This window comes from Zootoca vivipara, chromosome 12 (assembly GCF_965207765.1).
Source record: "Zootoca vivipara chromosome 12, rZooViv2.hap1.1, whole genome shotgun sequence".
Taxonomy (NCBI): domain Eukaryota; kingdom Metazoa; phylum Chordata; class Lepidosauria; order Squamata; family Lacertidae; genus Zootoca; species Zootoca vivipara.
This window is the reverse complement of record NC_142595.1, coordinates 9,350,493-9,482,043: the sequence shown is the minus strand read 5'-3', so window position 1 is coordinate 9,482,043 and position 131,551 is coordinate 9,350,493. Positions and strand designations below refer to the sequence as shown.

General features: G+C 44.1%; 2 protein-coding genes across 8 annotated transcripts; both read left to right on the top strand.

Annotated features, from left to right (window-relative positions):
• Positions 1-10,936: 10,936 nt before the first annotated feature.
• ANKRD17 (ankyrin repeat domain 17) lies at positions 10,937-108,001 on the top strand. Of its 7 annotated transcripts, none has more exons than XM_088655844.1 (34): positions 10,937-11,577; positions 51,149-51,302; positions 52,166-52,322; positions 53,950-54,097; positions 56,449-56,596; positions 59,771-60,004; positions 61,814-61,908; positions 63,316-63,553; positions 64,309-64,500; positions 64,746-64,855; positions 67,700-67,787; positions 68,432-68,559; positions 69,128-69,271; positions 74,651-74,753; positions 76,629-77,387; positions 80,125-80,273; positions 80,854-80,965; positions 81,884-82,029; positions 83,237-83,379; positions 84,345-84,558; positions 85,892-86,067; positions 86,675-86,837; positions 87,446-87,541; positions 88,555-88,671; positions 89,468-89,639; positions 92,329-92,425; positions 93,504-93,659; positions 94,744-94,893; positions 95,794-97,445; positions 99,598-99,795; positions 101,591-101,842; positions 102,729-102,907; positions 103,416-103,580; positions 105,249-108,001. In XM_088655844.1, exons 1-34 carry the CDS (start codon positions 11,134-11,136, stop codon positions 105,306-105,308), a joined length of 7,539 nt encoding a protein of 2,512 aa, XP_088511970.1. In that variant the 5' UTR covers positions 10,937-11,133; the 3' UTR covers positions 105,309-108,001. The 7 variants fall into 7 exon arrangements, with proteins under 7 accessions (XP_088511970.1, XP_060138249.2, XP_060138251.2 ...); XM_060282266.2 differs by having other exon boundaries at positions 91,978-92,425; XM_060282267.2 differs by having other exon boundaries at positions 10,965-11,577; positions 80,128-80,273; positions 91,978-92,425.
• Positions 108,002-111,986: 3,985 nt separating this feature from the next.
• On the top strand, positions 111,987-120,723 carry COX18 (cytochrome c oxidase assembly factor COX18). Its single transcript, XM_035102041.3, has 6 exons — positions 111,987-112,449; positions 114,327-114,427; positions 115,988-116,151; positions 117,903-118,024; positions 119,741-119,848; positions 120,407-120,723. The coding sequence occupies exons 1-6, from the start codon at positions 112,081-112,083 to the stop codon at positions 120,575-120,577; spliced, it is 1,035 nt and encodes a 344-aa protein (XP_034957932.3). The 5' UTR covers positions 111,987-112,080; the 3' UTR covers positions 120,578-120,723.
• The last annotated feature ends 10,828 nt before the right edge of the window (positions 120,724-131,551 follow it).

Genomic DNA, 131,551 nt, shown 5'->3' with positions numbered 1-131,551 from the left:
CAGAAAGGATCTCCAAGGATTTCATGCCAAGGATCTCCACTGCATGCAATCTCTCCCGCATGGAAGAGGCAGGCAGTGAACCGCTCAGACCATGACAAGGGAGTGATGTCAATATTCCCCCACTTTCAGGTTCACCCTCTTCCCATGCCCCAGTTCTCAGGATTATATCTTTCTAGTCCCAGTTCTTCAAATGCATTGTCACATTGGCTTCCAATAGAATATTATAAAATGCCATAAAGATTAAAGGTAAAGGGACCCCTGACCATTAGGTCCAGTCGCGGACGACTCTGGGGTTGCAGCGCTCATATTGCTCTATAGGCCGAGGGAGCTGGCGTACAGCTTCCGGGTCATGTGGCCAGCACGACTAAGGCGCTTCTGGAGAACCAGAGCAGTGCACGGAAACGCCGTTTACCTTCCCGCCGGAGCGGTCCCTATTTATCTACTTGCACTTTGACATGCTTTCGAACTGCTAGGTTGGCAGGAGCAGGGACCAAACAACGGGAGCTCACCCCGTCGCGGGGATTTGAACCACTGACCACCTGATCGGCAAGCCCTAGGCTCTGTGGTTTAACCCACAGCGCCACCCGCCATAAAGATTACTAATGCATTGAAAGGCACTAAAAGCAGCAACTATATAAAGTAGCATCCATTTTAACATAACTTCTAAACAGAAGTTTGAAGCCTATAAGTCCAGGCTGGGTGCATGGGTGGTACAACCAAAAGATATAAGACTTAAATTATATTGTGAGGTTACTCTGCCTGCAGGTATACTGAGAATGCTTATGGGTTCTGGATTACTGCACTGATGCAATTGAAACCAGCTGGAAGTTCCAAGTGCTTACTTAGGGCAGCCTCCCACAAACTGGTGCCCTAGTCTAGATGTTTTGGTCTTCACCAGCCCCAATTAGCACAGCCAAGGATCAGAGATAAGGGGAGTTGTAATCTGCAGAGTGTCAGGTAGGGAGAGCTGACCTAGAGGTGGTTCCTCCTTTTGCAGTGAGGACTGAACCTTAGTAATAAGTCAGTCTGTGACTCCACCTTGTGGAGAAGAGTTATGCCTGCACAGAAGCGTTTTTGGACAACGCTGATTTTTTTTTTTCTTGAGGGAGTTCTTGTTGAGAGCTGCACAGGATAAGTGACTCACCTGGCTGAAAGTATTCTACCTGCCACATGTGGTGGCCTAACAGTTGTTTCACAACTCACCAATTTTGTTGCTTAGGGTTTTGAACCAGCATGATCCTGACAAGCCACAATACCTGAGTGACTCAAGCTTGGCTTGTTATAATTAGTGCAGTTGTAGAACAAAGACTATCCAGTTACCGGTAGTTCACAGCTGGAATGTGATTTGAAACTGGGTACTTGCCTGGGCTCCAGATGTCAACATTGAATGGGTCGGTTGAAAGGGCCTTGGGACCTTATGGTGAAGGGTGGGTAAGAAATTGAGAACAACCGCAAGAAAATGCATGAAATCCAACAGCACACCTCATAATCTCAAATACAGATCTATACCTCTTTCAATGGAACAAAGTGGCACTTGATAGGCTGGTTAAATTAAGGACTATGAACCTGTGATGTTTGCAGAATGAGCAGCCCCAGTGGTACCTGTACTGAGAGAATTCTCCTCAATTTGATTCAGGATTGGACTCAGCAAACCACACAGCTTTTAAAAGTAGGTTATTCATTTCACACTTCCAACTTTGGACTCTGTTGCACTCTTGATGACATAATGAGGGTTGTGACAGCATGTGAATGCCTAATCCTACCACACACACACACCCCGAAAGCCCACCAACGCTGCATGTTTTCTTCACATTTACCTGGCAGCAGCTGGAGTAGTGGAATGTCAGGAATGGTAGTGCCCAAGGCCCAAGCATCCTTGGAAGTTTAATTTCCCCAGGGCATCTGAGTATTTAGGAAGCTTGGGGGAGGGAGGGGGGAGGTGCACTAGTTCAAATCATTATGAAGTCCAAAGTAGAACTCGCAGGACATACCGTGCTTGCTTTGTAATGTTCCCGAGAGCATTATGTGCTCGCCAAGTTCATGTTCAAAGGCCTGCATCTATGACCTTCAGCAATATCAGTAATGAAAGCGAGGTGGCTCTGTGTACAACTGTGGCATAATTTATGAAGTGCATTGCTTGCTGTTCTTTCAAATCCTGTATTTGGGGAGGAGATCTAAGAAGGGGCAAACAATCTCTCTTGTTTCACTTTTAGGGTGGAGGGCTCCCCTGCAGATTTTTCAGAGTAGTACTGACCAGAGTTCCCAAAGTTATCTTTTTTTAAAAAAATAATTTTTTATTGGTTTTTTATACAAACAAAACACACAATATAAAATCTGTCCCTCCAATTTCCCTCCCCCCCACAAGTCCACTTCTGCCACCAGTAGGACCCGTGGGCGTTGAGAATCAAAGGGGTCCATTTTGAGGCTGGGTTTGACCTCCCCCTCCCCCCTCTCCCCCCCCTGCCACTGAAAGGACAGGGATGGAGGGGTTCTGAGGATTGGTTTTCCCCCAGCTGCTCCTTTGACACAACCTTAGACAAACATTAAAACACAACATAAAAATAAGAATAAGAATAAAAATTCCCAATTCTTGTTGCCTTAACATTGTCATTGTTCCCAAAGTTATCTTGTCAGAGTTCCCAAAGTTATCTTGTTATGACAGTCACCATTGTAGATTTTGAAGAAAGCCCCATTCTGAAGGGATTTTGGTGGTGGTGGGGGAACAGCGCTCCTCCAGTCAACCCTCTCCCATGCGCTTCCAAACAGGGCAGCTGAGAAATCTAACAGGAACAGAGCATTAAGCACTCTGGTAAATTTCAGCAGCCCCCTGAAATTTGCCCCCAGCTCCCCATTTACCCTTTCATTGTTTTACAAATAGGACTACAAACAGAGGGGAAGGCATTCTTGCTTGCCAACAAATTTGGGGTGAAGGAAGTGTTGCAATTATCTATCCCAACATGTTTGGATTTTGATGCATCATTAGCTAGAGGCCAGCTACCCACATGAGTCACGCTTCTCAAAGCCTCATACCTGATTCCAAGCAGTATCGTCCGCACACCAAGGGCTGTTTAATTTAAGTTAATTAACTGTAATTTTATCCTCCTTTCCAGACAAATTGTGTCTCCTACAGCGGCTCACATCAGTGCAAAAAAATGAGAGACAGGCCCTGCCTTCAGGTTAACAAGTGGAAAAAAAGGACAAGTTATATCCAGGTATTCTCATGCAGCTGGGGCTAGGCTGATCTTTGCTGGGATAAAGGTGCTGCAACTGACCCAGTGTTTCAAACACTGGCAGGATTACCTCCTTTCAGGAAATTGGGTCCTCCCTAACAAGAGGGCATGTGTTGCGGTGTGACCTGGCAACCAGACCCTGTGTTGTGGGTGGGAACGTTTGGATGGCCACAACTCCCTATTGGAGGTCCCTCGATGCTGGGTGCAATCAGACCAAAGGGATGCCAGCAAATTTGTATCGAGGGACCTCTATTTAAGCCCATGCACGTGTCCCTGAGCTTCCTCTTTTGGGCCAGTGCATCAGAACACCCACCCACCTCTCCCTATATTTAGGGCTTGCATGCTTGACCTTGTTATGCCATTGTGTGTTGTCTGCCGTTGGGACAGGGGCACGGCAGGAATTTTCCCCACTTGGCTGATTGGCTGGTGCCATTTGGGTTTCGCCTGCCACGTAGCAAATCGTCACAACTTGTAAGGTTGCGGATAGGCTCTGGTTCAGGTGATAGGGGTTTCAGAGCGGTCTGGCCATCCCTATGCAATGGATATTCCGTTAAAGGAACCCTGGGACTCTAGGTGGATAGGGGTGGAAGGATGCCTAGCCATCCCTATGCGTTGGATATTCCTTTACGAAGGAATCCACGGACTCATGGTTGGTCAACCCTGAGATGGGTTGTGCCTGGAGCCAAAGTCCAGGGGGCCATCTGACTGGTGGAGTGGCTTGACCCCGCCTTCCACTATGCTGGGTGTTTACCCAAGGCTGACCTATGATGTGCCCTGGGTCAGCCCTGCCTGCAAGGGTGCAGGGAGCTAGTCGAACCAGAGTCTATGCAACCACTCACTTGATTGTAATCAATAAAGTTGTGGCCTAAATTCTGCCAAAAACCAAACAAAAAATTTGAGTCTTGTCTGAAATTATTTGGGGAAGGTTAAAGGGTCTACACACGCAAAAAAAAACCTGACAGTAAATCACACTGTGCAAGTTGGAGTCAACTCTAAGAGTACAATTTGTACAGAATTGGCGGGATGTCAGGCCTAATGCGCTTAGCAGCTCATGCCTGGTAGGACTTGCCCCATGGATCAGTTGCGGGGACTGAAGTCCCAGCCTCCTTACAGCCGTCTCAAGTACCCTGCTCTCCGGGTTTCTCCCAAGAAATCAGAGACTATACCTGCGTGAAGCTAACTTCTCTGCCCTGTCCGCTCTGCAGTGTATCATTTTGTTTGTGATTCCTTCTGGAAGACTCTTTGAGCTCAGTATCCTACGCTGTGGCCAAATTCTGCACCTTAGCTATTAAAAAACGTAAATCTCTTTTATTGAATAACATATTATAACAATTTCCCCTGCCCTCCGATGATGATATTGCGGCTACAGTTCTTAGTTAAATTTCTTATTCTTTTATAGTGTTTTATTCTGCTGGACCTGTATTTTAAGTATTGTATATTGACAGGGGACGACAGAGGACAAGATGGTTGGACAGTGTTCTCGAAGCTACGAACATGAGTTTGACCAAACTGTGGGAGGCAGTGCAAGACAGGAGTGCCTGGCGTGCTATGGTCCGTGGGGTCACGAAGAGTCGGACACGACTAAACGACTAAACAACAACAACATATTGACTGTTAAAACCCCATATCAGTTGCTTTTATTGTTCATGTAGGGATTCCCCTTGTGTACTTACAAGAATATGTCACTAATGTGCCTCAGTATTTCTCTGGGCCATGCTGTCCCTAGCACTCAAAATATTTTTATTCTACTAATAAAAATATTTAGCAACAGCCATTATAAAAATGGCTTAAACAACTCGCTGAGCCAGAATACCAACTATGCCCGAACATGCACTGGCAGCTTCAAAGCTCCTTAGCTTGTACGTCTATCCATGCAGCCTCTCTTATAAAGATCCAGCATAGTAAGGGTGGGGCTTGCCACAGCATGCTCGCTTTGCCCAGACCAGTGTTAGCATCGTACATGTTCTATGGGAAGCCAGCACAACTAAACATCTCGTGGGCTAGAAGTGAATGTATGCTTGGGAGTGAGCATCCAAAGCACTTCAGTAAACATGGCTTCTTTCTCAATAATACAAAGAGGCCCTTTAAAGGTGTACCCCTTTAAAGTCCATTCTAAGCCCATTCTTTCCCTCAAATAATTCCGGGCACTGTAGTTTACCCTCTCGCAGAGTTACAATTCCCAGCAAGCCTTAAGCCGCTGTGCTCAGACCTCTCTGAGGGTGTACAAACAAAGCCCAAGTTTTATATGAAAAGAAGATTTAACAAACAATTCCACTGCCAAATACTACTTCCGGTGATCATTCCTGCTAAATCCTTTGTGCATGAGGTGTATACAGGTTTTTTGTTAGATTGTCTCATACATACCATCCAATGTTTCTCAGATAAAAACAGGGAAGTCCATCATTATTATTCTTCTTCTTCTTCTTCTTCTTCTTCTTCTTCTTCTTCTTCTTCTTCTTCTTCTTCTTCTTCTTCTTCTTCTTCTTCTTCTTCTTCTTCTTCTTCTTCTCCTCCTCCTCCTCCTCCTCCTCCTCCTCCTCCTCCTCCTCCTCCTCCTCCTCCTCCTCCTCCTCCTCTCATCTGACTGGGTTGCTCTAGCTCAGGCACCCCCAAACTTCGGCCCTCCAGATGTTTTGGACTACAATTCCCATCTTCCCTGACCATTGGTCCTGTTAGCTAGGGATCATGGGAGTTGTAGGCCAAAACATCTGGAGGGCCACAGTTTGGGGATGCCTGCCCTCACCACTCTGGGTGGCTTCCAACCTATGTAAAAACATAATACAGTGGTACCTCAGGTTACAGACACTTCAGGTTACAGACTCCACTAACCCAGAAATAGTACCTCGGGTTAAGAACTTTGCTTCAGGATGAGAACAGAAATCGTGCAGTGGTGGCACGGTGGCAGCGGGAGGCCCCATTAGCTAAAGTGGTACCTCAGGTTAAGAACAGTTTCAGGTTAAGAACAGACCTCTGAAATGAATTAAGTTCTTAACCCGAGGTATCACTGTAAAGCATTAAACATTAAAAAAAAACCTTCCTTATACAGGGCTGCCTTCAGGTGTCTAAAGATTGTCTAGTTACTTATCTCCTTGGCTCGGGGGGGGGGGGTCACATAACTGTACCACCCAACATTTGTCCAATGAAAATAGGGATGCCCTACCATACTCTCCAACATACCTTCTGGGCTGAAATCAGGGCTGGTGCTACTTCTCCGCTGCTGGCAGCCTCACCTGGGTGGCTGCCTATCACCAAGCTACAGCCATCCCCCTCTTGCCCTATTGGATGGGTGGTACTGCATGTTGCCACTATGCTCGCCGCTGTTTCTGCCCATCCCAGAAAAGGAGGTGGGTCAAACAAACATTGTGCCCACCCATATCCACAAAATGGGAGAGTAGCATAGTACTTATATATGTTCCAGATTAAGGCAGAAGATTGGGGCTGCGTACACACCACAAATGTAAAGCACATCTAAAGCACATTCCCTAATGGGAACTGTAGTTTGTTAAGGGTGTTAACAATTTTTTATTTTTTAAAATTTAACTTAGATACCGTCCTTAATCCAAAGATCACAGGGCAGTTTACTGCATAAAAATACAAAATGGGAAAATACATAACAACCCGCCCCCCCAAATAACCTTCCTGTATAGCTCTGTGAGGGGTAAACTACTGTTCCCTAGATTCTTGTGTTTTCACTTTAAACGACACCAGAAACCACTATAGGCCTATTTGATATTGACATAGAAAATAACTTTACAAGTCCACAATAGTTGCAAAGCTGTGTAAATGTTCAATAGTCCACCCGGCCATACACATATTCATGTTGTAGAACAGCAACAGCAGGCAGGGAGGGGTGGAGGAGGCAAAGCACTGCCCTAACCAATTTTTTTTAATCTATTTATTAATTTTCCAATTAAAACACAATTATATCACATGAATTATTTCCAATATTTCAAATTGCCCTAACCAATTTGTTCCCTTCTTCTTTTTCACTTGTTTCTCCCTCCTTTTCCTAGACTCCCAAGTGGAGCCAGCCTGGAGCAGCAGGAGTGTTAGCCCCCCACATTGAGTTAAATGACAGTTCAGAAAGGTGGTGAGGAGAAAACCAATTTGTCCTATTTACTAAGCATTTTTGAGCATCTAATCATGACACTGATCTCCAGCTGCTGTGTACTTTCAAAGCAAACACACACACAAACATATATAAGTAACAAGCCAAAGTACTTGTTAAAAGATGAATTTTAACAAGGAGAAATGTAAGGTACTACACTTGGGCAAAAAAAATGAAAGGCACAAATACAGGATGGGTGACACCTGGCTTAAGAGCAGGACATGTGAAAAGGACCTAGGAGTCTTGGTAGACCACAGATTTGACATGAGTCAGCAGTGTGATGCAGCAGCTAAAAAAGCCAATGCAATTCTGGGCTGCATCAATAGGAGTATAGCATCTAGAAGGGAAGTAATAGTACCACTGTATTCTGCTCTGGTCAGATCTCACCTGGAGTACTGTGTCCAGTTCTGGGCACCACAGTTCAAGAAGGATACTGACAAGCTGGAACGTGTCCAGAAGAGGGCAACCAAAATGGTCAAAGGCCTGGAAACGATGCCTTATGAGGAACGGCTTAGGGAGCTGGGTATGTTTAGCCTGGAGAAGAGAAGGTTAAGGGGTGATATGATAGCCATGTTCAAATATATGAAAGGATGTCATATGGAGGAGGGAGAAAGATTGTTTTCTGCTGCTCCAGAGAAGCGGACACGGAGCAATGGATTCAAACTTCAAGAAAGAAGATTCCACCTAAACATTAGGAAGAACTTCCTGACAGTAAGAGCTGTTCAGCAGTGGAATTTGCTACCAAGGAGTGTGGTGGAGTCTCCTTCTTTGGAGGTCTTTAAGCAGAGGCTTGACAGGCATATGCCAAGAATGCTTTGATGGTGTTTCCTGCTTGGCAGGGGGTTGGACTGGGTGGCCCTTGTGGTCTCTTCCAACTCTATGATTCTATGATTCTACCCAGCTAGGCATATATTTATATTCTTGTGCTCATGTTCTGCTTACTAGTTTTCTACAGGCTGTGAGGACAGGATGCCGAACTAGGTGGGCCATTGGCCTGATCCAGCAGGGCTCTTTGTATGCTTCTATATTATTGTGTGTGTGTTAAGACTGGGATATAGTCCTCGGCATTCATTTTTTGAGCCACTACATGGATGTGCCACAGCAATAATTTTATTTGCTTTGAAGATTGCAAACACTGGGTGGCTCATCTGCTCTTTTGCTGAGAACTTTCCCTTCTTTTAAAGAGACCGTCTTCCTCCAATACTCATAAGGATAGATAAGTAACTAGCTTACCTTTGACCCTCAACTTTTTACTTGTGAATATATAGAATCGTACGGCAATGTTATTGTTGAATGCCCCCCAATCTCCAAGCACTGCAAGATTACAAAGGTTCCAGGAGCTTACCCAGGGCTCATGTTTCCTTTTGAAAATGAGGTGTTTATGATATATGGTTTATTTACATACATATAACCTGAGCCTATGATGGAGGGGTTAACAGTATTAACTCCCCAAGAGAGTCTTCTTTCTCCCATAGCCGCAGCATTGGATTCAAGCACACATCAAACACCATGCTCAGACTCTCTCTCCATCTTGCTGCTTTGCTTCTAGTTTACATCACACACACACTTTCTACTCTGGCTTTATCTGTTAAGGAGCCCCCACCCATTTGCCATTTTACACCAGGCTCTTTAATCCCCCCTAATGGCTCATCACCCAGGCTATCACTTCACAGGAAGCTAGTATAGCTAGTATAGCATTGATTAGATGAAGAAGTGTGCATGCACATGAAAGCTCATACAATGACAAACTTAGTTGGTCTCTAAGGTGCTACTGGAAGGAATTTTTTTATTTTGTTTCAGCTACAGCAGACCAACACGGCTACCTACCTATGATTAGATTAGATTGTAGCACATGCTGGATCCAGGGACATAATAATAATAATAATAATAATAATAATAATAATAATAATAATAATAATAATATTTATACCCCACCCCTCTGGGTTTCCTCAGCCACCCTGGGCGGCCTACAGCACATAAAAAAAGAGTAAAACATTAGACATTAAAATTTCCCGATACAGGGTTGCCTACAGATGTCTTCTAAAAGTCTGATAGTTCTTTATTTCCTTAACATCTGATGGGATGGTGTTCCAAAGGGTGGGCACCACTACCAAGAAGGCCCTCTGCCTGGTTCCCTGTAACCTCACTTCTTGCAGTAAGGGAACTGTCAGAAGGCCTCAGAGCTGGACCTCAGTGTCCGGGCTCAATGATGGGGGTGGAGACGCTCCTTCAGGGGTCTGACACCCAGTTTAACACTCCAAGCCTTGATTTAATTTTAACACTTGCTGGATTTGGGGATGAATTGAGGGGTCTGGTGCCCAAAAACTCAAAACATCAACAACCATTGCTCTATGTTTGTTTTTCTGCTAATGCATGTAAATATTTGTTTAGAAATTCTTCAATAAAAACTAAATTAAAACAGAAGCGGGATGTGGGGGTCACAATTAGGGTTACCACTTTTGTTCTGGCAAAATACAGGACGGTTGGGGGACAATTCCCCCCCTGCTGCTTAAGCGACTTCAAAGCAATCCATTACAATCTTTTGCAGGATGGCCCCTCTGGAATTTGTCACTCACTCACGCACACATACTCACACTTCGCTACACGGAGCTTAAAACCATGACCTTTCACACCCCCTTTCAATCACATGCATTTGGAAAACATGACCTTTCACACCCCCTTTCAATCACATGTATTTGGATAGGGTCCCTAACTTGGCATAAAAGTAGGCAGCCGTGATGGTCTGACGCAGTCGATATACGGTATATATTGTCCAGTAGCACCTTTGTTGTTGTTTAGTCCTTTAGTCATGTCCGACTCTTCGTGACCCCCTGGACCAAAGCATGCCAGGCACTCCTGTCTTCCACTGCCTCCCGCAGTTTGGTCAAACTCATGTTCGTAGCTTCGAGAACACTGTCCAACCATCTCGTCCTCTGTCGTCCCCTTCTCCTAGTGCCCTCCATCTTTCCCATCAAGGTCTTTCCCCTTCATGGATCACTGCCTTGTCGTGGCGAAGGGGCTTAAATAACTTAGAGAAGTTATGTTTTGACCAAACGTGATCCACCTGGAGAAGGAATTGGCAAGCCACTCCAGTATCCCTGCCAAGAAAACTCTATGGACAAAGTAGCACCTTAGAGACCAACTAAATTTGTTCTTGCTATAAGCTTATATATACAGGAACAAACTTAGTTGGTCTCTAAGGTGCTACTGGACAATTATATTGGCAGAAAGGGAGAGAGAGAGAGAAGACCTGAAACACAGGACAAAACTGTATCAATACAGGACGAAATATTTTACATGTAAAAACAGGACCATCCTGTATTATACAGGACTGGCGGCAACCCTAGACTGACAACTCAGAGATTCCCCAGCGAAGCATTTCTCGTGCGCAGACACCAACCCGCGCAGAAAGGGCGCGCGGTGATGACGTACGAACCGCCACCCGGAAATCCAAACCTTGGCGCAAGCGCAAAGGGTGAGCTAAAAAAAAAACCCCCCCTTTTCCCTGTGGTGTTCAGAGCTCGTTCCGGCCGCGGCCGAGGGCGGCTGCGCTTGCGCGGAAACGACGCAACGCCGGGGGCGGGGCCAGGCCTGACGGAAAGCCGGGGGAGGGGCGGGCCTGAAGGCGGGCGGCGAAGGAGCGAGCCGGGTCGGGCCCTGGCGCTGGCCTGCGGGTCTCGCGAGAGCTCCTCCACCTCACTCCCCGCTCCCACCTCCGCCACTTCCACCGCGACGGCTCCAGAAGGTGACCGGCTGCGAGACGGCGCGGGCGGGCGAGCGGCAGCGCGGGCGACTATGGAGCCTTCACCGCCTCCTCTTGCTGCTGCTGCCGCCCAGGCAAAGGTGAAGGGCGGCGGGTACGACGGCGACCCCGAAGGGCTCCCGCCGGCGGCCGAAGGGCTGGCGAGGGTGTGCGACCTGCTCCTCCTCAGCGGCGAGGCGCCGCCGCCGCCTCCGCCTCCTCCTCACGGGCAGCAGCAGTCTCAGCCGCCACCGGCCAAGCGGAGCTGGACCCGGCGTCGTCGGAGGCAGCAGCTGCAGCAGCCGCAACAGCAGCCGCAACCACCGGGCGGGGAAAGCGGCGTCGGCGGCCACAGCAGCAGCAGCGAGAGCAGTGAGGAAGAGGAGGACGATGACGACGACGACGAGGAGGAAGATGAGGAGGAGGAGGAGGAAGAAGAGGAGGAAGAGGAAGACGACGAAGACGACGACGAGGAAGAGGAGGAGGAAGTGTCTGAGGTGGGTCGGGTGGGGTGGGGGGATGGCCGGGGGGGTCACCTCTGCCTCTTGCCCCCCCCTCCTTGAATGGGTCTCCGGGGCGGGAAGGGGAGAGGGGAGCCTCTACACACACACACACACACCCCTCCGCCGTCTCTGATCTGGTTTCATAATCTTGTTTTTTTGCCTGGGTGGAAGGAGAGCGCAGCCAGGCGGAGGCATCTGCCCCGTTTTGCTTCTTCGCCCTGCTGCCTGCCTGCCTGCCTGAGGAGGAGCCGATCATGGAATTGTGAAGTTGGAAGGGGCCCCCGAGGGTCATCTAGCCCCAAGCAATGCAGGAGACTTTTTGCTCAGTGTAGGGACCAAACCCACCCGTCTCCGGCTCTACCTGACAGTCAGGAAGTTCATGTTGCATGTTTGGGGGAAGAGTGAGAGAGCATGAGTGGGGGGGGGTCCGACCTGGACTCGGGGGGGGGGAGTGGGGATCCAGGTGGCCTGAATCCGCTCTGTACCCCAAAGCTGGAGCTTGGAGCTGCCGTCCCCACTCTCCCCAAAACAAATGTCCCAGCAGAAGCTGCGCTGCACTATGGCAAGCTTCAAACCACAGCTGTCATCACCCCTGGTGGGAGTCTTACAGGCTGCAGTGATCTTGGAAGTGCTTCTTCAGGACAAGGCCCTGCTGGGATCTGTTGGGTTTTTGCTCCATGGGAATGGTTGCAGCCACTTGCTCATGTCTCTTGCTTTCTCCTGGAGTGGGTCAGTAAATTGAGTGGCCTCTGCTATGGGCTGGCGGAAAGGAAAAGGGCTCTTTGAGCTAGAAACATGCATAAGGCTCTTGGAGGCAATGTGAGAGAGGCCTGCATGCTTGGTGTGTTAGATGCTTTCTCTATCAGTTTTTATTTCGAAAGCTAGTTTCTTATCTGCTGCCTCCTAAATAAAGGCAGTTTCTGCAAGTGCTGTAGAGGGAAACAAGGGGCAGATGGGGCTCTTCAAGCCATCTAGGAGAAGGAAAATTCTGATCCTAAACCTCTGCTGCCTGGAGGAATATCTCCAGGAGAAGAAAAGGCTAAGGAGTAAACCTTACACAAACCCAGAGTGGAGACCCTAAGACAGTTGGACGGTGCCTTGTACGCTCCCTACCAGCAACTCCAGCAACCAAGCTGGTGCCAAACGTATTGCTCTGATTTCCTTTGGACCACATTAATGAGAATGAGAGGGGGGGTCATCTGGCCAGCCCCCAGGACCCACTGCCCAGGCTTGCAGCCTGGGGAAGTCATTTTGGAGCTGCTAATGCAACATTTGACATCACCCCTGGTGGTGCACTCCATTGTCTCTTGAGACTGATGGATGCCAACAAAGACATAGGAGTCTCAGTCTATTCTCAAGAGCTGTCTTTTATACTTGCGTGACATGCGCTTCCGTGTAAACTACAACTCCCATCATCCCTGACTGCTGTCTGTGATGCCTGGGGCTGATGCGAGTTGTAGCTCAACAACATCTGAAGAGAAACCAGCTCCTATCCCTGCTTTAGGTACTGGTTGTTCAGCCCCTGTTGGCTTATGTCTTAAGCATGGTTGTTTGCTTTTTGATGGGATTAATTTCCTAGTATGAATCCATATAGTTACAGCCTTACAGCATGATTCTAACCTTATTCTAATCATAAGTCCAGTTGGTTCAGATTGCAGATACTTCCAGGTAAGTGTGGTTGCAATGGCTCCATATTTTAAAACTCAAATGGGAGGTAATTCTTATGTGTAGGCATCTCCTCTGTTTTGACCAATTGATGCATGCTTGATTTGTGTGCTACAAAACCCATAACTGCTTAATATACTTAAAGTTTGATGTCTCTGAAGTTGTGAGTCTCCCACCAATTTGATTTTTATATGTGCAATTGACTCTTGAGCCATATAAAGAAGTGCATAAAAACATACATATAATTTAAGTAAATAAATGCAAGTAGCATGCTGGTGGGAATATATTGTGTTGAGCATCATTAGCTTTTTAAAAACCAAGGTGTGGCTATTTATATAATAGAAACAGGCCATGTATAATTTAGCAGAGATTTGTTCCTATGATTCATGTACAGTTAATACAATGAAGTTCTTCCCTCACTGGCTAGCTCATTACCTTAAGAAGAAAGCCTTTAAAGCATATCCCACTTAAATCAATGAGAGTGAAGAATATGCCATATTCTATATGTGGATGATACTTGGCTCCTTTCCATCAAATAGCAAGGAAACCACAGTTCCTGTGTATATTAATGGATGTGGGCTAAGAAGCTGTGGCTTAATTGAGACAAGACAGGTACAGTTGACTCGCATCTTGCACACATTTAACTTGCGTGATCACAGCTTTCCCCACACTTGGCGGGCAGCTGGTTGTGACTGCACAAGTTAAAGATGGAGAGCTTAAAAGCTGAGTGGCATTGAAAGCACCTTTAAGCTCTCCGCCTTGCTTATGGGCTCTGGAAAGGTTCTGCGTGGACCCTGTGAGGTTCCCAGAGCCCAGCGTGGGGTGTGATGCCATTTTGGCGCACCAACTCAAAAATGGTAGGGATGGTTGCGCAGGGCTGTTCTGGCTATATATGATTTTAGCCTTACACACAATCCCTGGACTGGTTATGAAATAAATACTGAGATTAGACTAAAAAAGGCAGGAAAGGGAACATAGGTTAAGATTTAAGACTGATTACTGGGCAGTATTGTCAGCTTCTAAGGAAATCAATTTCCTAACCTATCAGAATCTTGCTGACATGGATTTGACAGAATTGTAGATTTTGGTGCATAGGACAGAGGAATGTGGGCCGCTGTTTAATTTTTGTGTGAAGAATGCAGTCAAGAAAGCTAATTCCTAATGGGAATTGTGGGAAGAAGACAGTATCTATGATATGGAAAGCCCATGCTTCTTAGGGATATACTGTATTGACCTGTTTCTGTCCAACATGAACAATAGTTGGCCAACCACTCGCATCTGCGGAAGCATTTGTGGCCTAAAAGAAAAACAGACCAGCCTTAGCAGAGTTTCCCTGCTTGGTCACCTGGAAGCAATGCTTATTCTCCCCAATGGCTGCTACAAGGTTGGTACTGATATTTTGAGCAATAATCCACCATGAAGTGGATCTACAGTACATCATAGGAGGTAGGCTCCTTTGTTCTACATCCAGTGCAGTTTTTAAGAAGTTTTTGGGCAGCCACATTAATTCTTTTCAAACATGTGCATCTCCGTTTTCCTCCAAGTAACTTGGAGCAGCATTTCAGCCTCTTGACAGGTTGTGAAGTAAGGTTCGAATGCGAGAGTGCTCATGGTCAACTCAATGCCATTGACGGAGAAGCTATAATGTATTCCCAAGTCAGTATACCTATGTGATGAATGTGACGGCATGATGTCAATTGCATGTTTTTGTCCTCAATCCCATTGAAATTTGCACTTTGTTAATACTTCAGTATTCAGCTGCTGGGAAGGCCACAATATATCTCTGTTTTGCTGTTTTGCTTTGTTAGAATTTTAAGGTAGGAAGCAGTCGGCATTAATGCATGGTTTTCTAAAATCTGTGCAACTGTAGCATTTGTATTGAGAAAACGTTCTGTATGGCCTTAAAATAGCTCTGTTTGTTTTAGCTACAGTAGGTTTCTTTTGCTCTCGATTCCCTTTTAGAAACTTGAGAGGAGAAATATCCTACCCTGTAGGTGTCTGTTTTAAGCACAGGACACCTACTGCGGAATACAGAAGGAGTACTATTCAACTATTTTGCGAATAGGTTCTACAGGATAGATATGAGTTCTGTGGACTAAACTTAAAACCAGGTGCTATTAAATGTTCTGAAACATTATTAAAACTGGTAGTAATTTATCTTCAGCATCTTCCAAAGAGAAACAGTTTACATATCTATCAAGCTATTGCTAGCAGTAGTTCCAAATGAAAACACAGTTAAAACTATTTTGTTACACTGTGAGTATCAGTCTATACAGAATGATCTAAATCTTTTGTCGTATTCATTTCACATGGATGGTATGTTTGTCATCTCCCAGTCAGGCTCCTGATTTTCATCTTAAATGTGCAGGAGCTTCCTTTCTAGTGTGTGTGATGACTTATGGCAGGCATCCCCAAACTTCGGCCCTCCAGATGTTTTGGACTACAATTCGCATCTTCCCTGACCACTGGTCCTGTTAGCTAGGGATCATGGCAGTTGTAGGCCAAAACATCTGGAGGGCCGCAGTTTGGGGATGCCTGACTTATGGTATATTAGATGCACAGTACTACTGATGTGGCCTTGGACGACTGCATCAACAAACTTATCATTTCTTTAGTGTTCATATACAATAGTGTCACAGAAGTCATTAATTCAGGTTCCTCCCCCAGCTTTTCTGCATTCATCCTGCATTCTTTTACAAGGTGCATCCGAATGCAAAGGAAAAATAGATGTTTATGGAATCACTATCATGATGCCTGTGATCATGGCGGCCCATATTTTGGTCACTGGTTGCAGTTGATGTGTTGCCCCATGAGGCCACTATTGCTGCAATTTTGGAATTTTTTGAGGGTGGCAGTAGAAATGCCAAGAAATCTTCACTACAGGTTGAGGGAAGAACCACCAGGATGTTTTGATTATTGTCTTTTTAGTTTCTTTTCTTTGCTTAGACTCTCTTACGTTTTCCATTGCCTGAACTGTACTTATAGCCAAACGTGGCAGTTTGGGACATGCATATATTATTCTTACAAAATTGCTTTAGACACTGTTCATCTTGGTATCTACTATCATTTTTTTTCCTGTGGAGCCCAGAGACCAGAGGCCTAACTTGTTTGCTCACATTTTCTATGGTCTGTAAACCTTACCAGCAGCACTGATTCTTATTGTTCCTGTGATCTAATTGTTCTTGATTATTATGCTGCCTGTTTCTCCCTCCTGCTGCCAGTTAGCTGTCATACTCTGTTGGCTCCTGCCTGTGCACAGGAATGCCATCAGGATGCAAGGGTCTTGGGTCTTGTCGTTCTTGAGAGAGCATGTGACATAGGCTACCATACCACTCTCTTTCTCACCTTCACAAACAACATGTTCTGAAGTGACAAGTTTTTGTCACAATATCTGCTCTAGACCTATATCAAAATATAGATTGATCGTTCCGTTGTCTGAGGGCTAGACTACCTAATTTCTTTTGACACTTTTTTTGGAGGAAGGTCAACCACAGGGTAGAAGTGACAGCTGCCTGGTGGAAACAATGGGAAAATCCAGCATATTTGTTTTAACTAATTTTATTGCTTACCTAAAATTTCTTAGGGACGCAGGTGGCGCTGTGGGTTAAACCACAGAGCCTAGGTCTTGCTGATCAGAAGGTTGGCGGTTCGAATCCCTGCAACGGGGTGAGCTCCCGTTGCTCGGTTCCAGCTCCTGCCCCCCTAGCAGTTCGAAAGCACGTCAAAGTGCAAGTAGATAAATAGGTACCGCTACAGCGTTTTCGTGTGCCGCTCTGGTTTGCCAGAAGCGGCTTAGTCATACTGGCCACATGACCTGGAAACTATACGCCGGCTCCCTCGGCCAATAACGCGAGATGAGCGCGCAACCCCAGAGTCGGTCACGATTGGACCGAATGGTCAGGGGTCCCTTTATCTTTACCTTTACCAGCACTTTGACTTGTGCTCTTAACTACTCTTCATTGGAAAGATTTCAGGGTGGCATATAAAAGTGTTAAAACAATACAGTAGTACCTCTACCTACGAATAACTCTACCGGTACTTACGAACGGAGCTCTGTCTGCCATCTTGGATGCGGTTTAGATAGGATTTTTTCTACTTAAGAATTTTTAGATATGGTTGCTTCTACTTATGATTTTTTTCTCCCAATGCATTCCTATGGGATTTGACTTACAATTTTTTTCGACTTACAAATGTGCGTTCGGAACGCATTAAATTCGTAAGTAGAGGTACCACTGTAAAGCATTAAACCTTCCTTATACAGGGCTGCCTTCAGGTGTCTAAAGATTGTCTAGTTACTTATCTCCTTGGCTCGAGGGGGGGTCACATAACTGTACCACCCAACATTTGTCCAATGAAAATAGGGATGCCCTACCATGCTCTCCAACATACCTTCTGGGCTGAAATCAGGGCTGGTGCTACTTCTCCACTGCTGGCAGCCTCACCTGGGTGGCTGCCTATCACCAAACCACAGCCATTCCCCTCTTGCCCTATTGGATGGGTGGTACTGCATGTTGCCACTATGCTCGCCGCTGTTTCTGCCCATCCCAGAAAAGGAGGTGGGTCAAACATTGTGCCCACCCATATCCACAAAATGGGAGAGTGGCATAGTACCCCATTCCAGGTTAAGGCAGAAGATTGGGGCTGCGTACACACCACAAATGTAAAGCACATCTAAAGCACATTCCCTAATGGGAACGCATTAAATTCTTAAGTAGAGGTACCACTGTATGTACATCAGAAATGCAGACTTGTCGAAAAACCAAATCAAAGGGCAACCCAGCAATCACTAGTACAAGTAAGAAAGTATTAATCTGGTGGTAATGTCAACATGCAATGTGTCTCCTTGGGGGGGGGGCAGTTCGGAGGTGGGCACCACAGAACAAGCTATTTCCTTTGTGACTATATAATGCACTTCTGTTAACAAAGTTGCTAGGAGAAGGGGGTGGGTGGGTGGGGAGGGCTTAGAGACATGCAGGGCAGATATATGTAGTGACTTTGATTACTAAAGCAGCTACTCCAGCTGTGTTGCTCCTCCCTCCAAGTGTATTTTCATGGAAAAAACATTTTCAGCTGCTTCGTAGTTTGAATATTCTAGGGGGCAAAACACCCATCCAGAACACAGCTCAGATTGCAGCAAAGACTGGCCTTGTTTAACAGCCCCTCTTTATCCCTCGCCCCAAAATGAATCTGCTGTTCAGCTGCATGCATAAGCTTTGCACGCCATGGTTTTGCAAGCACCCTTAGGAAGTGGTATATCCAAGTCAACCAGGAAGCTGGACAGAGTATTGGACTTGCATCTGTTATAAATCTGTAGTTATGCACTGCCATTTCTTTGGTTTAATAACTGCTTCTTGTTAGATTTTCTGGCACCACTCATATCTAGACATCTCTAGATAAAGGAAAATACATTTGCGTGAACTTCCCTCAAGCTAATGTGGCTATTATTAGCCACATTTCCCCTCCCCATGAAAATTGTTCTATTATATACTATTGAAATAATTATACAGTCATACCTCTGCTTACGTCTCCCTCTGGATATGTAAACTTCGGAATGCGAACCTGGCAAACCCGGAAGTATTTTTCCAGGTTTCACCGCATGCGCAGAAATGGTCCTCTGGTTGCGAATTCCTCGGGATGCGGCCAGACCTCGTTTGCAACTGGAGGTACCACTGTACATCATGTCCAAGGCATCTTACAGCAATAAATATACGAATAAATACTATACTTTTTATGCAGATAGTATCAAAAACAAAGCAGATAAAAGAAGCAATTGAACAACAAAGCAGCTAAAAATCCATGAAAGATATAATCTATCACTTAGCATTGGAAGGCACATTAACCTGGGTGAACAGCTTATTTGAACAGAGAAGGCTTTACATGCTGACAGAATTCCAGCAAAGAAGGGGTCGGATGGGCCTCTAAAGGAAAGAAGCAGTATTAGAAACTCAGATATATGAGCTAGATACCAAATGGCACCTTAAACCTAGGTTACAGTCACCACAATGGTAGGGGGGTTGGACTAGATGAACCTCAGGGTCCCTTCCAACACAACTTTCTACAGTCCTATGATTCTATGACCTCAACTACATTGCTTGACTGTAGTTTGCTTTTACAACAGTTCACTTATCCCAGTATGCAAGAAGGAGAAGATGGAAATGGTATTAACTGTTGACTAAGGCAGAGGTTTTTAAACTGTGGTTTGTGAGTTCCATTTGGGTGGGTTGTGGAAAGGCTGCAGCACAGTCAAATATATCTGTAGTCAGCCCTGCACTTACTTTCCTTGATACAGTGATGAATTATCAAAAGGTTAACAAGGCCCTAGGCTAGGCCCCACTAATGCAGTGCTGGTTTTGATGATGATGGGGGAAAACATGTTTTTATTTTTCAAATATTTGTACAAGATGGGATTTTCATCACTGCTGGACCCAAACCAAGGCTAAAGAGACAACTTTTGCTGTGCACAAGTCAGCTGACTCGTCAGAGATGTCATTCACAATTGGACCTGCAGCAGTAGCAACACGTGCCTGTGGAATTTCGAACACTGGAAGGAAGTGTGTTACAGAGCCTGGGTGTAGCTATCAATAAAGTTCCCCCTCCCCAATATCCCTGTGAGATATGTCCTAGTAACTGGTTTGGGTTAGCAGTTGATCAGTAGTGTCACAGTGGCCTGGGTGGGCTACTTCAGAGTAACGACTCCACACGGCTCTGCATTTTATCTTTTTATTGGTGCTGCGTATTTACAGTGCTAAAGGCAGTACTATTTACAGAGACACATCTTATCCGCTTGAATCAGAACCTCCGAATGGCGTTTGGCGCGTTTTTCTCCAACATAACAACTTGGGGAGACCCAGCCTCTTCCCCCTACGTTTTCTGCGCAATTCCGGAGTTGGGGGAATAGGTCTGCCCCCCTTGCTTCCCTCTTCCTGTCCCACCTGGGACGATGGCTCCGCTACCCTGCCTGAGCCTCGGACACCACTTCCTGCTTCCCCACTTGAGTCGGAACTCTCCCTGCTTTCCCCTGCGCTCGGGGATGGGCTGGAACTCAGGAGGGGAGGGACTTCGCGATATCCCCTGTCCCTCACAAGTAGTGTTATGGACCAGCTGAAGTTTCCAAATGATTTTCAAGAGCAGTTCCACATAGTATGTTGTTATAACGCTGTCAAGATGTGACTAAGGTTGATTGTCAGTTTAGCCTCAAGGAATGGGCACAGTTCATGCATCAGCATAAGCTGTGCAAACCTACCCCTGGCCATCACTGACATCTGTGCATTTAGGCTCACCTGTGAGAGTATAACCACAATACAATGGGAATTTTATGCTATCTAGCACAGGTTGAATCCTACCCCCTGATCTAAATTTTGCTGTCCTGGAGCACCTCTGTCTTGTGGAACACAGAACTTTACTATTTCTTGCCATTATATTACAGGAACAGCTGGATCTGACCTTTGAACCGCAAGTTGCAACTTCTCAATGATATACCTTCAGGTTTCAGACTAACTCTGTCCACCCATGTTGGCCAGTGGATTATTGCTGAGCATCAAAGGGTATAAGAGGACTTCCTTTTTCAGTTAAGTCTTGCCGGAGCAGCAAGGTCTTCCTGAGCTTTAGTGTTTTCCTAGTTATTGGTCAGTCCTGATTTGATCCTTCTATCCTTTTTTCTAGTTCTGACTTATAGGTCCTGACTGCTGTCTGATCCCATGGCCCCTGGTTATTGATTCCTGGTCACTGCAGGCTGTTACCTTTGGTTTAGCCTTGCTACAAAGATAGAATCATTGAATTGTAGGGTTAGAGGGTACCCTGAAGGGTCATCTAGTCCAACCCCCGCAATGCAGGAATTTCAACTAAAGCATCCACGACAGATGGCGATCCAACCTCTCTTTAAAAATCTCCAAGGAAGGAGAGTCCATCACCTTCCAAGGGAGTTCTTGCCATCAGAATGGTTTTCCTGGTGTTTAGTTCAAATCTCCTTCATACTGGGTTCTAGTGTGGTTCCCCTCCAAAGGAAAAGGAGAATGGAGCATTTCCGTGTAATGAAAGAGACAAACTACCCTATGTATAATCTATACTGTAGCTCTTATTTAGGTTAACAAGTTATAAGCCTCGTGCCACTATGTGTAGCTTTATCTCTCAAACTGGAATAAATTCAGTCTCAAACAGTTTCAAGGGGTAGGATCACATTTATAGTTTAAGGCCCTTACAATGTTTTGTAGACAAGGGAACAGAATTTTCTTGGATCTCTCTGTTACCCTGTTTCTCCTAAAATAAGACATGCCCATAAAATAAGCCGTAGCAGGATTTCTAAGGATTTGCGCAATATAAGCCATACCCCGAAAATAAGACATAGTGATAGGCACAGTTCTGGAGGGCGCCAAAGAAGAGGCTAGGCTGGACATGTAATAAAAAAAATAAGACATCCCCTGAAAATAAGCCACCGTGGGGTTTTTTTTGAGGAAAAATAAATATAATACGGTGTCTTATTTTCGTAGATCTAATGCATACTATTTTAGTAATTCACTGGGCAAATGAACTATTAATGAAACATAAAAGCACGGTTTTTTTGCATGTTCCAAAGTCTTCATGACCAAATACCACAAGTATTGCCTGTCAGAACTTCTTAATAATTTTCTCACTTTCTTAGGGGTGACATTGCCACCTACTTGCCCCATCCTCTTACACTCATATTGTATAACAAAGTTGCCTTTGACCTTAGCCTGAGATAATTTCAGTAGTGATATTGATGCTTTTTTATTTTAGAGATTTGTTTGTCTGTCATCCATATACTGCATTTTACCGTGTATAAGACAATGCTTTTTAATTTTTTTAAAAAATGTTAAAAGTTGTGGGTTGTCTTATACATGGATATTGCAGAGGGTGGACAGGTGATTGACAGCGGTGATTTGACGGGTTATTGGTGGATGCAGCAAGGCCTGCTGGCGATTGTTTGCTGCTGTGGCAATTGAGCGGGCGATTGGCTGCTGCGATAAGACGGGTGACTGGCAACCCCCCCCCCAAAAGCTCAACTATTCTCAGCAATCTCCCCCCATTTTTCTGTGTTAGACACAGTATATATATTTTTAAAAAACACTGCTTAATAGCATTAACTTTTGACTTCTTTGTCACACAATTATTTATAGAAGAATTTAGGTTGCAATCTTATTCATACTTAATTCCAGCTGACCCATTTACCCATAAAGAAACAGCCGGGAGAATCCTGGTCCTTGCTCTTGGTGTTGGAGTGGGTCAGCTCAAACAACACACTATTGTTCAGTTACAGCAAACAAGGTGGGGGAAACAAGACAGCCACAGCAGTTAAATTTTGCAATGTATATTTTCCTCTTCCCTTGCTTACCTGTGTTGGGTGCCTTCTCCTCGTATCTTAGTTGTGGGAACGGAGCTTGGTGTTGGGGGTGTGTCTGGAGTCCTGAGGCAGGGTATCTAGTGGGGTTCTCAGCTCAGGAGCATTAGCCATGTGGGCTTGGCAAACCTTCTGTTTTGTGCACAATGTCCTTTCCTCATAGTTTTACATCACCAGAGTTCCCACTTGTAAACTCGAAGTGTGAACTACATGAGGACAGGGAATTAAAACCCATTCCATAAACTCTTATCATCTGAGTTGTGGTCTTCCTCTTTGAGGTTTATATATTGAAGGTGATGTGTTGTGATTGGGTGCTGAATTGCACTAGATCCTATGCTCTGTTGTGGCAACTATTGACGCGAGCGGCAGTTTTAATCCCCCCCCTTTCATTTAAGTTGATGGGAGCAACTTATTGGTGCCAGGTTCTGGTGTAAAGTTGCACTGTTTACAGGAACATGGTGTAATTGAAGGGGCATAGAGAATGATGTAACTGTGCCCTGTTTAAACTCTTCTGCTGGCATATCTTTGCTGAGGAATTGTTCTGCAGATGTAAGATGCTACATTTTTCATGGCAGTGGAGTATCTGGCACTCTGTGACTGTAAAGGAGGCGTTCAGCAAATCCTGTTGCTTCTCAGCTGACATATATTCAGCATAAGACTGCACCTTTTTCTTCCATGTAATATTTCAGATAAGTAATATTTCAGATAAGTTCCAAATAAAGACTTGCTGATGGTCTTCTTGCAAAGCTACTTATTGGCAAAGGCTGTAAATAAAGAGAAAGCAATATTTGTCAATTATAATATCTTTGTTAACCAAATCAAACTCTAGATAAAGCAGCCAAATAAAGTACTGAAGTGTTATCTTTTTTCTTAAATACCGTATGTTCTTCTAGGGTCAGATTCTTATACCACTTGGGTTTTGTTGTTGATACTGTTGCTATCTCAAAGAACTAAAAGTTCTTTTTTGTTTACTTAAAGCCTGCTTGCTCTTCACTTACTGTATGATATCTAGATATGTAAAATTTTCAGAAATTTTGAAACCATGGGAACCGCCACCCTCCCTTTTTATGGAGAAAATGGGTTTGGGGAAATATATTTTTAAAATGCAATATGGTTTTTTTAAAAAAAGTATTTTAAATATCAAAAGTGACTTTTTTACTTTAGGAGCATAGGATGTATTATGCTTACCATAGATATAATGTCTGGCATATTAAAAGTACAGGTTATTCAGATGACAATTACGGGCTGCTGAACTTTAAAGAATCTAGCAACTATTTGCTTGTGGCCGTTAATAAGGAGCAGGCAAAAAAATAAAAATAAAAACAGAAAGCACTAACATTGTAAAACCATTTATTTTTTATTCTGAAAATTATTATTTCTTCTCCAATCCTCCACAGTGTCAAGCAGACATAAAAGGAGATGAGAAAAAAAAGGGGAAGTAAGTTTCAGTGAACACAACATGAAATTTAATCAGTCTTTTTTTCTACACTGTCATTATCTGTTTCTGTTTCTTTGTATTTGTCATCATGTTTATCATGGCCTTCTAAAGTCTGAAGGTTTGCCCAAACTGAAACAAGTTTCTGCCATTTCATATGTCAGGTCCACCCCCCCAAACCCCTTGATTTGGTGTCTTTCCAAACATAGACCATTTCTTTTACATGCTGCAGAAGTTGGGGGAATCCGAGAGGTGGAATCTACACACACATAAAAAAAGCTGTGAAAAACACATTGAATTTTGCATAGCTCACTGTCCCCATCTAGTGTCACGTTTGTATTGCGCACTTTACAACACATTTAAAACGTTTTATTTGCAGGTGTGCAGCTGAGTCCAGAGGCTATGTTGTTCAGAGGCTTTGCCATCATGTTGCAGGAGGGATATCCTTGGCAGAATTCCAGACTGCATTCCTTGGCTAAATACCTGAAGATGTTCTTCTGTTCTCTGTAATGTATGGAAGTACCTTTCGAACACCAAACCCTAACTGTGCTGTTTGGTTTCTAATCCATTCAAATGCAGAAGCAGTGCTATGATCACTTACGCTTCTGCATTTGAAACTTGGACCCAACACCTTTGCAGCAGCACAGATTGGATGGCAACAAAATTATGTTGCTCTGTCCTTTTACCCCACTTTCCATCAAGAGGACAGAAAGCTCTGTTTGTAACTGTTGAGGTTCAGCTTATTGGGCTGGATTCCAATTCATAATCAGTCATGAAGCTCCTTTAGTTGCTCAGTGCCACCTGCTGTCCTTAAGCCTTTCCTACCTTTCACTGAGCCTAGAGATGTGTGTAGTTGCTGGTTTTGACATCCACAATGGCTTTAATGTAGTTACCATTTTCTTTTGCGCACAGTATGTACAAAGTATATCTGATAGACTTCAGGGTTCTCTGTATCGTTTTGTTGGAAGCATGTAATTACCTGGCTCTAGTTATGACCTGGAAAACCCCCCAACAACATTGTGTTGAACTCCCCCCCCAAAAAAAAACCCCCACCCCACCCCTAATTTCCAGGAGAACCTGCAGTCTATAAGTAATTTTGAAACTTTGCAGCAGCGACAGAAGGAACATATTGAAAAGCTTACAACTAATCATAATCATAATCATAATCATAATCATTTCATTTAAAGTATTGTTATCCCACAATTCAGCCAAAGCAAAGAGAAGTTTTCAAAGGTCATCGATAACAGCCTCTGCTCTCAGGTTTGCAGTCTAAAAAAAATGAATGGAATGGAATATTTTCAAGGAGAGGCAGAGGCGCCAACTTGCGCCCAAGACTGGGGGGCTTTGGCACATGTCACAAGTTGGTGACATTATTATGTGGCATCATGTGTGTGCGTAACGTCGTGTGTGTTGCACACAGCATCATATCATCAGGAGGAGGCTGAGTGCAGAGCCCAGTGTGGTGCGGCTTCAGTGGCTGGTGGCTCCTCTTTCGCATTTATGTGGAGCCAGTCACTGAAGCTGCATCGCTCTTGGCTCCATGCTCAGCCTCCTTTGCCTGCTTCCAACAGATTTTCTTGGTGGGCAAACACACCTCAGCCCCATAGAGTTGACGCACCCAAGGAGAGGAGAAGCAAAAGTTTCTGGTCTTTTAGCAGCCCCCTACGGTTGGGGGCTAGAGTCAGTAAAGTCTTCCTGTTTGTCCTGTATATGCTTCAGTTGCACAAGGAACAGACATAAGAATATTTAGTTCTGAGATGGAAAAGCCAGGCAGTTCATTCTGCTTTTTTAAAATTTTCTCTTGCTTTGTTCTGGTGCTAGGTGAGCTGCTTCTAGCATGAGAGCTTTGCACTCTTCTGCACTCTTAGATGTACAGTGAGAATGTAGCAAGGGAAGGTAGGGCTCATTACTTAATGACTCCCTATGTCTTTATGTCCATGCAGCCTTGTAACAGCTGGCTTGTTTGGTCTTGCAAGGTGGTGCCTGAGGCCCACTGGTTACATCACCCTATCTTGTTCTGCCTATTCCAGTCTGGTATGGTGTCTATTGCATCCTTTTTGCATAAATGTATATAAGATTTGCTGGGTTTATATGTGCCACTTGGTCTTGTCTTCTTAGCGCCATTTTGTACAATATGTAGCAGTAAACCTAGGTTTCTCTGCAGAATGTACACCTAAAATATCAAAACCATAGTTTCAGGGCTGTCCCTCAGGTTTGCACTCTTCAGATGCTTTTCTTTCCTTTCCAGGTTGGGTTAATTACAGTTTGCCATTTACATTTGTTTTCACATACCACTGTTGGCCTGCAATGCAGAACTGGAAGCCATAGCTTTATGGTTTCTAGTTCAGTGTTAGAGACCAACTATGGTTTGTTCAAACCAAGAGGGTGAGGGAGAGAATAAAGAATATGGAAGCCTGAGCCATGGTGTTGCTGTTATTTGTGAAGTCAGAAAATTCTTTCTTGACTATTTCACACCATGTGAACTTGTTTAATAAATCAGGCTTGCACTTAATAAGGAACATAGGAATCTCCCTTATGCCGAGTCATGCCATTGGGGCATTTGTTTTATGCAGCAGCTTTCCAGAGTTTCAGATTAGGGTCTCCTAGCCATACCTGGAGATGTTTGGGATTGAACCTGTAACTTTCAACTTGCAAAAATCAGTTGCCCTACTGATGAACTATGTCTCTAGGCTCTCCTCCCTATTGCTGGTACTTCCCACAATCCTTGGGAAGTGACAAAGCAGATAGAGCCCTGTGTTTATTGTCCCTCTCTCTCTATATATATATACTGTATAGAGAGAGAGAGAGAGAGAGAAAGAGAGAGTAGGAGACTGAACACAGGGTAAGAACTCTCTGTCCTTCAGCTGCCTTAAAAGGACTAGTCAACATTAAAGCAGAAGGACACTTAGCTGTATGCACAAGCATGATTGCACTGGCAAGTTAAAATACTCACACAGGGCTCCACAAATTTTGGCTGGTCTTAGTTGTCCAGCCAAAACTTGTGGATGCCAGGACCTTTCCTTCCCCTTCCCTTTGGCTTCTATGAACCTATGAACAGTGTCAGGGACACTACAAGCATGAAGCTGGAGAAGGAAGAAATGTGGATCATCTTGATGTTTGTTCAACTGTGTGTATGATTCCCTTTACTTCAGGTCCAAGCTTGAGTAAGTTGTTGTGGTGTGGAGCCAGGGGCAGTTGGAACACTGGCTGTCGAGCATCCAGTCAACTACCCCCAGATTCTTTCCATAGAGCCAAAGAGAGAGGTAGAGCTTATTTTTGTGTTAAGCAGGTAGGCTCTCCGGTGCGCTATGCTTGATGCCGAAGTGGGCAGTCCCAAGCTTTGTCTACAGAGCTGGAGGAGAAGGCTGGACCTGAGTGCCCCCACCACCAAAGCTGCCAGTCTCAAGGGCAAGGATTTTCTTTGTAACTGACCTGTGCTCCTAGGTTCAGTACTGAAGGAGTGTTGCACTTTCCCTCCGTAGCCCTGAGCGAAAGTAGAAGGCTGGGACTTCTCATCACACTCACTTCAAGGGATTGCTTGCCATGGTGAAAGTGACTAGGGAAGATGCTTCTCTTGAACTTTTTCCTGTCTCAGTTTGCATATGCAGCAGCCTTAGTGCTGCCCTGTATTAAATACAAGGTGGTATATGGATCATTGTCCAGTTATTCACTGTTCCCGGTTTGTTTCTTTTCAAGGAGAGGAGCTGTGTTGTTTGCCACTTGGTGCTCACCTGATGCAATTGCTGCTTGCCCCAGGGGTGCAGGCAAGTTTCATATGGCAAGGCTGCATTAGGCTACTGATAAGTTGGCATGTAAAAACAAGTTGCAAGCAACCCACAAATAGAGCATATGCCATGAGCATCTAAGGTCAAGGTTTTTTGTAATCCTTAGCATTTCTGCTTTAGGAAGCATGACTGGGAAGGCTTTGTACCTCAGACTCAGGTGGTCCTGCCATGCAAAACATGGATAATTGTTCAGACCTGGTATAAATTAGGACCCTATCTCTAGAACTTTGAGACATCACTTGTTAGTGACCATGGACAGAATCTGGGGAGGGAAGGGTTTGTGCTTTGACTTGACATGAGGTACCTATCTCACGGTGTTGTTCCTCAATGCAGTATCTCATAGTCTCCTCCCTACTTTGGGGACTGAGTGGTCAAACTGTCCTATAAATAGAAATGATGGATAATACAGTATTCAGCTTTCACTCAGAGCAGGCCCATTAGAAGTAATGGACCCAAGTAAATCGTTAATTTCAATAGGTCTACTCTGAGAGGGACTAACATTGGCTACAACCCAATAATTCTTTGTGGAATCCAGTCAACTGTTTATTAGAACTGCATCTCTTTCACAGCAGCAAATATTTCCCCCTTCTTTTCCCACAAAAATTGATCATGTCCTCCAATACATGTAAATAGTGGACAGAAGAGTGTTTAAAACGATGTTGCAACTACATTGTCAATCCTAATTAGCAAGTGTTGGCAGCAAACCACAGTTTAAACTCTCATTGATGCAATTATTATTCTTGACAAATATGTGCCCTTTAAATTGCTTCCAGATGATAAGGGCTGCAGAAGTTAATTAAATGTGTTTTTAGGCATGCACCCCTACTTCAAATCCAGAAAATGGCCATTCAAACAGTATGGAAATCATAATGAATTTGGTTATTCTGTTTCCTAATTCTGTTTTTCATAATCTTAGAATGCTGTTAATGGAGCCTTGTATATAAGGCTACAGATTACAGTTGCTCATCTCATCTCCTCTTCTCTCTGCCCCCTGCCCCCCAGTAGTCTATCCTTTTCCAAGTTTCTTTTCTTCTCTTTCGTTCTGAATGGGTACACCTGAGACTGGAAATCCTCAGCTTCTGTCTGCTTCGTATTTTAAGCCTGGGATAACCCAAATAAACATGCATTGGATTGCAATCTAGATCTAGAAGAAAGAGTTGCCTCACAGCTTTCAGAATTCAGCCATGCCTTGGACAGGGCTGTGTTCCATAGTCAATGTGTTGTAACTGTTGCAATGTTAGAGGCTGTAGATCTAGGGTTAGGCAGTAGGAAGGAACTTTTCATACAGCCTCCAGAATGTAGCCTTGTTTGACACTTGTTTTGGCGTTCTGGAGGTGAGCCTTGGGACTGTTCTGTTCCTCTTTTCAGGGACAGCCTCTTGACCTTTAAGTGCTGTTAGCTGTTAGGACAGCATAGAGAAAGAAGGCTCACTTTGGGATATTCTTGCATGGTACTGGCAATGAAGTATAGTGCATATTTATGCTAAGTCTGAGTTGGAAATCAAGGGTCCTTCAACACTACCGGGACTTATGTTGTATAAATAATCTCTCTTATTTGTGTCTTTCCCCCTCTTTTCATAACTTCTAAAAATGGATTTTTCCTGATTTAGAAATTATGTCGTACAATCAGAAATACCTCAATACTGTACAAACTTTCCTAATAAAACAATAGTGAAATAAAACACTTGTAAGGAAAAGAAGAAGCTAGTTTTCACCTGTATGCCATATATAGGTACCTGTGGTACTAACATTTCATGTGCATTCTGGAATGGCAGTAGATTGACCAGATTCCTCTTAAATAGATCTCTCAGGAAATATATTTGTTTTTAGCCCCTTAGTGAAGTGCATATACTTTGTCTTCATTAAGCCCTTGTTACTAGATGATGCAACTGAGTCTTGCTTTTTCGTGCTGTAGAATAACGCATTGCCTGGGCACAGAATTTTAAACTTTTCCACTGCAGAGTACATATAGCTCTGAGATTAGTTAGGTTTGTGGCAGAGAGACAGTGTTTGTATAATTCTGTAGGTCAGCTTGTGCTAGGTATGAAATAATCTTAGGAAGGGAGCTATCCCATGTAAACACGTGAATGTTCATGTTTTAGAAGACTCAGGCAGTTCTATCGTTTGCTGTAATGGATGAGCATTATAAATATATATTTGTCACAGATATTTATTAAGCACAGATTCATTCAGTGTCTGGTATTCTGTGGTATATCTGATAGAGCTAAACAGAACAGCATGCAGGATTCTTGGGTGCAGGTGAATTGCAATTAAGTTTTTAAAAAATGGTAATCCAGGATAGTTTGGTTTTTTAAAAAGAAGAAGAGTTGGCTTTATATTTCCAATACAAACACACGTCCAGAAAAGGATATTGCAAAATAAGATAAATCTACTTGTGTTTGCCTTGTGTGGTTCGAGAAAAGAGCAGCTGTGTCTTTAAAAAAAGATATCCAGTGAGTCACCCCTGCTCTGTTGGTAGATCCCTGGTTTGCCAGCAGTAAAGCTGCTTGAGGGGTATAATAGAACATTCCATTTCCTGTTCCCTTGCTGACACAGAGGAGTGTTCCTACTGGCAGTGATCTAATCATAGTGCAGTAAGAATCATGGCAGTTTGATAAAACATGGTGGAGACAGCGGCTGAAATGGAAGCGTATGTTTTAGAAGACATTCTTGAGGTAGGGCTGCTTTTTTTGCATATTGCAGGGTGCATTTGAAAGCCGATAATTTTAAAAGTCCCTTCCAGGCGATGCTGTGCTTTAAGGCAAGTCACAGAGTCCTTGTTACGTGTGTGATGTGCTAAGATTAACTTGCAGTGCAGCTAGATCAGTCGAGAATGGAACATTCAGTGTTTATAAATTGTGGATGTGGAATATGCAGTGGGGGGGGGAGAGGGAGGGAGAGGGGGAGGGAGGGAGAAAGAGGAGCCTGGGATTTCACATTACGCCTGCCTGCTTGTGACCTTTAGATTAACTCGTTAGAAGGTGGGGCTGCAAATCGGCAGATAATCATGTTAGATTCTGAGTCTGACATACTTAATTATTTGGAAGAAAACATATGCTTTTATATTTCAGTTTTGAGGGAGCAGAATTGTTTTTAATGGTAGTGTTGACATCGATTCAATCAAGAGAACTGCAACAGAAAATTAATTACCAAGTAAAATACATGGCCACATCTTGACTGCCGTTTTAAAGGTGCTGTTTAGCAGTGTCTTTACTTAGTAGGTGATGGCCTGTGCAGTGACTGCAGACTTGCAAGTTATTACTTAAATATGACAGCTTGGCCGGGTGGTCAGGCAGGTGTTTGTTTTTTTTTTAAAAAAATATGTCTATAGCATGCCGACTGATAGAATTCTCAGTTACAATAATGCTGAGCTGGGAGGAGAAGAGGCAGTGCAGGAGATAAAGGCCTACTGCGCATTATAAAGTGCTGCATGATCAATGAACATTTTCTGGAGTCTGTGTGTGTGTGAGAGAGAGAGAGGGGGGGAATTGAGCGAGTGTGTGTTTTGTGGTTGGGGATGACACTGCAGCAGCAGTTTTATGCCTCTGTGATCTGGAGAATGAAAGCTGCTTCTTGTTGTGTTTTTTTTTTTTACTATTCTGAATTTTTTACTCAATCTGAATCTGTAAAATAGTGCACCCCATGCCACAGTCATCAGATACCAATGGCTGAATGCCTTTCTGACTCAAGCAATACTTTTTAAAAGTTCACTTCTAAAGCATCTTCAGCGTGCTAGGGAATACTTTTTAGCAATGAAATTGTGGGAAATGAAAGTAAGAAAGAATTTTTGTATGCAGTTTTCTCTTTACAACTAAATGCCCTGTGCATGGCTAGCACTTCTCTTGTAGTTGTACATGCAACCTACAGTTTCCAAAACAGCAGTTGATTTTTCCATGTTTTTTAAAAAGTTTGTAAGCATCATAGCTGTGCATCTACTGTTGTGGTAGTTTGAAGCAACTATGTTATGAAACTTCTTCCCAGTTTACAATTAATTTAAAGATTTAGGTACCAAATATATGACCTCTTCAAAGCCCTTGCTCTTATCACTACATCTTGGGTTGGCATTATAATCTTTATTTTCTGATAATATTCCACAAGACTCTTGAAGCAGATTATGGTATTTAACCCACAACAATAACTGTGAGAATTAGAATCAAGCAGTAAAGTGAAACAACCAGAAAAATCCATAGCCAGATAATCAGTAAAGGCAGCCTGAAGTCTCCCTCCATGGGGAGGGAGAAGTGTATACAGGTGAAAAACATCAGTGACTGTCAGATGCCTTGTGGGAAAAGCATGGGTGACAGAGCAATTATAGCAAGAATTCATCCCTTGTAGTTCTCTCCTAGCTTAGTAACTGTTGGTTGACTTGCATTTATGAAGATTTTTATTTTTATTTTTAGTCAGCTTGCGTTTTTAAGCTTTTTTTTTTAACATTCCATAGGTTTAATTGTGTGTAATGAGCAGGAGGTACTTCCATTAATTGTGTTGCTCTGTTAATGTAAGTTAGATGAATGTAATTTTGGTCCTTCCTGGTTTTGGGTGTACACCAGAAGCAGGAAATCAGCCAGGGAGGAGGTTAGAGTATTAGACAAAGAGGTGTAAGATCTGTTAAAAGAGGATAGGGTGATTGCAGAAAAGCCGAATGAATTATTTGTGAAATCTCTTCACCGAGGAATATGTAAGGCGGGAATGCTGAAGAATTGAGTCAAACAGAGGTGATGAGATGAAGCTTTGGGGCTTATCAACAAATTAAAAGTTAACAGCTCACTGGATGGCATTCAGCAGAGGGTTCAGAAAGAACTAGAGTTTAAATTTGATGGTCTTCTAACAAAAAGTGGATTCCATGTAAGAGAATTTTAAAAATAGTTGTTATAACATTTTTAAAGGATCCAGGAAATTGCAGGTCAGCTTATTATTATTGTAAACTTCCCTGGAAGTTTTGAATTGAAAGGTAGAAACGGGTCATCTTTTAAACCTAGTACTGTAACTGGTTAAGTAACAGGAAGTGGAAAATAGTGATAGATTGTGAGTTTTCACAATAGATGGGAATAAGAAGTAGGGTCCTCCATGTATCTGTGCTGGAAGCTACGCTTTTGACTTGTTTGTAAATGATCTGGCATGATGGGCAAGCAGTGAGCCAGGATGACACCAAATTATGTCACAAGCAACCTGCAGAGGAGCTCCTAAATGATCTCCCCAAATCGGATGAAAACTGGCAAAGGAGGATCAGTATCAGTAAGTGTGAAGTAATGCGCACTGGGGCAAAAAAAATCCCAAACTTCACACACACAGTACACTGGTAGGGTATGAATTGGCAGCATTGAGCCAGGAAGGGCATCTTGGGGTCATGAGCTTACTGAAAACCTTAACCCAGCATGCAGCAGCCATGGAAAAAGGCAAATTTCATGCTGCAGATTATTGTGAAAGAAGTTGAAAATAAAACTGCTTGCATTTTAATGCCCTTTTAGAAATCTGTAGTGCAGCCACACTTAGAATACTGTGTACAATTCTGGTTGTTCACCACAAAAAAAGATATTGTCAAGTTGGAAAATGTGCTGAGAAGGACAACTGAAATGAGTTGGAACATATTTACTACGAGTTAACATTAAAGCATTTGGGACTTAGTTGGGGGGGGGAGGTAAGTTGGGCATGACAGAGGTTTCAGCACATGCTAGAAACATGGGCTAAGTATCCTGCTGGCTATTTTAGATACAGTATAGGAAAAAAGACTGCATTTTATATTGATTTTAGGTTATTTTATTTGTACACCAGCAATTTTTAAAATGTTGAGTGGTTTATACTTTTCTTAGAATAAATCAGATAATAAAACTACTATAAATGATGTGGAGAAGGTTGACAGAGAAGGCTTTTGTCTTAGTGGCATGGAGTGCCTTTCATCAGCTTTGGCTGGTGGCCCAGCTGCACCCCTATCTGGACAGGGGTAGCCTAACTTTTGTTGCTTATGCTCTGGTAACCTCTAGGTTAAATGACTGCAATGTGTTATATGTGGGGCTCAGTGCCGGATTTACGTATCAGCTAAACAAGCTATAGCTTAGGCCCCCACTCTCTTGGGGCCAACAAAAAAATCAAAAGGAAAAAAACCTGGATACTACTTCTTAATTGTATTTCAGTTTAACAATTACTTTGATAAAATACATATTTTGTTATGTGCAAATTGCTTTAGATACCTGTTAGGTCCATAAATTACCATATAGCATATATTCAACACAAAAAAGGGCAACAATTTGTTGTTGACAAAGGACAGCTGGACATATAAAGGGCCCCATTACCTTTAGTAGCTCATCAAACCTAAATCTGGCCCTGGTGGGGCTGCCTCTGAAGACTGTTTGGAAACTTCATCTGGTGCAGAATTCTGCAACCAGGATGCTCACCGGGGTAAGATGGTTTGAACATATTACATTGATCCTGGCCCAACTGCACTGGCTGCCAATTAGTTTCTGGGCCCAATTCAAAGGGCTGGTTTTGACCTATAAAGCCTTAAACAGCTCAGGATCACAATACCTCATGGACCACCACTCCCCATATGAACCAACTTGGCTGAGGCTCTTCTTCATATGCCTCCTCCATGAGAGGTCCAGAGGGTGGCAACATGAGAATGGGCCTTTTCTGCAGTGGCTCCTCGATTGTGGAAAGCTCTCCCAGGGACGCTCACCTGTCGCCTTGAGTTTACATCTTTAGGTGCCAGGCAAGATGGTTTCTTCAACTAGGACTTTGGCTGATTGACGTCCAATGGCCATTTAAATGTGTTTGTAGGAGGGAGGGTATTACGTGTTTGTTTTGTTCTTGTTCTTATTAGGTATTTTGTGTTTGTATTTTGTATTTTTATGCGGTGAACTGCCCTGAGATCTTTGGATGAAAGGCGGTGTACAAATTTTACTATCCACTCTGTGCTTTGCCTAAGGTTGAAGACAGACCCGCTGCATGCCATCTTATGACTGTGACCAGATACAGATTCTATGACTTCAAAGTTGGCCAGAAGCAGTTAATGATAGCCGCTGGATAAGATGGCTGTAAAAGGGGAATGGTTTATTGATGTAAGGTAAAATTGATCTATAGCTAGTAGCTATGGCTGCTGTAGGCAACCTACAGTTTCAGAAGAAGTATGCCTTCTTCTGAAAGGCAGTTGCTGGAGAGTTGCAGTTGCTGCAAAGGCAGTTGCTGCAAAGGCAGTTGCAGCAGTGGGAGAGGAGGCTACTTGTGGACTTAGCAGAGGCATGTGGTTGGCCAAAGTATTTGAAACGGGATACTGTTCTAGATGGACTTCTAGTCCGATCTGGCATGCTGAAGTGCTGATGTATTTTCTACCACTAGCTATATCTCCTTGTTTTGCAGTGGAGGTTGCTCCTGAGGGGTCTGTTTTGATTAAGACAAAACCTTTCTTGCTGCTTTGCCTTGCTGGAATGTGAAAGTTCTTTCTAGAGGGGAAGCACATAACTGAGCACACTAAACCTTGTAGTCAAAACAAGCCGTTCTGCCCTAATGTTAGAAATGCAAGAAGGAAGTATGAGGGAGTTGGTTATTTTATTTGGGGATTATTGATGCCCACAGAAATTTGTCCTAATATGCAAACAAAGCAGACAGTTGTACAAAGGGTCTTTCTATAAGGCAAGCTGCATTCCTAACACTTAATAAAAAAATTATTATCTTGGGGGCATCCCCCTTTGATATGGAGTTTGGTATTTTGGATTTTTCAGCTGGCTTCTGAAGTACAGTCAAGTAAACAAGCATGTGAATACTTAATTTTTCATTCATATTAATTGCATTTGAATTCTCATGAAATGTAATAACAAAAGCACCAATCTAGCCTTGCAAGTGTCTACAACATTACTAGGCCTACATCGCCTTTTTTTACCAGACAAATTGCCTCATAATTTTATTTTATTTTTGATACACTGATCATGTCTTTTAAGACAAAAAACCAATTATTGCTTGCCATAAGTGACTCTTATAGGCTTGGTGTTTTTCTCTTAATGTACAGACCATTGTGTTAGTTAGAGAGAACAATGCTCTTAGTGGGTTGACTTCTAGAGCTAAAATGTTAAGTATACAGTTCTTCATTGTCACATCTCTGTATATTATAGAAGTGGTTTTGAGATAAGGGTTGTATCCAGAGCCAGTCGTCCTCAGGGTAGACCCATTGCAGTTGATGGCATGGCTAAGTCAGTTTCACTAATTTCAGTGAATTAATTCAGTCTGATTGGATAAAACCACAATAGGTTATGAAAAATGGCTTCCTTGGGTGGGTGCGTCAGCAGAAAAAGACATGTTTTAATGATAGTCAGGTACACTCTTCAAATTAGTTAAAACAGGTTTTGTTGTACTACTAAGCGAAAAACATTTTAGAGGCAGTTTAAAGGTAAAGGGACCCCTGACCGTTAAGTCCAGTCGCAGACGACTCTGGGGTTGTGGCGCTCATCTCGCTCTATAGACCAAGGGAGCCGGTGTTTGTCTGCAGACAGCTTCCGGGTCATGTGGCCAGCATGACAAAGCCGCTTCTGGTGAATCAGAGCAGCGCATGGAAACGCTGTTTACCTTCCCGCCAGAGTGGTACCTATTTATCTATTTGCACTTTGACATGCTTTCGGACTGCTAGGTGGGCTGGAGCTGGGACCGAACAACGGGAGCTCACCCGGTTGCAGGGATTCAAACCGCCGACCTTCTGATCAGCAAGCCCTAGGCTCTGTGGTTTAGACCACAGTGCCACCCACGTCTGCCTAATATTAAGTATATACATTTTGTACTACTCGACTAGGATACAATCAGTGTGGGCTAATATAAAATTATTCTATCCTTTGTCTAGGTGAATCTAAATGAAATAAAATGACTGTACTTAATTCTGAGGGTGCATTCTTGGACACTGAGCCCCTAGTGGCATTGCCCTAGGTTCTTTTTGTGATGCTAAATCCATGCTTCGCAATTCATGCTGTGAATCTTGTGCATATTTGTTCAGAAGTAAAGTCCAACGCTGTTCAGTGGGTCTTTCTGCCAGGTAAATGTGCATACTGCAGATAACTCAGTCTGATGAATTTTGTAAATTCAGGCTTTATCTACGTTGATAAATGTGATAAACACATGAAAAGCCTTATATACTTTTATTATTTGATTCATTTCACAGCTTTTGAGAGGTTTCTCTCCCTCCCCCAACTATTTATTTTATATAAGCTTGCATATTAAACACATAAATTGTTTTCAGGTTCAAAATCCAAACTGCTGGGCATGTGTGGGTTTTGGTATTTAGATGCCTGTTTTAATTTCCTGACCAAGAAATGTTATTGCTAAAATGACATAGCTGTCAGTTTCTCAGTGGCATACCTGAATGACTAATATTTTTTGTTGGACAAGATTTCGTAGACGAGAGTCTATCATATGCAGCCTTTCCAAGATGGATTGTTGAAACTCTCTGGCCATGTGGTTTGGAAAAGCTGTACTCTGGATTTTATAATGAAACTATTTTTAGCGTATGGGATTATTCATTTAGCGTGCTGATAATGGTGAAGATAGATCATGATTGGATTTCTCCTTTGCCAACTTGCATGACACATGATATGTATGGTACAGTCATACTTTCACAAGCAGATGCCACTTTACTCTAAATGCCGGCTGAGAAAATCCATAATTTGGTAAGCTGTTGAACAAGTTTTACATGAATTATTGGTTTGATAATATTGTCCTTAAAATAAAAAAGTTATTTTAAAGCCGTGAGTTGAAAGCTGTTTAAAAATTGCTTAAAAGGATTTGTGGCAAGTGATTTTTTTTTGGGGGGGGGGAGAGAAGTCTCCTGATTCATAGAACACTTCTTAAATTCCAACTGTTCCTGAGTAAAAGCTTGGACTTTTCGCCATGTCATTCTAAAACTGCAATTCATATTTTATTCAGAAGTAAGCACTATTAAGCTCACTAGTGCTTACTTCCAAGTAAACATGGATAGGATCTGTAATATATGTTGAACATTTGGTTAACAATATCTCTTCTTTAGCCAGCTGAAATACATTTATGTTTGAAAGCTAAACAATTTTGCAAATAAGTTATATTACTTTGAATGAATTTTCTTCTAAAATCTTAAATTACAAACCCGATCTAGGAGCCTAAACAAGGTAGGGGGAGAAGTATAGGAGTTTATTTTTTATTTGTTGGTATTTAGTACCTCACAGATCATACCAGGAATCTGAAGTATTAGAACTGAAGATGTTTTTCTTAGTGATTTGCAGACCAAAAGTTGTTGTTGTTTAGTCATGCCCAACTCTTCGTGACCCCATGGACCAGAGCACGCCAGGCACGCCTGTCTTCCACTGCCTCCTGCAGTTTGGTCAAACTCACGTTCGTAGCTTTGAGAATACTGTCCAACCATCTCATCCTCTGTTGTCCCCTTCTCCTTGTGCCCTCCATCTTTCCCCACATCAGGATCTTTTCAAGGGAGTCTTCTCTTCTCATGAGGTGGCCAAAGTATTGGAGCCTCAGCTTCAGGATCTGTCTTTCCAGTGAGCACTCAGGGCTGATTTCCTTCAGAATGGATAGGTTTGATCTTCTTGCAGTCCATGGGACTCAAGACTCTCCTTCACCACCATAATTCAAAAGCATCAATTCTTCAGCGATCAGCCTTCTTTATGGTCCAGCTCTCATTTCCATACATCACTACTGGGAAAACCATAGCTTTAACTATACGGACCTTTGTCGGCAAGGTGATGTATCTGCTTTTTAAGATGCTGTCTAGGTTTGTCATTGCTTTTCTCCCAAGAAGCAGGCGTCTTTTAATTTTGTGACTGCAGTCACCATTTGCAGTGATCATGGAACCCAAGAAAGTAAAATCTACCACTGCCTCCATCGACACCAAAAGAGAAAACTGAATTCTACTCCATCCCCCAGCACTAACTTTTAAGGTGGAATCCCTGTTTCTTCCAATTGATTAGTACAGATAAAATAATTGAACAAATGTTCTCATGTACCTTGTGAATTTGAGCTAATCAGCACAAACAATAGTAAACTTTAAAGCTTGCCTGTGTCTTATCCTTATCTCCTCATTTCACTCAAGTCAGAGAAGAGGGGAGGATCACTTTTCAGCAGTGAGGAATGGTCACTGTTGTGATTGCAACCATGGCATTTGTGGAATCCTTACTGGAATGTAACTTTGGCTTTAAAAGTATTGCTCAAGTAATGGCTGGTCCACTTGGTATTGCCTCGTATTGTTAATGCCAATTCTATTTTTAAAAACCAACATTTATCAGACCATTAATCTAACTGTAACAATACCACTATAAAGCACCCCCCCCATTTATAAAACAGTATTTTGGAAGTCTATGCAAGTAACTCACTCATTAACAATGGTGAGGAAATCCTTGTGATCTAGGCCAATCATCTAAAGTTGTCTTAGGGCTGGGACCTTCCTCCAACCCCAGTCTTCTAAATGGGCTTCATTCTTCTTCACCTTCTTTTAGGATGTATCTTTCTGATGACTGTTCCCTGGTGTGACTCACCTTACAAGGCCCAGTGGTTTAGACCAGTGGTTCCCAACAGGTGGTCCGCGGACCCCCAGGTGTCCGCGAGCTATGCCAGAGGGGTCCGCAAGATGCTATTAGAATAAAAAATATATTAAATATATTTTTTATGATAACAGATTTTTTGTTTTGGCCGCTTCCTGCATGAGCAGAGTCTAGCGCGAAACTAGAATTAGATGAGGCAGTAGTTCTGCTGTATGCCGTTAGGTGGCGCTTTACAAACACTACTGTTTTGCAAAGAGGCAGCGCGTGCATTCTACTAACGCTCACCTCCCTAAGATGCTTTGCGCGCGTCGGCTTCATTTGTGCGCTACTGCGCAGGTACCCTGTCTTCTCCATTCCCCTCCCTCCTCCCTGGACTCTTATAAAAAGACTCTTAATTTGGCTCTCACTTTTTAATTTTAGGATTAGGAATTAATGGGGGTCCTTGTCACAATAGCGGCTCAATGAGGGGTCCTCGAGAAAAAAAAATTGGGAACCCCCTGGTTTAGACATATGGAAACAAATTACCTTTAGGCCCCAGAAGGATGCTAGGTACATGATACAAAATTAGAACATATTTGCCTGCACACCTTTTTTAAGTATAAAATTTGCATTAGGTGTTACCAGGGATTTGGGACAGTTCGGAAGACCCTTGCTAATTAGAAGGGGTCCTCCTTAAGTCCCTGCTGTCATCTTCTAATGAGGACATGTGGTGCCATCTGAGTTGGACAAAACTATACAGTTCAGGGCTTACTATTGTGTTAGTGAGAGCTATTATTCCAGCCACATTTATTTATACAATATATAAAGAACTCTTTGTTTTCTCAACTGTCATTTTGGATTTTGCCATGAGAATCAAATTTGTGTAGCATGATTTGGGGGAGTTACGGGGTTAGTACCGGTAAGTTGCATGCTGCATTCAACCACCCCACACCGGCTTTTTACAGCAGCCTATGGGTTTTAGTTAACAGTCCCAGTAATACGGTACTTATTTGCTGCCCTCACAGTTGCAGAAAATTGAGCGTTAAGGCAAAAATTTCGATGCAGTTTTTAGTGCTAAAGCAGTTGTTAACTGCACACTTCGTCGTATTAAGATTTACTTGAATTATCTGTTTATGCGGAATCTGTCAGAATCTGACAACAATCAAAGGTTCCTGAGAATTCCAGCTAGCTATTTATATTTTCAGCTTTAGATAGATGTAAGAATGTTGGTGACTTTTGAAAAAAGAATGGGAGCTTTTCTGCATAGGGATAGTTTGTATGACTAGGTGGTCCCGTCCCCAGTCACATTTTTTCACTTACATTCATTTCACTGATCGTTGCCAAAAGAAAAGTGAGGTGCATATTTTACAAAAGCAGCAGTAGTGAATAAAGCATGACATTTGTATGCATTATGAGAGATAAGTTGTTTTGCATTAGATAGTAATTGTTTAAAAATTTAGTACAGTACCAAATTGTAAAATCTTAAGACATATATACATAATGTGATATTTGCAGAATGTTGCTTAATGAACATATATTTGGGTTCAAAATGTGTGCTGGTGCAGAATTTGATTTGTGTTTACTTGGGTCACAAAAGATCCTTTATTGAAGGAAATAAACTTGTATAGATTAGGGATGATTTTACTATACTTTGGTCATTAAATTTTTTTCTTACCCATACTGTACTTCATCATAAGGTCCCAGTTACAACCGTATAATCCAGTAACAATGAAGTTCAACAAAACAATTTTAAACAAGTCAAAGAATGCACAGATAGAGGTAGCCCTACAGAAATCCCATACATTTTACCTGTCAAAGGCCCAGATAAATAAATTGTGCCCAAGAAGGACCTAATTTGGCATGCAAAGTTATTTACATGAAACCACACTCAGGTGTCTCACACCTCATGCCGTGCGTGTGGGGGGGGCACATTAAAAGGTAAAGCCTGCCTGCCTGCCAAGGAATGGTGTTTATTTGCAAGCAACTTGAAATCACACCACCCCAGCAAAGAAAATGGGCTTTGCAGCAGGCAGCTGTTTCCTTTGCCTGCATGGTTTGAAATCAAACTGGGGGCAAAGGAACATTTTGTTTGCAATTCAGGCTGGTTCGCAAAGGAAAACACTTGAACTGATGCCATGGTGATGTTAGGTCATGGAGACCTGCCACTCTCTCAATGTGACTCTTGGAAGTTTGGCGAGGTCAGGATCTGGTCCACTGGCTGCATCCAGTTCCCTATTCCTGTCCTAAACAGATGATTCTGCACTATGGATTCGGAGGCAGGCTTTGTTCAGCAGGGATGACTCTGAGGGCTGAATACAAGGCTCTTCCACGTGACTGCCTTTTTTTTTTAAAGCAACAAGGTCAAAAGCAACCCCATACAATACCGTATGTCCAGAGTGCTCACTTAGAAGCACAGAAAGGGTGGGCAAGCAGTCTTGGTCATCCCACGTAGCAACCAGGGCTACCTTCTAGAATCTGCACAAGAGGCTATTTCCTTTCTAGTCTTAATTGGGCGTTGCCCTAAAGGGTGGAGGTGGTAAGGGAAAGCTTTTAGGAAATGACACATGGAGCTGCAGATGAGATAGCTGCTATATATTGCCCTGCCGCATATCCCACCATTCTTAATTTAAAGCTGTATTTGTTTGCACAGTAGTGTCAGCATAAGACTGTTTTAGTCAACTTTAGCCTCGTGGAGAGGGATAGCTGCCTCCAGGGGCATGAAAGAATGAAGAACAAGCCTCCTTGCAGCTTTTGAAGCACTCGCCAATCCCATGTTAAGAGGGCAGTACTGAGAGAGTCTAAACCACAGAGCCTAGGGCTTGCCGATCAGAAGGTTGGTGGTTTGAATCCCTGCAACGGGGTGAGCTCCTGTTGCTCGGTCCCTGCTCCTGCCCACCTAGCAGTTCGAAAGCATGTCAAAGTACAAGTAGATAAATAGGTACCACTTTGGCAGGAAGGTAAACGGCGTTTCTGTGCACTGCTCTGGTTTGCCAGAAGCGGCTTAGTCATGCTGGCCACATGACCCGGAAGCTGTACACCGGCTCCCTCAGCCAGTAAAGCTAGATGAGCGCCGCAAACCCAGATTCGTTCGCGACTAGATCTGGGTCCCTTTACCTTTACTTTAGAGAAGGTATGCATTCTTCCTTCTCCTAAGAGATAGCAGCCAGGCTATAAGAGAGGTTATAGCCCTGTCCAGTTTAAAAGAGGTATAGTTATAAAGCAGGCATCTCCAAACTTCAGCCCTCCAGATGTTTTGGACTACAATCCCCATCATCCCTGACCACTGCTCCTGTTAGCTAGGGATCATGGGAGTTGTAAGCCAAAACATCTGGAGGGCCGCAGGTTGGGGGTGCCTGTTATAAAGGCTTCATGTGAGACCTCATTGTTGTTGCTATTCCAGACTTTGGGTTAAGCGCACCACTGTTGTATGGGGATTGCCAAAGGAGAGTCCACAGAGCACAAGCTGGGCTGCTGCCCCATTCACAGTTGCTTGCAGCCTGATCCACCTTGTATTTCAACTTTTTATATTTGCACTGTTAAGAGGACGCTACTATTAAGCACCTTATATCTCCTGTTGTGCAGTGTGAAGTGATTTGGCCTGTTATGTGATTTCTCCACGCAGTGAGGAAGTAGGTCTAACTAAGCTAGTACATACAGTGCCATTGAAACATGGTTTTTATTTATGTCCATGTTTCGTAGCTGCACAGATAAAAAAACACTTTAGGCATCCCTGCCATCTCTTTTTTCTGGTGCTTCTTTTATGAAGAAATCACGATCCTTTTTATTTTATTTTAAACAGCTTACCAAGAAAGTGACCTTGATCTTTGAGGCTGTCATCCTTCCTGCACAGGAAGCCTTTATTTGGCAATGAGATTCTGTACTAATGCACAAAGGCAGCAGAGTGACACTACTTGATGTGGTAACTGAGCATTCAGCTTGGAACAGACCTTGAAATCTCCCAGGTGATGTTTTCTAAGCCTAGGTAACTAGGTCTCTAACAGGATCTGGACGTTAGACCTTATCTCACCATTACCTGCCACATCTGAAATACAGTGGTGCCTCGCTAGACGAAATTAATTCGTTCCAGGACTCAATTCGTCCTACGAAAATTTCGTGTAGCGAGGCACCGTTTCCCACAGGAACGCATTAAAAGTCAATTAATGCGTTCCTATGGGCTCTGGGGGCTTGGCGGCGGCAGCGGCACTTGCTCTCTTGGCTTGGGGAAGGCAGGCAGGCGCTTGTTCTCTTGCCTGCCTGCCTCCCCTGAGCTAAGAGAGGTGTGTGCCACCGCCTCCCCCGACAGAGCCGGCATTTGACAGGGCTTCCAAACCCCCGTCAGATGCGGGCTCTGTTGGGGGGGGGGGAGAGAGAGAGGAACGAAGGAAGACAAAGCAGCCCTTTCCCTTCCTTCCTTCCTTCCTTCCTTCCTTCCTTCCTTCCTTCCTTCCTTCCTTCCTTCCTTCCTTCCTTCCTCTCCCCCTGCCGCCGACAGCTCCCCTCCCCCCCCCCGCATGACACAGCGTGGATCGGAGGAGAAGCCTCCTCTGATCTGCGCTGTGTCGGGCGGGGTGAGAGGAAAGCGGGGCTTTCGGCAGCCGGCGAAAAGTCCCCGCACCGGCCAGCTTCTGCTCTGGGTGATGGGGCCGAAGCGTGCCAATGCGGGGGTGTTTTGCTGGCTGCCTCTCCCCCCCCCATCCCGCCTGTCACACAGAGGGGATCGTCGGGGGCTTCTCAAGCCCCCGACGATCCCCTCTGTGTGACGGGCGGGGTGGGGTGGGGGAAGCGGACGATCTTTCTTCCACCTCCCCCCACCCCGCCTGTCACACAGAGGAGATCGTCGGGGCTTCTCAAGCCCCCGACGATCCCCTCTGCGTGACGGGCGGGGTGGGGGGGGGAAGCGGACGATCTTTCTTCCACCTCCCCCCACCCCGCCTGTCACACAGAGGGGATCGTCGGGGCTTCTCAAGCCCCCGACGATCCCCTCTGTGTGACGGGCGGGGTGGGGGGGAAGCGGACGATCTTTCTTCCACCTCCCCCCATCCCGCCTGTCACACAGAGGGGATCGTCGGGGCTTCTCAAGCCCCCGACGATCCCCTCTGTGTGACGGGCGGGGTGGGAAGCTGACGATCTTTCTTCCACCTGCCCCCATCCCGCCTGTCACACGGGATCGTCGGGGCTTGAGAAGCCCCGACGATGCCCTCTGTGTGACAGGCGGGATGGGGGGGAAAGTGGACGATCTTTCTTCCACCTCCCCCCACCCCCGCCTGTCACACAGAGGGGATCGTGGGGGCTTGAGAAGCCCCGACGATGCCCTCTGTGTGACAGGCGGGATGGGGGGAGGTGGAAGAAAGATCTTCCGCTTCCCCACCCCACCCCGCCTGTCACACAGAGGGGATCGTCGGGGGCTTGAGAAACCCCTACGATCCCCCGCTGTGTCGGGCGGGATGTGGGGGAAACGCAGGAAATATCCTGCACTTCCCCCACATCCCCCCTGTCACACAGTGGGGATCCCTCGCTGCTGACTGGCTTGGCGGCGGTGGGAAGGGGAAGAATTCCTTCCCTTCTTCCCGCTGCCGCCAAGCCAGTCCCTAAGCCGAAGTGCGGCACGGGATGGGGCTTTTCGCCGTTTGCCTCCCCCTTGGCTCGGGGAAGGCAAACGGCAAAAAGCCCACGTCGCGCCGCACTTCGGCTCGGGGACTGGCTTGGCCGCAGTGGGAAGAAGGGGAGGAATTCCTCCCCTTCTTCCCACCCCTGCCAAGCCAAAGCTGGCTTCCCTCTGCAGCAGCCGCCGCTTTGTACCGGGCGGCGGCGGGAGACGCGGTTCCTCTGCTTCTCCCGCTGCCGCCTGGCACAAAGCCGGTTTCGCTTCCCTCGGCAGCCGCCGCTTGGCTTCAGACGGCGGCTGCCGAGGGAAGCAGCTGTATGCCAGGTTGCTGCGGGAGAAGCAGAGGAACCGCTTCTCCTGCCGCTGCCCGGCACAAAGCCGACATCGGACGGGGCTTCAGAAAGGCGCAGCGCTTCTCCGAAGCCCCGTCCTATGCTCACGGGTGTCCATGGCGTTGCGGTGGGCGGAGAAGTGGGGGATCGGATCCGTTCCTCCACTTCTCCCCCCCTTTCTTCCCGCGCTACAGCTCTTTATGTTCCGCTGGTCTCTGCCGGTTGCCCCTCACTGGCAGAGACCAACGGAACACAAAGGGGAACCAGCTGCAGCACAGGAAGAAGGCAAAGGGGAGATCAGCTGAGAGGCGCTGACAGCTGTCAGCGCCTCTCAGCTGATCTCCCCTTTGCCTTCTTCCCTTGCTACAGCTGGTTCCCCTTTTGCTAGACGAATGCCCCTTTCGCTAGGTTTTGCGATTGGAGGTTTTTATGGCCACACTTCGCAAGACGAAGCTGCAGCCATAAAAAAACCTCATCGTCTTGCGAGGCAACCTCCGATCGCAAAACCTATTCCTATAGCGGAAAATTTGTCTTACAGGGCATTCGTCTATCGAGGCACCACTGTACATTCCACTTGTACATGGAATAGCGAAGTTAAACTTGATAGTCTGGTTAATGGTGTCTGATGGTGTCTGCTGTATTTATTTGTTTAGGGAACTTGGTTCTTTTTGGTGGATTGTGAGGCACACCTGCCAGGATTCTTCTCTCAACCCATGTCCCAAAACTGCAAAACTCTACCTGCTATTCCAGTGCACCTTCAATACTAGTGAATGCATTATGACATGAGCTTTCGTGTACAGGAGTATTCATCTGCATCAAATATGACTTTCTATGAGCAGTAAGGGTGATGTGGAAGGAGCACTTAAACCCAAGACTTGAGACCTCTGTCTCTCTTTCCTGCAGTGTAGGAGGGGTTCCATGGATGGGTTGTCTCTTCCCAATTGCTGCCCTAGGAGGGAAGATGCAAATGAGCAGGGCTCACCTGAGGGGGACAGACAACCTCTCCCTAGTTCACTTTTTGCCCACCTCAACCCTCGGCTGTGTTTGGCTTGGCTAGCTGTCAGCTTCGGCCCTGTATACCTGAAGAAGTGCAGAGTTCTAAGCAGTGTAGGGTTTCAGCATGCTTGGAAATGGTCTAGAAACCTTTCAAAATTGACTAGGTGAGTTCCTGCCAACCAGATTCAGTATTTTGAACAATCTGCAGCTTATTAAGTCTTCAAAGGCTGACCCCCACAGCACACATTGCAGCAGTAAATCCTAGATGTTGCCAGAGCCTACAGCATCTTTGAAGGAGAGGCCACAGCTGGCGCACTGGCCATAAACTGCTGAAAGGCACTCCTTGCCAAGGTGACTACTTGGTCCTCTGGTGATGCAACTTGATCTTGGAGTTCTGCCAGGCAGTGATCTGGATTATTTTATAGGGAGTGCAGTTTCATCTGGGACAGGTTGAGCACCATCTCCCCGGATGGACAGATCAGCTACCCACAGAATCTCACATCTTCTCAAGTTTGAGTTTCAGTTTATTGGCCCTCATTGAGCCCATTACTGAGTCCAGGTAGTTACTCAGCATTTTGACTGCCTTACCTGACTCCTGAAAGAGAGCTGAGTACACTTCACTCCAAATCCCTGAACAATCTCTCCCAGCAGTTTCATGTAGATGTCGCATACTAGGGGTAATATCTAATGCCTTCCTTCACTTGGATAAGGATTTATGCTTCCACAACAGAACTTTGCCCCTACCCTCTCCAGATGTACCCTATAGCCTCACAAAATCTGCTCCGGAAAACCCCTAGGACAGATTTTAGTGGGCGTGCAGGGGGAGTTCTGCTGCACAAGGGGAAATCCTGGCGCTGATGGAACGTAACTGGCGCTGAAAGAAACATAACCAATGTTTATTAACCTATAAAATCAGTGATTTCTACTTGAATGGTAATACGTCCGTTTTATACAGAAGTGAATATTTTAAGTAGAGTATTCGCAGGCTGAGATTATTTTACTGATTTTATTCATTTATGAACCACATCCAGTAAACAAAACAACAACAACAACAACCAAATAACCTTATGGACGTATGTAACTACAGCTGCCCAAATTCTAATTGCACAAAAATGAAGAACAGATACAGTACAATCGAGAGAAGAATGGCATCTCAAAATATTAGAATATATAGAACCAGCCAGTATGATAAATAGATTAAGAAATAAAGATGATAAGAGACTGAAAGAGGATTGGATATTATATTTGGATTATATGGAAAAATATTACAACAAGAAAATAATCATATCAGGTTGAAAAAATACTTAGCAGTAGATGTTACAATGTGAGATTATGCAAGGTAATGAAAATAATTCAGTTAAAAGGATAGTAGATAGGAAACCATGGAAAGAGTGGAAGGGAAATAAAAGTTAAGATATATAGGATTTAAATAATTTTGTAGGTATATAGATATATTACTATCATTTGTTCTTGTTTTATATCTATGCTCTATTTTTATTATTATTTTATGTATGACTGTAACATAGTATGTGTTGACGACAAGATATAATAGAAAAGCATTTTTTTAAAGGAGTCAGAAAGAATAGTTTTGAAATTTTTGTAGTTGGCATCGCAGAATTGTAAAGGGGAGCCCAGTGAAGGCAAAAGGGGCTAGTTTTGCCAGATAATTGCATAGCTGCTCTTGTCAATTACAGTTTCTGGTTCATGGGAGACACTTTGCAATGGAAAGAAATGGAATAGTTGCTTTTTTGCTGGCTCGAATACAATCAATAAATTTATGAAATGATAACATTTATTGATTCCCAGGTAATGCCAGCAGATGAGCAGTGTCAAAGAGCAGCTTTATTTCAGTATTTTCAAGCATTATGTTATAGAACAGGGGTCAGCAAACTTTTCCAGCAGGGGGCCAGTCCACTGTCCCCCCCCCTTGTGGGGGGCCAGACTATATTTGTGTTTTTGGGGTAATGAACAAATTCCTGTGCCCCACAAATAACCCAGAGATGCATTTTAAATAAAAGGACACATTTTACTCATGTAAAAACACCAGACAGGCCCCACAAATAACCCAGAGATGCAGAATAGAATTTATTATTTCGGTCACAGACCAGTTCCAACTCACATACAAAATCAGGAAAGTCATGAAACACAATAGGGATACATTTAAATTAGCAATTCGGTATAACAGGGACAGTGCAGATATAGCAGCAGTTAAAATATATAAATTAGATCTTACTCACTAAAATATAACCTGAAGTTGTCATTTAAGACCTTAATCATGATGATAGCACAGCTTGTTCTCTAAGTTTTATGGCAATTGCACAGAACCCAGAGATGCATTTTAAAACACATTCTACTCATGTCAGAACCCGCTGATTCCTGGACTGTCCGCGGGCTGGATTTAGAAGGCGTTTGGGCCGGATTTGGCCCCCGGGCCTTAGTTTCTATGTTATAGAAATTTGTTGGGAGTAACTTTGAAAGCTACTATTATTTCAGCAGCAGGTCTAGTTGAAAGAGGTACAAGAATAAATGTATAAACTCCTATACAATCTTAAGGTAAATAATCATACATAGAACAATGGAATAGAGATTTGGAGACTGTTTGGCAATATTTGGATGATGACAGGTGTTGTGCTCTATCTGCCTTATCTTAAGGAAAGCCTAGTATAAAGTTATATCTGCACTCCTGTGCTGTTCAGGACTCAAATGCAGTTTAATTGTTGAGATGCATTCAGTTATCTTTCTTTAACAAAAACTTGATCTTTGCTGACTTACATTGGTGGCTGCAAAAATATTTACATCAAAACTATGAAAATATTTAAATCTAACGAATGTAAAGAACTGGTTGCTTAGACTTTGTGATGAAGAAAATGTCTTATTTTCACACAGCCAGTTGAGGTAATACTCAGATTTATGTGTTTCATAATACAGTGGTGCCTCGCTTTACGAATGCCTTGCACAATGAAAAACTCGCTAGACGAAAGAGTTTTGCGTTGCGAGAGGCATTTGTAAGACGACAAAATTTTCTATGGCCGCCGCTTCGTCTTACGAAGCGCAGCCATAGAAAGCGGCAAAGGAAGATCAGCTGTCAGCGCAGGAAGCTGACAGCTAATCCTCCTTTGCCAGGGGGGCGGAGCCAAAACGCGGCAGTGCGGCGGCTGCCCCTGCCTGTCTTCCCCTTGGCTCGGTGAAGACAGGTGGGGGCAAGCAGCGCTTCTCTCCCCCGCTGCCTCGTCGCGCACCAGCGGCATGAGACGGTGCTTCGGAGACCTCCGAAGTTGCGCTCCATGTCGGGGGAGGCAGGCGGGAGGCAGCGGCGGGAGAAGCTCTCCTCCCGCTGCCACCTCTCACCGCGCACAGCCGGCACGGAGCGCAACTTTGGAGGTCTCCGAAGCTGCACTCCATGTAGGGGGAGGCAGGCAAGGCGGTGGCTGGGAGAAGAGAGCTTCTCCCCCCCGCCGCCTTGCACACAGCCGGCATCGGACGGGACTTTGGAGACCTTCTCCGAAGCCCCGTTGCATGCCGCCGTCAGTCCCCCCAGAGCCTATAGGAACGCATTGATTAAGTTTCAATGCATTCCTATGGGAAACTGGGACTCGCTAGACGAAAAATTCGTTACACGGATTGACCCGTGGAACAAACTAATTTCGTCTAGCGAGGCACCACTGCAAATGTCAATCATTTATGATATTTTAGGGATGGAGGGAATTTGACAGGTATATGGATTTTAAAATGTGTTGAGGGAAGTGGAGAACTTTTGGTTCATATTGTAAATAGTGTAATTTTATTGGATGTCCATTCAACTATGAAGTGATGGAGCATAATTACAAATGGCTAATTGCTGAAGAGTTGTTTAGGAAAGTGTAGTTCTTGTTAATTGCCTTCAGTAAACAGCATGTTATGTAAAGAGTACCTCTTATTGACAATGATACATTACATAGTTTCTACTTTGCAATGTTCCTTTGTAGTGGAACTAATTGTGGCAATAGAGAAGGGATGGAGTGTTGTGTTTAATGTAGGCTTTCAAAATTGAAATATGCCTTATTGGTAGTCCCCTCACCTGCCCCTGAGGATTTCCCCCGAGTTTGAATCTTGCTTCTGAATCTGATTTCTGTATTTATCCTTGCCTTACATGGTAAACCCATTTGGACTTCATTGTGCCTTATTGTGTAAATAAGCTAGTAAACAATGCAGAAGATGAGATGAGCCGCCCAACAGTTACTCAGTTAGTCTTAATCTAAGACACTTTGATTGCATCATTGCTCGCAATGACTAATGTGAAGCTTTTGTCAGGCTAGAGATGGAGTGGCATGTCAGCCGGGGGTGCAGAAGTAGCTGTGCATGGTGTTTCTAGGTAGGAGTACAAAAGAGACCAATAAATTGAGAGACAAATAAAAAGTTGTATTGTAGTTAACTTTGTTGTTTTCATAAATATAGCTCAGTTGGTTGGAGCGTGGTTCCAATAACGCCACAGTTGTAGGGTTGATCCCTGTAAGGGACAACTGCATCTTCCTGCATTGCAGGGGTTTGGACCAGATGGCTAAATAAGGCCAATGTTTTGGAAGCAAGTCTGTAGGAATGGTTTGTATTGCCATTTATTCTCACACTATTGTTGTTGTTTAGTTGTTTAGTCGTGTCCGACTCTTAGTGACCCCATGGACCAGAGCACGCCAGGCACTCCTATCTTCCACTGCCTCCCGCAGTTTGGTCAAACTCATGTTCGTAGCTTCGAGAACACTGTCCAACCACCTCGTCCTCTGTCGTCCCCTTCTCCTTGTGCCCTCAATCTTTCCCAACATCAGGCTCTTTTCTCACACTATAATACATCCTATTAGATATTGAAGAACATCATCAGCGTCTTTTGATTTTGTCATAGCATTGCAAATTGACTGTGTGCTAAACGTTTTCCTTCCTTTTAGGTGGAGTCCTTTATTTTGGATCAGGATGACCTGGAAAATCCAATGCTGGAGACAGCTTCAAAATTGCTGCTGTCGAGTACTGCTGATGGTGCTGATCTAAGAACAGTAGATCCAGAAACCCAAGCTAGGTTAGAAGCTTTACTGGAAGCTGCAGGTAATTATAATTATTTTTATATTTGTGTACCCCTCTTTATTGGTAGATCCCAGGGTGATTCGCAACAGAAAAATACAAAATGAGAACACAAAATACATAATAAAACAAACCAATAACCCTCTCCCACAAACACACTTAAAAAAGCCATAGAATGTTAATCAGCTGAATGCCTGGTTGAAGAGAAATGCTTTCGCCTGGCGCCTAAAGGTGTAATGAAGATATTTCCTTAGATTTGCCAGTGCCTTTTTGAGTTTTTAGGTTTTTAGCAAAGTACAAACTTGTTTTTTACCCGCTTAACATTCGCACGAACTGTTTTATATTGTTTTATGAGCAGGTTCTATTCATTTAATTGCTAATGCTGGTTTTATTTTTTGCCTGTACCTTGGTTGACAGACTTTTTTTGTTATATTTTAAATGTTACGTTTATTGATTTGATATCTGCTTTGGAAATGCATTTTAAATTTAAAGCACTGTATAAAAGGAGAGATTGTAGTAACACAATCAACACAATCTGTCAGTTTCTTTCTCATTAAAGATAAAAACATATTTGAGTGTGTGGAGATTCTGGTTTCTGATTCAAAAGTCAGAATTGAGGACTGGTAGCTATCAGTAGTAACCTGAAAAAAGAAAGTATAAACTCATTGAAGCCAGGAAGAATGTACTAGTAACTTTTAATATCCTCAAAAGATTGATCTCCAGTGAATTTTCACTCTACATTTCCACCGCTGAAAGTTTGTTGCCCTTTCCCGATAGGATAAAACTAGTATTTTGCTAGTATTTTGTATGGGCTCAAATGGTCTTTGTTCTTCTCTTTCCCATGAAAAAACTGCTTATCCACTGGCTTGTTGATCTTGGAACAAAAGGAATAGGTAAATTATCCACAGCTGATGGAAAAGCCTTTGCAGATCCCGAGGTGCTTCGCAGATTGACGTCTTCGGTCAGCTGTGCGTTAGATGAAGCTGCTGCTGCACTCACCCGAATGAGGGCTGAAAGTACAGCAAATTCAGGGCAGATGGACAAGTGAGTGTTTGTTTCACCAGAGCCTGTTCTAACAGTCTTGACAGCTGTTCCTTCTGTTTCTGCGATGGTTGAAATGAAAGTGTCTGCTAAATTACCCATATTATTAATACAAATATTATTTCCTATTTGATCCGATTTGGCACTAAGGATCTCAAGAAAGAGAAAGCAGTGCACTTTGGAATAACTTTGGAACCCCCAGAGGAAGGGGTGCACAAATCTCGGCATGTCTTCATAGTCAGGCATTGTTTGGGGTCACCATCAAGGCCCACTCTGAGTCCTCTGGCAAATATCTTTCATGGCTTCTGCATTCTGCAAAACCTAGCATGAAGAGAGAGAGCAATCCTTTCTCTTTCCCAAGTTCTCTGCACAGGACTCAGCAGCAAAGGCAGGATTAATATTTCATACCAAACATAGTGAAATATGTCTCTCTCTCTCTCCAAGTACTCTGCAAATTGCTGAGAATTTGTTGAAGATTCCAAGACTGTAGCCAATAGTATTGGTCTAGTTATTGTGAATATTTTTCAAGATGTTCATTCAAGCTTTTCCTTTGTCTTCCTGTGTACCAGACCTTTACCTCCTAAAAGATAATGTAAGGCTTTGTTTTGCTAAAGTGTGTTGTCTTGTCTTGAACGATCCAGTGGATGAGTGCTGCCTAAAAAACCGAATTGGACTTCATTTCCCTGTCTCGTGTACAGTTTATGATTTGCCTCTTCAGTGCCTGCAAAATCTGTTTGGGACAAAAATATTAAAAGTTCAGATTGTGTTTTGGATCAATTCCTGCAGGAAACCTTTAAGAAAGGCTTTGACCTGAGCTAGATTTAAACAGTTAACAGTTGGAAGGGCCATAGCTCTGTGGTGGAGCACGGTACCAGGATTCGCCCCAGGTTCAATCCCAGGCATCTTCAGGTAGAGCCTGGAATGTCCCCTGCTTGAAACTCTGGAGAGCTGCTGCCATTCAGTGTAGAGTCAATACTGAGCTAGATGGAGCAAGGGTCTATCTCAGTGTAAGAGAACTTCCTATGTTCCTTCCTAATGTGGCATATCTTTGAATACATATTACCTAAAATAAAAGAGGGTGGCCAAAATCCTTGCATTATAGAGTTTAACAAGTAGCTTATATATTCTAAGCCTCATGTGTAACCCCCCTTTTCACCATTAATAAGTTTGTGTGGATTGCTTAGTTCACCAGCAGATTTACCTTGGTGTAAATGACTATGTTAGATTATGAGAGGTAAGAGATGATTGGAGTTCTAATTAAAAGCTACTGGAGAGCAACAGATTGAGTAAAGTTGACCTACAACCATAGTCAGGCAGTGTATTTTTTTAGCTCCATATTTTTTCCCCACAAGGCCTAATTCACGACATGCAGCCATTCCTGATGTCCAGTTCCTTGAGCCCAAAGGCAGTTCCTAGCACTCTGGTTATATTGCTAATTTTGGAGGAACCAGGGGCAAGCATTGTGATGACCACCATGTATCCTATAGTAATCCTCACTTTTGCTTTTTAAGGCTTACCTGTTGCATTTCAGTGTATCCAGGTGGCATGCCAGGTCTGTATTTGATGGGGACCCAGTGCTGCCACTTCAAAGCACTGATGTATAACCATAATTTCCTCTCTCTCTTTATAGCCGCAGCTTGGCAGAAGCCTGTTCAGAAGGTGATGTAAATGCTGTGCGAAAATTGCTAATTGAAGGGAGAAGTGTGAATGAGCACACTGAAGAAGGGGAAAGTCTTCTTTGTTTAGCTTGCTCAGCTGGATATTATGAACTTGCTCAGGTTTGTACCTTATGCTCTATTTTGGAAGTAAATACAGAGCACTGGCCTTTTGACTTTTCTGGATTCATAAGCCATCTTGAACGGGGAGGGGGGCATTTTGAATTTTTACACTTAAGATGGTTATGATATCGGTCATTTTGAGATAATCTGATTGAAACTCACTGGTGTTTAGAGCAGGGATAGCCAACTTCTGAATTGTTCTGTTTGGTACTATACCCCCCAGATTATTGTTTTGAAGGCTGGAGCAATCAGTTTCTCTGCATATTCTAATAAGTCATCTGGACTTCATGGGTATAAATTTTGTGCACTCAGATGCTGGGATGTCATTGATTGGGGACAGGACAGGAAAACTAATGTGCATTGTGGAATCTTTAAGGAGCATATGGGCAGGGATTCTTTGCTGTTCCCAAATGAGTACAAGATGGCAATAAAATAACTTCTGTGAAATACATGCAGAAATTCATTTCTGATTTGCCTTTCAAATCAAACGGCAAAACTCTTTCCTCACACCCTAAATTAGATGTCACAGCGCCTCCATAAAATAATTAAAGTTGCTTTGAGCACCAAATCCAGACTACAGTTGACCACCATATGTTCTTCAGCTGCCTGTTAAAGAATGGATATGCCAGAAGGGTCATCTACATTTAGAGTAGGTTAGGGACCCAGGTGGCGCTGTGGGCTAAACCACTGAGCCTAGGGCTTGCTAATCAGAAGGTCGGCGGTTTGAATCCCTGTGACGGGGTGAGCTCCCGTTGCTTGGTCCCAGCTCCTGCCAACCTAGCAGTTCGAAAGCACATCAAAATGCAAGTAGATAAATAGGAACCACTATAGCGGGAAGGTAAACGACGTTTCCATGTGCTGCTCTGGTTTGCCAGAAGCGGCTTTGTCATGCTGGCCACATGACCTGGAAGCTATACGCCGGCTCCCTCGGCCAATAATGTGAGATGAGCGCGCAACCCCAGAGTCGGTCACGACTGGACCTAATGGTCTGGGGTCCCTTTACCTTTACTTTTTAGACCTGAAATTATATTGGATTTGTGGGCTGGATGTTTGTTATATTACGATTTCTGGCTTTTATTAATTAATTGTGTTTGTTTTGCTTTCATTTTGTAAACCGATTTGATGGGGCCTAGAATTTAAGTGAGATGAGAATTAACTGAGGTGCCCTAAGTTAATTAAAAACATGCAGAAAGCGTAGATCTCCCTGCAACCCAAAATACAAACTCTTCCACCTTAATAATTAGTCTTTGCTTGAAGTTTCAGACTTCAATAACATTTCAGCCACCTGTCCTGAAAACTTGCAATAGGCCCTTGAGCTCCTGGGACAAGTGGAGGCCACTGCGATTGCTTCCCACAAATCTGCAGTGTGGGAGGGAAGAGACATTGTTTGTATCCTAGGGCTGCTTAGTGTCAGTATTGGCAAAGACATAACAATGTGCTCAAGGTTGCTTGTGTGATAGCACACTACGTGGCAGATTGAAGTTGCCATTAGCTGTATTTTTCAAAATTCTTTCCTTTATTTATTTAAAGTCCTCCCATTAATGCCCCCATTAAGTTCCTTCTTCCATCCTAAGGAGGTTGACTTCATTTTTAACATAATCATTTCATTTTAATGCTGTTTCCTATTTTCTTTACAATTACCCTGTTTCTCATATTTTAAGACATACCCATAAAATAAGCCATAGCAGGATTTTTAAGCATTCAAGGAATATAAGCCATACCCTGAAAATAAGACATAGTGATAGGCGCAGCAGCAATGCTGGCCGCAGCAGGAGGAGGAGGAAAAAAATAAGACATCCCTTGAAAATAAGCCATAGTGTGTTTTTTTGAGGAAAAAATAAATATAAGACATGTCTTATAATATGAGAAACACGGTACATTTTAAAATGGGTATTCCTTTTTCAGTCCTTTTTGTAAAATTATTTTTTTCTGATTAGTTCTGCCAGTTTCCAGTTACGTTTCCTCCCCCCGCCCCAAAAATTCTCCAAAGAAAAGTTTTGTTGCTTGGCAGTTATAGCCCAGACTCTTCACTGCTTCATGCTGTCCACTGTGAGCTGTCTGTCTGGTACCGGATGCCTTCATAAGGACTCACCTTTGTCGGCAAGGTGATGTCTCTGCTTTTTAAGATGTTGTCTAGGTTTGTCATTGCTTTTCTCCCAAGAAGCTGGCGTCTGAATTCAGTGACTGCTGTCACCATCTGCAGTGATCATGGAACCCATATATACCTACTGTACATTTTATGCTTGAAAGTTCTTGCACAGATTATTTTATAAGACACAGTAAGCACACAAGAATGGCACCTAACTGAACCAGTCCCTTCTACCTTACCATTTTTTTCTCTCTGTCAACAGGTTCTCCTGGCAATGCATGCAAATGTTGAAGACAGAGGAATCAAAGGAGATGTAACACCTTTAATGGCTGCTGCTAATGGAGGACATGTCAAAATGGTCAAGTTGCTGCTAGCTCATGGCGCTGACGTGAATGCACAGTCTTCAACAGGTAATGAAATTGTCACAATTAAATGTATGTAAATGGAAGGTGTCGCAACCTGGAATCTGTGCCGCATTTCTTATACGAAGGAATTCAGTATTTTGCTGGCTGTTCAATATTATACCAGTTGGGGAAATTTCTTCAGTGCTAAGTTATCTCCAATCTGAAGAATTTTGGCAGCGATTGGTTGGCAGTAGAGTGCAGGCAACAGAGACTTTGCCACACTGGAGCAAGGAGGTGTTTCAAAAAGAAGTGAGTGCAGAGAAAGGGGAAGGGAATTTGATGCACTGTTCTCCCTCATCTGGGTCAAGAAGACATTTTTAAGATTGGCAGAAAACAATGCAAAACAACCAGGTGAAGTTGGGATGTGAAGAATGTGCAGGAATGAGCAGTTTCTCTGGAGAGCTGGCAACTTTGGTTCCGATGCTGGCAACTTTTGAATTTCAATTCATTGCCCTCCTGCTTTTTGTTGTTGCAAAAACCGCACGCAAAAAAACAGACATGTGATCACATCAGGGTACACGCTGGCCCCATTTGCACTAGTTTAATCTGTGGCTCAGTGTGAATGAGCAACAAGCTAGGGCAGGGGTAGGCAACCTAAGGCCCGTGGACTGGATGCGGCCCAATCACCTTCTCAGTCCGGTCCGCGGACGGTGCGGGAATCAGCGTGTTTTTACAAGAGTAGAATGTGTGCTTTTATTTAAAATGCACCTCTGGGTTTTTTGTAGGGCATAGGAATTCATTCATTTCCCCCCCCTTCAAAATATAGTCTGGCCCACCACATGGTCTGAGGTTGCTGAGGCTGAAAAAGGTTGCTGACCCCTGAGCTAGGGGCTACTGCTCAAAAGTTCCTGGGTTGCTCATTGCCCATTCCTGCTGCCATGCCAGGGAGGAAACAAACCAATATGTGGGAAATGAGCAGCCAAACCTAACAAGTTCATATTCTTGCTAGTTAGCATGAGGAGGGGCTGTATTTCTGATAGGCAGATACTCAGACCACAGAAACACAATTGTTAGGGACGGCTCAGTGTGGTGTCATTTCCCCTCTTCTCCTGGAGAGGGAGGAGCAGAGAGTACTTTCTGTTCTTCTTTCTTCTTCTGACCAGTGATGGATACAGACATGCCTCTGCTTGCTCCAGCTCCAGGCACATGCCTGAAGCTGATTATACTGTAAACATAAGTATGTTGCCTGCACAGTTTTCACTGCTACTGTTGCTGTGAACTGCTGCATGAATACAAAGTAAGTAAATCTTATTTTGAAATTTACTTTACAGGTTGTTGTCTGATTCTTTGTTAAGCAGGGAAGAAGGGGGAAGCCAGCTTTCTTCGTTAGGTGAACTTGCTGGAAAAGAGGCTTTGCAGCCCAATTCCTATACTTCTAATTTTGCTGCCAAGGATGGGATTTCGAAACGCTGTTTAACCCACACATGTGGGGGCATGGAGGGATAAATTGCAATTAATTTCCTCTCCTACCCATTAAAACCCATCCCACACAGTCATGGCTTTACGTCATTTGCAGACTAACCTTGAAAAGAAGCCAAAACCAAACTTTGAGCAAACCAGCTCAAACTTCTTCGTATAGTTTACATACAGTGAGTTAACAGTAACCTCCAGATTCACATTCTTTATCTGAAAAGTTATAATGCTTCACATTGTTTTTCTTAATAAGAGATGTGTGCATTCACTTCATGTCACACTGATTAGTTTGCTTCCTGTTGTCTTGCTGTCATATGAGAAATAGTAAAATGTCTCTAGTTATCTGTTTTTCTAGCTTAACGTACAATTGAAACCACTTATTGGACCATTTGTCGTTACCCTTTGTTTCAACCAGTTGCGTTTCATGTTATGCTTCCCTTTAGTCTGCTTTTCTCAAGCTTTCTTGAGAGGATGTCTTGTGGGACTAGGTTAAAGGCCTTCAACTTGATCTTGCTTTCTTTTTCAAAGAAGAAAACTTGGTTGCATTGGTACAACTTATTTCATATTTTCCCGAAGATAGAAGCCATTTTTTCCTTCTGCGTACCCTTCTCCAGTTATCTGGAAGGTGTTCTCTAATTCTTCTTAGTCCTCTGAATTTTCATGTCTGATAACTAGTTCTTTTTCCAGCAAACACTTCCAAAATGTTTGTGTTGGACTGAGGCAAGATGTGCTTGGCAAGATTTTTGATACACTTTACCACCAGGCACCCCTAAACTCGGCCCTCCAGATGTTTTGGGACTACAGCTCCCATCATTCCTAGCTAACAGGACCAGTGGTCAGGGATGATGGAAATTGTAGTCCCAAAACATCTGGAGGGCCAGGTTTGGGGATGCCTGCTACCACTTTACTCTAAAGGGAAATGATCATGAAAACAAGAGTCGGTTTATTATCATTACTGGGAAACATTCACTAATCACTTTTCTGAGAGCTCAGGGTGGCTTAAAACAGAATTATCAATAATAAAACCCTTATAATACAGTAACAATAAAACTTCATCTCATTTAAACATCAGTCAGACTTTCACAATAATATACAGTGTACAAGGCAGTATCTTACAAAAGGCTGTGCCACTATCCAAGAGGATTTTGGACTTGGGCCAGGGTAGGATTTGAACCTGGGCCACCTAGACTATTCACAGTTCGTGTTGAGAATGACAGAAATACAGGATTGTCCCTGTGACAAGGGCTTCATTGCTTATAATTAGTACCCTGAAACTCACTGGAGAGCCATTGCTGCCACCAATGAATTAGTGATCTATTGTTGCTTTTTTCAATCCAGAATTCTTGGTCACGTAGAAGTTACCTCCGGATAACACTCTTGTTGTATGGCAGTGGTTTTTTCACAATGACGATTAAACACTCAGCTTTTATACTGTATTGCAGGGTTCAAAGTGCTTCACATACCTTCCCTCTCTTGGCAGCAGTATTATTATTATTATTATTATTATTATTATTATTATTACGGTATTATTTCCTTATCTCAGATGAGGTCTGAGGGAGAGTGGACTTTCTCTGGACCGCTACTGAGCGGAAAGATTGGAATTTAGGATTTCCAGTCTCACAGCTCAGCTTCTTAGCTGCAAGACCACCTTTTTTCTCACGAAAGCTCCGTGAATTTAGGTGCAAGTGGCCAGCGCTAATATGAATTTGGGGGACAAGAGAAGATTATCCAAACTGACTTCAATATATTTTTCTTTTCCGAAATTAGGGAACACAGCACTCACATATGCCTGTGCTGGAGGCTATGTAGATGTGGTCAAAGCCCTGTTGGAGTCGGGTGCTAGTATTGAGGACCATAACGAAAATGGCCATACTCCTCTCATGGAGGCAGGGAGCGCTGGGCATGTGGAAGTTGCCAGAGTGCTGCTGGAAAACGGAGCTGGAATCAATACACATTCCAATGAATTTAAGGAAAGTGCACTGACACTGGCTTGCTATAAAGGTACAGTATCTCAACTAAAGCCATTCATTGATAAAACTGACACCACTCTTCTGTGGGGCTTGCAAAGCCCCTGAGTCAACTTATGTTATTAGGATTGAATTTGGAGATATTAATTCTCATTTGCTTTTGCACTTTTGGTTCAAACTAATAAAGTGAGAGAGACCGTAAATGGTTTTAATTTCTGACCTAAACCGTCAGAATCCAGCCCTACCTTTTTTTGATGTTCAGCAGTTTTCATTACTCCCGCTCCCCAGCCCCCCCTAAAAAAAACCCAAAACCTACTTAAATTACACATGTTCAGTACCGGAACATGCTGCAAAATAACAGGGGCTGTTGTATTGAACATTGTGTAGTGTTCAGTATTCATGCTATACTTTTGTACTTTTCTGCTAAGGAGTGAGGTGCCAGTCTTTCCAGGGCTGAAAACAGGTTGAAGCAGCGGAGGACTTCTAAGGCAGATTATTAATATTATAATTACAATTACAATAATTAATATTACAATTACAATATTTTAATTTTTAGCTGTGAAATATAGGGCCCCGTGGAAAGAAATCAGCTAAAGATTTGAGGCTATAAAAAACCATTTTCTGCAAGACTCACAAAGGAAGAAACTTTGAAGCTTTGTGTTCCTTTGTCATTTTTTTTAGTTTTTTTCAATGAAGTCATCTCGTTAGTGCCCTCTCATCTCCCTGTGCACAGCCTAATCCACGCATAGGCAAACTCCGGCCCTCCAGATGTTTGGGACTACAATTCCCATCATCCCTGACCATTGGTCCTGTTAGCTAGGGATGATAGGAATTGTAGTCCCAAACATCTGGAGGGCCGGAGTTTGCCTATGCCTGGCCTAATCTGTTCTGGTGGATTGCCCAATCCTTCAGGGCAGATTTTCTTTAGGAGAGGGAGAAGAAGTCCTGTTGCACTGGCAGAAGCCCTTCCGCTGATAGGATGACATAGTTGGATACAATCTTTTTCACTTTTCCAGGTTTTGTTCCTGGTTTCATTTTTGAGATTTGAAAGCTACTTTTATTGCGGCACTTCAGTGATTGTCTATATGGACAAACCCACTGTTTTGGGTATTGTTCATCCACATTCCCTTGATTTTAGTAATTTCAAGAGGAAATAGAAATTAACATTTTAGAAAGAGAGATTTTATTTGGATTTGTATTCTGCTGTTTCTCCATGGCTTATAGCAGGGGTGGCCAACTCCCAAGAGACTGCAATCTACTTTCAGAATTAAAATCTGGCAGTGATCTATCCCCATTTTTTAGGGGTTCAGCTCAAAGTTGTTGAGCTTTTCGGGGGCAGAAGAAAGCCCCCCTTTTAGGGGTTCAGCTCAAGATTGGGGGGTTAAGGTGCGGGCTTTTTGGGGGAGGGGAGTTCCGTTTTGGGGGCGGGGAGGAAGGCTAGGGAGGTTGAGGTTAAGTCAGTCACAAAAACATCATTATGGATTTAAACAGCCACACAGATGGAACTCTTGTCTTCCCTTCCTGAGTTCTAATAACAATGGAGGGCAGGATGAGGGGGCGGGGCAGGAGTCAGATTTAACAACGCAGAGGAAAGGGAGCCAGAGATCCACCGCGATCTACCAAAACATAGTGGGGTTCTACCAATAAATCGCGATCGACCTGTTGGACATCCCTGGCTTATAGCAATATGAACACTTTCTCTCCGCTGCCCCCCCACAAAAAAAAGTGCTCCCAGGTTAGACCGTTAAAAAGAAAATAATATCTTTCTGAAATCATCGGTGGATACCAATAAATCTTTGCTGTTTTTTTGTTTTATTAAAATGTGTGTTTGTGTGTGTTTTAGGTCATTTAGAAATGGTGAGGTTTTTGCTGGAAGCAGGTGCAGACCAGGAGCATAAAACAGATGAAATGCATACGGCATTAATGGAGGCATGCATGGTAAGAAGTACAGTAGATGATGCCCAGATATCAGCCTGCTTTTGTGCTTCGATTTTTGGTATAAAGCTGCTACCGGTACTCCCGAAATTGATAGGAGGGGAAGAGTTGACCTCAACACTGTTCACCAGACAGACAGACATCTGATCTGATGACATACAACATATGTTGATCTTGTCTGAAGGCAGAAATTTTGCTAGTGAGGTATTCCTCTTCCACAGCACGAGTCGTTTGTGGGACTCAGACTATTACTGGCTGGGTAGAGGTGTGCTGCCTAAGTTCTGTTCCCTGCCCAAGTAATTTTTGCCCTTGTTAGACAAGGCAATATTACAATAAGTGTACATCTGATCATGACTCAGGATGCTAAGACATAAACAAAAAACAATCCCAGAAAGAACCATGAATATGAAATATAACTACAAACACAGCGGGGGGTCTAAGCTTAAAATTCATGAGCTAAATTCTCACTGTGCGTGAAACTCAAAACTTAGCAGGAGACCAGTCAGTTTTGCTTTAAAATAATAAGAAAAAAATGTTGATATGTATCCTTGGGGCTGCCATCCCTGCTCATTCCACTTACCAGCCCTACCAAACCCTCCACCCTTTTGCCACTTCCTTCCCCTCAACCTGACCAACCCCCTTCCCTTTATACTTCCCCCCCCTTCTCCTCTATCCCGTCACAGCTCAGAGAAACCTCCAACCCCTTTTAAAGGAGGGTGGGAAGCACTTCAGAGAACAGTTTGGGAAACCGCTCTCTGAAGCTCCTCCCACAGTCTTTTAAACACTGGTCCAGCAATGTTTAACGGGATGGGGTTGGGGGTCATTTTAGAAAGCAATTACATAAACTGCTCTCTGAAGCTCCCCTCCCCCCCCCGGCCCCGCTTTTAAAATTGCTTGCTTTTTTTGTTTAACTGCTCTTGTGATTTGCTTCCCCCTTTAAGAAGAGCTGCAGGAATTGAGAGATGCATTGGCTGGCTTCACAGATTTTCCAATATTGTGATTTTTGCATAGTGTGCATGGAGACACACACACACACACACACCATGATTCACAATATATTACCAGGTCAAAAATTATGAAACCGATATCACAATATGGGCTTCTAAGCGGTTTTCGACAATATACTGCCCAGGCTTGCGTCCCAGAGAGGTCACTTGGTGCAGCTAACACAGCCCGTTGACTTCACTCCCGGAGGTGCACTCCATTGTCTCTTGAGACAGACAGACGGATGCCAACAATAATTTCTGAAAACCTGAACCTGCCGCTGTCTGCCCACCGTGCTCTACAAAAGCTTTGTATAAATGCCTCACTTAGTGGTGTGAAATAAGTTAGTGGGAACGAAGAAATTCTTCACCCAGAGCTCGCGTAGTTAACCTTTTATTTATTTGTTTGTTTGTTTTTGCTTTCTAGGATGGGCATGTGGAAGTTGCAAGGCTACTCCTTGATAGTGGTGCTCAAGTGAACATGCCTGCTGATTCCTTCGAATCTCCATTAACTCTGGCAGCCTGCGGTGGACACGTAGAGCTGGCTGCCTTATTAATAGAGCGAGGGGCTAACCTGGAAGAGGTGAACGATGAAGGCTACACACCATTGATGGAAGCAGCCCGAGAGGGTCATGAGGAGATGGTGGCATTACTCCTAGGTCAAGGTAACTGTAACAATATAACGAGTACACTAATAGCGGCACTGAAAACTTCTAAATATCCTGAATTTTAGGAAGCGTCTTTTCAAGACTGAATTGTTTTGCCCAATTTTCCTATTTAACTTGTACTGCACATTATATAAAAGCTCCCTCTCCAAAATGTAACATGTTGACTCCAGGGAACACCAACCCTCCCATGAGTTCTGTTAATACGTACCTTACATGTCAATCACAGCATATATGTGCTGCCGAAGCGAGCACATGTCAACCACAGCAGAAAATACTTTCCTTAGAAGGTCACCTTAGAAAGTCTGTATTCTCTTGGCAGACTCCTATACTGGCGTACAGTGGTACCTCGGGTTACAAACACCTCAGGTTACAAACACTTCGGATTACAGACTCCACTAACCCAAAAGTAGTACCTTGGGTTGAAAACTTCACCTCAGGATGAGAACAGAAATCGTGCAGCAGCGGGAGGCCCCATTAGCTAAAGTGGTACCTCAGGTTAAGAACGGTCTCAGGTTAAGAACGGACCTCTGGAACGAATTAAGTGCATAACCAGAGGAACCACTGTAATTGTGAAGAAGGGCCATCATGAGATCCTGAAAAACTACCAGTCAATAACCTAAGGAAGATTTATCTTGCTGTAATTGATTTAGTAATTCGTTTTGAAAAAGACTTGATATCCGTGTACAAATACTGTCTCTCTTTCTGTGCTGTTTTCTAAGCTTAATTTCCATTGGTATGTTTCTTCCTGGAAGGAGCCAACATCAATGCCCAGACAGAAGAGACCCAAGAAACTGCCTTAACTTTAGCATGCTGTGGAGGCTTTCTGGAAGTGGCTGATTTTCTTATCAAAGCGGGAGCTGATATAGAGCTTGGCTGCTCAACCCCTTTGATGGAAGCTGCCCAGGAGGGTCACTTGGAGCTAGTTAAATACTTATTAGCTGCAGGTACGGAATTGTCCTCTTTGCACACATTTGTTCGTGTTTATAATTGAAAACCCATTCTTAAAGCAGTACCGTCATGGGGCTGTATTTCCCTGCTGTGTGTGTCTTAGTAGTCCATGCAAATATATGTAAAGTGGTTGCTTTGGAACATTGTAGCAAAGCGCCCTAATACTTTGAAATGTGAATGAAATGTCTTGCTGGAGGATGATGCACTTGCATATTTTCTAAGCTTATTGCACTTGTTTCAGGAGCTAACGTGCATGCAACAACAGCAACAGGAGACACAGCGCTGACATATGCCTGTGAGAATGGCCATACCGATGTAGCAGATGTGTTGCTTCAAGCAGATGCTGATCTGGTAAGCTGCCAGTAGAAGCTTTGAGCTTTTCTTACATTGTGTAAGGACCCTATTGGACTTGGTTATATTGATCCATCCCGATCCTCAGTTCTCCCAAGTATTGGCAAATAACCAAGTATAATTAAACGGATTAGAGGAAAGTTGCATATTCACCAGACAAAATGAACAGCTGATCACCACTAACAAAAACTTTACAAGATACAATGCTGTAGGCTACAGCTTCTGATGGGGCATAAAAGGAAGGTTTCAACAGCAAGAACAACAGCAAGCAAGCACGCTTAATAAGATTTTTTAAAGACTTAATCAGAGTTGATGCTTCAGCCGAGAAAGCCCTAGACCAGACGTGGGGAGCCTTCAACCCAGGTGGGCTAATTAGGCCTGCTAGACTATTTAGGCCTAGCTCCATAACCCGCCCCACACCCAACATGATATCTCAGGTGTGGGGCTGGTAGGGACATGGCTGAGCTGAAAGTGGGTATGTGGCAACTGCCACTCAGCTGATTGGCAGCAACTGCAAAGCCCTGTGTACCTGACTTAACAGAGTCCGACAATCAGCTGGCCCATGGGGCTTTTGAAGCCCTGGGCACAGTGCTCCAAAAGACTGGTTGGTGGTCTTGCAGAGCGCTATGAAAGGGGCTTGCAAAGACCTGTGCGCGGGCTGTGCTTTTCCCTGTGTGGCTTTATTTCTATCCTTGCAAGCAAAGATGGATCCCCTTGTGCTGTTGTAATATCACAGCCCCACTTGGTCTGCAGAAGGGCCTTTCCCCACTTCTTCTCTAGACTTTCTTCCAGCCTCCCCAGCAGATCTTGTGGCACTTTAAACTGAGCCTAGAAAAAGCTGGTAACTCGTGGGACAAGTGCCATAGGATCATCTGCATTCTGAACCAGTTGTAGTTTCTGACCACACTTCAGAACCAGCTCTGCGGAGAATACGTAGTTATTAAAGTGTGATTTTATCATGTTATGTATAATAGTAACCCTGGCAGTGCCATTCTTGCCAAGAAAACAAAGACATTACTGGAATCCTTGGTGTCAGCTGCCCCTTCAGTTATATTTCATCCGAGAACACTAATCAGATATATTTGTGGGAAAGCTCCCAAGGCTCCAGTGAATTGTACAGTGTCTGAGTGAATATCACAGATCAGGGAACCACCTCCTGAGTTTTTGGAACAAAATACCTAGGCAATCTTGAAACTTGTTAGATCAGTCCTGTAGAGAGAACATATAAAAAGTTCCTGCCCAAGCTTATTTAATTGCATCTTTATACAAAAACCACTACTATCGTATGCCAAGTCCTGGGCATGACTCTGGGGTGAAGTCTAGGGTTGCCTCCCTTCTAGTCGGTTTCATCACTAAAGCTGCAGTGGTTTACAGGAGACCATTCCTTTTGACTAGCTTTGGCAGACAATAAAAGAAGCCCTCTTCTTCTTCCTGCTGGTGTGGCGGCTACATAGATGAGACACTCTAGGTCCGGCTTCCTCAACCTCGGCCCTCCAGATGTTTTGAGACTAGCATCCCTGAACACTGGTCCTGCTAGCTAGGGATCATGGGAGTTGTAGGCCAAAAACATTTGTAGGGCCGAGGTTGAGGAAGCCTGCTCTAGGTACTTAGGACAAGCAGCAGCTAAAGAAGCTCTTAAGTCTGGTAATTCCATTTGGAATTATGTTTCTGTTGCAATCTGCATTTCCCCCCCGTTTATGTCTTTGTAGTTGGCCACCCACTTATTAGTTGGGCTGCCTTCCTGAATCTTTTCAGGTTCAGCTCCAGCAGGTATATTGGAAGTACTGAGTTACTTTTAGAACCTAATATTCTACCATAGTGCGTTATTCCAATTATTCTTTGCATTTATTGAACTATATTCATTATTTCAGACATTTTTCTTATGGAGTCAGTGTGATGAATCTAGAGTTGCCATCAAAAGAGTTCTGCTCATATTGATGGAAGTGTGTGTTGGGGGTGGGGTGGGGTGGCTGTCATTGATTCCTCCTTTCCAATTAGAGCCTCTTGTTCCTCTAGGAAAGGCTGCTCTGGAGGGGTGGGAGGAGAAATGAATGAAGATCGCCATCTATTTCCTTCCTTCGATGGGTAGCCTCCACTGGTTCCCAGTTGCTTCCATGAATAGAAGGAGGCCTTCCATTTGTGAAGGGGCAAATCTCGATCTAACCCAGCAAATTTAATTTTGAAAGCGTAGAAAGGTTCTGCTACAGTTAAAGGATTACAGTGGTATCTTGGTTCTCAAACTTAATCAGTTCCGGAAGTCCGTTCCAAAACCAAAGCGTTCCAAAACCATGGCACACTTTCCCATAGAAAGCAATGCGAAGTGGATTAATCCATTCCAGACTTTTAAAAAGCCCTAAAACAGCAGTTTAACATGAATTTTACTATCTAACAAGACCACAGATCCATAAAATGAAAGCAATAATCAATGTACAGTACTGCATTCACACAATCAATCAATCAGTAGTTGAACTGGGTTCCACACAGTCACAAAAACAAAAGAGCCACAAAATCAAAAATGCAAAATAAATAGCAAAAACAGACAGACCTCAGCGTAACACTCAAAACGGAAGTGTGGCACTCAAATCGGAAGCGTAACACTCAAAATGGAGCATGTTTGGCTTCCTAAAAAAGTTTGCAAACAGGAACACTTCTGGGTTTGCAGTGTTTGGGTTCCAAGGCGTTTGAGAACCAAGTACCACTGTATTAAACACTGCACATTCAAATTTGGGCATAACCATTAGGTAAAACAAGTTTGAAAAATGGAGGTCGCATGAACATTATTTTTTTTAAAGAAAATAGGATCTTCTGATTTCCAAGTTGCATTCTATTTCTCCTTTCCCCTAGGAACATGAATCTGAAGGGGGAAGAACTCCTTTAATGAAAGCTGCAAGAGCAGGTCATGTCTGTACTGTTCAGTTCTTAATTAGCAAGGGTAAGTTTGAATAATGTTTCACCTTTTTACGGATTTTCAGGTGTTTGTTTAATAGCCCAGCAGTTCAACTGAATCACAGTTGGGCAAAGTATAATTTCATAGATTTGAGTCTTCCAGAAATTAAGGGTGAAATTAATTTCTTTCACTTGCCTGTGATAAAGTATTTCAATTCAATTCAGTTGAGGAAGAAAAATTGTTGCATATGCTCATGCTTTTTCTTTTATCGTCAGACTTGTGTCTCCTTCAGTTACTTACATGACCCTGTGTGGCCTTGAATAATGGAAAAGAGTTCAAATTCCACTTAGCCTTGAAGCTTAGTGGGTAGATAGATCACTATTCATAGGGTGGTTGTGAGAATAAAATGGGATAAGCTTCTTGGTTATGTGATTTGGGTGCAAATGTGATGAATATATTGTAACACAGCGTGCAGTTCCAAAGAAATGTACAACTTTTAAGCAGCCTTGGAAGTAAATAGTCATGATAGAGGAGCCGCCACAGATGAATATGGTTTTTTCAGGGATAGGGATGAGATTGCAATCCAGCCCCTTATAGGAGGAGATCAATGGGAAGGTTCTCTCCTTAGAAGTAAAGGTGTGATTCAGAATACAAAGTTCTCTTCATCTCCTTTCTATGCTTTATGTCAGGAGCAAATGTGAATAGGACCACAGCTAACAATGATCATACAGTATTGTCGCTTGCCTGCGCTGGAGGCCACCTGTCGGTTGTGGAGTTGCTGTTAGCTCATGGAGCTGATCCTACACACAGACTGAAGGTATGCAGTGTTTTACTTTCCGTATTTTGTAGTGTGTGTGTGTTTTAGGGCAATAAACCAATGTAACATTGGGGAATATAGCAAAACGTCTTGATAATGCAGTTTGGGTATTTTTCATCAATAAATGGGTTTTGCATCAAGTTCCCCTCTAACTTTTTTTGGGGTGTGTGTATGTGAAATCTGTAAGAAACTCTCATATATATATATATATATATATATATATATATATATATATATATATATATATAATGACTGTTATGCTATTTTTATATTCATCTCTGAATATAACTTCCTAGTAAACTTTCTGTCCACTGTACTGTTTACAGGCAGCCAGGGAATCTTGCTTAAGGAAGCAAAAAACTGATTAAAGTGTTGGCAGGAGCCAAAATTAATTTATTAAATACTACTTAAATTTACTCTTTTAAACATGGAGAGTAATTAAAAACAATTTAAATGTTTAGTAAAATGTTAGATATCATGTAACATACCGTTTTTGGGTTTTTTTTTTAAGAATACAAATTACATCTTTCAGTGTGGCTCCTTATTTTAACCCATGATTTCTTTACAGGATGGTTCAACCATGCTAATAGAAGCCGCTAAGGGTGGTCATACCAGTGTGGTTTGTTACCTGTTGGACTACCCTAACAATCTGCTTTCTGCTCCTCCGCCCGAGTCTACCCAGCTGACTCCTCCATCTCACGATTTAAATAGGGTAAGATTTGAAGCGGCAGCATGCTTGCCCCATTTTAAAATGTTTTATAAAAAGGTAAAGGGACCCATGACATTAGGTCCAGTCGTGACCAACTCTGGGGTTGCGGCGCTCATCTCGCGTTATTGGCTGAGGGAGCGCGGTGTACAGCTTCCAGGTCATGTGGCCAGCATGACAAAGCCGCTTCTGGCCAACCAGAGCAGCACACGGAAATGCCATTTACCTTCCCGCTGTAGTGGTACCTATTTATCTACTTGCACTTTGACGTGCTTTCGAACTGCTAGGTTGGCAGGAGCTGGGACCGAGCAACGGGAGCTCACCCCGTCACGGCGATTAGAACCACCAACCTCCTGATCAGCAAGCCCTAGGCTCAGTGGTTTAACCCACAGCACCACCTGCATCCCAAAATGTTTTATAGTCAATTTCTTAATGATGAATTTATTGCCTCTCATCTGAAAAACAGGTGTAGTCATCAGATATTGTAGAAGTCCTGATAATCTTTAATGAGAAACTGCTAAAATTCAGAACAAATACTACCGTCTTTTGTTAGATGTAGTTTAATCCTTGCCTTCCAGATCTGCAAGAAAACTATTACAGAGGACTCTTTGCTTGGAAAGAATATTTTGCTAATCACTTGGTTGAGTTTATTTGCGCCTCTAGTGCAGTGTTTCTCAACCAGTGTGCCTCCAGATGTTTTGGGACTACAACTCCCATCATCCCTAGCTAGCAAGACCAGTGGTCAGGAATGATGGGAGTTGTAGTCCCAAAACATCTGGAGGCACACTGGTTGAGAAACACTGCTCTAGTGGACCAAGGCAGGAGCATCTTTTACAGGAAATAGGCTGGCCCCTCTGCAGTTTTTGCTCCTCCTTCAACAAAAACAGTCACATTCCCCTTTGGCTCCTCTTAATCCTTCACCTTGGCGTGGCAATTTACTTCTTCTGTGATTCACTCTTTTTACGGTTCTTTTTCTGTATTTTCTAAAAATAAGAAAGATTAGAATCCTTCCTTTCCCTGCTCTCCACGGACTGGCTTCTGGGACAAGCGGCCTGTATATATTTTTTCTTGTTTGGGCGAAGCAGTGAATGGTCTCCCCATCCCAGGGAGCATTAGGCCATCCTCCGTAGGACGGTGGCAGTATACTGAGACCTACCGCCCCACAGGCTTTAATTTTCAGCCCTTACGGAGGCAGCTTCAGCTGGGGTGGATTCCTGGAGACATGTCCACCTGTCCAGGCAGCACTAGTCAAGATATGGGCCATTCCCCACTCAGACTCCCAAGCCACAAAAGCATCCCACCAACGCTCCCAAGCAGGCCAGATTAGGCCTTTGGGGGCCCATGGCTTCCCCATAGCAGTTGTGTGTGGCATTCCTTTCACCACTGGAGCTCATATCCTCTCTTATATGGAGAGATGGCAGCCTTGGCCCCACAGAAAGCCCCAATGGATGATAATGGAACCTAGCAGCTCAGTAAGGCTTCATGCAAAACATGCAAGGCCCTACTACTACCACAGTGGACAGGCAGGAAAGGAGAACAAGCAGGCTACAGACAGCAAGGTAGAATGAAGGGATACAGGCCTAAACAACAACAACCCTGGAACAAAACATGTTTTTCTTCGAAGGGACAGCAGGAAGCACCTCCAACCTTCAGCAAGAATCCTCAAAACCACCAAAGATGCCATCAGCGATAAAGTTCAGGGGTGTGCGTGTCGCTTTCAAGCATTCATATATAGTTGGCACTACTCAACGACGGATCAGTGGGTTCTGAATATCATCTACGATTGCTGCAAAGAATTCATCAGTTATCCTATCACTCACCCTGCCTCACCCTCCAAATGCCAGATTGGGGTGTGTACAGCATCTCATCAACATGACAGCAATAATAATAATAATAATAATAATAATAATAATAATAATAATAATAATAATAATAATTTATTTATACCCCGCCCATCTGGCTGGGTTTCCCCAGCCGCTCTGGGCGGCTTCCAACAAAACATTAAAATACAATAATCTATTAAACATTAAAAGCTTCCCTAAACAGGGCTGCCTTCAGATGTCTCCTAAAAGTCAATAGAGCCAGGACCTCCAGAAGAACACTCCATCAGGTGTCTACTCAGTCTTTTTTGTCGTTCCCAAAAAAGACCACAAAGCCTGGAAAGCAGTACTTGGTCAGAAGGATCTCAGCTGCTGGGTGATTGGAATTTTCTGGATGGAATCCCTAGCCTCCATCAAGGAGTCCCTTCATCTCAACAACTTCATGCCATCTGTAGACTTACAGGATACATACCTGCGTCTTCCTATTAATACCAAGTTCCACAAGTATCTCCAGTTCTTCATTGACCTGCACCATTACCAATTCATGGCCCTCCTGTTTGGATTGGCCTCATTTTCAAGAGTCTTCATGAAGATACACAACTACCAGTACTTAAACAACCTCCTCATCCATTCTCCAACCATGAGCCAGGCGGCCCACCATCTTCAGGACATTTTGAGGACCCTCCAAACTCTCAGATTCATCATCAGCCAAGGAGGAGAAATTTCCTCCATACGTAGCTCCTCATACATCTTAGTGCACTGATAAATGGCACCTGTCTCCTGAAAGGATAATCAAGATCAAGGCAGCAACCATGTTCCTTATATCTTCCAAAAGGATGGGCATTACGTTACTGTTTGTATCCTGGGCCTATGTATGTCAGCCTCACAAGTCTTTCCATGGGCCAAGCTTCAAGTGAGACCACTCCAGTGGTTGATCATTCATAGCAAGCATTGCTACATCTCAGTTCCTCCATGCCTAAGAGAGACCATGTGCTGTTGGAGCAGGGATTGCAACCTCTGAAAAGGAACCCAATTCAGAGATCCCCAAAAGACAACCATAACACCAGACACTGCCAGCCTGCAGGGCTGGAGAGCACATTGCGAGGGGCAACTGGTCCAGGTGGACTGGACACTTGTTGAGTCACATCACAGCATCAACTGGCTTGAACTTTAGCACGTCTGGCCACTTAGCACTTCTTCCACAGCATCCCTCGTGTCTCACATCCTAATCAGAACGGGCAACACGGAGTGTTTGCTCCTATGTCAGCAGGGAAGGCCGGACCAAAGCGGCGGATTGGTAACAAGAAACAACATTATTCCTACTCTGGGTTTGAGAAGTCCCTTCTCAGCGGAACACATGTCCTGGATATCCAACAAGGAAGCTGACTGGTTGAACCGCACCAGACTGAACCCAGGGAAATGGACACTACGCAATGCATTGTTTCAACACATCCAGTAAGTCCTAGGTCCATTAGAGATAGACCTCTTTGCCTCCAAGGTGAACCACCAGCTTCCTTACCACTACTCAAGGTTCAAGGATCCAGGAGTGGAAGCCTGGGCCTCGGGGTCTCCACTATGCCTTCCTGCCAGTAACGATTCTGCCCAGAGTTCTTTGCAAGCTACAGGGGGGAAAGGCACAGCTGATCCTGGTGGCTCCCTATTGGGATCCTGATCCTGGCAGTGAACAAACCCCTCAATGAACACTTCCAACCAGTCAGGGACTAGTCCTGCATCTGGACTCAGCCTAGCAATACCTAACTGCCTGGCAATGTCTGAAGAACTAGGAGCTCTCACTGGCAGTCATTTCCACAATTGTGCACTCCCAATACCCCTTCACAACCCACATCTACCAGATGATGTGGAGGGCCTTTCTTAAATGGGCCAGGCACAGGCAAGTTTTGGCGGAAACCACCTCCATCCCTGACTTACTGATGGTCCTGCAGGAAGGCCTTTGTTGAAAGCTCAAAACTAATACGCTTAAACAACAAGTGGTGGCCATTTCTTCTATAATATTAATAATAATAATTTTACTATTTATATACCACCTATCTGACTGGGTTGCCCCAGCCACTCTGGGCTGCTCCCAACAAAATATTAAAAACATTCTATTCTGGCATGGCCATATATGCCTGCTCTGACCACTCACTTGCTAGTAAAACACTTGCTCCATGGAGCCGTTCTCCAAAGCCCTCCTGTTATTCACTGTTTTCCTTCCTGGGTTCTTCACAAGGTGCTCTCAGCTCTCCAATGACCAGCTTTTGAGCCACTGAAACAAGTACCATTGAAGATCCTCTCTTTTCATGTCCTGTTCCTGGTTCCATCACCTCAGCCCACAGAGTCTTCAAGATCAACGCCCTTTCGGTAGCAAGGCATCTCGGTGTCTTCCATAGTGACAGAGTGGTTCGCCAGTTGGATCCCACCTTCCTTCCCAAGGGGCTGTTTCATTTTCTGTAAGAAGTAATCTTGCCCATCTTCTGCCCAAATCCATCACACAACTTGGAGAAGGCTTGGCGTCCCCTCGATGTTTGCCCAATTCTGAAGGTATATATTGCCCATGCAAAGGAAATGTGACGAACTCCCTCCCTCTTGATCTCATTTCACCCCTCCTCCCTGGAGCAGAGAGTGACACTAACTACGCTTCCCAGATGGTTAAAAGAGTGCATTTCACTGTCCTACAAGGCACAGAAACTGCCTGTTCCCAAACACCTGACCGCCCATTCCATGAGAGCAGTGGCAACTTCTGCTGCTTTTTCTACAAATGCCTCCTTGTTAGAAATATGCAGAGCAGTGACTTGAGCATCCCCAAGCACGTTCACCAGGCACTTTTAAGTTGGGTGCCTTTGTTTCCTCTGAAGTGGCATTTGTTGAGAGTCTTACAGCAGGCTCTCCCGCAGTAGTAACTTGTTGCAATTGAAACCTACCCAGCTCAGTGATCTTTTGTACATCCCAACCCAGTGATGCTACGCTAGCAAGCGAAATAGTACCATTGTACCTACCTGAAGGGTAGATCTGCTAGCCTGGTGTAACATCTCTGGGGCCACACTTTTGCATGGCCCGCAACACCTCTTCCCACCTCTATTTGTGCAGTTTGCTTTCAGTTAATGGTTTGTTGTGAGAAGTAGGTTAACACTATTCCAAGTTTCAGTTCTGGACTATTGATGCTCGCCGAGTACGCAAAACTGAAGAGAGGCCAGCCTATTTTTTTTTTGTAAAAGCTACTCCTGCCTTCATCCACACTGCCTCCAACCCAACCCAGTGATATTACATTGGATAAGCAGATCTACCTTTCAGGTAGACACAATGGTATTGTTTACCTGGTTAGCTCTCTTGAGATGAGTATGTGGACAATTTTCCGACTTCACACTTGCCTTAAAGCAATTTTCATTACACTAGGAAAGCTACTTCTGTTGGTACAAATCAAAGCGTAAGCCATCTGAAGCTGTAACTGTTGGTGCTGAGTCTATTGTATGAGTTGTGAGATGTTTACACATGCCACTTTGTTGGAACAGTTTGTTTTAGTCATGTAGGACAACAAAGGATGTAATCTTAGTGTCCCCTGTTCTAGGCTCCTCGTGTACCAGTGCAGGCACTTCCCATGGTCGTCCCTCCCCAAGAGCCAGACAAACCCCCTGCCAACGTCGCCACAACCCTTCCCATCAGAAATAAAGGTCAGTTGTAGTTCTACAGATTATCAGTAACATACGTTTTGTAGGTGTAATATTAGGATTGCTTTCAATTCTTCAACACCACTCTAGTTTCTCTAGTGGGTATTTGTGGAAAACAAAATTATTAAGGGATGTTTTCCAGGAAATCTGTATTCATGTATAAGTTAGCTAAATTGCTAGCTTGGGTTTTCACATTAATAATGAGACATTTTTCATGGTGGTGCAACTGATAGATGATTGTGGTGTTACAATTGTTCTGGCAGAATTTCTGGCTAGCACTACACCAATAATTTTTGATATGTGTGCACTTTGAATGTTGTCATTAAAATATTCTTGTTAGATATAATTTTTAACACATTTATCCTTTTTAAGATACACTTCTCTACAAAGGATTGTTAATAACTCTCCTATATTTGGGAGAAAGGAGTCAACCTCTTATTTAGAAACTGGGGTGCTTGCATTCAGATGAGGGGATGTGGCCTTGTATCTTACTCATACTGTGTTTTTGTTTGCCTGTTAAAATAAAAGCGTAACTATCCCTAGCAATGCATCTGCAGCTAAATCACTGTAATGTTGCTCAAATTGGTTAAAAAACAAACAAACCATGAAAAGACTTGTAATCTAGCAGTTGTTATTCTGCAATGATGGGGTTACAGTATTTGCTTTTCAGTTCAGGAAACTCAGATTGGTGGCATGTGCAAAGCCACTTCTTTTGTAGAACATGGAAGTGTGCTTACTGCAGGTGTTTTTAATGATTTCCGTTTTTGAAGATTGGGCATTGTGTAGAAGCCCTCAAATGTTACAAGCTAATATTTTTAGCAAGGTACCAATATAGTGTTTAAACTTCACAGAGGCATTCAAAGAATGTGTTTTTGCATTAAACGATGCACAGGCCAGCCCCACTTCTAGCATCCCTTCCCGCTCGACCTCTATCCTTCCCACATTGAGTACGGTGATCTGAATGGGAATTCTATACACATTTGGTTTGAACATGCTTAGTATCTCACTGCTGCTGAGAACCTCAGTCCTGCAGGTTTCCAGATTGTGAGGAAGATTCTAAGCACTTTCAGTCAAATGCCCAAAGCCTCTTCCTTCATCCCTCCCCAATCAATGCGGGAATGTTGGGGGTGTAGTGTGGACATGGGAATGGGGATCTTAAGGACTGCACCCTACAATTTAAGCGCACATGTGTTCTTTGAATGGCAAGTAGGTTGCAAAGCACTTGACTGCAGTTTATGTACCCTTTACCATAGAGAAGTGCACAGCTATTGTACAATATCTGTAAAGGTAAAGGTAAAGGTAAAGGGACCCCTGACCGTTAGGTTCAGTCGCGGACAACTTTGGGGTTGCGGAGCTCATCTCGCTTTACTGGCCGAGGGAGCCGGCGTACAGCTTCCGCGTCATGTGGCCAGCATGACTAAGCCGTTTCTGGCAAACCAGAGCAGCATACGGAAATGCCGTTTACCTTCCCACCGGAGCGGTAGCTATTTATCTACTTGCACTTTGATGTGCTTTCAAACTGCTACCGGTAGGTGGGCAGGAGCAGGGACCGAGCAACGGGAGCTCACCCTGTCACGGGGATTCGAACCGCCGACCTTCTGATCGGCAAGCCCTAGGCTCTGTGGTTTAGACCACAGTGCCACCCGCGCTGTACCTTGTATCTGTACCCTGAAGCAACTAAGCGCATTTGGTTTACAATCTTAATTCCTCAATAAAATGCTCAGAAGAAAAATAGGTATGTCTCTTTTCCCCATAGAGACGGTTCACCTTTTGTGGATTCCGCAGTGTGTTTGTGCTTTCTTGATCAGTAGGTCTGTAATGAGAATGCTGTTCATATGCACTTCCATTTGGTTCTGAGGGGGTTTCTCTTTCACACAGCCACTTCCAAACAAAAGTCCAGCAACCATTTGCAACCAAACAGCCCAGATGTACAAGGTTACATCGCCAATCAGTCTCCAGAGAGTATTGTTGAGGAGGCTCAGGGCAAGCTGACAGAGTTGGAGCAAAGGATAAAAGAGGCCATAGAGAAGAATGCACAGCTGCAGTCTTTGGAATTGGCGCATGCTGACCAGCTCACCAAGGAGAAGATTGAGGAGCTGAACAAAACGAGAGAGGAGCAAATTCAGAAGAAGCAAAAGATCTTAGAGGAGCTGCAGAAAGTCGAGCGGGAACTGCAGCTGAAAACACAGCAGCAACTGAAAAAGCAATACCTGGAGGTTAAAGCGCAGAGAATCCAACTGCAGCAGCAGCAGCAACAACAACAGTCGTGTCAGCACTTAGGACTTCTGACTCCTGTTGGGGTAGGAGAGCAGCTGACCGAGGGAGACTATGCACGGTTGCAACAGGTGGACCCGTACTTGCTCAAAGACGATCTCCAGCAAACGGCGGCCCAGATGGGCTTCGCTCCGATCCAGCCTCTTGCCATGCCGCAAGCTTTGCCTCTTTCTGCGGGTTCCTTACCTCCAGGGTCTATTGCAAATCTTACAGAACTGCAAGGTGTCATAGTTGGACAGCCAGTACTGGGCCAAGCACAACTTACAGGGCTGGGGCAAGGAATTCTGACAGACGCACAGCAGGGGTTAATGGTAGCCAGCCCTGCCCAGACCCTCAATGACACGCTGGATGACATCATGGCAGGTGTGTATAACTTGTTAAATACAAGTGCAATGTCATATGCTTAACAAAAAAAAAGCAGTTGAGGCATGCCAACATTTTTATTTTCTTTCAGCTTTACAAAGCCAGGGTTGTTTGGGCCCATTATTTTAGAATAAGGAATACCTGAAATAGAACTGAAACCAACATTCCATTTAAGTTTGCTGTTGGCAAGTACGTTGTCCCTTTTAGTCCCAAGCTCCTGAAGTCAGAGGTTTTTGCCTTGATAAAGGTTGCTGTGTTCCTTGCCCACTCCCATGAATTAATTTCACTTTTTTATTACAGCTCATTCATGTTTCTGAAATACATGAAAAATACTTTGAATAGACTTGAATTAACACTTCAAATTGTAGAAGAACATTACTTTGGGAAGGAGGACTTGGATAAGAAATTTAATTTTCTACTTTTTTTTACTTCCACAGTATTGTTCTGAAGAGATCATAGCCAAGATCGATCTAGCCATATTCATGCGCTCCTTCCCGAGCTATGTGGCAGCAACAGAGTTTTCCATTCCCTTCCATCCCCTTTGCATAAGCAGAGCTAAACAAGGAAGGCCGTTTCTGCATAGACTTCCATCTGTGCAAGTTGACTTTGGGTTTAAACTGGCATTCCTTGGCTAACCTGAGTTCATGGTTGTTTTGGTTTAGCAGAATACGTGATGCCAGTTCAGATTCATCTGGCCAACACAGCTAGAAAACGTCTTTTGGTCAACCCTTTGAACATGTGAGAAGCAGAAAGATAGCAGTAGTGAAAATAGGGTCGTCACCATAACCTGGCTTTTTAAAGATGATCTGTGCTGCCATTTGTAAATTTTACTAATTTACAAGTATTGAAGCTTCAGTCTTCAGTCCAAAGAGTTTACTGTGCAAGTCAAGCTGCCCTTTCTACTTGCATCTGCCACAGGCCCTTCATTTCATTTCAGCAGCCTTAGCCGGCTTTATTACATGTATCTAGAAGACCTTCATTTGGGTCATTTGGCAAATCCACCCAAAGAATTCTGACACACACCTGGTTCTTGGGTTATTTGCCCTTAAATATTCCAACTGGTCTGTGACTTGGCCAGAAATCTGTTTTTTGGTTTGTATTTTTAAAGTATAGGGGTGAATTGGAATTTCATTTACACAAAGAAGTTGTTTAGCACCCTTTCAGAAGCTTTGTGGTGATACTAATAGAGTATTGGTAATTTTCATCTTCTGATGTGTAGACAGCTTTCTTGATTCCAGTCATATTGAATCTGAGTTTGAGCAGTTAGTGGTCTTATTGCCCCATGCTCTCATAGTTATAGCCATGTACTGATACATACAGATGTTAACCTTAATTAAAGGATAAAAGGTATGAGAGACCACAACATGGTAATTTACTTGCTCAAAAAAATTCATATTCTGCTGGCAGTTAAGATTTGTTTCAGTGTGTATCAATGTTTTCCAATTAAAATAAAGATAATGTGAGCTCTGACTCTGAATTTGCTATTTCTTGTTCGACATCAAATTCTCAAGGTTTTGATTTCCCCCTGGATATTTTTTTTGGTGAGAGAAGCTTCCTAAAGTTATTTAATACAATTGACTTAAATCAAGGACTGGTTCACATGTCATCCTAAAACCATGGCTTCTATGGGAGCAGGACTCTGGCAGGTTCCCTTCCCCCCCCCCCCCCGCTTTCCCTGAATCCCTTTATGTCATTTGTACCCAGTAATCATGGTTTGTAACAAATTATCGTATTTCCTTGAATGTAATGTGCACCTTTTTTGGCGAAATTACATCGCAAAAATTAGGGTGTGCATTAGACATGATGCCACTTTAGATTTGATTGCAACCTTGAAAAACACCGCTGACATAGCAAATACTTTTTTTGGTTTCAAGGTTGTGAAAACTGAGGTGCGCATTAGATTCGATGGCACATTAGATTCGCATGAACACAGTATAGTTAGCTTAAACTAGCTTCGGAAAGAATGATTTGCAGTCAGATTGTTCTGAAACTGATGTGAGTTTAAACAAGAGGCCCTGGTCCGGATGCCACAACAATCAAACTGTTAAGAAAAGTGAAAGTAAAGCAGTTGTAGTCCTCCTGGCCATGCAGAAAGTGCAGGAGCCCAAGACTCAACAAGAGTTCCTCCATATGCTTGTCTCACTAAAGCATGACTTTGTACGACATGCAAACTGGGCCAATGCCTTCTATCCTAGGTCAAATATTTTGAGCATAGTTCCCCTGAGTTAAGGAATCCCTATAGTTCTTCTCACTAAATACTCTGATCCATACCTAATTGTAACTTTGTGGTTTTCGTTTTTCAGACTGTTGGGTAGAAGCAGAAATATTTTAAGAAGGATTGAATGGCTATTGGGTTCTAACAATCCAGTCCCAGATAGCCAATTTTTTTTAATGTCAAACCTATGTTCTATCAAACCTTCCATTTCTCAGCAACTCTTATTAGACATAGCAGTACATTCCAAACCAGAATTAAATTGGTACAGACTAAATTTCGGACTGCTCTCATTAGGGCCAAATGCTGTCATCTGCCCCCATGCAGCTGACTCTTCTTGGCTACGTTTTTACCCCAATGAAAGAAAGGCAAGAGCATGGCATGTTTTAGAGATTGATTTCAGCCTAAGGAATACCGCTTTTCACATCTTGCCTAACATGCAGCTTTTAATTAGGCCATTTTGAGAAACTTTCAGAAGTTCTAGATAATCATACTTCTAATAAGCACAATTGTTCTCTCCAATAGCAGTGAGTGGAAGAGCACCTGCGGTGTCGAACACTCCTACCCACAGCATTGCGACGTCTGTCTCCCAACCTCAGACACCAGCTCCAAGCCCTATCATTTCTCCCTCAGCCATGCTACCAGTCTACCCTGCCATAGATATTGATGCGCAGGTAAGCCAGAAATAAGCCATAGACTCGCATACTCACTCCTCCTCCAGTTTTAAGACGTTTAAAGCTGCTTCTTGTGTTTTTGAACAAAGTGCACTTGCCTGTTACATCCGAATATCATGAGCTATGATTTGAACCTAACCATGGTTAGAGAAAATTACCCTGGTTTGTTAGATAAAACTCTTAATACACATGAAGATGGGAGAACACGAGCCCAGTGTTTACCACAGGGTGTCCTTGTTGCATCAAATCACATGCACATTTACTCAGTTCTGAATTGTGCTTTTGTGTTTTGTTTTTGACATGGAGACATTAGGAACATTTTGGGAATGTTCCCGGTTTAATGGGAATGGCTCCCGGTTTAAATGGTGATTCTTTAGCAGAGACTGAATTAGATGGATTTCCTAAATTGCACTGTGTTTATTACAAAGCAGCTTTAGAAGCAGAGCGCCTCACCCAAAGACTCCACAGGCAATAATATTTCACATTTAATGATGTTTGTGAAGGAAATGTACATCATTTAACTACAACAACAAAGTATAAGGAAAGCCCTTAACGTGTTGAAATGGCGTTTGTCTTCCAGACTGAAAGTAACCACGACACTGCTTTGACCCTTGCATGTGCTGGTGGACATGAGGAGCTGGTGCAAACGCTCCTAGAGCGGGGAGCTAATATTGAACACAGGGACAAAAAAGGTACATGCCTGCTGATAAAATAATGGCATAAACAAGAGTTTTCTGTAGATGACAGATTTACATATGCTGGTTTTGACCTTTAAAGCCCTATGCGGCCTAGGACCCTCGTACTTACGGGACTGCCTCTCCTGGTATGTCCCGCAGAGGACCCTAAGGTCCATGAATAATAATAGCTTAAAGGCCCTGGGCTCTAAAGAAGCCAGACTATCCTCCACCAGGGCCAGGGCTTTTTCAGTGATGGCTCTGACCTGGTGGAATGCTCTGTCCCACGAGACTAGGGCCCTGCAGGACTTGATCTCCTTCCGCAGGGCCTGTACAACAGAGCTATTCCACCTGGCCTTCAATTTGAATTAGCCTTATCCTCTGTTCCCTTTCCCCTTTCCTCTTCTATGAAGAAACCCTTTCTGGGACCCCACATTTAAATTCTTATTCACACACCTCCCTGCTGGCCCTAGTAGGACCAACTTGGCCAGTTAGCCCTGGTGATCATTCGATGTCTACTGACTGGTTTTTTCTTCTTCCAAAAATGACTCCTGAATTTTTGAATTTTATTGATATTGATGCTGCATTTTATGTTGTATTCTATGCTGTTTTAAAGCCACATTTTAATCAGTGAATTATATTTGCTGTTAGCAGCCCTGAGACCGGTTTTTAAACTGGGAAGTGCAGGGTATAAATAAAAATTTATTATTATTATTTATTATTATATTCCCGTGGAAGGAGATCCTCCTCCAACTAATGTGTGATTCTGCTATACATAACATTTTCTACCTGTAAAATTAATTTTATTCCAGGTGTCCTGTATTAGGGTTGTTGGTTTTGGGGCGTTTTTTTTTTGTCTCCTGTTAAAATTTGTTGTTATCTTAGAAATGGGTACAAGTCAAAAATCCTTAAGCGGTGCCTATTTCCCCCTTCCAGGATTTACCCCCCTTATCTTGGCTGCTACAGCTGGTCATGTCGGTGTTGTTGAGATCTTGTTGGATAATGGTGCAGATATTGAAGCTCAGTCTGAGAGAACCAAGGACACACCATTATCTTTAGCTTGTTCTGGAGGAAGACAGGAGGTGAAGTAAACAGTACCTGTTGTTGCATACTAACTGAAAGCCTTTCACTGTGGTTAATACCCGTCATATAACTCTAATCCTTGATTCTGAACACACTCCTTGAAAGCTTGTTCAGCTGTTTCCAGTTAGAATTTACAGAATTATAATCAATTTAAAAATAGGTGTTTCTGATCATCTCATCACTGCTGTACCAGAAGGCATGGAGAGCATAAGAGCTACAGGATCGTGAAGGCTAGCTAATGTTAAACATGTGTCTCCCAAAGTGTTACTCCCAAACTGAGGTGCAGTATTAAAATGCCAGCTCAGCCCTAGACATGTAATATTTAACAATAGTATTCTTTGCTAACCATATTTTAAAACCAGTGTAATCTATTGTTTTATGTTGTTTATTTGATTGTGCAAATTACAATGGTTCTTGTTTCTAGCGACTTGGTATGTTGTTGCAAGTCACCTAAAGACCACCCTGTACTGTAGTAGATGTCTTCTTTTTCATCATCATCATCATCATCATCATTATTATTAGTAGTAGTAGTACTGCTATTTGCATCTTTTTAATTCTGTAACTCTGATTTAAGATAACTAAAGTAGAATCGGGTTAGGAGTTTGTTACTCAGATTTTCCTTGGTACCCCGATGGGCAAAAAAATAACAAGGGTGTTTACTAGGTAAAATGGTGGTAGTTATCCAGAGAATTTTATGACTGGCGCCATGTATATAGAATCATAGAACTGCAGAGTTGGGTGTGACCCCGAGGGTCGTCTAATCCAACAAGTGACACTACTGATTTCAAATAAGGGTTCTCTGCCCCCATTTACCTTATGGAACATGTATTTGGGAAGCTTCTCCTGTGTTTCTATGTTAAGTAACAAATATGCTGTGACATATGAATAAACAATATCTGATTTAGGCACCATTTGTATATGAAGTGCCATTATAGCCCCAAGTCATTGTATAATCATCTTGCATGGTTAAAGCAGATCTTATAAGTGTTTATACCATGACAGCATCACTAGCATAGTACATAATCATACATTCTGTCTGAGCCACGTGGACAGCATTGTGTGTTCTACCTGGAGTAACACAGATGTGGCAATGAGCCTCCATTTCCATGCTGTTTCCTGAGGGGTCTCTGATTGCAGTTCTGTGTTCAGGGTGGGAGTGATTATCATTCCTCGAAGGTAACTATTTGTATTTTTACAACAATTCAGGTGGTGGAGCTTCTGCTAGCTAGAGGGGCAAATAAAGAGCACAGAAATGTTTCTGACTACACACCTTTAAGCTTAGCTGCTTCTGGTGGTTATGTGAACATCATCAAGATACTGTTGAATGCCGGTGCAGAGATCAATTCAAGGCAAGTTCTCTTTTTACGCTCCTGTTTATTTCATGCTGCTCTTGTTTCTTGTTATGCTCTTCCATTCTACCCTAGGTTCACAACAGGGTTCCAGGAGGACCCTTCTCATACCGAGAGAAGCTTTAAACTGGGCTCTTGATCCAAAGAAAGGGAAACAGAGCAAGTTGTGGATGGCATCTATGCCCAGACCAGGTGCCCTGGTGGCCCTGATACTGCAGTATAATTTAGTGGACTTCTGTTGAGATAGATTTCTCTTTTTCTCTCCAGTAGCTATGTGTCCTGTCACAGAATCAATTCCTTGTTATGCTCCCTCCACCCTATCTAGTAACGTCAAAGCATCTTCTATGACTCTTATCTTGATTTCACATGACAGCCCACTATTTACCATGTTACAACTCAGGGAAGGGATCCTTACTTGGAGACTGAATCCTCTCCTACAGTGAAGAGAAATAGTTGATAGTCTGAAGCAATGGATAGGAGAGGTTTTTGTGCATAACAATCCTATCCAGTTTCTTGAGCCTTTGCTTTGGGAAACTCTAAAACCAGTCATCTGGGGAGAATTTTCAGTGGAAGCTGTTACTTAAAGAAAGAAACAAAACATGCACCTTACTGATCAAAGACATAGCTGAACTGGAAACTTAAATATAAACATACAGAGAGCAATATGCTATATAATCCAAAGAGGAACTGAATTAAAAACTCTTGAAATGATTATGATATTGGCTTGTAAATCTGATTATTGGCTTGTAAATTTACAAAATGTGTTTAAACTACTAGGTGCTAACCATAACGAATTACACTTACAGGTACTGTATATGGCCCCTGTAGCTCCCATTTAGGTACCTACAGGCACCTATAGGTTCATATGTACATGGATTTTCATATTGTAGAAATAGGTAAATGCGAATTAAAAAATCACCATGCTATATGAAGTTAAAATGTAACCCGTGTTCATTTGTTTCCAGAACTGGTAGCAAGCTGGGCATCTCTCCATTAATGTTGGCAGCCATGAATGGTCATACTGCTGCTGTTAAGCTGCTGTTGGACATGGGTTCTGATATTAATGCACAGATAGAGACCAATAGGAACACTGCCCTGACACTGGCCTGTTTCCAAGGAAGAACCGAAGTGGTTAGCCTTCTCCTTGATAGAAAAGCTAATGTTGAGCACAGAGCTAAGGTAGGAAGATCTTGGTTTAAATGTCTTCAGCTTCAGTTTGTTAGTACTTCTATTACTTTTCACACTCCAGAGGCTTGTCTGCTCAGTCTTGAATGTACTCAGCCATTCTATGTCCACCATCAGGGTAAACAAATTTTATTTGCTTTATTGGAGTGTTGACTTTGTATCGTTCCTCACTGCTTTGCGGGTAACTTTGTAAAAGGGATATACGCTTATTAAATACAGCAAAAGAATTATCATGCTTATTTATTTATTTATTGCATTTATATCCTGCCCTTCTGGCAAGGCGCCCAAAGAGGTTTACAAGGCAAAATCCTAACGTGGAAAAATGGGACAGAATATTTTCAGGCAAGGTTCAGGAATTAATGCTGGCTCTCGCTCCCTGGCCTGTGTTTCTTCTCTCAAGCCTTTCCTGACAGCCCACAGACCTGTCTTAAGCAGCCCCAGGGAAGGCGGGGTTGCCCCAGTAGTTATCTCAGACTGTTGGTGGCCTTTTCTGGAGCTGGTATCCATCCATCCATCCTCCACCCACCCGAAGGAGCACATGTGGTTTGTACTCCTTTGATTCTGTTTTAAATCATCACTATGGTGATGAAACAGGTTTGATGTGGATAGCGGGGGTGGGGGGTGGGGAAGAGAAAGTTTTAAAAAGTAGGTAAAAGGAGGGAGTTCTTTATTCCCAACACATTCTATTTGGAGAGAAGTGGAATGGGTATAAAGTGATGAAACTGTTGGATCTCTCTTCATTCAGCTGTTAATAGTTGAATATTCCATACAGTAGAGTACTTGATAATCAACATATTTTGCAAGCTTATTCAATGGGAATTGCTTCGGGAAGCATGCATAGTACTGCATCCAGGACTGTCAACAGGATTTTTTTGGCGGGCGGTTGGGTCCAGCATACTGTATGTACATCTAGACCAAGCCCCTGCAATGCAGGAATCTCAACTAAAGCATCCGTGACAGATGACCATCCAACTCTGGCAATGTTTGCCCACTTCTGCAAGGACCTCATCTCTTCTCCAAGAATTCTCAAAGATTATAGACAGAGGCTCTTGAGATTACACCCGCAAGCTCCATTAGTACCCTTGGGTGGGAGGTGTCCTGACATTCATTACTGATAGGCAAGATGTGGGGAGAGAGTCCTAAGAACTGTCCCAAATATATTGCCAAATGGAGTCAGAAGTGCTTTATTTTCTTCAGTTTTGCTTCACTTTACAAGGCACAGGCTTTGTGAGTTAACAGTGGTCTCTGATACTCTGTAAACTAGAAATGATTGTTGCCTTCTTGTAGCTATAGGTTTTCACACATTTCTAATGTATTCTTAACCTAGACCGGCCTGACACCCTTAATGGAAGCTGCCTCTGGTGGATATGCAGAAGTAGGTAGAGTTCTTCTGGACAAAGGTGCAGATGTAAACGCTCCGCCAGTCCCTTCTTCAAGAGACACAGCTCTGACCATTGCAGCAGACAAAGGGCATTACAAGTTCTGTGAGCTGCTTATTAGCAGGTACCATATTTGATTTGATTTGAAGGGGAGGGTCAAGAGGCCTAGGTTAAAAAGAATGCTGCTGGCTCTAGGATCTGATATGCTATCTATGGGTGTTTACTAATTAGTTTCGTTGAGGAATTAGCAACCTCAGCCCACACAGAAGTTGCACTTATAATAGAAGAGTTGGTCTGATGAAAAAGTTTTGATTGGTGAATTTTTCAGGCAACAACTATGTGTGCTTTAGAGAAGGTCTGGCATAAATGTTCCATTCCTGAGTGGCAATTCCATAATTGCAATTCCAGAGACACTACTATGGAGGAAAACAAGAAATTGTAGGTTCTGATGTGTCACTACAAGTCCTCCTATGCGGGCTGCACGATGACAGCCTTACATTTTTATGTATATAGGAAGAAAATGGCAGCTGTTAAGATAGAAGGTGTGCAGATGCCAGGAGTTCGTGTTTCAAAAACGAACTATTTCAGAGTTGTTTAGAATCGGTTTTATGAAGAGCAGGTGATGTTCTCTAGAAATGCTGTCCCTCCAACTTCCACCACCTTTCTAAAGCCAGTAGCAATTCAGATGTTTTTTGTTTGTTTTTGATCAGGCTTTTTTATTTTTTTTGTAGGGGAGCTCACATCGATGTCCGGAACAAAAAAGGAAATACTCCATTATGGCTTGCTGCAAACGGTGGTCATTTAGATGTTGTCCAGTTGCTAGTACAAGCCGGAGCAGATGTAGATGCTGCTGATAACAGAAAGATAACCCCACTGATGGCAGCCTTTCGAAAGGTAGAGTGAAAAAGCTTTTGCTTTGCTTCTTTTTAACCCTCTGATAAAAAAGAAATAATTTGTTGCAGCATGAATTTGGAAATATAACTGCATCACCCACACAGTGCATGGCAGAAGTTTAATAAATGGACTGTTGCGCTTTCCATAGTGTGCGGTTTTCAGGGGGGAGACATATTTATATAACAATTGCAAAAAAAAAAACCCCAAACATATTGGCAGTGTGTGCAATATTGCAATTGAATAAGCTGCCCTCACTGCTTTTCTGTATCTCAGAGTATTTTCAAATGCCTTGCTTTATTAAAGAAAACTGGAGTTTTTCTCCCCTAGCTTCACAGATTGGCATTTTTTTGGTATGCTTCTGAAGCTTCTGCTGCATTGGGGAATTAAGGTTGCTGCAGTTACCATAGCTGCCAAGTTTTCGCTTTTCTCGCGAGGAAGCCTATTCAGCATAAGGGAAAATCCCTGTAAAAAAGGGATAACTTGGCAGCTATGCAGTTACTCTTTTCACTGAATTGTCTTTTATAGTTTAGTTATTTAACTCAAATGCATTTAAATGTGCAGCCTACCTTCATGTGAAAGGGACTAATGCTGGAAACCTTCGTTCTTAGGGTCATGTAAAAGTTGTACGCTACCTGGTAAAAGAAGTAAACCAGTTCCCATCAGATTCAGAATGTATGAGATACATAGCAACAGTTACTGACAAGGTAAGGATAATTTGCTGCTTAAGTTACTCAGCAAAACTTTGGTAAAGCAAGTGTTTCCCAGTAAGCGGATGAATACATCGTAAGTGCTTATTCGAACCTTGCACATCTTGACCCTGAACAGCATTGGACAGACTCTTTTTCTCTGACTTTACACTCCCTATTCACTTGTATGGCTTCATTCAAGAGCACACTATTTTTGTTTTAGTGTGTTTAAATATTTAACCTTCCTAATCCCAAAGTATGTTACACAGTTAAATACCACAGGAGGGGGGGAAATAAAATGCAGACCAGAGTTAACATTGTTAAATTTCTATGCCTCCCTTCATCCGAGGATTCCAGGAAAGTTTACAATATAAAAACAAAAAAATACAAAACAATAACACCCCACACACAGTTTAAAAGGTCATTAATAGTTTAATTAGCCAAAGGTTGCAAAGCTCCTCTCCCTTCCCACTTTTTCTCAATACAGTATATTCATATCTGGTCTCAGCATAAGAAGTCCTTTCCTTGGTTCCAATAATTATATACAGTCTTTTCCCCCAACCAAACTTTTTTTCAAAACTAGAGCACTTCTAAATCCTGTTTTGCCATTTGGAATCTCTTAACTCCCACTCTAGAGAATTCTGTCCCTGCAGCATTTGTCATTCCACAACCTCTCCAAAACAATTACAACCCTTTAGCTTTTACTGGCAGAATAAAATCCCTCTCGCAATGTGCTTTCTTGTTTGTCTCCTCTCCAGCCATCTTTCCATTCTTATATGAAGAGACACAGCATATCCACAGTCATTAGCGGTTCAGCCCCTTTAATGCCACAGGAGCATTCCAATCTATTCCTTTCATTTCTGCGCTCTTGCCTGTTTGTTAAGCAGCTTCCCTTCCTTTGCAGGCCATAATGAGCCCCTAATGCTCCCTGTCGGTTCCCTTATTGCAGCGTTTGAGGCTGGCACACCCACTATTTGTTCAACTGCTTGTGCCAATTCAGAAATGATGTTCTTTTTGCATTGTCGTCGCAGGAAATGCTGAAGAAGTGCCACCTCTGTATAGAATCAATTGTTCAAGCCAAAGACAGGCAGGCTGCTGAAGCAAACAAGAATGCAAGCATTCTTTTAGAGGAGTTGGATTTGGAGAAGGTAACACTGCAAGTTCAGATTTCCACTTTAAATCACTTTATATGCTGGCTTTCTGTAGTTGCTCAAGGCAGGTCATGCAAGAATAAGAAAAAAAATAGCCATCAAAAAACACTCCTTGTGGTGGAGTTGAGGAATCCCCCTACTGTCTCCCCGAAAAGGAAAAGTTGCTAAAATGTTTAATTCCCAGCTGAAATAATCACTCTGAATTCACTGTGGGGCCAGAGGTTCAACCTCCTCCAGGAGTGGAAAGCCTTTATGTTCAAAGTTGAGAGGCTCTTCCAATAGAATCATAGAATCACAGAACTGCAGATTTGGAAGGAACCACGGGGGTCATCTAGTCCAACCCCCTGCAATGCAGGAATCTTTTGCCCGATGTGGGTCCCGAGAACCCATAACCTTCAGATTAAAAGTCTCATGCTTTACCAGTTGAGTAATCCCAGCTTCTGTGGCTCACAGTGGACTCATTGGTAGACAGCTTGCCCACAAAGCTTGATTCAAGGCCATATGATTTCCCCTCTGCTGGCTTCCACTTGGTCTGGATGCAGGATGATCAAATTAGCCACTTCGCCTTGGGCTTGTGACAGTGGGCTTGGGCAAGCTTCTCTTCCCACTACCTCAGCCTTCCCACAATGTGGGGAATTAGTTTAGAGCTTTGGGAAGGCAGGGTACTCTTATAAGTAATCAGCTGAGGCTGATGCACAGCAGCATCCAGTCCCTTCCTAATGCTAAGCTGTAAAGCCTTATCTGCCTAAGGTGCCGTTTCCTTTCATCACTGTTGAATGAATTTGACTTGCAGCTACGGGAAGAAAGCAGAAGGCTGGCATTAGCTGCTAAAAGAGAGAAAAGAAAGGAGAAGAGAAGAAAGAAAAAGGAAGAGCAAAGGAGGAAGCTGGAAGAAATAGAGGCAAAAAACAAAGAGAATTTTGAACTACAAGCTGCTCAAGAAAAGGAAAAACTAAAAGCTGAAGGTAGGTATTTGATTTGTGGGTACATGGGCTCAGAGCAGGTTTCAGCAGTTGTCCAAAACACAAAAGATGGCTGTTCTTCCATTTTCAGCACCTCTCCTCTGAAACATAACTGAATGTTAAATCATTAAATCCTGCCAGCTTTAATATATCCAATCAGTTAACATCTAACTGGAAATAATTACAGATTACTGAAGAAAATAGGACATTGTCATAGATCAGTGTTAAAATCATGGGGTAAAGATAAATGGCAGTCAGTTACGTACAGTGGTACCTCGGCTTCCGACCGCAATCCGTTCCACAGAGGCAGTTGCTCGCCGAAGCAGTCGCTCGCCGAAGGAACGCTTCTGCACACGCACGAAGCGCCGATAGAGTGCTTCTGCGCATGCACGCGCTGCGCAGATCGCTTCTGTGCATCCGATGCCACAGAACCCAGATGTAAACACTTCCGGGTCCGTGGTGGTCGCTCACCGAGGTAGGCGTAAACCGAGGTTTGACTGTAGTTTTTCTGCTGCAGCTGGTGTTTCCTTTCAACCGTCATAATAAACATTTCACTCGGGGTGGCTTTTTCGTTTGTTTGTTTGTTTGTTTGCAAAGGACTACCACTCTTGACACCTGCAGTGGGGGAAACATTGCCTTTCATGAGCTTTTAGGTTCACGCAAAGAGATTGAGTTCCCATTGGGGCATTTGGCTACCCTGTGAGCAGCTGATCCTCCAAATCATCTGTTTAATTCTGATTGAACCTCTCTCTAAACAGCAGTTTGCCGCAAGGCACTCAAAGTTGTTGCTTGAAGTAAAATAAGTGTGGAGACTCGTGGAAGTTGTTTTATGATTCTTTGGATCCTGGTATTGAAGAGGTTGCATATCAAGGCCAATAGGCAGAACATGATAGCCATTTCTTCACTGTTCAGTCCTAATTATAGTTGGTTCTCAACTTGCATATTATTAAATAAGCATTTATTATAAAAAACAAGAGACTTGTGGCATAATAAATACACATTTATTGTGTCACAGATTTATCAGATGGACAAAATACAGGTGAAACTCAGAAAATTAGAATATTATTGAAAATACATTTATTTCAGTAATGCAACTTATTCTTTTTTATTTTTATTTTTTCAAATGCTTTCTTTTGGAAATTCCACAGTAATAAAGCAAATTGTTACAATAATACAAAAATAAACATCGCTATTACATTTCATTAATTACATTCCATTTATAATTGACCCACCTAATGACAACTAATTACAATTACAACAAATAAAGGCTTGATATATCTTGCTTTGCATGTCATGCATCTATATCATATATTGGTTTCACCTCTTAAGTTGCATTACTGAAATAAATGCACTTTTCGACGATATTCCAATTTTCCGAGTTTCACCTGTATTATCCTGAGTTGAAAGATTCCTTTTTAATTTATAGTGTATAGTAAATAATTTTCATATATTATCTAAGGATCAAATGACGGCTGATCCCTTTTTAGATAAATTATTTTAGTTTATTTTTTAAAAAAATTAACTTTGATGGTGTAATGCAATAATTTACTGTGCTGGTCGGTGACCGTAATAAAGATTTGATTGATTATCCTGAGTTGCCATAATAAATTTGTGCCATGAGACTCTTTGGGTTGTTGTTTGCTGAAAGCAACTAACATGGCTACGCCTCTGGAAAGTATCCCTTAGAGCATTGATGGCCAAACTTGGCCCTCCAGCTGTTTTGGGACTACAGTTCCCATCATCCCTGACCACTGGTCCTGTTAGCTAAGGATGATGGGAGTTTGGCCATCACTGCCTTAGAGCATATCAAAGTAGGAATCAGCCTTTCTCAATTGCAAATGCTTAACTAAAATTGCTTATGTGAATACATTGTGGCTTAGTCCAACATGTCATTATCCACCTATGCAAATAATAATTTGTGTACATGTAAGCATGTTTCTAATTGAGAGTATTTGGAATCCCCTTATCCCAGGGCATTCAGATATGACTGTCTGCTTATAAACCTGTTCCTGCTCTGAGAGCTTAATCTTTCCAAACCCTCTTCATGTGGAACGGCAATAAAGTTGTCTTATCAATCAGTCCCTAAACGTGTTCCAGTTCCCTGGATATTTGCAAATTACAATTGTATTAATTTAAACTGCTTTTAGAAATTGTGTGTGTGTGTGTGTGTGTGGCCATATGCACTAGGTAAATAGGTTTGAAATATGAAGTAGTATTAAAGGATGTTTGTGCTGTATAAGTGACTTGCATTGATATTCACGGGCCAGTAGCATAGTAAAATCCTGTTCAGGCAAGATGATTACTGTGGACTTTAGTCATTCTTCTTCTCGTTCTCAATTAGATGAGCCAGGGATCCTAACAGAACCACCCAGTGCTACCACAACGACCACCATAGGTATATCTGCAACATGGACAACTTTGGCAGGTTCCCATGGCAAAAGAAACAATACTGTCACTACGAGCAGCTCTAAGAGGAAAAGCAGGAGAAACAAAATTGGCCAAGATACTGTTCAGATCATCTTTGATGATCAGCTCCCCATCTCCTATTCTCAACCAGAGAAAATAAATGGCGAATCCAAAAGCAGCAGTACCAGTGAAAGTGGTGATAGTGACAACATGAGGATTTCCAGCTGTAGTGATGAAAGCAGCAATAGTAACAGCAGCCACAAGAGTGACAGTCTTTCTTCCACAGCAGTCACTAATGCTCAGAGCAGCAAGAAGCAGCCATCTGTGCTGGTCACTTTCCCAAAAGAAGAGCGAAAAGCAGTTTCTGGAAAATCTTCAGTCAAGTAAGCTACTTTAGCTTTTTTACACACGCACACACACACACTGTAATCTCATCTCTTGGGGTATCCTCAATGCTTCCATCTTCTTCCCCCAGTGTTACTTCATGGACCAGAACTGTGAAATTATTATTTACTTTTTATTTTGTTGAAAAGTCTGCCTTTCTACCAACTTTGGTACTCAGAGTAGCTTACCAGAATTATTAAGAACAAACCAGAATATATGATGCCAGTAGAACTGACCGTTTAGCAGCAGATAAAATAGCATGATCAATAGCTATTTGAGCAGCCAGGCTAATTTGGCTTAGTTCTGAGTTGCTTAATTGGAAGACCATAGTGTAACAGAAGACCAGTGAATGCAGCCGACCCAAAATCATAGGTGGGAGCTTTTCAAGATCCTATTCCCACAGCAGCCCCTCACCTCAGCCCTCCTCCCTACCTCTCAGAATCACTGCTGGAAAACAGGCTACATTCAAACATTGAAATCAAGAGAGTCCAGTGACAATTGGTGCCTTTTGCATCTTAGACTATCCAAGTTCATGCAGCTTTTCCCCTTTTAAGATTTTACTCCTGCCTTTAGGCAGCCCATATATGCTGATGAAGAGGGAAGGGTCCAATTTTGAATTAGATTGTTCAGTTACATTCTACTGCTTGTGTTTTTACATATGAATGGTCTTTGATTATCAGTTGCTAGGTGCATTTCAAGCTATGGTTTGCATGAAATGCAAGAGGAAAACTTTGTTTTCTTATGTCTTGCTAGTGTAGATTACTTTGGCGCTGTTCTTTGTCTGCCTCATTTTTCCCCCACGCTGAATCTTGGGATACTGAGATTCATCCTCATTTATATCCAAATGTCTTTTCTTCTAAACAGGCTTACAAACAAAAGCAAGCAAACAGAAGCCAAGCATACTTTGTCTGTGATTGATCAGTTTACTTTTTAGCACGGTGTTAAATTTAATATTCTAATACTAAAGATGTTATTAAAGAGCTAAACGAGAACCTCTGCATTTGTCTTTTACATTTTTCTCATAAGAGTTACGTTAACAAGCACTCTTTTTTCCTCCCCCCCCCTTTCCTCTGAAAGGTTGTCAGAAGTTATTAGCGAAGTAACTGGCAATTCCTTATCTACTTGCACAAAACCTTCTCCATCGCCGCTGTCTTCTCCTAATGGAAAATTGACCTTAGCTAGCCCTAAACGTGGTCAGAAGAGGGAGGAAGGATGGAAGGAGGTTGTAAGAAGGTAAGTCCAATTCTGTGATGGTGCTAATTGCCAGTGATTCTCTACCTCATCCATCCACCCACCTCTAGTCCTTTGAACGTTTTACTTTAAACCATGCTTTGCATTGCTGGCAAAATTAGTCATGGTATGGCACTTTCATTCCTTGGTCATCAAAGTCTGTAACTTCCAAGAGAAAGCATTAGAACCTGTTTTCTGTGCCAGCACCTGAGAAGCAGGATACGAATACATTCCCCATGCTAGTGTCTTCCTGTTTTGTTTTTCTCTTTCTCCTCTCTCTTCAGCTTTTTGTGCAGACTCGGGACACTTTCACAGCTACAACTATTAGCAGAGTGCTTCAGTGCTTTGTTTCAGCCAAAGCTTTCTAATGTTTGGCCCTGTTCACCTCAGTCTCCAAAGGCCATGTACAGTGGACCCTCCGGATACGAATTAAATTCATTCCCAGGGTCCATACTTAACTTGAAAAGTCCATAACTGGAGGCGCTGCTTCTGCGCACGCACGCGTGCTGCGCGATAGAGCACTTCTGCGCATATGCACACAGTGAAACCTGGAAGTATGCACTTCCGGGTTTGCTGTGTTCACAACCCGAAAGTTACGTATCCAGAGCGGTACGTAACTCGAGGGTCCACTGTATTAGCGTTTCTGTTTATACATTTGAAAGGTGGGTGGACAGGAGAATGTCTCGTAAGAACGCCTTTCTTCTCCACTAAATATCCATAGGGTGAATTCCATGGATGTCTTACTTGCGCAATGGGACTTCCAGATTCTCTCTTTCGCCTCCCCCCCAGCCCCCAGAGCAGATTTGGTGGGGTGCAGGGGACTAAAGGGGAGAGGAGAGGAAGAAGAAGCCCAGTTGCGTAAGCAGACACCTGCTTGTGCTACATTGGATCGCATCCATAGCCAGCCTTTGGGCCTCTTTGATTTCAGGCATGGCATACATGTTACAAAGCTTACAAGCCGCTGGAACACCTCATTGTATCATACATACTTGCTTCCGACCATTTGCTACCAGACTTTTAAGTTTGATACAAGTATACTATACTAAATCTGTTCTACCTGATTGCCGTAATTTTCTCTGTTTCTTAGATCAAAGAAGGTTTCTGTTCCATCAACTGTCATTTCCAGAGTTATTGGAAGAGGTGGTTGCAACATCAATGCTATCCGGGAGTTTACTGGCGCGCATATAGACATTGATAAGCAGAAAGACAAAACAGGGGACAGAATCATAACAATAAGGTAAATTCCAATCCAGGCACTGTTTAAGTTAAGTTACTGAATTGGTTTGGAGGACACTGTATTAATTTGCCATTCAGTTTATATAAGAAACAGATTTCAAACTAATTTCTGTTAGATGGACATTTATTTATTTATTTATTTCATACAATATATGCACTGCTTCAATTTATATATTGCTTGATTACTTTAAAAAAAAAAAGCTCAACAACTTCAAAGCGGTAAACATACATGGGGCTTGTATGCATCAGAATGTTTCCATGATTCCTTACCCTCCAGCAGGGTTGGTCCTGTTCAGAACTCCAGCCAGCCATTCATATCCTCTTCCAAGATGCTATAAGTCTGTCAGTTAACCAAGCAGGCCCATTTACGCTCCCCACCCACTTAGTCTGCTTTTTCCTATTCCACCTAATTGTAGCTTCTGGAGGCTACTGAGCATGCTCAAGCTTCCTCAAGCTTTTTAAATCTTTTTTTTTTACTCAGAAATATGCTGATACCCCACTTTTGTTTCTCAGAGGCCCTGTTGCAGCTGAAACATTAACATTTTAAAAATGGAATCAGTCCTAACCTTGCTGTCTGAGGGAACGGTTGTGTATTCCACCGTTGTATCATAAAACCATTAAATTTCATCCATGCGAAGGTTTTTACACTTGCATGCATTTTTCTAAAAAGGGGAAATATTTCTTCTTAAGCTTATCCACAAATGAAGAAGAGGTCTTCATGCATTTGTTCCTGAAGGATGCGTTTAGACCTGAAGGATAGCTCAAGTCAGTAGAGGATGACTCTTAATCCCAGGGCAACCCCCATGTTGGCCAAGAGATTGCAGGGGTTGGGGTGGGCTAGATGCCCCTCAGGGTCCCTTCCCACTCTACAATTCTATGATTCTATTCAACTCTCTTACAGGGGAGGCACAGAATCAACAAGACAAGCAACACAGCTCATAAACGCTCTGATTAAGGATCCCGACAAAGAAATCGATGAACTAATTCCAAAGAACCGTTTGAGAAGCTCTGCGGCCTATCCCAAAACAGGGACGCACGCCAGCACCACGACTACTCACAATTCCGTCGCTGGGAGCAAGGTGACCACTGTCGCAATCTCGTCGTCATCTCAGATGGCTACAGCGCTTTCTGTGCCTGTCCTTCCTCCAGCACCAACACATAAAGCAGTCAAGAACCCAGTGAATAACGTGCGGCCTGGATTTCCAGTTTCTCTGCCGTTGGCGTACCCTCCTCCCCAGTTTGCACACGCGCTGCTTGCTGCTCAGACTTTCCAGCAGATCCGTCCGCCGAGGTTACCCATGACCCACTTTGGAGGAACTTTTCCGCCGCCTCAGTCCACCTGGGGTCCTTTCCCAGTTCGGCCTCTGAGCCCTGCAAGAGCTACTAACTCACCTAAGCCTCACACGGTGCCTCGCCATAACAATCAGAACAGCAGCGGTTCTCAGGTGAATTCAGTGGGTTCGTCGGCTCCCAGCCCAACAGCTACCACAAGTCCCGCCGTGTCTGCTGTGCCTGTTCCTCCTGCAAATGGCAGCCCCAGCTCACCTTCCGTCCGAAGGCAACTATTTGTCACCGTGGTCAAGACATCCAGCACCACCACGACCACAATTGCAACCACGGCCAGCAACAACAGCACAACGCCCACCAACGCCACATACCCTTTTCCTACTGCCAAAGAGCACCACCCTGTGTCGTCCACTTCCTCCCCTTCACCGCCAGCCCAGCCAGCCAGGGTTTCCAGAAGCAGTCCTTCCGAATGTGTCGCAAGTTCTCCGAGCAAAGGGGCGCCCGCCTCGGACCAGGATGGGAGTAGCCCCCCAGTAGCGGAAGCAGCAAATCTGACCAGCAACAGGCAGGCGAATAGCGGCTCTGCTGGGATTCCCTCGGAGCATCTTGCTCAGCCTCAGTCACTCGGGTCTGTTTCCCAGGAAGCAAGGCCACCTTTGCAGCAGCCTCAGGTTCAGTCACCAGATCCGCGAATGGCCGTGCCTCCAAACTTAGTAGCTGCGAGTTCTGCTGCCCCAGTAGTTGTGCCTGCTAGTACGCCAGCGAACTATCTCTTGCCTCAGGCATCGGCGGGACCTGCTCAGCCATCTCCGCCAGCTAAAATGGAAAGCCCCGCAATCAGGCTGCCATCCCATGGGGCAAACCCCGTGCACAAGAATTCCGCTCCTGTTCAGAGTTCTTCAGTTGCCGTCCTCAATATCAGCCACATCAAAAGACCCCACAGTGTTCCTTCTTCAGTGCAACTCCCTTCTACCTTAAGTACGCAAAGTGTCTCTCAAAATTCTGTCCATCCGGCAAACAAGCCCATGGCTCCAAATTTCAGTGCTGCTTTGCCCTTTGGGCCCTTCAGCACACTGTTTGAGAACGGCCCTGCCTCTGCTCATGCCTTCTGGGGTGGATCTGTCTTGTCGTCTCAGGCAGCGCCGGAATCCATTCTGTCTGGGAAGTCTTCATTTCTGCCAAACTCGGATCCCTTGCACCAGTTAGATACTTCCAAAGCCCCAGGTTTTAGGCCCCCACTTCAGAGACCAGCTCCGAGTCCCTCAGGTGAATATTTCTGTATATTCCACATGGATAAAGTGATCTTCGGGTCTGATTGTTCCAGCTGTGTGTGTGTGCAGTTGGGCGGGGTGGGGTGGGTTTTTTTGCCCCAACATGCATATCTTTACACTTAACCCTTGAGCCTCATCTGCTGTTTTGCTGTCCATTCATTGTCTTGGTTTCCTTGGTAAATTGGGTCACATCACTGCTGACTCTAGTCCAGTTATGAACAAGTTAAATAGCACCAGTCCCAATACTGATCCTTAGGAGATTTCCATGCTTCCTTTTTCTCTTTCCATTACCAGTTACTAATCCATAGGAAAACCACGATGTTCTAAATTTATTCAGGGGAATTTGGTAAGGGATTTTGTCAAAAGCTTTTTGAAAATCCAGGTACAGTGGTACCTCTACTTACGAATTGAATGTGTTCCGAATGCACATTCGTGAGTAGAAAAAAATTGTAAGTCGAATCCCATAGGAATGCATTGGGAGAAAAAATTCGTAAGTAGAAGCAACCCTATCAAAAAATTCGTAAGTAGAAAAAATCCTATCTAAACCACATCCAAGATGGCGGATGGAGCTCCATTCGTAAGTAGAGTTATTCCTAAGTAGAGGTACCACTGTATATAATGTTGACTGGATCACATCTATTCATATGCTTGTTAACATTCTCAAAGTAAAAGATTGGCATGGTAGAACTTCCCTTTATACAAGGCATGCTGTGATTCTTCCCCAGAAAGGCTTGTTGTTCTGTAAGCTTCATAATTCTATGGTTTTTTAAAATAATGATTTATTTTCCCCAATTTAACCAAAACAGTTGCTAGGTTAACCGACAGAATTTTGGATGCCAACTGGAGCAGGTGACTTGTTTGAGATTTTTCAGTTTCCCCGAGACCTTGCCTTGTCACTTCTTTTTGATTCAGTTCTTCAGATGCTAGATTTTGGTCCAGACATGGGTAATCCCATTGAGGATCATCTGCAGTGAAAATAGATGGAGGAATGAACTGGGAGATAGTAGAAGCATTCTTTGCATCTTACAAGAATTGATTCAGATTGTGCAATCTCCTATCTATACTCCTCCATGGCCAGAATGCAGTTACCACATTCCAGGATAGTCCCTTCTCTTGGTTGAAAGACGGGGTGAGCTCTGTAGACCAGTGTAGCCCAGTTTGGTAGGAGGGGGGCGGGGAGAAGCCCTGGTCACCTGGAGACCCTTGAGCTTCCCATCTTCTTCTGACTTTTGATTTCCCCTGCACCCCCACTTTTTTCCAACCCTTTAAAACCATCCCTTCCCTTTCTACACACTTCCACAGTCAAAGATGCATTTTTATTTTTGTAGAGAATCTGGGATGGAATTCTCGGAGTCAGCTGCTCTGCACGTAGCTGGGAGGCTTGGCATAGAAAATTTGTCTCCACCTCTTCTGACTGAGAGTGGGCAGCAAGGGCTCATCAATCCAACAAATTGGCTGCTGAGTGGTTCCTGTCTCCTGTAGCCCAGTTGGAAACAGTAGCACCACTTGCTCTACTGTCCTTTCCCCCTACATCTGCCATACAAACAATATTAAGAGATTTTGACAGATGCCTTGATTTTGGCTTGCATAACATATTTTCTCTAAAACATAGGCAGTTTTACTACTTTATAGAGCAACTCGATACTGGCAAAAGAGGCTTCAGTGTAGAATGAATGGGGAAAACAAATGGAAATGGGTGTGGGTGTGAATTAAAAATGAGAACAAAATTATAACCCATTGGTGCTATGCTTCATGAGAGGATAAGGCAGATGTTTTATTTGTTTGAAAGTATGCCGGAGGTGTAATTTTCAAAGAGATGATTTTAAATGTGTGTTACTGAGCATCTTGTTTAATTTCAAATAGAACCACTGATTCATTGAGATATATTTGAATGGTCAAACCATAAGAATACAATATTATAAGGAAGCACATAGTCTCAGGAATCAGTGCCATAAAAACATCTGTTAGAGAAAAGCAGTCTGGAACAAATTAGTTTTCCAGGCTTCATAGAAGAGAATCATAACTATTTTAGTCCAAAATGGAAGCAAGCTGTACAAGATGCAAAAGTTAGTTCCTTCCCTACACCTCCTGCTTTGAATGCTGCTATTTTCCCAGAAAGTACTGACATTTTGCACATCATTCCATAGGTATTGTCAGTATGGATTCACCATATGGTTCTGTAACACCACCTTCTGCGCACTTGGGTACCTTCGGCTCAAACCTTTCAAACAGTCAAGTATATGCACCAGGAACAGCCCTTGGGGGAGCACCGGCAGCTGCTAATTTTAACAGACAGCATTTTTCTCCACTGAACCTATTGCCTCCATGTTCCTCTGCATCAAATGGTAAGCTGTTAAAAAAAACAACCACACTTATTTTGTTGCTGTAATATAACTCTGGGTGTTCCAACTTTATTTTTGAACTCCTGAATTGGATGCCGCAGAGAAGAATGGGTTGGTTGCCTTCTCGGGGAGATCTACTCCGCTTTGTTCCAAGTACGTTTTTATCATCATCATCATCATTTGTTATTTGTACCCCACCCATCTGGCTGGGTCTCCCCAGCCACTCTGGGCGGCTGCCAACAAAGATAAAAAATACATTAAAATGTCACACATTAAAAACTTCCCTAAACAGGGCTGCCTTCAGATGTCTTCTAAATGTCAGGTAGTTGTTTATCTCTTTGACATCTGATGGGAGGGCATTCCACAGGGCGGGCGCCACTACCAAGAAGGCTCTCTGCCTGGTTCCCTGTAGCTTTGCTTCTCACAGTGAGGGAACTGCCAGAAGGCCCTCGGCACTGGATCTCAGTGTCCGGGCAGAACGATGTGGGTGGAGACGCTCCTTCATGTATACTGGACTGAGGCCATTTAGGGCTTTAAAGGTCAGCACCAAAACTTTCAATTGTGCTCGGAAACATACTGGGAGCCAATGTACGGTAGGTCTTTAAAGACCGGTGTTATGCGGTCTCGGCGGCCACTCCCAGTCACCAGTCTAGCTGCCACATTCTGGATTAGTTGTAGTTTCTGGGTCACCTTCCAAGGTAGCCCCACATAGAGCACATTGCAGTAGTCCAAGCAGGAGATAACTAGAGCATGCACCACTCTGGCGAGACAGTCCGCAGGCAGGCAGGGTCTCAGCCTGCGTACCAGATGGAGCTGGTAGACAGCTGTTCTGGACACAGAATTGACCTGCGCCTCCATGGGCAGCTGTGAGTCCAAAATGACTCCCAGGCTGCGCACCTGGTCCTTCAGGGGCACAGTTACCCCATTCAGGACCAGGGAGTCCTCCACACCTGCCTGCCTCCTGTCTCCCAAAAACAGTACTTCTGTCTTGTCAGGATTCAACCACCATCCATCCTCCAACCGCCTCCAGACACTCACACAGGACCTTCACAGCCTTCACTTCTTTCTAATCCATTGCTGTGAAGCTCTAATGCTATGTGCCTAATTATAGACCAAAGTCTGGTGCACTGTAGCTCAGCTGGTGCTGCAGTAGAAAACCATCATCATCATTTGTGTATCACCCTTCATCCAAAGATCACAGGGAGGTTCACAACATAAAAATTCAAAATGAGAACACAAAATGCATACCGGTAGTAAGCAAAAAGACACAAACATGTTTAAAAGGCCATAGAATTTTAATCAGCCAAAGCCCTGATTGTACAGAAATATTTTTGCCTGGTGTCTAAATATATGTAATGAAGGTGCCAGGCAAGCTGCCTTGGGGAAAGCATTCCACAAACGGGGAGCCAATATGGAAAAGGCCTGTTCTCATGTCGCCACCCTCCTGACCTCTTGTGAACAAGGGCCTGAGATGCTTACTGCAGGTTCCGGGTCAGTTAATAATAATAATAATAACATTGCAGATCTGATGTGCAAACCCAAGCTCATGAATTTCACGTATCTGAAGAAGTGTGCATGCACACGAAAGCTCATACCAATGACAAACTCAGTTGGTCTCTAAGGTGCTACTGGAAGGATTTTTTTTATTTGCTGTTTTAATAAGTCATGAAATTTTCTGAGCCTGCATTGCTACTTCTGCTGAGACTGGTGTAGAGAGAGTATTTTTGAATGCAGCCATATTGCCTTTAAATACTAGGACGGATGTCTGTAACTTGTTTAAATATTTATTTTCCTCTAGAACCACCTGCTCAGCCAGTGTCTGCTGGAGTCAGAGCACCATCTCCAACCCCTTCATCTGTTTCCCTGGGGTCAGAAAAACCCAGCAATGTCTCTCAGGACAGAAAGGTCCCTGTCCCAATTGGAACAGAGCGTTCTGCACGTATCAGACAAACTGGAACGTCTACACCTTCTGTTATAGGGAGCAACTTGGCCACTCCAGTGGGGCACAGTGGTATATGGTCTTTTGAAGGGATAGGAGGAAACCAAGCTGGTATGTATTGCCCCTGAACAGACATACTTATTTATCATCATCTGATTTTCTATTGTGGTTGTTTAGTCGTGTCCGACTCTTTGTGACTCCATGGACCAGAGCACACCAGGCACTCCTGTCTTCCACTGCCTCCCGCAGTTTGGTCAGACTCATGTTGGTAGCTTCGAGAACACTGATTTTCTATTAGAGGAGAGCTAAGACAATTGATTAGGTAAAGGTACCCCTGACCGTTAGGTCCAGTCGCAGACGACTCTGGGGTTGCGCGCTCATCTCGCTCTATAGGCCGAAGAAGCCGGCATTTGTCTGCAGACAGCTTCCGGGTCATGTGGCGAACCAGAGCAATGCACGGAAACACCATTTACCTTCCCGCCAGAGTGGTACCTATTTATTTACTTGCACTTGATGTGCTTTCGAACTGCTAGGTGGGCAGGAGCTGGGACCGAACAATGGGAGCTCACCCTGTCGTTGGGATTCGAACCGCTGACCTTCCGATCGGCAAGCCCTAGGCTCTGTGGTTTAGACCAGAGCGCCACCTGCATCCTAATTGTCCTAAAAAGACAATTGATTAGGACAACTTAAAATGCAGAAATAACATTCTCACTACAAATGGTAGCCTTGACAAATCTGCATTGCAGCATTGTTCATGAATTGACTAATGTTCACAAATTATTTAATCCTGCTTTAAGAACATAATTTCTTTTTAGTCTCACCATGAAGTATTAGCTGCCACTAAGTATCCCTTACCTTACCGATGACCAATCTGGCTCTGTACTTCTTGTTTAGATGGTTCTGCCAAGTGTACAGGACTCTAACTGCTACTTCCACAACTGAATAATTTAGGTTAAAGTGTGCTACTAACGGATAATACCCACTTCTTTCTTGCTAGATAAAGTAGATTGGTGCCACAGTGGAATGGGGAACCATATGATTCACAGACCAATGTCTGATCCAGGCGTATTCTCCCAACATCAAACAATGGAGAGAGACAGCACAGGAATTGTAACTCCTTCCGGTACATTCCATCAGCATGTCCCTGCTGGATACATGGACTTCCCTAAAGTTGGGGTAACGATCCAAATGTTGTTGTTGTTTTTTGCTATAAACTCAGACATAGAAGCTTTCTAATATGCATATCCTGTTTAAAAGCTACATCATACATTATTTTTTGTATCGGATTCTGCATTACCTTTGTCATTCCGTTTTAGTAGTTTTTGGTGGGCCTTGTATTATAAACCTCTTTATAGCCAGAGGGTGAGCAAGTATCAGTTTGCCTGTGTGGTACACTGACTGTTCCTAGTTACTTCCTTAAATGGACCAGGAGCAGCACTTGAGCTTCCTGGGAGCCACATTTTGGCCACCTTTACACACGCAGAACTATTAATTCAAAACTATGCAAACAAAATCATTTCACAGAGAAGTTGTGAAACAAATTTCTTTGGCAGATTAAGTATGTTGATTTTATAATTTGGATGAAAACACACACCCTTTTCGAAATTTGAGAGATAAAATGATGTTTATTGTGACTGTAGAAATATAAAGTATGTTGAGCAACTAGCTCTTTTCCCCCTTACAGGGCATGCCTTTCTCAGTGTATGGGAACGCAATGATTCCTCCTGTCGCACCCATTGCAGATGGTACTGGAGGGCCTATATTCAATGGACCTCACGCTGCTGACCCATCTTGGAACTCACTTATAAAGATGGTTTCAAATTCCACAGAGAATAATGGCCCTCAGACGGTAAGCTTAGGGGTCGCATAGTCAATGTGCTAATAACTTCCAAACTACAACATTACTATTCCACCTCCTTTTCCAAGTTAAAAGTGTTGATTGGCTAGGGGGGAAAATTAGGTATAACAGGACCCCAGCAGAGATTTAAAATGGTAAAATACGCAGCGAAGTAAAGCGTGGAAATATAGGCTGTTAGACCTTTAAAATATGCCCTTGTGAGTCCCAGCATAGGAAAAGACCTCACGCTTGGTAATTTAAAAACGGGTTTACTTACAAACTCTTCAATTGTCTGTTTCCTGTACTTTTCCATACATTAGTCAGAAAAAAGATGCACAGGCAGTAAAACTTGGTTTAGTTCCAAAGTGAAGAAAGTTCCTAAATTATTGGTATAGGAACTCAAGAGCGGCTTGTTGGAGCCATGTGGCTGGAAGCAGCAGCTCAGAGCTCCTCAGAGTTCACATGTAGACAGAAGGGGAACATTAGGCTTGACTACCTTCCTCCCAAGGTGAGGAGAAGTGACCTAGTTAAGCCTGGCAGAACAGCTTACTCTATGGCATTAACCCCTTCATGCATTAATTAAGCTTAAGCATGTTATATAATAATAATAATAATAATAATAATAATAATAATAATAATAATAATAATAATTTATTATTTATACCCCGCCCATCTGGCTGGGCTTCCCCAGCCACTCTGGGCGGCTTACAACAGAAAAATGAAATAAAATAATTAAACATTAAAAGCCTGTTTTTAATGTTGCTTGAATGAGACTGACTATTCCGCAAAAGGGGGTACTTGGCTTTTCGTTTACTGTAATGTCTGACCATGACCCTGCCACATATTTAGGTGGCCCAGTATCCAACATGGCATTGTTACTAATTATACAACAGGTATGCAACCCTAGTGCTGAGTTGTGGATGAGTTTTTTGAGCAGAGGTGGCATTTAAATTGCCATCTGTCTCTGCAGTCAGAGGCAATAGGCTTAATACTGATTGCTTGGAATCACAAGTCGGGAACATGCTGTTGCCCTCAGGTCCTGCTTGCAGAATTCCCTTTGGCATCTGTTTAACAGGATGCTGGACTTAGATCACTGCACTGACATCCTGAAGGTGCATTAAAGCAGCTCAGTTTTGTGCTGTTCATTAATCTGATCATGGTAACAGCTGAGTTCCCATGGAATTTTGGCCTCTTTCTTTTTGCAGAAAATGATGTTGAAGAAGAAAAGAACGGAGTTTTGTAGGACAGCAAAGCCCCATCGTCTATGTCCTAGCACTCCACACTCCCTTTGTTTTACAAGCCTTTAGCAAGCACATTCCCTAAGTTGTGACAAGTTTTACGTCCCCCTTTTGCTTTGGAAATGAAAGAAGTGATAAGTGCGTGTCACATAGTGGTGGCAATAGTATTATAATCGCCATGACTACTACTGCTGTTAGTACGGCTGCTGCTTTATATTCCACTGAATGCCGAAATAGGCTTCTAGGCAGTTTACAAGTCTAGTTGTACGCATGCTAAGATTATTTCACACATGGTTAAAAATAAAAGTAAATTGAGATGCATGCAGTAGTTTGTTCTTGAAATACCGAGCCAGGCAGTATAAAACCCTATTGCAATCCATTTTTATACCTATGTGAAACTGCTGGTTCTGCATAGCTTAACCACGCTGCTCTTCTTCTTCAGGTATGGACTGGAACGTGGACACCCCATATGAACAGTGTGCATATGAACCAGCTGGGTTGAGGGGGGGGGAGTCTCTTCGGATAGCCCAGAGATTTCCTTTCGGCTTGGAGGAGAATGCAAATGGCAGCACCCGTTTTCCTCGTCTCTCAGATCATTCTTCTGATAGGTTGGACTGATGTAGGCTTTTGCAGAGGAGCATACTAACTGACCCTTTTCTGTGAACATTGTGACTGCCCATTCCCCGCCGTCATATGGTTCCACTTAGCCTCTCTTAGTTTCATTTTCTTTCCCCTTTGATTATTATTAATTTTTTGGGACATAACTTTCTGTTGAAGCTGTTCTTTGGCTGGTTGGTTTTTAGTACTGTAAGCTGCTTCTGGGCATACACAGAAATTTAGCAAAATTATGTAAACTTGATCCCGAAGTTTTAGAATGGCAAATAAATGTACAATTGTTTACATAACAGAAATGGCTACGCAGAAAGTAATTTTTTTTCAGTATGTCAGGCTCTACTTAATGTGACAGATGTATCTACATATACAGCAGTCTGGATGTTTCCTTCATACATTAAACTATTAATAAGCATAACTTTTTTTCTACTTGTGTAATTTTAAATACAGCATAAAATTGGGCATTATTTGTGGGGTGCCCCACAGTTTTATACTATGGAATTTTACATCGATTCAGTATTGTTTTGTTTAATTTTGTAACAGAAATATGAGGAATTAGTTCACCCGCTCCTTTGTAGACATTGAGCAACACAACACACAAACACAAATCTCTCATCTAAACTACTGTTAGGCGCTTTCTAAGCTATTTTTTCCCCTTCCTCAATAAGCTTTGCTGTTCTTTTAAGTGATTTTGCAGCTCCGCAGAGGTCTCCTCTCCTCCAAAGGTGGGTTTATGTGAATGATGCCCTAAGGTAGGTTTGAGCAAAGTCCTCCATTGCTTTCTCTTGTCATCCATCCTTGTTGCCATATGGCCTTTTACAGATAGCTCCCCCTGGAGGAGGAGGTGCATAGTTTGGGGGTACCTCTTGATCCCATTGCTGTCACTCAAGGCCCACGTGACCAACTGCAACCTTTCTAGAACAGGTGTAGCCTGGCTACAGTGGTCCATGCTTTGATAACACATGCTGGATTACTGCATAATGTATTATGTGTGGGGCTGCCCCTGCAAACTGTGCAGAAGCCATGTCTATATAAGCTGCCTATGTGCTAGCAAGCCCAGTTCAAGGTGCTGGTGCTTACCTATAGAGCCCTAAACCACTCGGAGCCCAGATTTCAACTTTCCTGAATATTCAGATGGTCAGAGGAGAGGCCCTTCACTGTGTTCCATCTATAGGAGGACGACACTATGCATGCACAAAAGAGAGGGCCTTCTCGGTGGCGGCACCCTGACTTTGAAATTCTCCTGCAAGGGTGGTAGCACCGACACAGGATTCTTTCTGGCAACAGGTTCAAATGATTCTATTTGCCCAGGCATTTAAAATGCTTGCTTTCAGCTGGCTGAATAGTTCTTTTCCTCTCGATTTTGTTGCTTTTTCCTTTAATTTATGTCTTAATACTGCGTTGTGGATTTTAAATTCTTATGCGTCCTGCCCCTAAAATCTATTTTGGATGCAAGTGAGTTTCACTAGTTCTTTAAATAAATACAGTGAAGTGAGCAGCCGTGTATTCAACAACTTGCTGGGTAGCCATAAGCAACTAGAGATTCCATGCAGGTGAGTATGGAGTCTGGTGGAGAAGGGACAGCTCTTTCTATTCCTCCCTCCACCTGTCCGCTTGGTTTCTGTGCTAGCCAGAAAAGAAGGTAAATCCCCTTCCTTCACCACAGTGTAGAAGTCAAGCAAGCTGGTGAAGGAGAACTGGACACTTCCAATTTCCCTTGCATGTAAATACAGGCTTGGGGCAGATTGAGTGGACAAGACCCCAGGCTATTGTACTCTTAGCAGGCTAGTGAAATGTTTTGCAGGCTAGCGACTTTTGAAGACTGGATGAACATATCAGCAGCGTCATCTGCTGATAGAACTTCACTATCGGGCATGTCCCAAATACAAGCATTATTCGGAAGACGTTGGGCTATTAGGCCAAGAAAAATCTATTCTGAAATGAAACTGCTTTACAAGATTCCAATCTAAGATGAATAAGGTGGCCATCTTTAGTTACTTGCATCACCTAGAAAGCTGGATGGCATGAAAGCATCAGCATTCCAATTAAGAAAGAAGCTGTTTAGCTCTAGAGGAGATTTTAGAAGTGCCTGCGGCAGCTGGTGACACCCAATTATCGTAACGGAAGACCCTACATATAACTGATATGTCTGTGAATGTGTGATGTGTATTTTAAAATTTATAAACTGATCTATTAATCATGTTTAGTATTGCATGTTAGGATACAAACAGTCCATTGTCTCTTTCCTTTGCAAGTTTGAAGAAAGTCAACTGAAAGTCTGTTTTAATGTTACCCTGGCACTCAAATTAGCCCTTTCTCATACAGAGGTAGTGGCTCTAACTCAAGATTTGGATGAATGGAAATCTCAGATTACCTAGACCAGCTCAATTTCTCAGCTACAAAACTCAAGCTCTAAAATGATTGCTTCACCTGTAAAGCCAGCAAGAACAATTCTTTTCCCAAAGAACCCTGCAGCCTTCTGAATGCAACTTCAAAGATGTTGAGAGGCTTGTGAATAAATACCAGTTCATCTGTGTACACGCCCTCTGTTGGTGCTCTTAAAATAAAATAAAAAATAACTTCTCCATTGTCATGTACTATTCCTACTGATATGTCTGAAATTGGTTGAAGCAAAATGAATGCCTAACCTAACCAAACAGCCACTGGTGGAAAGGAGAGGGAGAGAAATGAATTTTCAGCACTTTACTATGTAGGAGGGGGGGGAGTAATGCTATTCAAATATTTTATATAACACCACTCCCCTTTAGTGTATGCAAAATGCCTCTCCACAGCTAACTAGGATTATTTTTGCTCACATGATATAATCCTTCAGTGGAGTAGATGCTGAGTATTTATTACAACAAACTATATTGTCAGAATCAGCTGAGCTTAATTTTTTAGGGTGTGGTTTCTTATTAAAGCTATCTGTATTTTATTGACTTGAAAGCAAAACTGTTAATAGGGGAACAACACCCCTTGTTTCCTGGATGAGGCTCGTTGAACAAAATATTTGGGGTGGGGTGGGGGTGTGATAGAAGTCTGTATTAGCAACATTTTTGGAACACTTTTTTATATTTCAAATGTAATGCGTACTTGACCAATAAAAACAAGGAACATCCTCTTCTGAGACCTTCTAGGTCTTCTCTATTTTTAAAAACATATTCTTTTTTTAACATACAAGAACATACAAGCAGAATCCCCCCCCCCGTGTGATTTAGGGCTGATGTATATTTTTATTTTGTTTTGTTTTGGTTATGAAAGAGGAGCCCTACATTCACTCCTTAAAATCTCAGCACGCTAAATGTGGTTGAACGTGCTTCATAAACCCACCCAGGCACTTTAAAATCCTAATGCGCGGAAGTGCATTTCAGACCACATGCTGTTTTCTCTGTACCTAAGGGACTTGAGCATGACTGGATGAGTTTTTAGCTTTCTCCATTTTGAATGGCAGACAGAAACATACCACAAACTGCAGAGGCTCTGGTATCGGGGCTGAGAGCCTGCTGTTCACGAAACCCAAGTCAAAACCTCCCTTGGGCTCTTGGAAGGAGTTGCAAGAGTTCTTTCGAGCCAAATCCATGATGTGTTCTTAAAGTTTCCACTTTTACGTTTCCAATGTTAACCTCTTATTAACCGCTGCTCAACACAATTCATAGCAGGGGAGAACCACGTGAAGTAATACTATTTATACAGACTAATTAAAGGGTTCCGATGGCCTACATTATATGAGAACCATCTCACGAAAGTTGTATAACACATGCTGGCATTCCACATGCATTCCCTGGCATCCTTCCCTGCACATCACTGGCAGAAGCTGAGGAGCAGCCGTATTGCGATTCTTGAGATCCCATCATTTGCCTCCCCTGCCTAGCTGACTGGTGACAGGTACTTAAGATTTTTTTCCAGTGCCAGTCAGCAGGACACTGGGAGTATTGCAATATCAACATGCCAGAATGGGAAGCTTCAACTTCCTCACCCCTGCTTGCTGAGATGGGAGGAAAGGCTGTATTTTGAGAGCTGGGTAGTTTGTCCACCTCTGGTCCCATAGCTGCCAAGTACCCCATTTTTCGCAGAAAACCTCCGTATTTAAACCCGTTTCCCGCTGTTATCCCGAATAGAGAATAATCCCGCAAATCCCCTGGATTTCCTACCTGCCAGGGAGGCTCCTGCGCATGTCTGGACATGCGCAGAACTGATTTCGGATGCCGCTCTGCCCATGTCTGGGCACTGAGAGTTGCTTCTACGCATGTCCAGACGTGTGTAGAAGCAACTTCCGGTGCCGCACCGCTGCTGATCTCGGATTTTTCTTACCGGGAGTTGGAGGTTATGCTTTGGTCGCCACCCTGCACTCAGCTTTTTCCTGTGGTTCCTAGAAGCAAGCAAAGATGTTTATTCGGCTGTACGCCCATCATAAAACACAACAAAACAAATCAAATAAAAACCGCAGACTCGTAAAAACCACAGATAATATAACACAATTCACAGCTCACAAGGACAAATATTAACAATTCAAAAAACATATCTTGAAGGTTTAAGATTAAGATTAAAAATTTAGGCGCTAAACTAAAATCAATATCTGATGTGGTTCCTAGAAACTGTCGGTATGTGACAGCAGCCACACCCTGGGAACAGCTTCAACCAGCCAGCTAAACCCGGTGAGGTTAGTTGATGGGTCTTAAACCTTTGGTGAGTTAGGGACATGCAAAGACAGGTTCTTTCAGATTGAGCGAATGAGGCCAAACATGGGTCTGACAGTCAAGCAGGCAGTTTCTGCAGGTGCTGCAGAGGGAAGTGAGGGGCAGGTGGGGCTGAACCTGGGGAGGTGGCCTGTCTAGAAAGAGGGGGGGGGAAACTGATCCCAAACCTCTGCTGCTTTGCGGGATATCAAAAGCCTTTGGAGTAAACCCAACACAAATCCGGAGTGGAGTCCCTAAGACGGATGGCTTCTTACATCCTTCTGACAACTCCTGCAGCCAAGCTGGTGACAAACCTATTTGCTCTGCTTTCCTTTAGACCACATCAGTGAGGACGAGGGGGGGGGTGTCTTTTTGTCTGGCAAGCCCAGGATCTCCAGACACACTGCCTAGGCTTGTGACCCAGGTACAGTGGAACCTCGGTTTATGAACACCTCGGTTTACGAATTTTCGGTTTATGAACGCCGAGGACCCATCTGGAACAGAATAATTCACTTTCCATTACTTTCAGTGGGAAAGTTTGCTTCAGTTTATGACATACCTGCCAAGTTCTGGCCTGAGAAATAAGGGACTGGAGCGGAAGTAGCAGACCGGAAGTAGCGCTGCCGCCATTTTGGAACTGGATGGAGCATGCTCAGAAGTGACTTTTGATGCTGCTCTGCCCTGTTCCAAAATGGCCGTCGCACCAGAAGTCGTGCTGCAGCCATTTTGGAACTGGGCAAAGCAGCATCAAAAGTCACTTCTGAGCATGCTCCGCCCAGTTCCAAAATGGCAGCCACGCCAGAATAAACCGGGGAAAAACAGCCGGAAAAACGGGGGTTTCCCGGGGAATACGGGAGACTTGGCAGCTATGGTTTATGAACAGACTTCCTGAACCAATTACACCCATGCTTCGGGTTAAGTACGCTTCAGGCTGAGTACTCCGCGGACCCATCTGGAACTGATTAATCCACTTTCCATTACTTTCAATGGGAAAGTTCACTTCAGTTTATGAACGCTTCATATTATGAACAGACTTCTGGAACCAATTGTGTTCATAAACCAAGGTACCACTGTACGTCACTTTGTTTAGTCGTTCAGTCGTGTCCGACTCTTCGTGACCCCATGGACCAGAGCACGCCAGGCACTCCTGTCTTCCACTGCCTCCTGCAGTTTGGTCAAACTCATGTTCGTAGCTTCAAGAACACTGTCCAACCACCTCGTCCTCTGTCGTCCCCTTCTCCTTGTGCCCTCCATCTTTCCCAACATCAGGGTCTTTTCCAAGGATTCTTCTCTTCTCATGAGGTGGCCAAAGTATTGGAGCCTCAGCTTCAGGATCTGTCCTTCCAGTGAGCACTCAGGGCTGATTTCCTTCAGAATGGAGAGGTTTGATCTTCTTACAGTCCATGGGACTCTCAAGAGTCTCCTCCAGCACCATGTCACTTGGGAGCTGCTAAAACAGCAGTTTGACTTCACCCCCGGAAATCTACTCTGTTGTCTCTCAAAACAGATGCCAGCAACAATTCCACCCGTGGCATATGGTGAGCTGAGGCTGAGAGAATAACACACACACACCCCAAAAAAGGGGGATTTGTGATGATATTTGAAACGGCAGCTTCCCAGGTTCATTTCAGTTATACTGGTGCAAGAAGCAAGAAGGCGGTTGCAAACCAGCTACAAAGGGTGGTCCATTGGAAAAAGTAAGTTATACTGGGTCATAGTCATAGTCACAGTGATGCTTTTGTTGTAGAGAACGTTTTAATCTTCCCATAAAGAAGACAAGATGGGAAGCCCCCAAGAGAGTGGGGTCCTAAACTACTGTGTAACTTGTCTAGTTTATACGTAAATCCGGCACTGCATGCAATTGGAAGCGAGGGTTGCGAGCAGTTTGGGGCGCTCCAACCGCCGGGCTTGGAGCAGGCGGCGGGGAGGAGCGCGGGGAAGAGAGCCGCGGCGCGCCCTGGGCGCACGCGCTGCGCGGTGACCAAGATGGTGCCCTGCGCCGTCCCTGCGCTCCTGGCTGCTGCTTCGGCCGCGCGCACCTTGCGCGCCCCGCTTCGCCCGGGCCCGCGGCTGTTGCTGTTTTTTCGCGGCTGCTGCGGCAGCGGCGCCGCACGCGCCCTCTGCGCGCCCCGCGGCGGCGACGCCGGCGGTGGCCCCAGAGAGCCCTCCGCGTCCTGGGCCTGGTACGAAGCTTTGTCGACCTCGGCGCCGGTCGCGTGGATGGAGTCGAGCCTGGTGGCGCTGCAGGCCGCGTCCGGGCTGCCCTGGTGGGCCGCTGTGTTTGCCGCCAGCGCCCTCCTGCGCACCGGCGTCACACTCCCGCTCGCCGCCCTGCAGAGCCGCGTCCTCGCCAAGGTGGGCTCTGCGCAGGGGCGCACGGAGAGGGGGTTCCTGAGCATCTGCAGAGGGCTGCCGCGCGCGTCCAGAGTAGGGGGGGGCGCGGGCTGGGTTTCCGGGAACGGAGGGGTGGAACGCGTAAAGGAAGGGAAGAAAAAGTGTAATGTACGGCCTGACTTTCCGTGGCGGGGCTGGGGAGTAGGTCGGTGTGGTCCGCGCGAAATTTAAATAAACAGCAAAGGAAGGACACAAATCCGGCAAAATATTTCGAGTCCGCTAAAGCTTTTTAAATGGTTAGGCCTGTCCATATAGCAATATTTAAAGTTATTTCAATGTGTGTTTTGTGTAAGGACCAGTTTAATATTTTTTGTCCAATTTGGAAATGTTAGGTTAGGTCAGGCATCCCCAAACTTCGGCCCTCCAGCTGTTTTGGACTACAATTCCCATCCTCCCTGACCACTGGTCCTGTTAGCTAGGGATCATGGGAGTTGAAGGCCAAAACATCTGGAGGGCCACAGTTTGGGGGTGCCTGGGTTAGGTTAATTCGTTAAACGTTTTTCTTAAAAGTGCATATATAAAAGCTGCCGCCTTGGAAATGAGCTCTTATAATTTAATATGTTTTTGAGGGGGGAACAGTTTTCTTCCTTAAAAAAAAAGCTTGTGCTTGCCATGTCTTAATCATGGCATGGGGGGTATCTTGGCAGTCCTTTAAGGGTGCAGAATGAAGTGTGGGAGAGAGATGCTTTTCTCTGTCAAATGAATCAGTGCTCTTGACTGCGGTGCTCCTTGCTCAGATCGTCTTCTGTACTGGAATTGGAGGTGTTGGGGGTTTTTTTTTGGCCACTCCATGTAAAATAATAATAATAATAATCTAGTATACACATAGGAAAACGTCATATATATCAGTCGGTAGAGCATGACGCTCTTAATCTCAGGGTTGTGAGTCCAAGCCCCACACTGGGCAACAGATTCCTGCATTGCTGGGGGTTGGACTAGAAGACCTCTTGGTCCCTTCCAAGTCAACAATTCTGTGATTTTATGTCTCATCATCCAGACCATTTAGCATAGCCCTTCAGCTATTGCTCATCCAGATAATTCACAACCTATATTGTCTTTAAGCACTTACTTGGCAACTTTATAACTTGCACTTCTGCATGAGGATACTACTGTTTCTAGCAAAATACTGAGCTGTACTCAGTGGTAAGGTGCATGATTGATTTATTTTCATGCACAAGGCCCCAGATTTAATCCCTGGTATGGCTGTGACGCGGGTGGCGCTGTGGTCTAAACCACAGAGCCTAGGTCTTGCTGATCAGAAGGTTGGCGGTTCGAATCCTCACGATGGGGTGAGCTCCTGTCGCTCGGTCCCAGCTCCTGCCAACCTAGCAGTTCGAAAGCATGTCAAAGTGCAAGTAGATAAATAGGTACCGCTCCGGTGGGAAGGTAAACAGAGTTTCTGTGCGCTGCTCTGGTTCGCCAGAAGCGGCTTACAAGACCACATGACCCAGAAGCTGTCTGTAGACAAGCGCTGGCTCCCTCGGCCAGTAAAGCAAGATGAGCGCCACAACCCCAGAGTCATCCGCGACTGGACTTAAAAGTCAGGAGTTCCTTTACCTTTACCTATGGCTGTGAAGAAGCCCTACCTGAAACCCCAGCCGGCCAGCATAGACAATATTGAGCTAGATAGAGCCATGGTTTGACTTGTACTTATATTGCCCACTTACTGCATTTCTATAGTGATGCTAGTAAGCCTGAGTCTATATTTTGGCAGGTAAGCAAGAGTAAACCATTAATGCTAAGGGAGAGCCCTTTGAGGGACAGTGCTTTTTTTGGGGGGGGGGGAGAGAAGGACTTAACTCGTTTATAACTTAAGCCGTCTGTTTCTTTCCAGCTAGCTGGAAAACTTGCAGCCTGAAATCCACAGCCTAGCCAAGCACCTTCGCTATGAAGTTTCCGTTTGTGCAAAACAACGGAGTTGGTCTGAAAAGGAAGCCAGGTAAGATCATTTTGAACAGCATCTCAGTTCATCCAGCTAGAATAAAATTCTGTGGCATTTAACATTTCACTTGCTCATGGCCACTGCACGCCACCTAGCAGTATACAGTGGTACGTTGGTTCTCAAACTTAATTCGTTCCGGAAGTCCGTTCCAAAACCAAGACACGCTTTCCCATAGAAAGTAATGCAAAACGGATTAATCCATTCCAGACTTTTAACAACAACCCCTAAAACAGCAATTCAACATGGATTTTACTAACGAGACCATTGATCCATAAAATGAAAGCAATAATCAATGTACTGTACTATAAAATAAATAAGACAGTAATGTAGATTATAAAAATTAAAATACTTTCCCCCCCTTACCTGCACTGATGATAGTCATTGTTTGGATGGGGGGCTTTTAGCCATTTCCGCAGTCACACAATCAATCAATCAATCAATCAGTAGCTGAACTGGGTTACACACAGTCACAAAAAACAAATTAACCAAAACCTCAAAAACAAAAATGCCAAATAAATAGCGAAAGCAAAAGTGCCAAACTTAATCCGTTCCAGAAGCCCGTTTGACTTCTGAAATGTTCGAAAACCAAGGCATGGCTTCTGATTGGTGCAGGTGCCCCGGCAACAATAGCTAACAGACACATCGGACATTCGGCTTCTGAGAAACGTTCAAAAACCAGAACACCGGCATTTTGAAACCAAGGTATTTGAGAACCAAGGTACCACTGTACTTGTAAGATTCCCATGTGAATAGTGGTTCTGTGGGGAAGATCTTCCAAGCTTGTCTGCTGGGCGCATGCTGCTTTATGGAAGCGAGGTGTGGGCAACTTACCACCTGTCAGGAATGACACCTCAATACCTCCCACATGTGTTGCACCAGAGGATTTTGGGTACCAAATGGCAGGACAGTCTCAAGCAATGATGTGCTCTCCCAAGCCCACATTCCCAGCATGTTCGCACTCCTGTCTCAGCGACGTCTATGCTGGCTTGGTCTTGTCCACAGAATGGAAGATGGCAGGATCCCCAAGGACGTGCTCTGTGGGGAGCTGGCTTCCGGCACCAGGCCAGCTGGCAGACTCTGTAACTGCATTACAAAGATGTCCGCAAGCGTGATATGAAGGCAGCCGTGTGGGAGCCCCTTGCACATGAACGCAGTCAGTCAGGTTGGGCATCAATAACAGTGACCAGAGGAGGAATGACCGCTGGGAGGAGTGCAGAGAGAAGAAATGCCCTGGTTCATCTGCAGCAGCACAACCAGACACCTTCCTCTGCCCCAGCTGCAACAAAACATGCCTCTCCCTTATCGGTCTCTACAGCCACAGCAGGCGCTGTAACTCTCCAACGGTCTGACTTCATCCCCGAAGGCGCACTCCTCCATTGTCTCCCGAGACAGATGGATGCCCACCAGCATGTGGCGTATAATGCAATGCATGATTGTTCTGTTCCCTTTACTACTGCCCACTTACTACTGCATTTCTACAGTGATTCTAGTAAGCCCCTTTATAAAGTTCAGTGTAACCTCCTCTTCCCTCACTTCTGTTTCCCTCTGCCCACCCAGGTTCCATTTCAAGAAGAATCTGAAAAGGATTGTTTCCGAGTTGTACGTGCGAGATAACTGCCACCCTTTTAAGGCCAGCTTGCTCATATGGATTCAGATCCCAATGTGGGTCTTCGTTTCCATGGCTTTGCGCAACTTCAGCATGGGTAGAGCAGCTGCTGATGGTAAGGCTTTTAAACTGGTGTCGTGAAATGTTCGGAAGTCGTTCTTCAAAGAAACAGGAAAAAGGTGCTTGTAGCTTTAAAGAAGTTTCCTTTAAAGATTGGGAGTGACGCTCTTGGCTGATCGGTTACAGCTGGGGATGGAAATAAAAAGGAGCAAGTTTCCCTGCACAGGGAAAGAGGACCCACACGTTGTGAGTTTATACTAGGCATAGGCAAACTCCAGCCCTCCAGATGTTTGGGACTACAATTCCCATCATCCCTGACCACTGGCTCTGTGAGCTAGGGATGATGGGAGTTGTAGTCCCAAACATCTGGACGGCTGGAGTTTGCCTATGCCTGGTTTATACCATGGTGAAAAGATGTATGTACAGTGGTACCTCGACTTACAAAGGCGATCCGTTCCACAGCGCTCTTCATAAGTCGAAACCTTCGGATTCGAAACGTCCATTTTGCGCGTGCACGAAGTGCGGTTTTGCGCTTCGCGCAGCCTGCATGCGCCGCTTCTGCGCAGCCGCAGCCCGCGTGCGCGGTGAAGATACGAAGTCGGCAAACCCGGAAGTATTTCTGAAACCTTCAGAAGTCGAGGCATTTGGAAGTCAAGTTACCAGTGTAAATAGTTTTGTATATAGTCGAAACTAAAACGCTTGTGAACCAGCCAAGAAATAGAATAACTCTTGACTGAGCATTTTGTACATGTCTCGTAGTCTCTTGCTGTCTGCCGCCAGGAAGAAGCTCTGCTACGAGCTGTTTAAAGCGGTTTTACAGAGGAGCCACCACACCAGCAGAAAGCGCAGTCGAAGTGGGTGGGCAGCAACCTCCAATATAAAATCTACGCTTGTTTCCCCAAACCCTATTTCTCATCCCTTGGCTTAATTGAATGTGTCTCCTTTTCCGCGCTTGGTTAGCTGTTCAACAGCATGAACTGTTGAAGGGACTCCTTAGCTACGGCTGCCACCTTGACTTTCTGGGTGCAGGGATTGATCTAGTGATTGCTAATCTGAATCCCAGTTGTGATGTATAGAAGTGAGAGCTGGACCATAAAGAAGGCTGATCGCCAAAGAATGGATGCTTTTGAATTATGGTGCTGGAGGAGACTCTTGAGCAGGCACCCCCAAACTGCGGCCCTCCAGATGTTTTGGCCTACAACTCCCATGATCCCTAGCTAACAGGACCAGTGGTCAGGGATGATGGGAATTGTAGTCCAAAACATCTGGAGGGCCGAAGTTTGGGGATGCCTGCTCTTGAGAGTCCCATGGACTGCAAGAATATCAAACCTATCCATTCTGAAGGAAATCAGTCCTGAGTGCTCCCTGGAAGGACAGATCCTGAAGCTGAGGCTCCAATACTTTGGCCACCTCATGAGAAGAGAAGACTCCCTGGAAAAGACCCTGATGTTGGGAAAGATGGAGGGCACAAAGAGAAGGGGACAACAGAGGACGAGATGGTTGGACAGTGTTCTTGAAGCTACAAACATGAGTTTAACCAAACTGTGGGAGGCAGTGGAAGACAGGAGTGCCTGGCATGCTATGGTCCATGGGGTCACGAAGAGTCGGACACGACCAAACAACAACTATCTGAATCGTGGAGGAGGAGAAAGGTTACGTTCCAGAAGTTGTCAGTCATTTATCCAAGATCTGCCAACAATGTTTTCTTGTCTGGATTCAGCCTTGTCTGTCCTCAACCTTATCCACTAAAGTGATGGATGTTTAAGGTAACAAAACGCGGCAACCATGTGTGTGCTTTTTCAACAGGGTTCTTAATTCAAGAGCAACTTTCCACAGGAGGTGTCCTCTGGTTTCTGGACCTCACTGTACCTGACTCAACTTGGATTCTGCCAATCGCTCTTGGGCTCCTCAATCTGCTGATAGTGGAGGTATGGAAGGGTGACTCTGGGACCACCATCAAACCACATCTGCAGCTATTTGGAAAACTTGCAATTTACTATGCAGTGGTACCTTGGTTCTCAAACTGAATCCGTTCTGGAGGTCTGTTCCAAAACCAAAGTATTCCCAAACCAAGGCGCGCTTTCCCATAGGAAGTAATGCAAAATGGCTTAATCCATTCCAGACTTATAAAAACAACCCCTAAAACAGCAATTTAACATGAATTTTACTATCTTTTTTAAAAAAAATAATTTTTATTAAGTTTTCCCAATAAACAAAAAACAACAAAAATAATAATAATTACATTCCATCTTATATTCACCCATCTCAGTTCATTTCGCTCTGCCGAGTTGTGACTTCCCTCCCTCCCGTCATTCGGCTTTATTTCTCACTCTTATCTCATAGTTCCTTTTTACAAACATGGATAGATTAAGTTCGTAGGATTTATTTCAGTCCCGCAAGTGTCCTTAAACTTCTATAATTTTTCTCCATATAGTCAATGAATTTACTCCATTCCTTCTGGAACTTTGTCTCTCCCTGGTTTCGGATCCCGCAAGTCAACTTTGCCAGTTCTGCATAATCCATCATTTTCGTCTGCCGCTCCTCAATCGTCGGTATCTCCTGTAATTTCCATTTTTGGGCTAATAAAGTCCTCGCCGCAGTTGTAGCATACATAAATAGTCTCTGATCTCCCTTTGCTATTTCCTCTCCCATTAGACCCAATAAAAAAGCTTCGGGTTTTTTGGGAAAGGTGTACTTAAACATCTTTTTCAACTCATTGTATATCATTTCCCAAAATCCTTTTACTTTCTCGCATGCCCACCACATATGATACTATTCACCATCTTTATCTTTACATTTCCAGCATGTTTTACTACTCATTCTATACATTTTAGCTAATTTTACTGGTGTTAAGTACCATCTGTACATCATTTTCATTACATTTTCTTTCAAAGCGGTACATGCAGTAAATTTCAATGTTTCATTTCATAATTTCAACCACGCGTCATATTCAATGTTATACCCAAAATCTCTTGCTATGAATTTTACTATCTAATGAGACGATTGATCCATAAAATGAAAACAATAAACAATGTACTGCAGTCACACAATCAATCAATCAATCAATAAATTGCTAGATTGGGTTCCACACAGTCACAAAAACAAAACATAAAAACCACAAAAACGCAAAATAAATAGCAAAAACGGACAGACCTCAGTGTAACACTCAAATCGGAGCATGTTTGGCTTCCGAAAAAAGTTCGCAAACTGGAACACTTCTGGGTTTGCAGTGTTTGGGTTCCAACTTCTTTGAGTACCAAGCCATTTGAGAACCAAGGTACCACTGTATTGTAAATAGAATAGCACAGCAGTTTGTCAGCAGAGACAGATAAGCAAACACTGTAATGGCATTTAATTTCTGCTTTGGAATAGCAGGGCTATACTTCTTGAAACCAAAAAACGTTCCAGTTAACTTTAGACTGTTAGATACAGTTTTTAAAGGAGGTGGGAAGCTTGATATATAAAGCAGATTGCTGGTCACACTGGGAGTTCTCGCGCTTTAAACCTGGGAAGGACTTTAAATCATAGTTCATAACTTACGTTGACCTGTACGCACCAGTTCCTGAGTTGCATATTTGCCTCGACGACGCTCCAGCTGACATTTTGTTCTCCAAATTTCTTACAAGTGAAATTTGTCTCTCCAGATTTTTGCTTTGCGAAAAACTGAACTGTCCCGGCTTCAGAGGTATACCACTAACTTCTTTCGAGGTGTCTCGGTGCTTATGATCCCAGTAGCTGCAACCGTGCCATCAGTAAGTAACCTAGAACAACAGCACTGAGTTGGGCCAAAGCTCTCTTCTTCCAGGCTCTGAGGTGGTTTGGGAAACCCATTGCGAGTGAGCCTCTAATTCTCCAGTTCGGAGCCCGGAAATGGTTTTTGTGCCGTGGCTTCATTTCAAGAAGCAACGCCACCTGTAGAATAATATGCTCCAGCAGTGTGTAGAGGCTTCTTTTCCTGTGTAGGAAAGGTCCAGGTTTAGTCCTTGGCATCCTTTAAAAGGACTAGATTGCAGATGATGTCAGGAACCTTTGCCTGAGACCCTGGAAATTTGCTGGCAATCGGGGTTGACATTAGTGAAGGACAAGTATTATCTCACCTTCCTACATCTATTTTTTAAAAAAACATTTTATTGGATTTGTAGTTTTATATTCAATCAAACCAGAACACACACACACTTTTCAGCGTTTGGGAACCAAGGTATTTGATATTTCTAAAAACCAAAGATAACATATGTCCTCTTGGGTGGTTGCGATACTTTTTCTGCATCCTGGCTTTGTTGAAAGTAATGCTTCTCTCTCTCTGGTTTCAGGCAATGGCTTTGTACTGGGTGTCCTCAAGCTTCATGGGCCTTTCGCACAACCTCCTGCTTCGTTCCCCTGCTTTCCGTAGACTTTGCCACATACCCCGGACCAAGTCTGATTCAGACACTCCTTACAAAGATATTGCTTCTGGAATCTATGCAAAGTATTTCCTAAAGTGAAATACTCTTTCAGAAGACCTGTGCTATGTTTAGATTTGGAATTGAGCTGTGCTCTGCTACAAAAGATTTATTTAATTTGGCTCCATTGCACTGATGAGAATTGTGACACTGTATTTATTTTCCTAATAAAAGAGTACTTGTCGTTATGTTGGGAGACCTAATATGTTGGCAGAGTGGGGAAATGTGTCAATCCTTCACCATTACTTATTTATTTCATCTGTACATTTTGTTCAGCTTCTAAAACAGGCACCCCCAACCTGAGGCCCTCCAGATGTTTTGGCCTACAACTCCCATGATCCCTAGCTAACAGGACCAGTGGTCAGGGGTGATGGGAATTGTAGTCAAAAAGAGCTGGAGGGCTGAAGGTTGGGGATGCCTGTTCTAAAACATTGTGCATGCTTTCAGATTGTCTTGGATTTCTGAAAGTCCCTCTTTTTGTATTAATCTGCATTTTAACAAAAGCTATACTGAAATTTGTGATTAGATGCATACTTAAGTTTGTAGCTTATTTACATACAAAGGACATATTTAAATACCTGTTTTATCACGGTGTATGCATCTCTGTGTATCCACAAAACACATCTTTGCTTTGCTTTTCCCATCTTTGAGAAAGGTGGGAGAAGGTGGCGTGTAACACAGATGATATTGCAACTCTTGGGAACACAGGAAAAGAAGGGGCGAAAAAATGGAAGTAGAGAGGCTGTCCAGGACATGATCAGAACAGGAAGAATGAACAAATATTTTTTGGGGGGGAGACATCTCTCGCAGGAAATTTATAGGGTACAGAACTTTCGCAGAAATAAAATTTATTACTGCATTTTTTTGTTCCACAAGATGCACTTTTTTTCATCCTAAAAAGTAAGAGGAAATGCCTGTGTGTCTTATGGAGCGAATGTGTGGTCCTTGGAGCCGAATTGCCCAGAGGCTAAAGGCAGATCGTGCTTTTTTAAAAAAAAGAAAGAAAGCCAAAGGCTAATGAGGAAATGAGGCCTTTGAAAGGAACCCGCTCAACAGCTGATTGCAAGCGATCGGGGAGGGAGATAAGAGAGCTAGTGCCCCTCCTGGCCCCTTGCCTAGGCCTCAATTGTTGTCTGCAGAGGGAGACATGTGACTGGCTGATTAGATTATCTGTCTGGAAACTCTAGAAATGGGTCCCTTTCCTAGAGAAGCTGCAGAACTGTGAGTTGAAACAGGATTTTAAAAACAGGATTTTTTCCCCTTTGCAAGGAAACTCAGCAACTTTGAAATGATTCTTAAAAATGGAACTTTCCCTCTTTGCAAAAAAGATGCACAACTCTGAGCTGACCCCCACCCCCCAAACGGGGCTTTTCCCATTTGCAAAAAAATCTGCACAACTTTGAGCTGATCCTTAAAAAAATGGAGCTTTCCCCCTTTGCAAAAGAAGCTTCCTCAAATATTTAATATGGGGGGGGGGGCAAAGGCACCTAGGCCTCTAGGAGTTGGCTGCTAGGACAATTCAAGAAAGCAAAATATTTTTTTTCCTTGTTTTCCTCCTCTAAAAACTAGCTGCGTCCTATGGTCAGGTGCGTCCTGTGGAGCGAAAAAATGCGGTAAATCCTGCCCTGGTCTCAGCAACAGTTGCTTTATTTCCTATGAAACCCAAGCACTCAGCAAAATCTTCAGTCCCTTGAAAACGGAAGTGAAATAAAAAATCAAATACAGTCATACCTCGGAAGTCAAATGCCTTGTGAGTCAAACGTTTTGGCTCCCAAATGCCACAACCCCGGAAGTGTGTTCTGGTTTGCAAATGTTCTTTGGAACCTGAATCCGCCATGGCTTCCGATTGGCTGCAGGAGCTTCCTGCAGCCAATCAGAAGCCGCACCTTAGCTCCTGAACATTTTGGAAGTCGAACGGACAATTTTTTTCGACTTACGAATCTGCGTTCGGAACGCATTAAATTCATAAGTAGAGGTACCACTGTAATAAGACATTAAACATTAAAAAACTTCCCTATATAGGGCTGCCTTCAGGTGTCTTCTAAAGCTTGTGTTACTTATCTCCTTGACTCTGGGGGTCCCATAACTGCCAACATTTCTCTAATGAAAACAGGGACATTCTAAGGAAAAGCGGGACATGCCAGCATCAAATACCAGTAAGAAAATGGGATGGCTTCTGGAAACTGGGATTGTCCCTGGAAAATAGGGACACTTGGAGAGTCTGTTTTCCCTCACCTTCCTGGTTCCCCAGGCCTGAGGCCTGTACTAGACTTCAAAATGTTTGGGGAAGTTTTTAATGTTTGATGTTTTATTCTGTTTAATTTTCTGTTGGGAGCTGCCCAGAGTGGCTGGGGAAACCCAGCCAGATGGGCGGGGAATAAATAAATAATAATTCATGTTACAGGTAGGTAGCCGTGTTGATCTGAGTCGAAACAAATTAAAAGAATTCCTTCTGTAGCACCTTAATGACCAACTAAGTTTTTATTTTGGTATGAGCTTTCGTGTGCATGCACACTTCGTCAGATACACTGAAACAGAAGTCACCAGAACCCTTATGTATATTCAGAGGGTGGGGGTGGGAATGATGGGAATGGGTGAAGGGCTGATAGGAGTGGTTAACAGTCATTAACAGGTTCACCACTCCTATCAGCCCATCACCCATTCCCATCATCACCACCACCCTCTGAATATGTGGGGAAATGCTGTGATTCACTCTCAGGAATGGGACCAAACGGGGGATAAAAGAGTGTGCATTTTATTGTTCCCTTGTGTCACCTCTGCCTCTTTCCCCACAATATCTTGAGCTCTGCATGAAATTGATGCTAGCAGAATTTCTAGCCAAAGCGGCAGTAAAGATGGCAATAACATCTCTAAGCGGTTTAATTTGGTATAAACTAAGTGATATCCAATGGAGAGCCAATTTAAAGAAACGGTTTAAGGGTTTTCAGAACTTAGGGGGTCATCCCAGAAGCTAAATTTGGTTGCCTCTAGACAAACCAATAACAGTTCAGATTTACTGTTTAAAAAAACTACTAATTGCTGAAAACTTGGTGAAGAAACCAGATCACAGACAGAGAAGAGCAGAAAAAAGAACTGAAAATTCAGTTGAAACAAATTTCCCATTTCTGCACTTTACCAAGTTTCACACTGGGTGTTCAGCAGTTGCTAATAAAAACATGTATCCTTCATAGAAAACACTTTATTTGAAATAAATTACAGTGGGAAGGTTTTTCCCCCACTATCAAGTGCTTGGAAACCAGCCCATTTCATTTCAGGGGAATTTATTTCAATGTAAATGGGCACAATTTGGAATATTTTGATACCCTTAAGTCCCAAGTAATTTGAGAATACATTAATTTGAAAATACAGGTATTTCTAGGTGAGATCATATTTGTCCGTAGTTATGTCTAACATTGTAACTAAGATGCTAGACATGCCTTATCATTGATTTTCACAGGGATTTTAGTCTGACTGTTCTGCAAAAACCTATATTAGAAATAGATATAGATATAGCTCTATAGACTAATTGGAGGATCTTTGCCCAAATGGCACAGTAAAGCCCTTGCCCCCCCTTCTTTTGGCTGTAGCGTACCATGCATATTGATGGTGCTGTGCAAATATATTGATTGATCAACATTGATAATTCAAGAGGAACCTAAAAAAAAAGAAAGCAGGCATTTTTTCAATGTGCTGTCAAAGGCAACTGGGATGGAAGATGGCTAATGATTTATAGCAGAGACAGAATTCTGCAATAAGGAAAGTTAAGGGGAAAGAAAAAGAGTGAAATTTCAAGGCTATTTTCAAAGCCAATAAAGTATTTATTTTGTCCCTATGGACATACCAATTGGATGGTGCAATACTTTGCACAGATCAGTTATAGCAAGTAAAATGAAATGTATGTCCTTTATGAAACTTAGAACACAAGCTGATCAACGTTAAGCCTACTGTATGCTTAGCACATGCTTAATTATTTGCCATTGAAATTAATAGGGGGACTTCATATTTTACTGGTTTGGGCCATTATTAGTTACTTTGGCATTTTATGATGGAATATAGAATTTAACTCTCCTATGCGATTAGAAAAGGGTTTAAACAGCACATTCCATTTATAGGATACAAAATGTAAAAACCAAGTACGAAGAAGTAAAGAAATACCTGCACTTACACTCTAGACAAATTTATAACAATGCACCACACACCAATCCAAGCCAAAGTAATGCAGAATATTTCTAATTTTGCAGCTTTCTGTATGTGTTCTCCCCATGAGCTCAATTTCTCTGTCCCTGCTTCCCCACATTAGGACAGGGCTGAAATGCCCTATGCGGCATCCAGATATGAAAATTGGCCTATGGAGTCTTCTCTCCTGTTTTTACTTTACTCAGTAGACTGGAAGATACTACTAGGAAAATGTGCTGAACTATTTCTTTTACAGTACATACACTGTCACGAACACTGTAGGATTTTGAATTTCTCTGGTTTTCAGAACAACCGTCTCCATGTTTCCACAGCAATGAGACATTCTCAATTCAGCAGGGTTTACTTTCAGATAAGGGCACGTAGGGTTGCAGTTTGAAGTCTTTTTTTGGACCTTTAAAAGCTGTTTAATCTGCAGACATCATCAGCAAGAATAAAAGCATTATACCTCCACTCAGTTTCTGAATGTTGGGCTGCTCCTAAAGGTGTGGGGGAAGCTATTATGATGATGATGATGATGATGGCAAATCTGAGCCTGAATGCTATTTGCATTTCTGGTCTGATCAAGGTGGCCAACTAGGGGGTGTCATGAAACAATAGCAAATCCTTCACTTACTTTATTGGGGGGGGGGGGCTTGTGAAAAAGTAGAGGGGAAACTTTTCATTGCCCCAAGCACTTGGTACCTTCACAATTTTTTTGGACAGCGGTGCCATTTGCAGCAAAATGTTTTGAACTAGTATTGCGGTCTTTCAATGGCCCTTTGTCCCCTGTGGTACACCTGAATGACGCAATATTCTGTGTTCTTGTTTGTTTATGCAGGCAGAGAAGATGCCACGCCATCGGCGTTAATTTTCCCACCCTCGCAGGAGCAACTTGAATCGGATTCAGCCACTTCAGTGTGCATGGTCAGCGGATTCTACCCGAGCAGTCTGACTGTGGTCTGGAAAGTGGACGGCACTTCTGTCAGTGAGGGCATCGAAACCAGCCCTCCAGCATCTTCTACAGACAACACCTTTAAACTAAGCAGCACTCTGACTCTCCCTACATCAGATTTCAACTCCCACCAGTTATACAGCTGTGAAGTGACACACAAAACGTTGTCCAGCCCTCTTGTGAAGAGTTTTAGGAGGTCTGAGTATAGGCCCTCCTCTAAAGCAGGTTCTTCTTTATAGTCATTTTCCTGCACCAAGTTTACCATCTCTATCAGAAATCCCCCTAGTATTATGATTGAAGGAAAGAAGGTGTTATGTACTGAGCTGAATCCTAGAACAATAGGATTCAGAAACAGCGGGAGCTACCCAATCCAACTCCAGGTGGAAGTGAATCCGCAACCTGATTGGCCTGCTGGAGCAGCCAATCAGGCGGCGGGCAGAAGTGAATCTGCTACCTGATTGGCCTGTAGGAGCAGCCAATCAGGCTGCAGGCAGAAGTCAATCCACAATATAATTGGCCCACAGGTGTAGCCCTGAAGTAGCCAATCACGCAAGGCCCATTGTGTAAATAATGTATATAAGCAGATGGTTTTGGGAAAAGAGCCATTCTTCTTCTCCTCTTCTCCTTGATGACTATGAGCTGAATAAAGAGCATGAAATTCACTCTCGACTCCGAGTACATTTCACTGGCGACGAAGGTGGGATCCTGCTGAGCTGACCGCCACCACGCACTGCACCGCAGCACCGCCACCTGCTGCACCGCTGCATCGCACCGTGCATCCAGGCTTCAGCTCCAGGACCCAAGGAACCCAGAATGGCAACCGACAGCAGCTTCTCGCCATTCAAACCAGCATCAGGAGACTGGGAAGGGTACGCTGCCCGTTTCAACTTCCTCCTGCAAGCGAAAGAAGTCACCAACGATGCCATGAAGAGGGCGACATTCTTCAGCGTCTGTGGAGAGGAGACGTTTGAAATCGCCCGGGCTCTCCTTGCACCTAGAGATGTCGCTACCGTCTCGTACAAAACAATAATGGAACGGCTGAAGGAGCACTTCTCACCACAGCCCTCGGTGGTAGCTTGCCGAAATGCCTTCTACGCAAAGCGGCAAGCCCCGGGGGAAACCATAACTGGGTTTGTGACCTCCCTCCGCCAAGCCGCCCGGCTATGCAACTTCTCAGAGTTGGAGAACATGCTTCGTGACCGCCTCGTCGGTGGCCTGAGGGACGAGATGTTGCAACGACGCCTCTACGCCAAAAAAGACCTCACGTTCCAGATTGCTCTGGAGGAAGCCCTGGCAACCGAAGCCGCCGAGAGGTCAACGCAAGAGGCACGACCGGCCCCGCCATCCCAACCGAGGGTCTACCACGAAGACCTCACCGACGAATCCGAATCTGACAGGGAGGAAGTACACCGAGTACAGCGGCGCACTCAAGCAGCACACACACCACAGCAGCCTCGACGAGAAGGAGGGAACTGTGCAAGCTGCGGGGAGAACCACGAGAGGAGGACCTGTCGTTTCCGCAACGCAGAGTGCAGGCAGTGCAGAAAATTGGGACACATCGCCCGGGTGTGTCGGGCTCGACTCACCCGTCGACAAGCATCAGATGACCGACCCAGGAGCCCCAGGTCACATGGCACCATGCACCAAGGCAACTCGACGGAGATCACGGACTACCAGGTATTCCAGTTGCCCCATCCCAGCACAGAGAAAATTTATATAGAGGTACAGATAGAGGGAGCCCCATGCCGCATGGAGCTGGACACGGGTTCAACTCTATCCATAATCTCGGCCCGAACATTAAGGGAACTGTGCCCTAATGGGGGTCCCAAACTAAGGCCGGCCCCATTCACCCTCCGGGACTTCCAGAAACGTAAGGTCCCTACAATGGGGGTGGGGACCTTCAGGGTGCAATATCGAGGGCGAAAGCAACAATTGGACTTGCTGGTAGTTAAGGGCCCCTACGTTAGCTTACTGGGACTGGCATGGTTTGGACCTCTGGGGCTAGCCGTTACCGGGGTGAACCGCACTAGCTTACAAGTGGACGTGGACGCCATATGCAAAGAGTTTCCAGGGGTTTTCGATGGGGCATTGGGACGATATACAGGACCCCCCATTGCCCTACAGCTAGACCCCGCTGTACGACCCATCAGGCACAAGGCCCGCCGGGTCCCGTTCGCCCTGAAACCCCGCATAGACGAGGAATTGGACCGACTCGTGGAGCAAGGAGTGCTGGAGCCGGTGCCCAACGCCCCCTGGGAAACTCCAATTGTCACACCCGTCAAGCCTAATGGTTCGGTCCGCATCTGTGCAGACTACAAATGCACCATAAACAAGGCTCTCACGGCCCATGCATACCCAGTGCCAGTGGTCAGCCATGTCCTCGCCACCCTGGCTGGGTCAAAAATCTTTGGCAAACTGGACTTGGCCCAAGCGTATCAACAGTTGCCTGTGGACGAAGCCACAGCAGAGGCTCAGACGATTGTGACGCACAGAGGGGCATTCAGAGTAAAGCGGCTGCAATTTGGCGTTAGCGTGGCACCAGGCATATTCCAGAATCTAATGGACTCTCTCCTTAAAGGGATTCCTGGCGTCACCCCCTTCTTCGATGATGTACTGATCGCCGGGCCCACACCAGAGGAATTTGAGGACCGCCTCCGCTCCGTCCTGCACCGTTTCCAGACGGCGGGCCTCAAGGTGAAGCGGGAAAAGTGTTTACTGGGAGTGCCGCAGGTGGACTTTCTGGTATTTAAGGTGGACGCAGAAGGGGTCCATCCAACCGGTGACAAGGTACGGGCCATTTGTGAGGCCCCAGCGCCCAAGAGCAAGCCCGAACTTCAGTCATTCTTGGGACTATTGAACTTTTACCATGCCTTTCTTCCGCATAAGGCAGCGGTAGCGGAGCCCCTACACAGACTCCTAGATAAAAGGGCCCCTTGGGTGTGGGGCCAGCGACAAAGGGCCGCATTCCAGGCAGTCAAGGACTTGCTCGTCTCGAACTCGGTCTTGGCACACTTCGACGAGAGGCTGCCAGTGGTGCTGGCATGCGACGCCTCTCCCTATGGCATCGGCGCTGTCCTGGGACACCAACTCCCAGATGGAAGAGAGGTGCCGGTGGCATACTTCTCCCAGACGCTTGCTGCAGCCGAACGAAACTACTCACAGATTGACAAGGAGGGTCTGGCAATCGTGAAGGGCGTAAAAAAATTCCATGATTTCTTGTACGGGCGGCCCTTTACCATAGTGACTGACCACAAGCCGTTGCTTGGCCTGTTTGCCCCCGAGAAGCAGACCCCCCAAGTGTTGTCTCCACGTGTCCTCAGGTGGTCAATTTTCCTTGCCGGCTACCAGTATGCACTAATCCACCGCCCTGGGAAGGCGATGGGCCACGCAGACGCCCTCAGCAGGCTACCACTACCAGAAACAGGCCCCGACCCAGCGCCTGCGCAAGAGGTTATGACCCTGGAGCTGCTTCCCGACCGACCCATTCAGGCACAAGAAGTTGCGCACCATTCCACAAAAGATAGGGTCATCTCCCGGGTCCTGGACTGGGTGTGGCGAGGATGGCCCAGCAGCAGCCCCGGGCCAGAATTCGCTGGCTACACAAACCGCAAACATGAACTGTCGGCCCACAAGGGGTGCTTGTTATGGGGAAGCAGGGTTGTTGTTCCCCAGCCCCTCCGCAAAAGGGTCCTCACAGCCCTACACGAGACACACCCAGGGGTAGTGAGGATGAAGGCCCTTGCCAGGAGTTATGTGTGGTGGCCGGGGATTGACAGAGAGATAGAGGCCTGGGTCCAACACTGCCAGACCTGCCAAGAATCCCGCCCGGATCCCCCAAGGGCCCCAGTCCAGCCCTGGGAGTCCGCCCGACATCCATGGTCACGCTTGCACGTGGACTTCGCTGGACCCTTCCAGGGAAAAACATTCTTCATAGTGGTGGATTCCTACACCAAATGGCTGGAGGTCGCACTGGTACCGTCTACTTCTACGGCGGCAGCCATCCGGGTACTACGTAAGCTTTTTGCAACCCACGGGCTCCCTGACACCCTCGTCTCGGACAATGGAACCGCATTCACGTCAGAGGAGTTCCAGACCTTCACAGCGCAGAACGCCATCCGCCACATCCGCTCAGCACCATTCCACCCTGCCACCAATGGCCAAGCGGAGCGCATGGTGCGGACCACCAAGGACAGCCTCCGCCGCATGACACAAGGGGACTGGGAATACCGCCTTGCCGCATTTCTTCTAGCACAGCACAGCACCCCAAGCACAACGACGGGCCGGAGCCCAGCTGAACTACTAATGGGCCGGCGCCTTGCAACTAGACTGGACCGACTTCACCCCGACAGAGCTCAGGATGAGGTAGTGGTGGGGAAAGGCAGGAACCCCCGGACATTTGTGGCCCAGGACGCAGTGTACGCAAAGAATTTTGGGGCAGGCCCAGCATGGGTACCCGCCACAGTCACCAAGGTGACCGGTCCCGTGTCGTACGAGGTACTAACGGAAGGGGGGCAATGTTGGCGCCGCCACTGCGACCAGCTACGGCGACGATTCCCAGGAGGAACCCGGGAGGAGAGCGGGACAGAGGGGTCCCAAGGGGACAGCAGGGCAGTGAGGCCTGTAGAGCGAGAGGGGTGGGCAGGGGAAGCAGAAGCAGAAGCAGTAGGCACAGAGGGGCGCCCCGAGGCTGGAAGGACACCGGAACCAGAGCCACAACCTAGTGGTTCAGTGGCGCCAGACCAGACAGCCCCGGCACAGCCAGCAGCCTCGGAACACGAGCCAGAACCAGAACCCCTGACCAAGGAACACCCCAGGCCACAACGCACACGGAGGCGGCCAGCAGACCTTGGGGACTACGAATGCAACTTCCCGGGCAGGACTGGAACTTAGAGGGGAGGGGTGTTATGTACTGAGCTGAATCCTAGAACAATAGGATTCAGAAACAGCGGGAGCTACCCAATCCAACTCCAGGTGGAAGTGAATCCGCAACCTGATTGGCCTGCTGGAGCAGCCAATCAGGCGGCGGGCAGAAGTGAATCTGCTACCTGATTGGCCTGTAGGAGCAGCCAATCAGGCTGCAGGCAGAAGTCAATCCACAATATAATTGGCCCACAGGTGTAGCCCTGAAGTAGCCAATCACGCAAGGCCCATTGTGTAAATAATGTATATAAGCAGATGGTTTTGGGAAAAGAGCCATTCTTCTTCTCCTCTTCTCCTTGATGACTATGAGCTGAATAAAGAGCATGAAATTCACTCTCGACTCCGAGTACATTTCAGAAGTCTTACATAGGTATCTCATATTGCATGTCCTTTCTCTGCACTCTGTAACTTCTTCCATGTCCTTTTTTCCTCTTACTTATCTAACGTTAACCTTGGGGAATAATATAAAGGCATAAATAAACGCATCTTGAAAAGCACGTTGTCTCCCTCCGCTTCTTGTTTTCAAGGTCACAATCAATAGAAATCAAGCGAACTCAGATAAATTATAATACTTGATGGGGCGGGGGGTTGAGGGGAGAGGGTTGGTTGCTGCTTGCTATCCATCCTAAGGCATAAAGAATCAGCCGTAAGGAATCAATGTGGCGGTAACCGTAGGTGTGGTTGGTAAAATGTCTTAAAACTTCCACCTGCTCTGAAACGACTTTTCAAGTTCCAGCAAATATGGCTGCCTGAGGTCACTACATCCCTTTATCCAATGTACAGGGGAGAATTTGTTGGTTGGTGCCTTTGGTTGCCATGGTGCACAGTTATAGGGTACATTTACAGTACCAACCTATATCCATTTATTTCAATTAAATTCACAACACCCTGGAGCTTGCATTTTGACACGCACAAACACACATCCCTACAATGTCCAGGGTTCTCTGGAGGAGGGGGGGGTGGCTCTG

What these genes read in the sequence shown, in the direction of transcription:
- ANKRD17 (XM_060282266.2), top strand. Translation starts at nt 11,134, where the DNA reads ATGGAGCCTTCACCGCCTCCTCTTGCTGCTGCTGCCGCCCAGGCAAAG. An exon ending in TGAACACAGGGACAAAAAAG is followed by an intron (nt 80,966 to 81,883) that starts GTACATGCCTGC and finishes TCCCCCTTCCAG; the next exon opens with GATTTACCCCCCTTATCTTG. An exon ending in GTTCTGGAGGAAGACAGGAG is followed by an intron (nt 82,030 to 83,236) that starts GTGAAGTAAACA and finishes ACAACAATTCAG; the next exon opens with GTGGTGGAGCTTCTGCTAGC.
- COX18 (XM_035102041.3), top strand. Translation starts at nt 112,081, where the DNA reads ATGGTGCCCTGCGCCGTCCCTGCGCTCCTGGCTGCTGCTTCGGCCGCG. An exon ending in TCAATCTGCTGATAGTGGAG is followed by an intron (nt 118,025 to 119,740) that starts GTATGGAAGGGT and finishes TTGTCTCTCCAG; the next exon opens with ATTTTTGCTTTGCGAAAAAC. An exon ending in TAGCTGCAACCGTGCCATCA is followed by an intron (nt 119,849 to 120,406) that starts GTAAGTAACCTA and finishes CTCTGGTTTCAG; the next exon opens with GCAATGGCTTTGTACTGGGT.